Source organism: Macaca fascicularis, chromosome 13 (assembly GCF_037993035.2).
Source record: "Macaca fascicularis isolate 582-1 chromosome 13, T2T-MFA8v1.1".
Classification (NCBI taxonomy): Eukaryota; Metazoa; Chordata; class Mammalia; order Primates; family Cercopithecidae; genus Macaca; species Macaca fascicularis.
Genome location: NC_088387.1, coordinates 30,032,129 through 30,176,307, shown reverse-complemented (window position 1 = coordinate 30,176,307; position 144,179 = coordinate 30,032,129).

Genomic DNA, 144,179 nt, shown 5'->3' with positions numbered 1-144,179 from the left:
ATGTAACTCTGTGACATGAATTAACAGAACACTAAGCAGTTTCTCAGAAATCTTCTTTCCAGATTTCATCTGAGGATATTTCATTTTTCACCATAGCCCTCTATGGGCTTCCAAATATCACTTTGCCAATTCCACAAGAACTGTCTTAGCGAAAGGCTTCTTGAGGGGAACGCTGTAACTCTGTGAGATGATTTCACAGACCCCAAAGAAGTTCCTCAGAAAGCTTCTTTCTCTTTGTTATCAGAGGATATTTCCTTTGGCCCTATAATCTTCAAAGGGATCCGAAATATCTGTTCTCAGATTCCACAGAAATAAGGCTAGCAAAGAGATCCACGAAATACAGATGTAACTCTGTGACATGAATTAACAGAATACTAAGCAGTTTCTCAGAAAGCTTCTTTCCAGATTTCATCTGAGGATATTTCCATTTTCACCATAGCCCTCTATGGGCTTCCAAATATCACTTTGCCAGTTCCACAAGAACTGTCTTAGCGAAAGGCTTCTTGAGGGGAAAGCTGTAACTCTGAGACCTGATTTCACAGAACACAAAGAAGTTTCTCAGAAAGCTTCTTTCTGTTTGTTATCGGAGGATATTTCCTTTGGCCCTATAGTCTTCAAAGGGATCTGAAATATCTCTTCTCAGATTCCAGAGAAATAAGGCTGGCAAAGAGATCCACGAAATACAGATGTAACTCTGTGAGATGAATTAACAGAACACTAAGCAGTTTCTCCGAAAGCTTCTTTCCAGATTTCATTTGAGGATATTTCCTTTTTCACCATAGCCCTCTATGGGCTTCCAAATATCACTTTGCCAATTCCACAACAACTGTCTTAGCGAAAGGCTTCTTGAGGGGAACGCTGTAACTCTGTGAGATGATTTCACAGAACACAAAGAATTTTCTCAGAAAGCTTCTTTCTCTTTGTTGTAGGAGGATATTTCCTTTGGCCCTATAGTCTTCGAACTCATCTGAAATATCTGTTCTCAGATTCCACAGAAATAAGGCTAGCAAAGACATCCACGAAATAAAGATGTAACTCTGTGAGATGAATTAACAGAACACTAAGCAGTTTCTCAGAAATCTTCTTTCCAGATTTCATCTCAGGATATTTAATTTTTCACGATAGCCCTCTATGGGCTTCCAAATATCACTTTGCCAATTCCACAACAACTGTCTTAGCGAATGGCTTCTTGAGGGGAAAGCTGTAACTCTGTGAGATGATTTCACAGAACACAAAGAAGTTCCTCAGAAGGCTTCTCTCTCTTTGTTATCGGAGGATATTTCCTTTGGTCCTATAATCTTCAAAGGGATCCGATATATCTGTTCTCAGATTCCACAGAAATAAGGCTAGCAAAGAGATCCACGAAATACAGATGTAACTCTGTGACATGAATTAACAGAACACTAAGCAGTTTCTCAGAAAGCTTCTTTCCAGATTTCATCTGAGGATATTTCCTTTTTCACCATAGCCCTCTATGGGCTTCCAAATATCACTTTGCCAATTCCACAAGAACTGTCTTAGCGAAAGGCTTCTTGAGGGGAAAGCTGTAACTCTGTGAGATGATTTCACAGAACACAAAGAAGTTTCTCAGAAAGCTTCTTACTCTTTGTTATAGGAGAATATTTCCTTTGGCCCTATAGTCTTCGAAGGCATCTGAAATATCTGTTCTCAGATTCCACAGAAATAAGGCTAACAGAAAATCCACGAAATAAAGATGTAACTCTTTGAGATGAATTAACAGAACACTAAGCAGTTTCTCAGAAAGCTTCTTTCCAGATTTCATCTGAGGATATTTCCTTTTTCACCATAGCCCTCTATGGGCTTCCAAATATCACTTTGCCAATTCCACAAGAACTGTCTTAGCGATAGGCTTCTTGAGGGGAAAGCTGTAACTCTGTGAGATGATTTCACAGAACACTAAGAAGTTCCTCAGAAAGCTTCTTTCTCTTTGTTATCGGAGGATATTTCCTTTGGCCCTATAGTCTTCAAAGGGATCCGAAATATCTGTTCTCAGATTACACAGAAATAAGGCTAGCAAAGGTATCCACGAAATACACATGTAACTCTGTGAGATGAATTAACAGAACACTAAGCAGTTTCTCAGAAAGCTTCTTTCCAAATTTCATCTGAGGATATTTCTTTTTTCACCACAGCCCTCTATGGGCTTCCAAATATCACTTTGCCAATTCCACAAGAACTGTCTTAGCGAAAGGCTTCTTGAGGGGAAAGCTGTAACTCTGTGAGATGATTTCACAGAACACAAAGAAGTTTCTCAGAAAGCTTCTTTCTGTTTGTTATCGGAGGATATTTCCTTTGGCCCTATAGTCTTCAAAGGGATCCGAAATATCTGTTCTCAGATTCCACAGAAATAAGGCTAGCAAAGATATCCACGAAATACAGATGTAACTCTGTGAGATGAATTACCATAACACTAAGCAGTTTCTCAGAAAGCTTCTTTCCAGATTTCATCGGAGGATATTTCCTTTTTCACCATAGCCTTCTAAGGGCTTCCAAATTTCACTTTGCCATTTCACAAGAACTGTCTTAGCGAAAGGCTTCTTGAGGGGAAAGCTGTAATTCTGTGAGATGACTTCACAGAACACAAAGAAGTTTCCCAGAAAGCTTCTTTCTCTTTGTTATCGGAGGATATTACCTTTGGCCCTATAGTCTTCCATGGGATCCGAAATATCTGTTCTCAGATTCCACAGAAATAAGGATAGCAAAGACATCCACGAAATACAGATGTAACTCTGTGAGATGAATTAACAGAACACTAAGCAGTTTCTCCGAAAGCTTCTTTCCAGATTTCATCTGAGGATATTTCCTTTTCACCATAGCCCTCTATGGGCTTCCAAATATCACTTTGCCAATTCCACAAGAACTGTCTTAGCGAAAGGCTTCTTGAGGGGAAAGCTGTAACTCTGTGCGATGATTTCACAGAACACAAAGAAGTTTCTCAGAAAGCTTCTTTCTCTTTGTTATCGGAGGATATTTCCTTTGGCCCTATATTCTTCAAAGGGATCCGAAATATCTGTTCTCAGATTCCACAGAAATAAGGCTAGCAAAGAGATCCACGATATACAGATGTAACTCTGTGACATGAATTAACAGAACACTAAGCAGTTTCTCAGAAAGCTTCTTTCCAGATTTAATCTGAGGATATTTCCATTTTCACCGTAGCCCTCTATGGGCTTCCAAATTTCACTTTGCCATTTCCACAAGAACTGTCTTAGCGAAAGGCTTCTTGAGGGGAAAGCTGTAATTCTGTGAGATGACTTCACAGAACACAAAGAAGTTTCCCAGAAAGCTTCTTTCTCTTTGTTATCGGAGGATATTACCTTTGGCCCTACAGTCTTCCATGGAATCCGAAATATCTGTTCTCAGATTCCACAGAAATAACGCTAGCAAAGAGATCCACGAAATACAGATGTAACTCTGTGAGATGAATTAACAGAATACTAAGCAGTTTCTCCGAAAGCTTCTTTCCAGATTTCATCTGAGGATATTTCCTTTTTCACGATAGCCCTCAATGGGCTTCCAAATATCACTGTGCCATTTCCACAAGAACTGTCTTAGTGAAATGCTTCTTGAGGGGAAAGCTGTAACTCTGTGAGATGATTTCACAGAACACAAAGAAGTTTCTCAGAAAGCTTCTTTCTCTTTGTTATTGGAGGATATTTCCTTTGGCCCCATAGTCTTCCAAGGGAACCGAAATATCTGTTCTCATATTCCACAGAAATAAGGCTAGCAAAGAGAGCCACGAAATATCCATGTAACTCTGTGAGATGAATTAACAGAACACTAAGCAGTTTCTCAGAAATCTTCTTTCCAGATTTCATCTGAGGATATTTCCTTTTTCACCATAGCCCTCTATGGGCTTCCAAATATCACTTTGCCAATTCCACAAGAACGGTCTTAGCGAAAGTCTTCTTGAGGGAAAAGCTGTAACTCTGTGAGCTGATTTCCCAGAACACAAAGAAGTTTCTCAGAAAGCTTCTTTCTGTTTGTTATCGGAGGATATTTCCTTTGGCCCTATAGTCTTCCAAGGGATCCGAAATATCTGTTCTCAGATTCCACAGAAATAAGGCTAGCAAAGAGATCCAAGAAATACCGATGTAACTCTGTGAGATGAATTAACAGAACACTAAGCAGTTTCTCGGAAAGCTTCTTTCCAGATTTCATCTGAGGATATTTCCTTTTTCACCATAGCCCTCTATGGGCTTCCAAATATCACTTTGCCAATTGCCCAAGAACTGTCTTAGCGAAAGGCTTCTTGAGGGGAACGCTGTAACTCTGTGATATGATTTCACAGAACACAAAGAAGTTTCTCAGAAAGCTTCTTTCTCTTTGTTATAGGAGGATATTTCCTTTGGCCCTATAGTCTTCGAAGGCATCTGAAATATCTGTTCTCAGATTCCACAGAAATAAGGCTAGGAAAGACATCCACGAAATAAAGATGTAACTCTGTGAAGTGAATTAACAGAACACTAAGCAGTTTCTCAGAAAGCTTCTTTCCAGATTTCATCTGAGGATATTTCCTTTTTCACCATAGCCCTCTATGGGCTTCCAAATATCACTTTGCCAATTCCACAAGAACTGTTTAGCGAAAGGCTTCTTGAGGGGAAAGCTGTAACTCTGTGAGATGATTTCACAGAACACAAAGAAGTTACTCAGAAAGCTTCTTTCTCTTTGTTATCGGAGGATATTTCCTTTGGCCCTATATTCTTCCAAGGGATCCGAAATATCTGTTATAAGATTCCACAGAAATAAGGCTAGCAAAGAGATCCACGATATACAGATGTAACACTTTGACATGAATTAACAGAACACTAGCAGTTTCTGAGAAAGCTTCTTTCCAGATTTCATCTGAGGATATTTCCATTTTCACCATAGCCCTCTATGGGCTTCCAAATATCACTTTGCCAATTCCACAAGAACTGTCTTAGCGAGAGGCTTCTTGAGGGGAAAGCTGTAACTCTGTGAGATGATTTCACAGAAGACAAAGAAGTTTCTCAGAAAGCTTCTTTCTCTTTGTTATCGGAGGATATTTCCTTTGGCCCTATAGTCTTCAAAGGGATCCGAAATATCTGTTCTCAGATTACACAGAAATAAGGCTAGCAAAGATATCCACGAAATACTGATGTAACTCTGTGAGATGAATTAACAGAACACTAAGCAGTTTCTCAGAAATATTCTTTCCAGATTTCATCTGAGGATATTTCTTTTTTCACCACAGCCCTCTATGGGCTTCCAAATATGACTTTGCCAATTCCACAAGAACTGTCTTAGCGAAAGGCTTCTTGAGGGGAAAGCTGTAACTCTGTGAGCTGATTTCACGGAACACAAAGAAGTTTCTCAGAAAGCTTCTTTCTCTTTGTTATCGGAGGATATTTCCTTTGGCCCTATAGTCTTCAAAGGGATCCGAAATATCTCTTCTCAGATTCCACAGAAATAAGGCTGGCAAAGAGATCCACGAAATACAGATGTAACTCCGTGAGATGAATTAACAGAACACTAAGCAGTTTCTCCGAAAGCTTCTTTCCAGATTTCATCTGAGGATATTTCCTTTTTCACCATAGCCCTCTATGGGCTTCCAAATATCACTTTGCCAATTCCACAAGAACTGTCTTAGCGAAAGGCTTCTTGAGGGGAAAGCTGTAACTCTGTGAGATGATTTCACAGAATACAAAGAAGTTTCTCAGTAAGCTTCTTTCTCTTTGTTATCGCAGGATATTTCCTTTGGCCTATAGTCTTCAAAGGGATCCGAAATATCTGTTCTCAGATTCCACAGAAATAAGGCTAGCAAAGAGATCCACGAAATACCGATGTAACTCCGTGAGATGAATTAACAGAACACTAAGCAGTTTCTCAGAAATCTTCTTTCCAGATTTCATCTGAGGATATTTCCTTTTTCACCATAGCCCTCTATGGGCATCCAAATATCACTTTGCCAATTCCACAAGAACTGTCTTAGCGAAAGGCTTCTTGAGGGGAAAGCTGTAACTCTGTGAGCTGATTTCACAGAACACAAAGAAGTTTCTCACAAAGCTTCTTTCTCTTTGTTATCGGAGGATATTTCCTTTGGCCCTATAGTCTTCAAAGGGATCCGAAATATCTCTTCTCAGATTCCACAGAAATAAGGCTGGCAAAGAGATGCACGAAATACAGATGTAACTCTGTGAGATGAATTAACAGAACACTAAGCAGTTTCTCAGAAATCTTCTTTCCAGATTTCATCTGAGGATATTTCCTTTTTCACCATAGCCCTCTATGGGCTTCCAAATATCACTTTGCCAATTCCACTAGAACGGTCTTAGCGAAAGTCTTCTTGAGGGAAAAGCTGTAACTCTGTGAGCTGATTTCCCAGAACACAAAGAAGTTTCTCAGAAAGCTTCTTTCTGTTTGTTATCGGAGGATATTTCCTTTGGCCCTATAGTCTTCCAAGGGATCCGAAATATCTGTTCTCAGATTCCACAGAAATAAGGCTAGCAAAGAGATCCACGAAATGCAGATGTAACTCTGTGAGATGAATTAACAGAACACTAAGCAGTTTCTCGGAAAGCTTCTTTCCAGATTTCATCTGAGGATATCTCCTTTTTCACCAGAGCCCACTATGGGCTTCCAAATATTACTTTGCGAATTCCACAAGAACTGTCTGAGCGAAAGGCTTCTTGAGGGGAAAGCTGTTACTCTGTGAGATGATTTCACAGAACACAAAGAAGTTTGTCAGAAAGCTTCTTTCTCTTTGTTATCGGAGGATATTTCCTTTGGCCCTATAGTCTTCGAAGGCATCTGAAATATCTGTTCTCAGATTCCACAGAAATAAGGCTAGCAAAGACATCCACGAAATAAAGATGTAACTCTGTGAGATGAATTAACAGAACACTAAGCAGTTTCTCAGAAATCTTCTTTCCAGATTTCATCTGAAGATATTTCCTTTTTCACCGTAGCCCTCTATGGGCTTCCAAATATCACTTTGCCAATTCCACAACAACTGTCTTAGCGAAAGGCTTCTTGAGGGGAAAGCTGTAACTCTGTGAGATGATTTCACAAAACACAAAGAAGTTTCTCAGAAAGCTTCTTTCTCTTTGTTATCGGAGGATATTTCCTTTGGCCCTATAGTCTTCCAAGGGATCCGAAATATCTGTTCTCAGATTCCACAGAAATAAGGCTAGCAAAGACATCCACGAAATAAAGATGTAACTCGGTGAGATGAATTAACAGAACACTAAGCAGTTTCTCAGAAATCTTCTTTCCAGATTTCATCTGAGGATATTTCCTTTTTCACCATAGCACTCTATGGGCTTCCAAATATCGCTTTGCCAATTCCACAAGAACTGTCTTAGCGAAAGGTTTCTTGAGGGGAAAGCTGTAACTCTGTGAGATGATTTCACAGAACACAAAGAAGTTCCTCAGAAGCTTCTTTCTCTTTTTTATCAGAGGATATTTCCTTTGGCCGTATAATCTTCAAAGGGATCCGAAATATCTGTTCTCAGATTACACAGAAATAAGGCTAGCAAAGAGATCCACGAAATACAGATGTAACTCTGTGAGATGAATTCACAGAACACTAAGCAGTTTCTCAGAAAGCTTCTTTCCAGATTTCATCTGAGCATATTTCTTTTTTCACCACAGCCCTCTATGGGCTTCCAAATATCACTTTGCCAATTCCACAAGAACTGTCTTAGCGAAAGGCTTCTTGAGGGGAAAGCTGTAACTCTGTGAGATGATTTCACAGAACACAAAGATGTTTCTCAGAAAGCTTCTTTCTCTTTGTTATCGGAGGATATTTCCTTTGACCCTATAGTCTTCCAAGGGATCCGAAATGTCTGTTCTCAGATTCCACAGAAATAAGGCTAGCAAAGAGATCCATAAAATACCGATGTAACTCGGTGAGATGAATTAACAGAACACTAAGCAGTTTCTCGGAAATCTTCTTTTCAGATTTCATCTGAGGATATTTCCTTTTTCACCAAAGCCCTCTGTGGGATTCCAAATATCACTTTGCCAATTCCAGAAGAACTGTCTTAGCGAAAGGCTTCTTGAGGGGAAACCTGTAACTCTGTGAGATGATTTCACAGAACACAAAGAAGTTTCTCAGAAAGCTTCTTTCTCTTTGTTATCGGAGGATATTTCCTTTGGCCCTATAGTCTTCCAAGGGATCCGAAATATCTGTTCTCAGATTCCACAGAAATAAGGCTAGCAAAGAGATCCACGAAATACAGATGTAACTCTGTGAGATGAATTACAGAACACTAAGCAGTTTCTCAGAAAGCTTCTTTCCAGATTTCATCTGAGGATATTTCCTTTTTCACCATACCCCTCTATGGGCTTCCAAATATCACTTTGCCAATGCCACAAGAACTGTCTTAGCGAAAGGCTTCTTGAGGGGAAAGCTGTAACTCTGTGAGATGTTTTCACAAAACACAAAGAAGTTTCTCAGAAAGCTTCTTTCTCTTTGTTATCGGAGGATATTTCCTTTGGCCCTATAGTCTTCCAAGGGATCCGAAATATCTGTTCTCAGATACCACAGACATAAGGCTAGCAAAGACATCCACGAAATAAAGATGTAATTCGGTGAGATGAATTAACAGAACACTAAGCAGTTTCTCAGAAAGCTTCTTTCCAGATTTCATCTGAGGATATTTCCTTTTTCACCAAAGCCCTCTATGGGTTTCCAAATATCACTTTGCCAATTCCAGAAGAACTGTCTTAGCGAAAGGCTTCTTGAGGGGAAAGCTGTAACTCTGTGAGATGATTTCACAGAACACAAAGAAGTTTCGCAGAAAGCTGCTTTCTATTTGTTTTCGGAGGATATTTCCTTTTTCCCTATAGTCTTCCAAGGGATCCGAAATATCTGTTCTCAGATTCCACAGAAATAAGTCTAGCAAAGAGATCCACAAAATTCAGATGTAACTCTGTGAGATGAATTAACAGAACACTAAGCAGTTTCTCGGAAAGCTTCTTTTCAGATTTCATCTGAGGATATTTCCTTTTTCACCATACCCCTCTATGGGCTTCCAATTATCACTTTGCCAATACACAAGGACTGTCTTAGCGAAAGGCTTCTTGAGGGGAAAGCTGTAACTCTGTGAGATGATTTCACAGAACACAAAGAAGTTTCTCAGAAAGCTTCTTTCTCTTTGTTATCGGAGGATATTTCCTTTGGCCCTATAGTCTTCCAAGGGATCCGAAATATCTGTTCTCAGATTCCACAGAAATAAGGCTAGCAAAGAGATCCACGAAATACAGATGTAACTCTGTGAGATGAATTACAGAACACTAAGCAGTTTCTCAGAAAGCTTCTTTCCAGATTTCATCTAAGGATATTTCCTTTTTCACCATACCCCTCCATGGGCTTCCAAATATCACTTTCCCAATTCCACAAGAACTGTCTTAGCGAAAGGCTTCTTGAGGGGAAAGCTGTATCTCTGTGAGATTATTTCACAGAACACAAAGAAGTTCCTCAGAAAGCTTCTTTCTCTTTTTTATCGGAGGATATTTAATTTGGCCCTATAATTTTCAAAGGGATCCGAAATATCTGTTCTCAGATTCCACAGAAATAAGGCTAGCAAAGAGATCCACGAAATACAGATGTAACTCTGTGACATGAATTAACAGAACACTAAGCAGTTTCTCAGAAAGCTTCTTTCCAGATTTCATCTGAGGATATTTCCATTTTCACCATAGCCCTCTATGGGCTTCCAAATATCACTTTGCCAATTCCACAAGAACTGTCTTAGCGAAAGGCTTCTTGAGGGGAAAGCTGTAACTCTGTGAGATGATTTCACAGAACACAAAGAAGTTTCTCAGAAAGCTTCTTTCTCTTTGTTATCGGAGGATATTTCCTTTGGCCCTATAGTCTTCAAAGGGATCCGAAATATCTGTTCTCAGATTCCACAGAAATAAGGCCAGCAAAGACATCCACGAAATAAAGATGTAACTCGGGGAGATGAATTAACAGAACACTAAGCAGTTTCTCAGAAATCTTCTTTCCAGATTTCATCTGAGGATATTTCCTTTTTCACCATAGCACTCTATGGGCTTCCAAATATCGTTTTGCCAATTCCACAAGAACTGTCTTAGCGAAAGGCTTCTTGAGGGGAAAGCTGTAACTCTGTGAGATGATTTCACAGAACACAAAGAAGTTCCTCAGAAGCTTCTTTCTCTTTTTTATCAGAGGATATTTCCTTTGGCCGTATAATCTTCAAAGGGATCCGAAATATCTGTTCTCAGATTCCACAGAAATAAGGCTAGCAAAGAGATCCACGAAATACAGATGTAACTCTGTGAGATGAATTAACAGAACACTAAGCAGTTTCTCAGAAAGCTTCTTTCCAGATTTCATCCGAGGATATTTCCATTTTCATCATAGCCCTCTATGGGCTTCCAAATATCACTTTGCCAATTCCACAAGAACTGTCTTAGCGAAAGGCTTCTTGAGGGGAAAGCTGTAACTCTGTGAGATGATTTCACAGAACACAAAGAAGTTTCTCAGAAAGCTTCTTTCTCTTTGTTATCGGAGGATATTTCCTTTGGCCCTATAGTCTTCCAAGGGATCCGAAATGTCTGTTCTCAGATTCCACAGAAATAAGGCTAGCAAAGAGATCTATAAAATACCGATGTAACTCTGTGAGATGAATTAACATAACACTAAGCAGTTTCTCGGAAAGCTTCTTTTCAGATTTCATCTGAGGATATTTCCTTTTTCACCAAAGCCCTCTGTGGGCTTCCAAATATCACTTTGCCAATTCCAGAAGAACTGTCTTAGCGAAAGGCTTCTTGAGGGGAAACCTGTAACTCTGTGAGATGATTTCACAGAACACAAAGAAGTTTCTCAGAAAGCTTCTTTCTCTTTGTTATCGGAGGATATTTCCTTTGGCCCTATAGTCTTCCAAGGGATCCGAAATATCTGTTCTCAGATTCCACAGAAATAAGGCTAGCAAAGAGATCCACGAAATACAGATGTAACTCTGTGAGATGAATTACAGAACACTAAGCAGTTTCTCCGAAAGCTTCTTTCCAGATTTCATCTGAGGATATTTCCTTTTTCACCATACCCCTCTATGGGCTTCCAAATATCACTTTGCCAATGCCACAAGAACTGTCTTAGCGAAAGGCTTCTTGAGGGGAAAGCTGTAACTCTGTGAGATGTTTTCACAAAACACAAAGAAGTTTCTCAGAAAGCTTCTTTCTCTTTGTTATCGGAGGATATTTCCTTTGGCCCTATAGTCTTCCAAGGGATCCGAAATATCTGTTCTCAGATTCCACAGACATAAGGCTAGCAAAGACATCCACGAAATAAAGATGTAACTCGGTGATATGAATTAACAGAACACTAAGCAGTTTCTCAGAAAGCTTCTTTCCAGATTTCATCTGAGGATATTTCCTTTTTCACCAAAGCCCTCTATGGGTTTCCAAATATCACTTTGCCAATTCCAGAAGAACTGTCTTAGCGAAAGGCTTCTTGAGGGGAAAGCTGTAACTCTTTGAGATGATTTCACAGAACACAAAGAAGTTTCTCAGAAAGCTTCTTTCTATTTGTTTTCGGAGGATATTTCCTTTTTCCCTATAGTCTTCCAAGGGATCCGAAATATCTGTTCTCAGATTCCACAGAAATAAGGCTAGCAAAGAGATCCACAAAATTCAGATGTAACTCTGTGAGATGAATTAACAGAACACTAAGCAGTTTCTCGGAAAGCTTCTTTTCAGATTTCATCTGAGGATATTTCCTTTTTCACCATACCCCTCTATGGGCTTCCAGTTATCACTTTGCCAATACACAAGGACTGTCTTAGCGAAAGGCTTCTTGAGGGGAAAGCTGTAACTCTGTGAGATGATTTCACAGAACACAAAGAAGTTTCTCAGAAAGCTTCTTTCTCTTTGTTATCGGAGGATATTTCCTTTGGCCCTATAGTCTTCCAAGGGATCGGAAATATCTCTTCTCAGATTCCACAGAAATAAGGCTAGCAAAGAGATCCACGAAATACAGATGTAACTCTGTGAGATGAATTACAGAACACTAAGCAGTTTCTCAGAAAGCTTCTTTCCAGATTTCATCTAAGGATATTTCCTTTTTCACCATACCCCTCTATGGGCTTCCAAATATCACTTTGCCAATTCCACAAGAACTGTCTTAGCGAAAGGCTTCTTGAGGGGAAAGCTGTATCTCTGTGAGATTATTTCACAGAACACAAAGAAGTTCCTCAGAAAGCTTCTTTCTCTTTTTTATCGGAGGATATTTAATTTGGCCCTATAATTTTCAAAGGGATCCGAAATATCTGTTCTCAGATTCCACAGAAATAAGGCTAGCAAAGAGATCCACGAAATACAGATGTAACTCTGTGACATGAATTAACAGAACACTAAGCAGTTTCTCAGAAAGCTTCTTTCCAGATTTCATCTGAGGATATTTCCATTTTCACCGTAGCCCTCTATGGGCTTCCAAATATCACTTTGCCAATTCCACAAGAACTGTCTTAGCGAAAGGCTTCTTGAGGGGAAAGCTGTACCTCTGTGAGATGATTTCACAGAACACAAAGATGTTTCTCAGAAAGCTTCTTTCTCTTTGTTATCGGAGGATATTTCCTTTGGCCCTATAGTCTTCCAAGGGATCCGAAATGTCTGTTCTCAGATTCCACAGAAATAAGGCTAGCAAAGAGATCCATAAAATACCGATGTAACTCTGTGAGATGAATTAACAGAACACTAAGCAGTTTCTCGGAAAGCTTCTTTTCAGATTTCATCTGAGGATATTTCCTTTTTCACCAAAGCCCTCTGTGGGCTTCCAAATATCACTTTGCCAATTCCAGAAGAACTGTCTTAGCGAAAGGCTTCTTGAGGGGAAACCTGTAACTCTGTGAGATGATTTCACAGAACACAAAGAAGTTTCTCAGAAAGCTTCTTTCTCTTTGTTATCGGAGGATATTTCCTTTGGCCCTATAGTCTTCCAAGGGATCCGAAATATCTGTTCTCAGATTCCACAGAAATAAGGCTAGCAAAGAGATCCACGAAATAAAGATGTAACTCTGTGAGATGAATTACAGAACACTAAGCAGTTTCTCAGAAAGCTTCTTTCCAGATTTCATCTGAGGATATTTCCTTTTTCACCATACCCCTCTATGGGCTTCCAAATATCACTTTGCCAATGCCACAAGAACTGTCTTAGCGAAAGGCTTCTTGAGGGGAAAGCTGTAACTCTGTGAGATGTTTTCACAAAACACAAAGAAGTTTCTCAGAAAGCTTCTTTCTCTTTGTTATCGGAGGATATTTCCTTTGGCCCTATAGTCTTCCAAGGGATCCGAAATATCTGTTCTCAGATTCCACAGACATAAGGCTAGCAAAGACATCCACGAAATAAAGATGTAACTCGGTGATATGAATTAACAGAACACTAAGCAGTTTCTCAGAAAGCTTCTTTCCAGATTTCATCTGAGGATATTTCCTTTTTCACCAAAGCCCTCTATGGGTTTCCAAATATCACTTTGCCAATTCCAGAAGAACTGTCTTAGCGAAAGGCTTCTTGAGGGGAAAGCTGTAACTCTGTGAGATGATTTCACAGAACACAAAGAAGTTTCTCAGAAAGCTTCTTTCTATTTGTTTTCGGAGGATATTTCCTTTTTCCCTATAGTCTTCCAAGGGATCCGAAATATCTGTTCTCAGATTCCACAGAAATAAGGCTAGCAAAGAGATCCACAAAATTCAGATGTAACTCTGTGAGATGAATTAACAGAACACTAAGCAGTTTCTCGGAAAGCTTCTTTTCAGATTTCATCTGAGGATATTTCCTTTTTCACCATACCCCTCTATGGGCTTCCAATTATCACTTTGCCAATACACAAGGACTGTCTTAGCGAAAGGCTTCTTGAGGGGAAAGCTGTAACTCTGTGAGATGATTTCACAGAACACAAAGAACTTCCTCAGAAAGCTTCTTTCTCTTTGTTATCGGAGGATATTTCCTTGGCCCTATTGTCTTCCATGGGATCCGAAATATCTGTTCACAGATTCCACAGAAATAAGGCTTTCAAAGAGATCCACGAAATACAGATGTAACTCTGTGAAATGAATTACGAGAACACTAAGCAGTTTCTCAGAAAGTTTCTTTCCAGATTTCATCTGAGGATATTTCCTTTTTCACCATATCCCTCTATGGGCTTCCAATTATCACTTTGGCAATTCCACAAGAACTGTCTTAGCGAAAGGCTTCCTGAGGGGAAAGCTGTAACTCTGTGAGATGATTTCACAGAACACAAAGAAGTTTCTCAGAAAGCTTCTTTCTCTTTGTGATCGGAGGATATTTCCTTTGGCCCTATAGTCTTCCTAGGGATCCGAAATATCTGTTCTCAGATTCCACAGAAATAAGGCTAGCAAAGAGATCCACGAAATACAGATGTAACTCTGTGAGATGAATTAACAGAACACTAAGCAGTTTCTCAGAAAGCTTCTTTCCAGATTTCATCTGAGGATATTTCTGTTTTCACCACAGCCCTCTAGGAGCTTCCAAATATCACTTTGCCATTTCCACAAGAACTGTCTTAGCGAAAGTCTTCTTGAGGGGAAAGCTGTAACTCTGTGAGATGATTTCACAGAACACAAAGAAGTTTCTCAGAAAGCTTCTTTCTCTTTGTTATCGGAGGATATTTCCTTTGGCCCTATAGTCTTCCAAGGGATCCGAAATATCTGTTCTCAGATTCCACAGAAATAAGGCTAGCAAAGAGATCCACGAAATACAGATATAACTCTGTGAGATGAATTACAGAACACTAAGCAGTTTCTCAGAAAGCTTCTTTCCAGATTTCATCTAAGGATATTTCCTTTTTCACCATACCCCTCTATGGGCTTCCAAACATCACTTTGCCAATTCCACAAGAACTGTCTTAGCGAAAGGCTTCTTGAGGGGAAAGCTGTATCTCTGTGAGATTATTTCACAGAACACAAAGAAGTTCCTCAGAAAGCTTCTTTCTCTTTTTTATCGGAGGATATTTAATTTGGCCCTATAATTTTCAAAGGGATCCGAAATATCTGTTCTCAGATTCCACAGAAATAAGGCTAGCAAAGAGATCCACGAAATACAGATGTAACTCTGTGACATGAATTAACAGAACACTAAGCAGTTTCTCAGAAAGCTTCTTTCCAGATTTCATCTGAGGATATTTCCATTTTCACCGTAGCCCTCTATGGGCTTCCAAATATCACTTTGCCAATTCCACAAGAACTGTCTTAGCGAAAGGCTTCTTGAGGGGAAAGCTGTACCTCTGTGAGATGATTTCACAGAACACAAAGATGTTTCTCAGAAAGCTTCTTTCTCTTTGTTATCGGAGGATATTTCCTTTGGCCCTATAGTCTTCAAAGGGATCCGAAATGTCTGTTCTTAGATTCCACAGAAATAAGGCTAGCAAAGAGATCCATAAAATACCGATGTAACTCTGTGAGATGAATTAACAGAACACTAAGCAGTTTCTCGGAAAGCTTCTTTTCAGATTTCATCTGAGGATATTTCCTTTTTCACCAAAGCAATCTGTGGGCTTCCAAATATCACTTTGCCAATTCCAGAAGAACTGTCTTAGCGAAAGGCTTCTTGAGGGGAAACCTGTAACTCTGTGAGATGATTTCACAGAACACAAAGAAGTTTCTCAGAAAGCTTCTTTCTCTTTGTTATCGGAGGATATTTCCTTTGGCCCTATAGTCTTCCAAGGGATCCGAAATATCTGTTCTCAGATTCCACAGAAATAAGGCTAGCAAAGAGATCCACGAAATACAGGTGTAACTCTGTGAGATGAATTACAGAACACTAAGCAGTTTCTCAGAAAGCTTCTTTCCAGATTTCATCTGAGGATATTTCCTTTTTCACCATACCCCTCTATGGGCTTCCAAATATCACTTTGCCAATGCCACAAGAACTGTCTTAGCGAAAGGCTTCTTGAGGGGAAAGCTGTAACTCTGTGAGATGATTTCACAGAACACAAAGAAGTTTCTCAGACTGCTTCTTTCTATTTGTTTTCGGAGGATATTTCCTTTTTCCCTATAGGATTCCAAGGGATCCGAAATATCTGTTCTCAGATTCCACAGAAATAAGGCTAGCAAAGAGATCCACAAAATTCAGATGTAACTCTGTGAGATGAATTAACAGAACACTAAGCAGTTTCTCGGAAAGCTTCTTTTCAGATTTCATCTGAGGATATTTCCTTTTTCACCATACCCCTCTATGGGCTTCCAATTATCACTTTGCCAATACACAAGGACTGTCTTAGCGAAAGGCTTCTTGAGGGGAAAGCTGTAACTCTGTGAGATGATTTCACAGAACACAAAGAACTTCCTCAGAAAGCTTCTTTCTCTTTGTTATCGGAGGATATTTCCTTGGCCCTATTGTCTTCCATGGGATCCGAAATATCTGTTCACAGATTCCACAGAAATAAGGCTAGCAAAGAGATCCACGAAATACAGATGTAACTCTGTGAAAGGAATTACGAGAACACTAAGCAGTTTCTCAGAAAGTTTCTTTCCAGATTTCATCTGAGGATATTTCCTTTTTCACCATATCCCTCTATGGGCTTCCAATTATCACTTTGGCAATTCCACAAGAACTGTCTTAGCGAAAGGCTTCCTGAGGGGAAAGCTGTAACTCTGTGAGATGATTTCACAGAACACAAAGAAGTTTCTCAGAAAGCTTCTTTCTCTTTGTGATCGGAGGATATTTCCTTTGGCCCTATAGTCTTCCTAGGGATCCGAAATATCTGTTCTCAGATTCCACAGAAATAAGGCTAGCAAAGAGATCCACGAAATACAGATGTAACTCTGTGAGATGAATTAACAGAACACTAAGCAGTTTCTCAGAAAGCTTCTTTCCAGATTTCATCTGAGGATATTTCTGTTTTCACCACAGCCCTCTATGAGCTTCCAAATATCACTTTGCCATTTCCACAAGAACTGTCTTAGCGAAAGTCTTCTTGAGGGGAAAGCTGTAACTCTGTGAGATGATTTCACAGAACACAAAGAAGTTTCTCAGAAAGCTTCTTTCTCTTTGTTATCGGAGGATATTTCCTTTGGCCCTATAGTCTTCAAAGGGATCCGAAATATCTGTTCTCAGATTACACAGAAATAAGGCTAGCAAAGATATCCACGAAATACAGATGTAACTCTGTGAGATGAATTCACAGAACACTAAGCAGTTTCTCAGAAAGCTTCTTTCCAGATTTCATCTGAGCATATTTCTTTTTTCACCACAGCCCTCTATGGGCTTCCAAATATCACTTTGCCAATTCCACAAGAACTGTCTTAGCGAAAGGCTTCTTGAGGGGAAAGCTGTAACTCTGTGAGATGATTTCACAGAACACAAAGATGTTTCTCAGAAAGCTTCTTTCTCTTTGTTATCGGAGGATATTTCCTTTGGCCCTATAGTCTTCCAAGGGATCCGAAATGTCTGTTCTCAGATTCCACAGAAATAAGGCTAGCAAAGAGATCCATAAAATACCGATGTAACTCTGTGAGATGAATTAACAGAACACTAAGCAGTTTCTCGGAAAGCTTCTTTTCAGATTTCATCTGAGGATATTTCCTTTTTCACCAAAGCCCTCTGTGGGCTTCCAAATATCACTTTGCCAATTCCAGAAGAACTGTCTTAGCGAAAGGCTTCTTGAGGGGAAACCTGTAACTCTGTGAGATGATTTCACAGAACACAAAGAAGTTTCTCAGAAAGCTTCTTTCTCTTTGTTATCGGAGGATATTTCCTTTGGCCCTATAGTCTTCCAAGGGATCCGAAATATCTGTTCTCAGATTCCACAGAAAGAAGGCTAGCAAAGAGATCCACGAAATACAGATGTAACTCTGTGAGATGAATTACAGAACACTAAGCAGTTTCTCAGAAAGCTTCTTTCCAGATTTCATCTGAGGATATTTCCTTTTTCACCATACCCCTCTATGGGCTTCCAAATATCACTTTGCCAATGCCAGAAGAACTGTCTTAGCGAAAGGCTTCTTGAGGGGAAAGCTGTAACTCTGTGAGATGTTTTCACAAAACACAAAGAAGTTTCTCAGAAAGCTTCTTTCTCTTTGTTATCGGAGGATATTTCCTTTGGCCCTATAGTCTTCAAAGGGATCCGAAATATCTGTTCTCACATTCCACAGACATAAGGCTAGCAAAGACATCCACGAAATAAAGATGTAACTCGGTGAGATGAATTAACAGAACACTAAGCAGTTTCTCAGAAAGCTTCTTTCCAGATTTCATCTGAGGATATTTCCTTTTTCACCAAAGCCCTCTATGGGTTTCCAAATATCACTTTGCGAATTCCAGAAGAACTGTCTTAGCGAAAGGCTTCTTGAGGGGAAAGCTGTAACTCTGTGAGATGATTTCACAGAACACAAAGAAGTTTCTCAGAAAGCTTCTTTCTATTTGTTTTCGGAGGATATTTCCTTTTTCCCTATAGTCTTCCAAGGGATCCGAAATATCTGTTCTCAGATTCCACAGAAATAAGGCTAGCAAAGAGATCCACAAAATTCAGATGTAACTCTGTGAGATGAATTAACAGAACACTAAGCAGTTTCTCGGAAAGCTTCTTTTCAGATTTCATCTGAGGATATTTCCTTTTTCACCATACCCCTCTATGGGCTTCCAATTATCACTTTGCCAATACACAAGGACTGTCTTAGCGAAAGGCTTCTTGAGGGGAAAGCTGTAACTCTGTGAGATGATTTCACAGAACACAAAGAAGTTTCTCAGAAATCTTCTTTCTCTTTGTTATCGGAGGATATTTCCTTTGGCCCTATAGTCTTCCAAGGGATCCGAAATATCTGTTCTCAGATTCCACAGAAATAAGGCTAGCAAAGAGATCCACGAAATACAGATGTAACACTGTGAGATGAATTACAGAACACTAAGCAGTTTCTCAGAAAGCTTCTTTCCAGATTTCATCTAAGGATATTTCCTTTTTCACCATACCTCTCTATGGGCTTCCAAATATCACTTTGCCAATTCCACAAGAACTGTCTTAGCGAAAGGCTTCTTGAGGGGAAAGCTGTATCTCTGTGAGATTATTTCACAGAACACAAAGAAGTTCCTCAGAAAGCTTCTTTCTCTTTTTTATCGGAGGATATTTAATTTGGCCCTATAATTTTCAAAGGGATCCGAAATATCTGTTCTCAGATTCCACAGAAATAAGGCTAGCAAAGAGATCCACGAAATACAGATGTAACTCTGTGACATGAATTAACAGAACACTAAGCAGTTTCTCAGAAAGCTTCTTTCCAGATTTCATCTGAGGATATTTCCATTTTCACCGTAGCCCTCTATGGGCTTCCAAATATCACTTTGCCAATTCCACAAGAACTGTCTTAGCGAAAGGCTTCTTGAGGGGAAAGCTGTAACTCTGTGAGATGATTTCACAGAACACAAAGAAGTTTCTCAGAAAGCTTCTTTCTCTTTGTTATCGGAGGATATTTCCTTTGGCCCTATAGTCTTCCAAGGGATCCGAAATATCTGTTCTCAGATTCCACAGAAATAAGGCTAGCAAAGACATCCACGAAATAAAGATGTAACTCTGTGAGATGAATGAACAGAACACTAAGCAGTTTCTCAGAAAGCCTCTTTCCAGATTTCATCTGAGGATATTTCCTTTTTCACCATAGCACTCTATGGGCTTCCAAATATCACTTTGCCAATTCCAGAACAACTGTCTTAGCGAAAGGCTTCTTGAGGGGAAAGCTGTAACTCTGTGAGATGATTTCACAGAACACAAAGAAGTTTCTCAGAAAGCTTCTTTCTCATTGTTATCGGAGGATTATTCCTTTGGCCCTATAGTCTTCCAAGGGATCCGAAATACCTTTTCTCAGATTCCACAGAAATAAGGCTAGCAAAGAGATCCACGAAATACAGATGTAACTCTGTGAGATGAATTAACAGTACACTAAGCAGTTTCTCAGAAAGCTTCTTTCCAGATTTCATCTGAGGATATTTCCTTTTTCACCATAGCCCTCTATGGGCTTCCAAATATCACTTTGTCAATTCCACAAGAACTGTCTTATCGAAAGGCTTCTTGAAGGGAAAGCTGTAACTCTGTGAGATGATTTCACAGAACACAAAGAAGTTTCTCAGAAAGCTTCTTTCTGTTTGTTATCGGAGGATATTTCCTTTGGCCCCATAGTCTTCAAAGGGATCCGAAATATCTGTTCTCAGATTCCACAGAAATAAGGCTAGCAAAGAGATCCACGAAATACCGATGTAACTGTGTTAGATGAATTAACAGAACACTAAGCAGTTTCTCAGAAATCTTCTTTCCAGATTTCATCTGAGGATATTTCCTTTTTCACCATAGCCCTCTAAGGGCGTCCAAATATCACTTTGACAATTCCACAAGAACTGTCTTAGCGAAAGGCTTCTTGAGGGGAAAGCTGTAACTCTGTTAGATGATTTCACAGAACACAAAGAAGTTTCTCAGAAAGCTTCTTTCTGTTTGTTATCGGAGGATATTTCCTTTGGCCCTAGAGTCTTCCAAGGGATCTGAAATATCTGTTCTCAGTTTCCACAGAAATAAGGCTAGCAAAGGGATCCACGAAATACAGATGTAACTCTGTGAGATGAATTAACAGAACACTAAGCAGTTTCTCAGAAAGCATCTTTCCAGATTTCATCTGAGGATATTTCCTTTTTCACCATAGCCCTCTATGGGCTTCCAAATATCACTTTGCCAATTCCACAAGAACTGTCTTAGCGAAAGGCTTCTTGAGGTGAAAGCTGTAACTCTGTGAGATGATTTCACAGAACACAAAGAAGTTTCTCAGAAAGCTTCTTTCTCTTTGTTATCGGAGGATATTTCCTTTGGCCCTATAGTCTTCCAAGGGATCCGAAATATCTGTTCTCAGATTCCACAGAAATAAGGCTAGCAAAGAGATCCACGAAATACAGATGTAACTCTGTGAGATGAATTAACAGAACACTAAGCAGTTTCTCAGAAAGCTTCTTTCCAGATTTCATCTGAGGATATTTCCTTTTTCACCATAGCCCTCTAAGGGCTTCCAAATATCACTTTGCCAATTCCACAAGAACTGTCTTAGCGAAAGGCTTCTTGAAGGGAACGCTGTAACTCGGTGAGATGATTTCACAGAACACAAAGAAGTTTCTCAGAAAGCTTCTTTCTCTTTGTTATCGGAGGGTATTTCCTTTGGCCCTATAGTCTTCGAAGGCATCTGAAATATCTGTTCTCAGATTCCACAGAAATAAGGCTAGCAAAGACATCCACGAAATAAAGATGTAACTCTGTGAGATGAATTAACAGAACACTAAGCAGTTTCTCAGAAATCTTCTTTCCAGATTTCATCTGAGGATATTTCCTTTTTCACCATAGCCCTCTAAGGGCGTCCAAATATCACTTTGACAATTCCACAAGAACTGTCTTAGCGAAAGGCTTCTTGAGGGGAAAGCTGTAACTCTGTGAGATGATTTCACAGAACACAAAGAAGTTTCTCAGAAAGCTTCTTTCTCATTGTTATCAGAGGATATTTCCTTTGGCCCTATAGTCTTCCAAGGGATCCGAAATATCTGTTCTCAGATTCCACAGAAATAAGGCTAGCAAAGAGATCCACGAAATACCGATGTAACTCTGTGAGATGAATTAACAGAACACTAAGCAGTTTCTCGGAAAGCTTCTTTCCAGATTTCATCTGAGGATATTCCCTTTTTCACCATAGCACTCGATGGGCTTCCAAATATCACTTTGCCAATTACACAAAAACTGTCTTAGCGAAAGGCTTCTTGAGGGGAACGCTGTAACTCTGTGAGATGATTTCACAGAACACAAAGAAGTTTCTCAGAAAGCTTCTTTCTCTTTGTTATCGGAGGGTATTTCCTTTGGCCCTATAGTCTTCGAAGGCATCTGAAATATCTGTTCTCAGATTCCCCAGAAATAAGGCTAGCAAGACATCCACGAAATAAAGATGTAACTCTGTGAGATGAATTAACAGAACACTAAGCAGTTTCTCAGAAAGCTTCTTTCTAGATTTCATCTGAGGATATTTCCTTTTTCACCATAGCCCTCTATGGGCTTCCAAATATCACTTTGCCAATTCCACAAGAACTGTCTTAGCGAAAGGCTTCTTGAGGGGAAAGCTGTAACTCTGTGAGATGATTCCACAGAACACAAAGAAGATTCTCAGAAAGCTTCTTTCTCATTGTTATCGGAGGATATTTCCTTTGGCCCCATAGTCTTCCAAGGGATCCGAAATATCTGTTCTAAGATTCCACAGAAATAAGGCTAGCAAAGAGATCCACGAAATACCGATGTAACTCTGTGAGATGAATTAACAGAACACTAAGCAGTTTCTCAGAAATCTTCTTTCCAGATTTCATCTGAGGATATTTCCTTTTTCACCATAGCCCTCTATGGGCGTCCAAATATCACTTTGCCAATGCCACAAGAACTGTCTTAGCGAAAGGCTTCTTGAGCGGGAAGCTGTAACTCTGTGAGATGATTTCACAGAACACAAAGAAGTTTCTCAGAAAGCTTCTTTCTCTTTGTTATCGGAGTATATTTCCTTTGGCCCTATAGTCTTCAAAGGGATCCGAAATATCTCTTCTCAGATTCCACAGATAAGGCTGGCAAAGAGATCCACGAAATACAGATGTAACTCTGTGAGATGAATTAACAGAACACTAAGCAGTTTTTCGGAAAGCTTCTTTCCAAACTTCATCTGAGGATATTTCCTTTTTCACCATAGCCCTCTATGGGCTTCCAAATATCACTTTGCCAATTCCACAAGAACTGTCTTAGCGAAAGGCTTCTTCAGGGGAAAGCTGTAACTCAGTGAGATGATTTCACAGAACACAAAGAAGTTTCTCAGAAAGCTTCTTTTCTCTTTTATCGGAGGATATTTCCTTTGGCCCTATAGTCTTCCAAGGGATCCGAAATATCTGTTCTCAGATTCCACAGAAATAAGGCTAGCAAAGACATCCACGAAATACAGATGTAACTCTGTGAGATGAATTAACAGAACACTAAGCAGTTTCTCAGAAAGCTTCATTCCAGATTTCATCTGAGGATATTTCCATTTTCACCATAGCCCTCTATGGGCTCCAAATATCACTTTGCCAATTCCACAAGAACTGTCTTAGCGAAAGGCTTCTTGAGGGTAAAGCTGTAACTCTGTGAGATGATTTCACAGAACACAAAGAAGTTTCTCAGAAAGCTTCTTTCTCTTTGTTATCGGACTATATTTCCTTTGGCCCTATAGTCTTCCAAGGGATCCGAAATATCTGTTCTCAGATTCCACAGAAATAAGGCTAGCAAAGAGATCCACGAAATACAGATGTAACTCTGTGAGATGAATTAACAGTACACTAAGCAGTTTCTCAGAAAGCTTCTTTCCAGATTTCATCTGAGGATATTTCCTTTTTCACCATAGCCCTCTATGGGCTTCCAAATATCACTTTGTCAATTCCAGAAGAACTGTCTTAGCGAAAGGCTTCTTGAAGGGAAAGCTGTAACTCTGTGAGATGATTTCACAGAACACAAAGAACTTTCTCAGAAAGCTTCTTTCTCTTTGTTATCGGAGGATATTTCCTTTGGCCCCATAGTCTTCCAAGGGATCCGAAATATCTCTTCTCAGATTCCACAGAAATAAGGCTAGCAAAGAGATCCACGAAATACCGATGTAACTCTGTGAGATGAATTAACAGAACACTAAGCAGTTTCTCAGAAATCTTCTTTCCAGATTTCATCTGAGGATATTTCCTTTTTCACCATAGCCCTCTATGGGCGTCCAAATATCACTTTGCCAATTCCACAAGAACTGTCTTAGCGAAAGGCTTCTTGAGGGGAAAGCTGTAACTCTGTGAGCCGATTTCACAGAACACAAAGAAGTTTCTCAGAAAGCTTCTTTCTGTTTGTTATCGGAGGATATTTCCTTTGGCCCTATAGTCTTCAAAGGGATCCGAAATATCTCTTCTCAGATTCCACAGAAATAAGGCTGGCAAAGAGAACCATGAAATACAGATGTAACTCTGTGAGATGAATTAACAGAACACTAAGCAGTTTCTCCGAAAGCTTCTTTCCAGATTTCATCTGAGGATATTTCCTTTTCCACCATAGCCCTCTAAGGGCTTCCAAATACCACTTTGCAAATTCCACAAGAACTGTCTTAGCGAAAGGCTTCTTGAGGGTAAGCTGTAACTCTGTGAGATGATTTCACAGAACACAAAGAAGTTTCTCAGGGAGCTTCTTTCTCTTTGTTATCGGAGGATATTTCCTTTGGCCCTATAGTCTTCCAAGGGATCCGAAATATCTGTTCTCAGATTCCATAGAAATAAGGCTAGCAAAGAGATCCACGAAATACCGATGTAACTCTGTGAGATGAATTAACAGAACACTAAGCAGTTTCTCCGAAAGCTTCTTTCCAGATTTCATCTGAGGATATTTCCATTTTCACCATAGCCCTCTAGGGGCTGCAAATATCACTTTGCCAATTCCACAAGAACTGTCTTAGCGAAAGGCTTCTTGAGGGTAAAGCTGTAACTCTGTGAGATGATTTCACAGAACACAAAGAAGTTTCTCAGAAAGCTTCTTTCTCTTTGTTATCGGACTATATTTCCTTTGGCCCTATAGTCTTCCAAGGGATCCGAAATATCTGTTCTCAGATTAGACAGAAATAAGGCTAGCAAAGAGATCCACGAAATACAGATGTAACTCTGTGAGATGAATGAACAGAACAGTAAGCAGTTTCTCAGAAAGCCTCTTTCCAGATTTCATCTGAGGATATTTCCATTTTCACCATTGCTCTCTATTGGATTCCAAATATCACTTTGCCAATTCCAGAACAACTGTCTTAGCGAAAGGCTTCTTGAGGGGAAAGCTGTAACTCTGTGAGATGATTTCACAGAACACAAAGAAGTTTCTCAGAAAGCTTCTTTCTCATTGTTATCAGAGGATATTTCCTTTGGCCCTATAGTCTTCCAAGGGAACCGAAATATCTGTTCTCAGATTCCACAGAAATAAGGCTAGCAAAGAGATCCACGAAATACCGATGTAACTCTTTGAGATGAATTAACAGAACACTAAGCAGTTTCTCGGAAAGCTTCTTTACAGATTTCATCTGAGGATATTTCCTTTTTCACCATAGCCCTCTATGGGCTTCCAAATATCACTTTGCCAATTCCACAAGAACTGTCTTAGCGAAAGGCCTCTTGAGGGGAACGCTGTAACTCTGTGAGATGATTTCACAGAACACAAAGAAGTTTCTCAGAAAGCTTCTTTCTCTTTGTTATCGGAGGGTATTTCCTTTGGCCCTATAGTCTTCGAAGGCATCTGAAATATCTGTTCTCAGATTCCACAGAAATAAGGCTAGCAAAGACATCCACGAAATAAAGATGTAACTCTGTGAGATGAATTAACAGAACACTAAGCAGTTTCTCACTAAGCTTCTTTCCAGATTTCATCTGAGGATATTTCCTTTTTCACCATAGCCCTCTAAGGGGCTTCCAAATATCACTTTGCCAATTCCACAAGAACTGTCTTAGCGAAAGGCTTCTTGAGGGGAAAGCTGTAACTCTGTGAGATGATTTCACAGAACACAAAGAAGTTTCTCAGAAAGCTTCTTTCTCTTTGTTATCGGAGGATATTTCCTTTGGCCCCATAGTCTTCCAAGGGATCCGAAATATCTGTTGTCAGATTCCACAGAAATAAGGCTAGCAAAGAGATCCACGAAATACCGATGTAACTCTGTGAGATGAATTAACAGAACACTAAGGAGTTTCTCAGAAATCTTCTTTCCAGATTTCATCTGAGGATATTTCCTTTTTCACCATAGCCCTCTATGGGCGTCCAAATATCACTTTGACAATTCCACAAGAACTGTCTTAGCGAAAGGTTTCTTGAGGGGAAAGCTGTAACTCTGTGAGCCGATTTCCCAGAACACAAAGAAGTTTCTCAGAAAGCTTCTTTCTGTTTGTTATCGGAGGATATTTCCTTTGGCCCTATAGTCTTCAAAGGGATCCGAAATATCTCTTCTCAGATTCCACAGAAATAAGGCTGGCAAAGAGATCCATGAAATACAGATGTAACTCTGTGAGATGAATTAACAGAACACTAAGCAGTTTCTCAGAAAGCTTCTTTCCAGATTTCATCTGAGGATATTTCCTTTTTCACCGTAGCCCTCTATGGGCTTCCAAATATCACTTTGCCAATTCCACAAGAACTGTCTTAGCGAAAGGCTTCTTGAGGGGAAAGCTGTAACTCTGTGAGATGATTTCACAGAACACAAAGAAGTTTCTCAGAAAGCTTCTTTCTCTTTGTTATCGGAGGATATTTCCTTTGGCCCCATAGTCTTCCAAGGGATCCGAAATATCTGTTCTCAGATTCCACAGAAATAAGCCTAGCAAAGAGATCCACGAAATACCGATGTAACTCTGTGAGATGAATTAACAGAACACTAAGCAGTTTCTCAGAAATCTTCTTTACAGATTTCATCTGAGGATATTTCCTTTTTCACCATAGCCCTCTATGGGTGTCCAAATATCACTTTGCCAATTCCACAAGAACTGTCTTAGCGAAAGGCTTCTTGAGGGGAAAGCTGTAACTCTGTGAGATGATTTCACAGAACTCAAAGAACTTTCTCAGAAAGCTTCTTTCTCTTTGTTATCGGAGGATATTTTCTTTGGCCCTATAGTCTTCAAAGGGATCCGAAATATCTCTTCTCAGATTCCACAGAAATAAGGCTGGCAAAGAGATCCACGAAATACAGATGTAACTCTGTGAGATGAATTAACAGAACACTAAGCAGTTTCTCGGAAAGCTTCTTTCCAGACTTCATCTGAGGATATTTCCTTTTTCACAATAGCCCTCTATGGGCTTCCAAATATCACTTTGCCAATTCCACAAGAACTGTCTTAGCGAAAGGCTTCTTGAGGGGAAAGCTGTAACTCTGTGAGATGATTTCACAGAACACAAAGAAGTTTCTCAGAAAGCTTCTTTCTCTTTGTTATCCGAGGATATTTCCTTTGGCCCTATATTCTTCCAAGGGATCCGAAATATCTGTTATAAGATTCAACAGAAATAAGGCTAGCAAAGAGATCCACGAAATACAGATATAACTCTGTGAGATGAATGAACAGAACACTAAGCAGTTTCTCAGAAAGCCTCTTTCCAGATTTCATCTTAGGATATTTCCTTTTTCACCATAGCACTCTATGGGCTTCCAAATATCACTTTGCCAATTCCAGAACAACTGTCTTAGCGAAAGGCTTCTTGAGGGGAAAGCTGTAACTCTGTGAGATGATTTCACAGAACACAAAGAAGTTTCTCAGAAAGCTTCTTTCTCTTTGTTATCGGACTATATTTCCTTTGGCCCCGTAGTCTTCCAAGGGATCCGAAATATCTGTTCTCAGATTCCACAGAAATAAGGCTAGCAAGAGATCCACGAAATACATATGTAACTCTGTGAGATGAATGAACAGAACACTAAGCAGTTTCTCAGAAAGCCTCTTTCCAGATTTCATCTGAGGATATTTCCTTTCTCACCATAGCACTCTATGGGCTTCCAAATATCACTTTGCCAATTCCAGAACAACTGTCTTAGCGAAAGGCTTCTTGAGGGGAAAGCTGTAACTCTGTGAGATGATTTCACAGAACACAAAGAAGTTTCTCAGAAAGCTTCTTTCTCATTGTTATCGGAGGATATTTCCTTTGGCCCTATAGTCTTCCAAGGGATCCGAAATACCTTTTCTCAGATTCCACAGAAATAAGGCTAGCAAAGAGATCCACGAAATACAGATGTAACTCTGTGAGATGAATTAACAGTACACTAAGCAGTTTCTCAGAAAGCTTCTTTCCAGATTTCATCTGAGGATATTTCCTTTTTCACCATAGCCCTCTATGGGATTCCAAATATCACTTTGACAATTCCACAAGAACTGTGTTAGCGAAAGGCTTCTTGAGGGGAAAGCTGTAACTCTGTGAGCCGATTTCACAGAACACAAAGAAGTTTCTCAGAAAGCTTCTTTCTGTTTGTTATCGGAGGATATTTCCTTTGGCCCTATAGTCTTCAAAGGGATCCGAAATATCTCTTCTCAGATTCCACAGAAATAAGGCTGGCAAAGAGATCCACGAAATACAGATGTAACTCTGTGAGATGAATTAACAGAACACAAAGCAGTTTCTCAGAAAGCTTCTTTCCAGATTTCATCTGAGGATATTTCCTTTTTCACCATAGCCCTCTATGGGCTTCCAAATATCACTTTGCCAATTCCACAAGAACTGTCTTAGCGAAAGGCTTCTTGAAGGGAAAGCTGTAACTCTGTGAGATGATTTCACAGAACACAAAGAAGTTTCTCAGAAAGCTTCTTTCTCTTTGTTATCGGAGGATATTTCCTTTGGCCCCATAGTCTTCCAAGGGATCCGAAATATCTGTTCTCAGATTCCACAGAAATAAGGCTAGCAAAGAGATCCACGAAATACCGATGTAACTCTGTGAGATGAATTAACAGAACACTAAGCAGTTTCTCAGAAATCTTCTTTCCAGATTTCATCTGAGGATATTTCCTTTTTCACCATAGCCCTCTATGGGCGTCCAAATATCACTTTGACAATTCCACAAGAACTGTCTTAGCGAAAGTCTTCTTGAGGGGAAAGCTGTAACTCTGTGAGCCGATTTCACAGAACACAAAGAAGTTTCTCAGAAAGCTTCTTTCTGTTTGTTATCGGAGGATATTTCCTTTGGCCCTATAGTCTTCAAAGGGATCCGAAATATCTCTTCTCGGATTCCACAGAAATAAGGCTGGCATAGAGATCCACGAAATACAGATGTAACTCTGTGATATGAATAAACAGAACACTAAGCAGTTTCTCCGAAAGCTTCTTTCCAGATTTCATCTGAGGATATTTCCTTTTCCACCATAGCCCTCTATGGGCTTCCAAATATCACTTTGTCAATTCCACAAGAACTGTCTTAGCGAAAGGCTTCTTGAGGCTAAGCTGTAACTCTGTGAGATGATTTCACAGAACACAAAGAAGTTTCTCAGGAAGCTTCTTTCTCTTTGTTATCGGAGGGTATTTCCTTTGGCCCTATAGTCTTCGAAGGCATCTGAAATATCTGTTCTCAGATTCCACAGAAATAAGGCTTGCAAAGACATCCACGAAATAAAGATGTAACTCTGTGAGATGAATTAACAGAACACTAAGCAGTTTGTCAGAAAGCTTCTTTCCAGATTTCATCTGAGGATATTTCCTTTTTCACCATAGCCCTCTATGGGCTTCCAACTATCACTTTGCCAATTCCACAAGAACTGTCTTAGCGAAAGGCTTCTTGAGGGGAAAGCTGTAACTCTGTGAGATGATTTCACAGAACACAAAGAAGTTTCTCAGAAAGCTTCTTTCTCTTTGTTATCGGAGGATATTTCCTTTGGCCCCATAGTCTTCCAAGGGATCCGAAATATCTGTTCTCAGATTCCACAGAAATAAGCCTAGCAAAGAGATCCACGAAATACCGATGTAACTCTGTGAGATGAATTAACAGAACACTAAGCAGTTTCTCAGAAATCTTCTTTACAGATTTCATCTGAGGATATTTCCTTTTTCACCATAGCCCTCTATGAATGTCCAAATATCACTTTGCCAATTCCACAAGAACTGTCTTAGCGAAAGGCTTCTTGAGGGCAAAGCTGTAACTCTGTGAGATGATTTCACAGAACTCAAAGAAGTTTCTCAGAAAGCTTCTTTCTCTTTGTTATCGGAGGATATTTTCTTTGGCCCTATAGTCTTCAAAGGGATCCGAAATATCTCTTCTCAGATTCCACAGAAATAAGGCTGGCAAAGAGATCCACGAAATACAGATGTAACTCTGTGAGATGAATTAACAGAACACTAAGCAGTTTCTCGGAAAGCTTCTTTCCAGACTTCATCTGAGGATATTTCCTTTTTCACAATAGCCCTCTATGGGATTCCAAATATCACTTTGCCAATTCCAGAAGAACTGTCTTAGCGAAAGGCTTCTTGAGGGGAAAGCTGTAACTCTGTGAGATGATTTCACAGAACACAAAGAAGTTTCTCAGAAAGCTTCTTTCTCATTGTTATCAGAGGATATTTCCTTTGGCCCTATAGTCTTCCAAGGGATCCGAAATATCTGTTCTCAGATTCCACAGAAATAAGGCTAGCAAAGAGATCCACGAAATACAGATGTAACTCTGTGAGATGAATTAACAGAACACTAAGCAGTTTCTCCGAAAGCTTCTTTCCAGATTTCATCTGAGGATATTTCCTTTTTCACCATAGCCCTCTATGGGCTTCCAAATATCACTTTGCCAATTCCACAAGAACTGTCTTAGCGAAAGGCTTCTTGAGGGGAACGCTGTAACTCTGTGAGATGATTTCACAGAACACAAAGAAGTTTCTCAGAAAGCTTCTTTCTCTTTGTTATCGGAGGGTATTTCCTTTGGCCCTATTGTCTTTGAAGGCATCTGAAATATCTGTTCTCAGATTCCACAGAAATAAGGCTAGCAAAGAGATCCACGAAATACCGATGTAACTCTGTGAGATGAATTAACAGAACACTAAGCAGTTTCTCAGAAAGCTTCTTTCCAGATTTCATCTGAGGGTATTTCCTTTTTCACCATAGCCCTCTATGGGCGTCCAAATATCACTTTGACAATTCCACAAGAACAGTGTTAGCGAAAGGCTTCTTGAGGGGAAAGCTGTAACTCTGTGAGCCGATTTCACAGAACACAAAGAAGTTTCTCAGAAAGCTTCTTTCTGTTTGTTATCGGAGGATATTTCCTTTGGCCCTATAGTCTTCAAAGGGATCCGAAATATCTCTTCTCAGATTCCACAGAAATAAGGCTGGCAAAGAGATCCACGAAATACAGATGTAACTCTGTGAGATGAATTAACAGAACACTAAGCAGTTTCTCCGAAAGCTTCTTTCCAGATTTCATCTGAGGATATTTCCTTTTTCACCATAGCCCTCTATGGGCTTCCAAATATCACTTTGCCAATTCCACAAGAACTGTCTTAGCGAAAGGCTTCTTGAGGGTAAGCTGTAACTCTGTGAGATGATTTCACAGAACACAAAGAAGTTTCTCAGGAAGCTTCTTTCTCTTTGTTATCGGAGGATATTTCCTTTGTCCCTATAGTCTTCCAAGGGATCCGAAATTTCTGTTCTCAGATTCCATAGAAATAAGGCTAGCAAAGAGATCCACGAAATACCGATGTAACTCTGTGAGATGAATTAACAGAACACTAAGCAGTTTCTCCGAAAGCTTCTTTCCACATTTCATCTGAGGATATTTCCATTTTCACCATAGCCCTCTATGGGCTCCAAATATCACTTTGCCAATTCCACAAGAACTGTCTTAGCGAAAGACTTCTTGAGGGTAAAGCTCTAACTCTGTGAGATGATTTCACAGAACACAAAGAAGTTTCTCAGAAAGCTTCTTTCTCTTTGTTATCGGACTATATTTCCTTTGGCCCTGTAGTCTTCCAAGGGATCCGAAATATCTGTTCTCAGATTCCACAGAAATAAGGCTAGCAAAGAGATCCACGAAATACAGATGTAACTCTGTGAGATGAATGAACAGAACACTAAGCAGTTTCTCAGAAAGCCTCTTTCCAGATTTCAATGAGGATATTTCCTTTTTCACCATAGCACTCTAAGGGCTTCCAAATATCACTTTGCCAATTCCAGAACAACTGTCTTAGCGAAAGGCTTCTTGAGGGGAAAGCTGTAACTCTGTGAGATGATTTCACAGAACACAAAGAAGTTTCTCAGAAAGCTTCTTTCTCATTGTTATCGGAGGATATTTCCTTTGGCCCTATAGTCTTCCAAGGGATCCGAAATACCTTTTCTCAGATTCCACAGAAATAAGGCTAGCAAAGAGATCCACGAAATACAGATGTAACTCTGTGAGATGAATTATCACTACACTAAGCAGTTTCTCAGAAAGCTTCTTTCCAGATTTCATCTGAGGATATTTCCTTTTTCACCATAGCCCTCTATGGGCTTCAAAATATCACTTTGGCAATTCCAGAAGAACTGTCTTAGCGAAAGGCTTCTTGAGGGGAAAGCTGTAACTCTGTGAGCCGATTTCACAGAACACAAAGAAGTTTCTCAGAAAGCTTCTTTCTGTTTGTTATCTGAGGATATTTCCTTTGGCCCTATAGTCTTCAAAGGGATCAGAAATGTCTCTTCTCAGATTCCACAGAAATAAGGCTGGCAAAGAGATCCACGAAATACAGATGTAACTCTGTGAGATGAATTAACAGAACACTAAGCAGTTTCTCCGAAAGCTTCTTTCCAGATTTCATCTGAGGATATTTCCTTTTCCACCATAGCCCTCTATGGGCTTCCAAATATCACTTTGCCAATTCCACAAGAACTGTCTTAGCGAAAGGCTTCTTGAGGCTAAGCTGTAACTCTGTGAGATGATTTCACAGAACACAAAGAAGTTTCTCAGGATGCTTCTTTCTCTTTGTTATCGGAGGATATTTCCTTTGGCCCTATAGTCTTCCAAGGGATCCGAAATATCTGTTCTCAGATTCCATAGAAATAAGGCTAGCAAAGAGATCCACGAAATACCGATGTAACTCTGTGAGATGAATTAACAGAACACGAAGCAGTTTCTCCGAAAGCTTCTTTCCAGATTTCATCTGAGGATATTTCCATTTTCACCATAGCCCTCTATGGGCTCCAAATATCACTTTGCCAATTCCACAAGAACTGTCTTAGCGAAAGGCTTCTTGAGGGTAAAGCTGTAACTCTGTGAGATGATTTCACAGAACACAAAGAAGTTTCTCAGAAAGCTTCTTTCTCTTTGTTATCGGACTATATTTCCTTTGGCCCTATAGTCTTCCAAGGGATCCGAAATATCTGTTCTCAGATTCCACAGAAATAAGGCTAGCAAAGAGATCCACGAAATACAGATGTAACTCTGTGAGATGAATGAACAGAACAGTAAGCAGTTTCTCAGAAAGCCTCTTTCCAGATTTCATCTGAGGATATTTCCGTTTTCACCATTGCTCTCTATGGGATTCCAAATATCACTTTGCCAATTCCAGAACAACTGTCTTAGCGAAAGGCTTCTTGAGGGGAACGCTGTAACTCTGTGAGATGATTTCACAGAACACAAAGAAGTTTCTCAGAAAGCTTCTTTCTCTTTGTTATCGGAGGGTATTTCCTTTGGCCCTATAGTCTTCGAAGGCATCTGAAATATCTGTTCTCAGATTCCACAGAAATAAGGCTAGCAAAGACATCCACGAAATAAAGATGTAACTCTGTGAGATGAATTAACAGAACACTAAGCAGTTTCTCAGAAAGCTTCTTTCCAGATTTCATCTGAGGATATTTCCTTTTTCACCATAGCCCTCTATGGGCTTCCAAATATCACTTTGCCAATTCCACAAGAACGGTCTTAGCAAAAGGCTTCTTGAGGGGAAAGCTGTAACTCTGTGAGATGATTTCACAGAACAAAAAGAAGTTTCTCAGAAAGCTTCTTTCTCTTTGTTATCGGAGGATATTTCCTTTGGCCCCATAGTCTTCCAAGGGATCCGAAATATCTGTTCTCAGATTCCACAGAAATAAGGCTAGCAAAGAGATCCACGAAATACCGATGTAACTCTGTGAGATGAATTAACAGAACACTAAGCAGTTTCTCGGAAAGCTTCTTTCCAGATTTCATCTGAGGATATTCCCTTTTTCACCATAGCCCTCGATGGGCTTCCAAATATCACTTTGCCAATTACACAAGAACTGTCTTAGCGAAAGGCTTCTTGAGGGGAACGCTGTAAGTCTGTGAGATGATTTCACAGAACACAAAGAAGTTTCTCAGAAAGCTTCTTTCTCTTTGTTATCGGAGGGTATTTCCTTTGGCCCTATAGTCTTCGAAGGCATCTGAAATATCTGTTCTCAGATTCCCCAGAAATAAGGCTAGCAAAGACATCCACGAAATAAAGATGTAACTCTGTGAGATGAATTAACAGAACACTAAGCAGTTTCTCAGAAAGCTTCTTTCCAGATTTCATCTGAGGATATTTCCTTTTTCACCATAGCCCTCTATGGGCTTCCAAATATCACTTTGCCAATTCCACAAGAACTGTCTTAGCGAAAGGCTTCTTGAGGGGAAAGCTGTAACTCTGTGAGATGATTCCACAGAACACAAAGAAGTTTCTCAGAAAGCTTCTTTCTCATTGTTATCGGAGGATATTTCCTTTGGCCCCATAGTCTTCCAAGGGATCCGAAATATCTGTTCTAAGATTCCACAGAAATAAGGCTAGCAAAGAGATCCACGAAATACCGATGTAACTCTGTGAGATGAATTAACAGAACACTAAGCAGTTTCTCAGAAATCTTCTTTCCAGATTTCATCTGAGGATATTTCCTTTTTCACCATAGCCCTCTATGGGTGTCCAAATATCACTTTGCCAATTCCACAAGAACTGTCTTAGCGAAAGGCTTCCTGAGCGGAAAGCTGTAACTCTGTGAGATGATTTCACAGAACTCAAAGAAGTTTCTCAGAAAGCTTCTTTCTCTTTGTTATCGGAGGATATTTCCTTTGGCCCTATAGTCTTCAAAGGGATCCGAAATATCTCTTCTCAGATTCCACAGAAATAAGGCTGACAAAGAGATCCACGAAATACAGATGTAACTCTGTGAGATGAATTAACAGAACACTAAGCAGTTTTTCGGAAAGCTTCTTTCCAAACTTCATCTGAGGATATTTCCTTTTTCACCATAGCCCTCTATGGGCTTCCAAATATCACTTTGCCAATTCCACAAGAACTGTCTTAGCGAAAGGCTTCTTCAGGGGAAAGCTGTAACTCAGTGAGATGATTTCACAGAACACAAAGAAGTTTCTCAGAAAGCTTCTTTTCTCTTTTATCGGAGGATATTTCCTTTGGCCCTATAGTCTTCCAAGGGATCAGAAATATCTGTTCTCAGATTCCACAGAAATAAGGCTAGCAAAGAGATCCACGAAATACAGATGTAACTCTGTGAGATGAATTAACAGAACACTAAGCAGTTTCTCAGAAAGCTTCATTCCAGATTTCATCTGAGGATATTTCCTTTTTCACCATAGCCCTCTATGGGTGTCCAAATATCAATTCGCCAATTCCACAAGAACTGTCTTAGCGAAAGGCTTCTTGAGGGGAAAGCTGTAACTCTGTGAGATGATTTCACAGAACACAAAGAAGTTTCTCAGAAAGCTTCTTTCTCTTTGTTATCGGAGGATATTTCCTTTGGCCCTATATTCTTCCAAGGGATCCGAAATATCTGTTATAAGATTCCACAGAAATAAGGCTAGCAAAGAGATCCACGAAATACAGATATAACTCTGTGAGATGAATGAACAGAACACTAAGCAGTTTCTCAGCAAGCCTCTTTCCAGATTTCATCTGAGGATATTTCCTTTTTCATCATAGACCTCAATGGGCTTCCAAATATCACTTTGCCAATTCCAGAACAACTGTCTTAGCGAAAGGGTTCTTGTGGGGAAAGCTGTAACTCTGTGAGATGATTCCACAGAACACAAAGAAGTTTCTCAGAAAGCTTCTTTCTCTTTGTTATCGGAGGATATTTCCTTTGGCCCTATAGTCTTCCAAGGGATCCGAAATACCTTTTCTCAGATTCCACAGAAATAAGGCTAGCAAAGAGATCCACGAAATACAGATGTAACTCTGTGAGATGAATTAACAGTACACTAAGCAGTTTCTCAGAAAGCTTCTTTCCAGATTTCATCTGAGGATATTTCCTTTTTCACCATAGCCCTCTATGGGCGTCCAAATATCACTTTGACAATTCCACAAGAACTGTGTTAGCGAAAGGCTTCTTGAGGGGAAAGCTGTAACTCTGTGAGCCGATTTCACAGAACACAAAGAAGTTTCTCAGAAAGCTTCTTTCTGTTTGTTATCGGAGGATATTTCCTTTGGCCCTATAGTCTTCAAAGGGATCCGAAATATCTCTTCTCAGATTCCACAGAAATAAGGCTGGCAAAGAGATCCACGAAATACAGATGTAACTCTGTGAGATGAATTAACAGAACACTAAGCAGTTTCTCCGAAAGCTTCTTTCCAGATTTCATCTGAGGATATTTCCTTTTCCACCATAGCCCTCTATGGGCTTCCAAATATCACTTTGCCAATTCCACAAGAACTGTCTTAGCGAAAGGCTTCTTGAGGCTAAGCTGTAACTCTGTGAGATGATTTCACAGAACACAAAGAAGTTTCTCAGGATGCTTCTTTCTCTTTGTTATCGGAGGATATTTCCTTTGGCCCTATAGTCTTCCAAGGGATCCGAAATATCTGTTCTCAGATTCCATAGAAATAAGGCTAGCAAAGAGATCCACGAAATACCGATGTAACTCTGTGAGATGAATTAACAGAACACGAAGCAGTTTCTCCGAAAGCTTCTTTCCAGATTTCATCTGAGGATATTTCCATTTTCACCATAGCCCTCTATGGGCTCCAAATATCACTTTGCCAATTCCACAAGAACTGTCTTAGCGAAAGGCTTCTTGAGGGTAAAGCTGTAACTCTGTGAGATGATTTCACAGAACACAAAGAAGTTTCTCAGAAAGCTTCTTTCTCTTTGTTATCGGACTATATTTCCTTTGGCCCTATAGTCTTCCAAGGGATCCGAAATATCTGTTCTCAGATTCCACAGAAATAAGGCTAGCAAAGAGATCCACGAAATACAGATGTAACTCTGTGAGATGAATGAACAGAACAGTAAGCAGTTTCTCAGAAAGCCTCTTTCCAGATTTCATCTGAGGATATTTCCGTTTTCACCATTGCTCTCTATGGGATTCCAAATATCACTTTGCCAATTCCAGAACAACTGTCTTAGCGAAAGGCTTCTTGAGGGGAACGCTGTAACTCTGTGAGATGATTTCACAGAACACAAAGAAGTTTCTCAGAAAGCTTCTTTCTCTTTGTTATCGGAGGGTATTTCCTTTGGCCCTATAGTCTTCGAAGGCATCTGAAATATCTGTTCTCAGATTCCACAGAAATAAGGCTAGCAAAGACATCCACGAAATAAAGATGTAACTCTGTGAGATGAATTAACAGAACACTAAGCAGTTTCTCAGAAAGCTTCTTTCCAGATTTCATCTGAGGATATTTCCTTTTTCACCATAGCCCTCTATGGGCTTCCAAATATCACTTTGCCAATTCCACAAGAACGGTCTTAGCAAAAGGCTTCTTGAGGGGAAAGCTGTAACTCTGTGAGATGATTTCACAGAACAAAAAGAAGTTTCTCAGAAAGCTTCTTTCTCTTTGTTATCGGAGGATATTTCCTTTGGCCCCATAGTCTTCCAAGGGATCCGAAATATCTGTTCTCAGATTCCACAGAAATAAGGCTAGCAAAGAGATCCACGAAATACCGATGTAACTCTGTGAGATGAATTAACAGAACACTAAGCAGTTTCTCGGAAAGCTTCTTTCCAGATTTCATCTGAGGATATTCCCTTTTTCACCATAGCCCTCGATGGGCTTCCAAATATCACTTTGCCAATTACACAAGAACTGTCTTAGCGAAAGGCTTCTTGAGGGGAACGCTGTAAGTCTGTGAGATGATTTCACAGAACACAAAGAAGTTTCTCAGAAAGCTTCTTTCTCTTTGTTATCGGAGGGTATTTCCTTTGGCCCTATAGTCTTCGAAGGCATCTGAAATATCTGTTCTCAGATTCCCCAGAAATAAGGCTAGCAAAGACATCCACGAAATAAAGATGTAACTCTGTGAGATGAATTAACAGAACACTAAGCAGTTTCTCAGAAAGCTTCTTTCCAGATTTCATCTGAGGATATTTCCTTTTTCACCATAGCCCTCTATGGGCTTCCAAATATCACTTTGCCAATTCCACAAGAACTGTCTTAGCGAAAGGCTTCTTGAGGGGAAAGCTGTAACTCTGTGAGATGATTCCACAGAACACAAAGAAGTTTCTCAGAAAGCTTCTTTCTCATTGTTATCGGAGGATATTTCCTTTGGCCCCATAGTCTTCCAAGGGATCCGAAATATCTGTTCTAAGATTCCACAGAAATAAGGCTAGCAAAGAGATCCACGAAATACCGATGTAACTCTGTGAGATGAATTAACAGAACACTAAGCAGTTTCTCAGAAATCTTCTTTCCAGATTTCATCTGAGGATATTTCCTTTTTCACCATAGCCCTCTATGGGTGTCCAAATATCACTTTGCCAATTCCACAAGAACTGTCTTAGCGAAAGGCTTCCTGAGCGGAAAGCTGTAACTCTGTGAGATGATTTCACAGAACTCAAAGAAGTTTCTCAGAAAGCTTCTTTCTCTTTGTTATCGGAGGATATTTCCTTTGGCCCTATAGTCTTCAAAGGGATCCGAAATATCTCTTCTCAGATTCCACAGAAATAAGGCTGACAAAGAGATCCACGAAATACAGATGTAACTCTGTGAGATGAATTAACAGAACACTAAGCAGTTTTTCGGAAAGCTTCTTTCCAAACTTCATCTGAGGATATTTCCTTTTTCACCATAGCCCTCTATGGGCTTCCAAATATCACTTTGCCAATTCCACAAGAACTGTCTTAGCGAAAGGCTTCTTCAGGGGAAAGCTGTAACTCAGTGAGATGATTTCACAGAACACAAAGAAGTTTCTCAGAAAGCTTCTTTTCTCTTTTATCGGAGGATATTTCCTTTGGCCCTATAGTCTTCCAAGGGATCAGAAATATCTGTTCTCAGATTCCACAGAAATAAGGCTAGCAAAGAGATCCACGAAATACAGATGTAACTCTGTGAGATGAATTAACAGAACACTAAGCAGTTTCTCAGAAAGCTTCATTCCAGATTTCATCTGAGGATATTTCCTTTTTCACCATAGCCCTCTATGGGTGTCCAAATATCAATTCGCCAATTCCACAAGAACTGTCTTAGCGAAAGGCTTCTTGAGGGGAAAGCTGTAACTCTGTGAGATGATTTCACAGAACACAAAGAAGTTTCTCAGAAAGCTTCTTTCTCTTTGTTATCGGAGGATATTTCCTTTGGCCCTATATTCTTCCAAGGGATCCGAAATATCTGTTATAAGATTCCACAGAAATAAGGCTAGCAAAGAGATCCACGAAATACAGATATAACTCTGTGAGATGAATGAACAGAACACTAAGCAGTTTCTCAGCAAGCCTCTTTCCAGATTTCATCTGAGGATATTTCCTTTTTCATCATAGACCTCAATGGGCTTCCAAATATCACTTTGCCAATTCCAGAACAACTGTCTTAGCGAAAGGGTTCTTGTGGGGAAAGCTGTAACTCTGTGAGATGATTCCACAGAACACAAAGAAGTTTCTCAGAAAGCTTCTTTCTCTTTGTTATCGGAGGATATTTCCTTTGGCCCTATAGTCTTCCAAGGGATCCGAAATACCTTTTCTCAGATTCCACAGAAATAAGGCTAGCAAAGAGATCCACGAAATACAGATGTAACTCTGTGAGATGAATTAACAGTACACTAAGCAGTTTCTCAGAAAGCTTCTTTCCAGATTTCATCTGAGGATATTTCCTTTTTCACCATAGCCCTCTATGGGCGTCCAAATATCACTTTGACAATTCCACAAGAACTGTGTTAGCGAAAGGCTTCTTGAGGGGAAAGCTGTAACTCTGTGAGCCGATTTCACAGAACACAAAGAAGTTTCTCAGAAAGCTTCTTTCTGTTTGTTATCGGAGGATATTTCCTTTGGCCCTATAGTCTTCAAAGGGATCCGAAATATCTCTTCTCAGATTCCACAGAAATAAGGCTGGCAAAGAGATCCACGAAATACAGATGTAACTCTGTGAGATGAATTAACAGAACACTAAGCAGTTTCTACGAAAGCTTCTTTCCAGATTTCATCTGAGGATATTTCCTTTTTCACCATAGCCCTCTATGGGCTTCCAAATATCACTTTGCCAATTCCACAAGAACTGTCTTAGCGAAAGGCTTCTTGAAGGGAAAGCTGTAACTCTGTGAGATAATTTCACAGAACACAAAGAAGTTTCTCAGAAAGCTTCTTTCTCTTTGTTATCGGAGGATATTTCCTTTGGCCCCATAGTCTTCCAAGGGATCCGGAATATCTGTTCTCAGATTCCACAGAAATAAGGCTAGCAAAGAGATCCACGAAATACCGATGTAACTCTGTGAGATGAATTAACAGAACACTAAGCAGTTTCTCAGAAATCTTCTTTCCAGATTTCATCTGAGGATATTTCCTTTTTCACCATAGCCCTCTATGGGCGTCCAAATATCACTTTGACAATTCCACAAGAACTGTCTTAGCGAAAGGCTTCTTGAGGGGAAAGCTGTAGCTCTGTGAGCCGATTTCACAGAACACAAAGAAGTTTCTCAGAAAGCTTCTTTCTGTTTGTTATCGGAGGATATTTCCTTTGGCCCTATAGTCTTCAAAGGTATCCGAAATATCTCTTCTCAGATTCCACAGAAATAAGGCTGGCAAAGAGATCCACGAAATACAGATGTAACTCTGTGAGATGAATTAACAGAACACTAAGCAGTTTCTCCGAAAGCTTCTTTCCAGATTTCATCTGAGGATATTTCCTTTTCCACCATAGCCCTCTATGGGCTTCCAAATATCACTTTGCCAATTCCACAAGAACTGTCTTAGCGAAAGGCTTCTTGAAGGGTAAGCTGTAACTCTGTGAGATGATTTCACAGAACACAAAGAACTTTCTCAGAAAGCTTCTTTCTCTTTGTTATCGGAGGATATTTCCTTTGGCCCCATAGTCTTCCAAGGGATCCGAAATATCTGTTCTCAGATTCCACAGAAATAAGGCTAGCAAAGAGATCCACGAAATACCGATGTAACTCTGTGAGATGAATTAACAGAACACTAAGCAGTTTCTCAGAAATCTTCTTTCCAGATTTCATCTGAGGATATTTCCTTTTTCACCATAGCCCTCTATGGGCGTGTAAATATCACTTTGACAATTCCACAAGAACTGTCTTAGCGAAAGGCTTCTTGAGGGGAAAGCTGTAACTCTGTGAGCCGATTTCACAGAACACAAAGAAGTTTCTCAGAAAGCTTCTTTCTGTTTGTTATCGGAGGATATTTCCTTTGGCCCTATAGTCTTCAAAGGGATCCGAAATATCTCTTCTCGGATTCCACAGAAATAAAGCTGGCAAAGAGATCCACGAAATACAGATGTAACTCTGTGAGATGAATTAACAGAACACTAAGCAGTTTCTCCGAAAGCTTCTTTCCAGATTTCATCTGAGGATATTTCCTTTTCCACCATAGCCCTCTATGGGCTTCCAAATATCACTTTGTCAATTCCACAAGAACTGTCTTAGCGAAAGGCTTCTTGAGGCTAAGCTGTAACTCTGTGAGATGATTTCACAGAACACAAAGAAGTTTGTCAGGAAGCTTCTTTCTCTTTGTTATCGGAGGGTATTTCCTTTGGCCCTATAGTCTTCGAAGGCATCTGAAATATCTGTTCTCAGATGCCACAGAAATAAGGCTAGCAAAGACATCCACGAAATACCGATGTAACTCTGTGAGATGAATTAACAGAACACTAAGCAGTTTGTCAGAAAGCTTCTTTCCAGATTTCATCTGAGGATATTTCCTTTTTCACCATAGCCCTCTATGGGCATCCAAATATCACTTTGCCAATTCCACAAGAACTGTCTTAGCGAAAGGCTTCTTGAGGGGAAAGCTGTAACTCTGTGAGATGATTTCACAGAACACAAAGAAGTTTCTCAGAAAGCTTCTTTCTCTTTGTTATCGGAGGATATTTCCTTTGGCCCCATAGTCTTCCAAGGGATCCGAAATACCTTTTCTCAGATTCCACAGAAATAAGGCTAGCAAAGAGATCCAAGAAATACAGATGTAACTCTGTGAGATGAATTAACAGTACACTAAGCAGTTTCTCAGAAAGCTTCTTTCCAGATTTCATCTGAGGATATTTCCTTTTTCACCATAGCCCTCTAAGGGCTTCCAAATATCACTTTGCCAATTCCAGAAGAACTGTCTTAGCGAAAGGCTTCTTGAAGGGAAAGCTGTAACTCTGTGAGATGATTTCACAGAACACAAAGAAGTTTCTCAGAAAGCTTCTTTCTCTTTGTTATCGGAGGATATTTCCTTTGGCCCCATAGTCTTCCAAGGGATCCGAAATATCTGTTCTCAGATTCCACAGAAATAAGGCTAGCAAAGAGATCCACGAAATACCGATGTAACTCTGTGAGATGAATTAACAGAACACTAAGCAGTTTCTCCGAAAGCTTCTTTCCACATTTCATCTGAGGATATTTCCATTTTCACCATAGCCCTCTATGGGCTCCAAATATCACTTTGCCAATTCCACAAGAACTGTCTTAGCGAAAGACTTCTTGAGGGTAAAGCTCTAACTCTGTGAGATGATTTCACAGAACACAAAGAAGTTTCTCAGAAAGCTTCTTTCTCTTTGTTATCGGACTATATTTCCTTTGGCCCTGTAGTCTTCCAAGGGATCCGAAATATCTGTTCTCAGATTCCACAGAAATAAGGCTAGCAAAGAGATCCACGAAATACAGATGTAACTCTGTGAGATGAATGAACAGAACACTAAGCAGTTTCTCAGAAAGCCTCTTTCCAGATTTCAATGAGGATATTTCCTTTTTCACCATAGCACTCTAAGGGCTTCCAAATATCACTTTGCCAATTCCAGAACAACTGTCTTAGCGAAAGGCTTCTTGAGGGGAAAGCTGTAACTCTGTGAGATGATTTCACAGAACACAAAGAAGTTTCTCAGAAAGCTTCTTTCTCATTGTTATCGGAGGATATTTCCTTTGGCCCTATAGTCTTCCAAGGGATCCGAAATACCTTTTCTCAGATTCCACAGAAATAAGGCTAGCAAAGAGATCCACGAAATACAGATGTAACTCTGTGAGATGAATTATCACTACACTAAGCAGTTTCTCAGAAAGCTTCTTTCCAGATTTCATCTGAGGATATTTCCTTTTTCACCATAGCCCTCTATGGGCTTCAAAATATCACTTTGGCAATTCCAGAAGAACTGTCTTAGCGAAAGGCTTCTTGAGGGGAAAGCTGTAACTCTGTGAGCCGATTTCACAGAACACAAAGAAGTTTCTCAGAAAGCTTCTTTCTGTTTGTTATCTGAGGATATTTCCTTTGGCCCTATAGTCTTCAAAGGGATCAGAAATGTCTCTTCTCAGATTCCACAGAAATAAGGCTGGCAAAGAGATCCACGAAATACAGATGTAACTCTGTGAGATGAATTAACAGAACACTAAGCAGTTTCTCCGAAAGCTTCTTTCCAGATTTCATCTGAGGATATTTCCTTTTCCACCATAGCCCTCTATGGGCTTCCAAATATCACTTTGCCAATTCCACAAGAACTGTCTTAGCGAAAGGCTTCTTGAGGCTAAGCTGTAACTCTGTGAGATGATTTCACAGAACACAAAGAAGTTTCTCAGGATGCTTCTTTCTCTTTGTTATCGGAGGATATTTCCTTTGGCCCTATAGTCTTCCAAGGGATCCGAAATATCTGTTCTCAGATTCCATAGAAATAAGGCTAGCAAAGAGATCCACGAAATACCGATGTAACTCTGTGAGATGAATTAACAGAACACGAAGCAGTTTCTCCGAAAGCTTCTTTCCAGATTTCATCTGAGGATATTTCCATTTTCACCATAGCCCTCTATGGGCTCCAAATATCACTTTGCCAATTCCACAAGAACTGTCTTAGCGAAAGGCTTCTTGAGGGTAAAGCTGTAACTCTGTGAGATGATTTCACAGAACACAAAGAAGTTTCTCAGAAAGCTTCTTTCTCTTTGTTATCGGACTATATTTCCTTTGGCCCTATAGTCTTCCAAGGGATCCGAAATATCTGTTCTCAGATTCCACAGAAATAAGGCTAGCAAAGAGATCCACGAAATACAGATGTAACTCTGTGAGATGAATGAACAGAACAGTAAGCAGTTTCTCAGAAAGCCTCTTTCCAGATTTCATCTGAGGATATTTCCGTTTTCACCATTGCTCTCTATGGGATTCCAAATATCACTTTGCCAATTCCAGAACAACTGTCTTAGCGAAAGGCTTCTTGAGGGGAACGCTGTAACTCTGTGAGATGATTTCACAGAACACAAAGAAGTTTCTCAGAAAGCTTCTTTCTCTTTGTTATCGGAGGGTATTTCCTTTGGCCCTATAGTCTTCGAAGGCATCTGAAATATCTGTTCTCAGATTCCACAGAAATAAGGCTAGCAAAGACATCCACGAAATAAAGATGTAACTCTGTGAGATGAATTAACAGAACACTAAGCAGTTTCTCAGAAAGCTTCTTTCCAGATTTCATCTGAGGATATTTCCTTTTTCACCATAGCCCTCTATGGGCTTCCAAATATCACTTTGCCAATTCCACAAGAACGGTCTTAGCAAAAGGCTTCTTGAGGGGAAAGCTGTAACTCTGTGAGATGATTTCACAGAACAAAAAGAAGTTTCTCAGAAAGCTTCTTTCTCTTTGTTATCGGAGGATATTTCCTTTGGCCCCATAGTCTTCCAAGGGATCCGAAATATCTGTTCTCAGATTCCACAGAAATAAGGCTAGCAAAGAGATCCACGAAATACCGATGTAACTCTGTGAGATGAATTAACAGAACACTAAGCAGTTTCTCGGAAAGCTTCTTTCCAGATTTCATCTGAGGATATTCCCTTTTTCACCATAGCCCTCGATGGGCTTCCAAATATCACTTTGCCAATTACACAAGAACTGTCTTAGCGAAAGGCTTCTTGAGGGGAACGCTGTAAGTCTGTGAGATGATTTCACAGAACACAAAGAAGTTTCTCAGAAAGCTTCTTTCTCTTTGTTATCGGAGGGTATTTCCTTTGGCCCTATAGTCTTCGAAGGCATCTGAAATATCTGTTCTCAGATTCCCCAGAAATAAGGCTAGCAAAGACATCCACGAAATAAAGATGTAACTCTGTGAGATGAATTAACAGAACACTAAGCAGTTTCTCAGAAAGCTTCTTTCCAGATTTCATCTGAGGATATTTCCTTTTTCACCATAGCCCTCTATGGGCTTCCAAATATCACTTTGCCAATTCCACAAGAACTGTCTTAGCGAAAGGCTTCCTGAGCGGAAAGCTGTAACTCTGTGAGATGATTTCACAGAACTCAAAGAAGTTTCTCAGAAAGCTTCTTTCTCTTTGTTATCGGAGGATATTTCCTTTGGCCCTATTGTCTTCAAAGGGATCCGAAATATCTCTTCTCAGATTCCACAGAAATAAGGCTGACAAAGAGATCCACGAAATACAGATGTAACTCTGTGAGATGAATTAACAGAACACTAAGCAGTTTTTCGGAAAGCTTCTTTCCAAACTTCATCTGAGGATATTTCCTTTTTCACCATAGCCCTCTATGGGCTTCCAAATATCACTTTGCCAATTCCACAAGAACTGTCTTAGCGAAAGGCTTCTTCAGGGGAAAGCTGTAACTCAGTGAGATGATTTCACAGAACACAAAGAAGTTTCTCAGAAAGCTTCTTTTCTCTTTTATCGGAGGATATTTCCTTTGGCCCTATAGTCTTCCAAGGGATCAGAAATATCTGTTCTCAGATTCCACAGAAATAAGGCTAGCAAAGAGATCCACGAAATACAGATGTAACTCTGTGAGATGAATTAACAGAACACTAAGCAGTTTCTCAGAAAGCTTCATTCCAGATTTCATCTGAGGATATTTCCTTTTTCACCATAGCCCTCTATGGGTGTCCAAATATCAATTCGCCAATTCCACAAGAACTGTCTTAGCGAAAGGCTTCTTGAGGGGAAAGCTGTAACTCTGTGAGATGATTTCACAGAACACAAAGAAGTTTCTCAGAAAGCTTCTTTCTCTTTGTTATCGGAGGATATTTCCTTTGGCCCTATATTCTTCCAAGGGATCCGAAATATCTGTTATAAGATTCCACAGAAATAAGGCTAGCAAAGAGATCCACGAAATACAGATATAACTCTGTGAGATGAATGAACAGAACACTAAGCAGTTTCTCAGCAAGCCTCTTTCCAGATTTCATCTGAGGATATTTCCTTTTTCATCATAGACCTCAATGGGCTTCCAAATATCACTTTGCCAATTCCAGAACAACTGTCTTAGCGAAAGGGTTCTTGTGGGGAAAGCTGTAACTCTGTGAGATGATTCCACAGAACACAAAGAAGTTTCTCAGAAAGCTTCTTTCTCTTTGTTATCGGAGGATATTTCCTTTGGCCCTATAGTCTTCCAAGGGATCCGAAATACCTTTTCTCAGATTCCACAGAAATAAGGCTAGCAAAGAGATCCACGAAATACAGATGTAACTCTGTGAGATGAATTAACAGTACACTAAGCAGTTTCTCAGAAAGCTTCTTTCCAGATTTCATCTGAGGATATTTCCTTTTTCACCATAGCCCTCTATGGGCGTCCAAATATCACTTTGACAATTCCACAAGAACTGTGTTAGCGAAAGGCTTCTTGAGGGGAAAGCTGTAACTCTGTGAGCCGATTTCACAGAACACAAAGAAGTTTCTCAGAAAGCTTCTTTCTGTTTGTTATCGGAGGATATTTCCTTTGGCCCTATAGTCTTCAAAGGGATCCGAAATATCTCTTCTCAGATTCCACAGAAATAAGGCTGGCAAAGAGATCCACGAAATACAGATGTAACTCTGTGAGATGAATTAACAGAACACTAAGCAGTTTCTACGAAAGCTTCTTTCCAGATTTCATCTGAGGATATTTCCTTTTTCACCATAGCCCTCTATGGGCTTCCAAATATCACTTTGCCAATTCCACAAGAACTGTCTTAGCGAAAGGCTTCTTGAAGGGAAAGCTGTAACTCTGTGAGATAATTTCACAGAACACAAAGAAGTTTCTCAGAAAGCTTCTTTCTCTTTGTTATCGGAGGATATTTCCTTTGGCCCCATAGTCTTCCAAGGGATCCGAAATATCTGTTCTCAGATTCCACAGAAATAAGGCTAGCAAAGAGATCCACGAAATACCGATGTAACTCTGTGAGATGAATTAACAGAACACTAAGCAGTTTCTCAGAAATCTTCTTTCCAGATTTCATCTGAGGATATTTCCTTTTTCACCATAGCCCTCTATGGGCGTCCAAATATCACTTTGACAATTCCACAAGAACTGTCTTAGCGAAAGGCTTCTTGAGGGGAAAGCTGTAGCTCTGTGAGCCGATTTCACAGAACACAAAGAAGTTTCTCAGAAAGCTTCTTTCTGTTTGTTATCGGAGGATATTTCCTTTGGCCCTATAGTCTTCAAAGGTATCCGAAATATCTCTTCTCAGATTCCACAGAAATAAGGCTGGCAAAGAGATCCACGAAATACAGATGTAACTCTGTGAGATGAATTAACAGAACACTAAGCAGTTTCTCCGAAAGCTTCTTTCCAGATTTCATCTGAGGATATTTCCTTTTCCACCATAGCCCTCTATGGGCTTCCAAATATCACTTTGCCAATTCCACAAGAACTGTCTTAGCGAAAGGCTTCTTGAAGGGTAAGCTGTAACTCTGTGAGATGATTTCACAGAACACAAAGAACTTTCTCAGAAAGCTTCTTTCTCTTTGTTATCGGAGGATATTTCCTTTGGCCCCATAGTCTTCCAAGGGATCCGAAATATCTGTTCTCAGATTCCACAGAAATAAGGCTAGCAAAGAGATCCACGAAATACCGATGTAACTCTGTGAGATGAATTAACAGAACACTAAGCAGTTTCTCAGAAATCTTCTTTCCAGATTTCATCTGAGGATATTTCCTTTTTCACCATAGCCCTCTATGGGCGTGTAAATATCACTTTGACAATTCCACAAGAACTGTCTTAGCGAAAGGCTTCTTGAGGCTAAGCTGTAACTCTGTGAGATGATTTCACAGAACACAAAGAAGTTTGTCAGGAAGCTTCTTTCTCTTTGTTATCGGAGGGTATTTCCTTTGGCCCTATAGTCTTCGAAGGCATCTGAAATATCTGTTCTCAGATGCCACAGAAATAAGGCTAGCAAAGACATCCACGAAATACCGATGTAACTCTGTGAGATGAATTAACAGAACACTAAGCAGTTTGTCAGAAAGCTTCTTTCCAGATTTCATCTGAGGATATTTCCTTTTTCACCATAGCCCTCTATGGGCATCCAAATATCACTTTGCCAATTCCACAAGAACTGTCTTAGCGAAAGGCTTCTTGAGGGGAACGCTGTAAGTCTGTGAGATGATTTCACAGAACACAAAGAAGTTTCTCAGAAAGCTTCTTTCTCTTTGTTATCGGAGGGTATTTCCTTTGGCCCTATAGTCTTCGAAGGCATCTGAAATATCTGTTCTCAGATTCTCCAGAAATAAGGCTAGCAAAGACATCCACGAAATAAAGATGTAACTCTGTGAGATGAATTAACAGAACACTAAGCAGTTTCTCAGAAAGCTTCTTTCCAGATTTCATCTGAGGATATTTCCTTTTTCACCATAGCCCTCTATGGGCTTCCAAATATCACTTTGCCAATTCCACAAGAACTGTCTTAGCGAAAGGCTTCTTGAGGGGAAAGCTGTAACTCTGTGAGATGATTCCACAGAACACAAAGAAGTTTCTCAGAAAGCTTCTTTCTCATTGTTATCGGAGGATATTTCCTTTGGCCCCATAGTCTTCCAAGGGATCCGAAATATCTGTTCTAAGATTCCACAGAAATAAGGCTAGCAAAGAGATCCACGAAATACCGATGTAACTCTGTGAGATGAATTAACAAAACACTAAGCAGTTTCTCAGAAATCTTCTTTCCAGATTTCATCTGAGGATATTTCCTTTTTCACCATAGCCCTCTATGGGTGTCCAAATATCACTTTGCCAATTCCACAAGAACTGTCTTAGCGAAAGGCTTCCTGAGCGGAAAGCTGTAACTCTGTGAGATGATTTCACAGAACTCAAAGAAGTTTCTCAGAAAGCTTCTTTCTCTTTGTTATCGGAGGATATTTCCTTTGGCCCTATAGTCTTCAAAGGGATCCGAAATATCTCTTCTCAGATTCCACAGAAATAAGGCTGACAAAGAGATCCACGAAATACAGATGTAACTCTGTGAGATGAATTAACAGAACACTAAGCAGTTTTTCGGAAAGCTTCTTTCCAAACTTCATCTGAGGATATTTCCTTTTTCACCATAGCCCTCTATGGGCTTCCAAATATCACTTTGCCAATTCCACAAGAACTGTCTTAGCGAAAGGCTTCTTCAGGGGAAAGCTGTAACTCAGTGAGATGATTTCACAGAACACAAAGAAGTTTCTCAGAAAGCTTCTTTTCTCTTTTATCGGAGGATATTTCCTTTGGCCCTATAGTCTTCCAAGGGATCAGAAATATCTGTTCTCAGATTCCACAGAAATAAGGCTAGCAAAGAGATCCACGAAATACAGATGTAACTCTGTGAGATGAATTAACAGAACACTAAGCAGTTTCTCAGAAAGCTTCATTCCAGATTTCATCTGAGGATATTTCCTTTTTCACCATAGCCCTCTATGGGTGTCCAAATATCAATTCGCCAATTCCACAAGAACTGTCTTAGCGAAAGGCTTCTTGAGGGGAAAGCTGTAACTCTGTGAGATGATTTCACAGAACACAAAGAAGTTTCTCAGAAAGCTTCTTTCTCTTTGTTATCGGAGGATATTTCCTTTGGCCCTATATTCTTCCAAGGGATCCGAAATATCTGTTATAAGATTCCACAGAAATAAGGCTAGCAAAGAGATCCACGAAATACAGATATAACTCTGTGAGATGAATGAACAGAACACTAAGCAGTTTCTCAGCAAGCCTCTTTCCAGATTTCATCTGAGGATATTTCCTTTTTCATCATAGACCTCAATGGGCTTCCAAATATCACTTTGCCAATTCCAGAACAACTGTCTTAGCGAAAGGGTTCTTGTGGGGAAAGCTGTAACTCTGTGAGATGATTCCACAGAACACAAAGAAGTTTCTCAGAAAGCTTCTTTCTCTTTGTTATCGGAGGATATTTCCTTTGGCCCTATAGTCTTCCAAGGGATCCGAAATACCTTTTCTCAGATTCCACAGAAATAAGGCTAGCAAAGAGATCCACGAAATACAGATGTAACTCTGTGAGATGAATTAACAGTACACTAAGCAGTTTCTCAGAAAGCTTCTTTCCAGATTTCATCTGAGGATATTTCCTTTTTCACCATAGCCCTCTATGGGCGTCCAAATATCACTTTGACAATTCCACAAGAACTGTGTTAGCGAAAGGCTTCTTGAGGGGAAAGCTGTAACTCTGTGAGCCGATTTCACAGAACACAAAGAAGTTTCTCAGAAAGCTTCTTTCTGTTTGTTATCGGAGGATATTTCCTTTGGCCCTATAGTCTTCAAAGGGATCCGAAATATCTCTTCTCAGATTCCACAGAAATAAGGCTGGCAAAGAGATCCACGAAATACAGATGTAACTCTGTGAGATGAATTAACAGAACACTAAGCAGTTTCTACGAAAGCTTCTTTCCAGATTTCATCTGAGGATATTTCCTTTTTCACCATAGCCCTCTATGGGCTTCCAAATATCACTTTGCCAATTCCACAAGAACTGTCTTAGCGAAAGGCTTCTTGAAGGGAAAGCTGTAACTCTGTGAGATAATTTCACAGAACACAAAGAAGTTTCTCAGAAAGCTTCTTTCTCTTTGTTATCGGAGGATATTTCCTTTGGCCCCATAGTCTTCCAAGGGATCCGAAATATCTGTTCTCAGATTCCACAGAAATAAGGCTAGCAAAGAGATCCACGAAATACCGATGTAACTCTGTGAGATGAATTAACAGAACACTAAGCAGTTTCTCAGAAATCTTCTTTCCAGATTTCATCTGAGGATATTTCCTTTTTCACCATAGCCCTCTATGGGCGTCCAAATATCACTTTGACAATTCCACAAGAACTGTCTTAGCGAAAGGCTTCTTGAGGGGAAAGCTGTAGCTCTGTGAGCCGATTTCACAGAACACAAAGAAGTTTCTCAGAAAGCTTCTTTCTGTTTGTTATCGGAGGATATTTCCTTTGGCCCTATAGTCTTCAAAGGTATCCGAAATATCTCTTCTCAGATTCCACAGAAATAAGGCTGGCAAAGAGATCCACGAAATACAGATGTAACTCTGTGAGATGAATTAACAGAACACTAAGCAGTTTCTCCGAAAGCTTCTTTCCAGATTTCATCTGAGGATATTTCCTTTTCCACCATAGCCCTCTATGGGCTTCCAAATATCACTTTGCCAATTCCACAAGAACTGTCTTAGCGAAAGGCTTCTTGAAGGGTAAGCTGTAACTCTGTGAGATGATTTCACAGAACACAAAGAACTTTCTCAGAAAGCTTCTTTCTCTTTGTTATCGGAGGATATTTCCTTTGGCCCCATAGTCTTCCAAGGGATCCGAAATATCTGTTCTCAGATTCCACAGAAATAAGGCTAGCAAAGAGATCCACGAAATACCGATGTAACTCTGTGAGATGAATTAACAGAACACTAAGCAGTTTCTCAGAAATCTTCTTTCCAGATTTCATCTGAGGATATTTCCTTTTTCACCATAGCCCTCTATGGGCGTGTAAATATCACTTTGACAATTCCACAAGAACTGTCTTAGCGAAAGGCTTCTTGAGGGGAAAGCTGTAACTCTGTGAGCCGATTTCACAGAACACAAAGAAGTTTCTCAGAAAGCTTCTTTCTGTTTGTTATCGGAGGATATTTCCTTTGGCCCTATAGTCTTCAAAGGGATCCGAAATATCTCTTCTCGGATTCCACAGAAATAAAGCTGGCAAAGAGATCCACGAAATGCAGATGTAACTCTGTGAGATGAATTAACAGAACACTAAGCAGTTTCTCCGAAAGCTTCTTTCCAGATTTCATCTGAGGATATTTCCTTTTCCACCATAGCCCTCTATGGGCTTCCAAATATCACTTTGTCAATTCCACAAGAACTGTCTTAGCGAAAGGCTTCTTGAGGCTAAGCTGTAACTCTGTGAGATGATTTCACAGAACACAAAGAAGTTTGTCAGGAAGCTTCTTTCTCTTTGTTATCGGAGGGTATTTCCTTTGGCCCTATAGTCTTCGAAGGCATCTGAAATATCTGTTCTCAGATGCCACAGAAATAAGGCTAGCAAAGACATCCACGAAATACCGATGTAACTCTGTGAGATGAATTAACAGAACACTAAGCAGTTTGTCAGAAAGCTTCTTTCCAGATTTCATCTGAGGATATTTCCTTTTTCACCATAGCCCTCTATGGGCATCCAAATATCACTTTGCCAATTCCACAAGAACTGTCTTAGCGAAAGGCTTCTTGAGGGGAAAGCTGTAACTCTGTGAGATGATTTCACAGAACACAAAGAAGTTTCTCAGAAAGCTTCTTTCTCTTTGTTATCGGAGGATATTTCCTTTGGCCCCATAGTCTTCCAAGGGATCCGAAATATCTGTTCTCAGATTCCACAGAAATAAGCCTAGCAAAGAGATCCACGAAATACCGATGTAACTCTGTGAGATGAATTAACAGAACACTAAGCATTTTCTCAGAAATCTTCTTTCCAGATTTCATCTGAGGATATTTCCTTTTTCACCATAGCCCTCTATGGGTGTCCAAATATCACTTTGCCAATTCCACAAGAACTGTCTTAGCGAAAGGCTTCTTGAGGGGAAAGCTGTAACTCTGTGAGATGATTTCACAGAACTCAAAGAAGTTTCTCAGAAAGCTTCTTTCTCTTTGTTATCGGAGGATATTTTCTTTGGCCCTATAGTCTTCAAAGGGATCTGAAATATCTCTTCTCAGATTCCACAGAAATAAGGCTGGCAAAGAGATCCACGAAATACAGATGTAACTCTGTGAGATGAATTAACAGAACACTAAGCAGTTTCTCGGAAAGCTTCTTTCCAGACTTCATCTGAGGATATTTCCTTTTTCACAATAGCCCTCTATGGGCTTCCAAATATCACTTTGCCAATTCCACAAGAACTGTCTTAGCGAAAGGCTTGTTGAGGGGAAAGCTATAACTCTGTGAGATGATTTCACAGAACACAAAGAAGTTTCTCAGAAAGCTTCTTTCTCTTTGTTATCGGAGGATATTTCCTTTGGCCCTATATTCTTCCAAGGGATCCGAAATATCTGTTATAAGATTCCACAGAAATAAGGCTAGCAAAGAGATCCACGAAATACAGATATAACTCTGTGAGATGAATGAAGAGAACACTAAGCAGTTTCTCAGAAAGCCTCTTTCCAGATTTCATCTTAGGATATTTCCTTTTTCACCATAGCACTCTATGGGCTTCCAAATATCACTTTGCCAATTCCAGAACAACTGTCTTAGCGAAAGGCTTCTTGAGTGGAAAGCTGTAACTCTGTGAGATGATTTCACAGAACACAAAGAAGTTTCTCAGAAAGCTTCTTTCTCATTGTTATCGGAGGATATTTCCTTTGGCCCTATACTCTTCCAAGGGATCCGAAATACCTTTTCTCAGATTCCACAGAAATAAGGCTAGCAAAGAGATCCAAGAAATACAGATGTAACTCTGTGAGATGAATTAACAGTACACTAAGCAGTTTCTCAGAAAGCTTCTTTCCAGATTTCATCTGAGGATATTTCCTTTTTCACCATAGCCCTCTAAGGGCTTCCAAATATCACTTTGCCAATTCCAGAAGAACTGTCTTAGCGAAAGGCTTCTTGAAGGGAAAGCTGTAACTCTTTGAGATGATTTCACAGAACACAAAGAAGTTTCTCAGAAAGCTTCTTTCTCTTTGTTATCGGAGGATATTTCCTTTGGCCCCATAGTCTTCCAAGGGATCCGAAATATCTGTTCTCAGATTCCACAGAAATAAGGCTAGCAAAGAGATCCACGAAATACCGATGTAACTCTGTGAGATGAATTAACAGAACACTAAGCAGTTTCTCAGAAAGCTTCTTTCCAGATTTCATCTGAGGATATTTCCTTTTTCACCATAGCCCTCTATGGGCGTCCAAATATCACTTTGACAATTCCACAAGAACTGTCTTAGCGAAAGGCTTCTTGAGGGGAAAGCTGTAACTCTGTGAGCCGATTTCACAGAACACAAAGAAGTTTCTCAGAAAGCTTCTTTCTGTTTGTTATCGGAGGATATTTCCTTTGGCCCTATAGTCCTCAAAGGGATCCGAAATATCTGTTCTCAGATTCCACAGAAATAAGGCTAGCAAAGAGATCCACGAAATACAGATGTAACTCGGTGAGATGAATAAACAGTACACTAAGCAGTTTCTCGGAAAGCTTCTTTCCAGATTTCATCTGAGGATATTTCCTTTTTCACCAAAGCCCTCTATGGGATTCCAAATATCACTTTGCCAATTCCAGAAGAACTGTCTTAGCGAAAGGCTTCTTGAGGGGAAAGCTGTAACTCTGTGAGATGATTTCACAGAACACAAAGAAGTTTCTCAGAAAGTTTCTTTCTCATTGTTATCAGAGGATATTTCCTTTGGCCCTATAGTCTTCCAAGGGATCCGAAATATCTGTTCTCAGATTCCACAGAAATAAGGCTAGCAAAGAGATCCACGAAATACAGATGTAACTCTGTGAGATGAATTAACAGAACACTAAGCAGTTTCTCCGAAAGCTTCTTTCCAGATTTCATCTGAGGATATTTCCTTTTTCACCATAGCCCTCTATGGCTTCCAAATATCACTTTGCCAATTCCACAAGAACTCTCTTAGCGAAAGGCTTCTTGAGGGGAACGCTGTACCTCTGTGAGATGATTTCACAGAACACAAAGAAGTTTCTCAGAAAGCTTCTTTCTCTTTGTTATCGGAGGGTATTTCCTTTGGCCCTATAGTCTTCGAAGGCATCTGAAATATCTGTTCTCAGATTCCACAGAAATAAGGCTAGCAAAGAGATCCACGAAATACAGATGTAACTCTGTGAGATGAATGAACAGAACAGTAAGCAGTTTCTCAGAAAGCCTCTTTCCAGATTTCATCTGAGGATATTTCCATTTTCACCATTGCTCTCTATGGGATTCCAAATATCACTTTGCCAATTCCAGAACAACTGTCTTAGCGAAAGGCTTCTGGAGGGGAAAGCTGTAACTCTGTGAGATGATTTTACAGAACACAGAGAAGTTTCTCAGAAAGCTTCTTTCTCATTGTTATCAGAGGATATTTCCTTTGGCCCTATAGTCTTCCAAGGGATCCGAAATATCTGTTCTCAGATTCCACAGAAATAAGGCTAGCAAAGAGATCCACGAAATACCGATGTAACTCTTTGAGATGAATTAACAGAACACTAAGCAGTTTCTCGGAAAGCTTCTTTCCAGATTTCATCTGAGAATATTTCCTTTTTCACCATAGCCCTCTATGGGCTTTCAAATATCACTTTGCCAATTCCACAAGAACTGTCTTAGCGAAAGGCTTCTTGAGGGGAACGCTGTAACTCTGTGAGATGATTTCACAGAACACAAAGAAGTTTCTCAGAAAGCTTCTTTCTCTTTGTTATCGGAGGGTATTTCCTTTGGCCCTATAGTCTTCGAAGGCATCTGAAATATCTGTTCTCAGATTCCACAGAAATAAGGCTAGCAAAGACATCCACGAAATAAAGATGTAACTCTGTGAGATGAATTAACAGAACACTAAGCAGTTTCTCAGAAAGCTTCTTTCCAGATTCCATCTGAGGATATTTCCTTTTTCACCATAGCCCTCTATGGGCTTCCAAATATCACTTTGCCAATTCCACAAGAACGGTCTTAGCGAAAGGCTTCTTGAGGGGAAAGCTGTAACTCTGTGAGATGATTTCACAGAACACAAAGAAGTTTCTCAGAAAGCTTCTTTCTCTTTGTTATCGGAGGATATTTCCTTTGGCCCCATAGTCTTCCAAGGGATCCGAAATATCTGTTCTCAGATTCCACAGAAATAAGCCTAGCAAAGAGATCCACGAAATACCGATGTAACTCTGTGAGATGAATTAACAGAACACTAAGCAGTTTCTCTGAAATCTTCTTTACAGATTTCATCTGAGGATATTTCCTTTTTCACCATAGCCCTCTATGGGTGTCCAAATATCACTTTGCCAATTCCACAAGAACTGTCTTAGCGAAAGGCTTCTTGAGGGGAAAGCTTTAACTCTGTGAGATGATTTCACAGAACTCAAAGAAGTTTCTCAGAAAGCTTCTTTCTCTTTGTTATCGGAGGATATTTCCTTTGGCCCTATAGTCTTCAAAGGGATCCGAAATATCTCTTCTCAGATTCCACAGAAATAAGGCTGGCAAAGAGATCCACGAAATACAGATGTAACTCTGTGAGATGAATTAACAGAACACTAAGCAGTTTCTCGGAAAGCTTCTTTCCAGACTTCATCTGAGGATATTTCCTTTTTCACCATAGCCCTCTATGGGCTTCCAAATATCACTTTGCCAATTCCACAAGAACTGTATTAGCGAAAGGCTTCTTGAGGGGAAAGCTGTAACTCAGTGAGATGATTTCACAGAACACAAAGAAGTTTCTCAGAAAGCTTCTTTCTCTCTTTTATCGGAGGATATTTCCTTTGGCCCTATAGTCTTCCAAGGGATCCGAAATATCTGTTCTCAGATTCCACAGAAATAAGGCTAGCAAAGACATCCACGAAATAAAGATGTAACTCTGTGAGATGAATTAACAGAACACTAAGCAGTTTCTCAGAAAGCTTCTTTCCAGATTTCATCTGAGGATATTTCCTTTTTCACCATAGCCCTCTATGGGCTTCCAAATATCACTTTGCCAATTCCACAAGAACTGTCTTAGCGAAAGGCTTCTTGAGGGGAAAGCTGTAACTCTGTGAGATGATTTCACAGAACACAAAGAAGTTTCTCAGAAAGCTTCTTTCTCTTTGTTATCGGAGGATATTTCCTTTGGCCCTATATTCTTCCAAGGGATACGAAATATCTGTTATAAGATTCCACAGAAATAAGGCTAGCAAAGAGATCCACGAAATACAGATATAACTCTGTGAGATGAATGAACAGAACACTAAGCAGTTTCTCAGAAAGCCTCTTTCCAGATTTCATCTTAGGATATTTCCTTTTTCACCATAGCACTCTAAGGGCTTCCAAATATCACTTTGCCAATTCCAGAACAACTGTCTTAGCGAAAGGCTTCTTGAGGGGAAAGCTGTAACTCTGTGAGATGATTTCACAGAACACAAAGAAGTTTCTCAGAAAGCTTCTTTCTCATTGTTATCGGAGGATATTTCCTTTGGCCCTATACTCTTCCAAGGGATCCGAAATACCTTTTCTCAGATTCCACAGAAATAAGGCTAGCAAAGAGATCCACGAAATACAGATGTAACTCCGTGAGATGAATTAACAGTACACTAAGCAGTTTCTCAGAAAGCTTCTTTCCAGATTTCATCTGAGGATATTTCCTTTTTCACCATAGCCCTCTAAGGGCTTCCAAATATCACTTTGCCAATTCCAGAAGAACTGTCTTAGCGAAAGGCTTCTTGAAGGGAAAGCTGTAACTCTGTGAGATGATTTCACAGAACACAAAGAAGTTTCTCAGAAAGCTTCTTTCTCTTTGTTATCGGAGGATATTTCCTTTGGCCCCATAGTCTTCCAAGGGATCCGAAATATCTGTTCTCAGATTCCACAGAAATAAGGCTAGCAAAGAGATCCACGAAATACCGATGTAACCCTGTGAGATGAATTAACAGAACACTAAGCAGTTTCTCAGAAATCTTCTTTCCAGATTTCATCTGAGGATATTTCCTTTTTCACCATAGCCCTCTATGGGCGTCCAAATATCACTTTGACAATTCCACAAGAACTGTCTTAGCGAAAGGCTTCTTGAGGGGAAAGCTGTAACTCTGTGAGCCGATTTCACAGAACACAAAGAAGTTTCTCAGAAAGCTTCTTTCTGTTTGTTATCGGAGGATATTTCCTTTGGCCCTATAGTCTTCAAAGGGATCCGAAATATCTCTTCTCAGATTCCACAGAAATAAGGCTGGCAAAGAGATCCACGAAATACAGATGTAACTCTGTGAGATGAATTAACAGAACACTAATCAGTTTCTCCGAAAGCTTCTTTCCAGATTTCATCTGAGGATATTTCCTTTTTCACCATAGCCCTCTATGGGCTTCCAAATATCACTTTGCCAATTCCACAAGAACTGTCTTAGGGAAAGGCTTCTTGAGGGTAAGCTGTAACTCTGTGAGATGATTTCACAGAACACAAAGAAGTTTCTCAGAAAGCTTCTTTCTCTTTGTTATCGGAGGATATTTCCTTTGGCCCTATAGTCTTCCAAGGGATCCGAAATATCTGTTCTCAGATTCCATAGAAATAAGGCTATCAAAGAGATGCACGAAATACCCATGTAACTCTGTGAGATGAATTAACAGAACACTAAGCAGTTTCTCCGAAAGCTTCTTTCCAGATTTCATCTGAGGATATTTCCATTTTCACCATAGCCCTCTATGGGCTCCAAATATCCCTTTGCCAATTCCACAAGAACTGTCTTAGCGAAAGGCTTCTTGACGGTAAAGCTCTAACTCTGTGAGATGATTTCACAGAACACAAAGAAGTTTCTCAGAAAGCTTCTTTCTGTTTGTTATCGGAGGATATTTCCTTTGGCCCTATAGTCCTCAAAGGGATCCGAAATATCTGTTCTCAGATTACACAGAAATAAGGCTAGCAAAGAGATCCACGAAATACAGATGTAACTCGGTGAGATGAATAAACAGTACACTAAGCAGTTTCTCGGAAAGCTTCTTTCCAGATTTCATCTGAGGATATTTCCTTTTTCACCAAAGCCCTCTGTGGGATTCCAAATATCACTTTGCCAATTCCAGAAGAACTGTCTTAGCAAAAGGCTTCTTGAGGGGAAAGCTGTAACTCTGTGAGATGATGTCACAGAACACAAAGAAGTTTCTCAGAAAGCTTCTTTCTCATTGTTATCAGAGGATATTTCCTTTGGCCCTATAGTCTTCCAAGGGATCCGAAATATCTGTTCTCAGATTCCACAGAAATAAGGCCAGCAAAGAGATCCACGAAATACCGATGTAACTCTGTGAGATGAATTAACAGAACACTAAGCAGTTTCTCCGAAAGCTTCTTTCCAGATTTCATCTGAGGATATTTCCTTTTTCACCATAGCCCTCTATGGGCTTCCAAATATCACTTTGCCATTTCCACAAGAACTGTCTTAGCGAAAGGCTTCTTGAGGGGAACGCTGTAACTCTGTGAGATGATTTCACAGAACACAAAGTAGTTTCTCAGAAAGCTTCTTTCTCTTTGTTATCGGAGGGTATTTCCTTTGGCCCTATAGTCTTCGAAGGCATCTGAAATATCTGTTTTCAGATTCCACAGAAATAAGGCTAGCAAAGAGATCCACGAAATACCGATGTAACTCTGTGAGATGAATTAACAGAACACTAAGCAGTTTCTCAGAAATCTTCTTTCCAGATTTCATCTGAGGATATTTCCTTTTTCACCATAGCCCTCTATGGGCGTCCAAATATCACTTTGACAATTCCACAAGAACTGTGTTAGCGAAAGGCATCTTGAGGGGAAATCTGTAACTCTGTGAGCCGATTTCACAGAACACAAAGAAGTTTCTCAGAAAGCTTCTTTCTCTTTGTTATCGGAGGATATTTCCTTTGGCCCTATAGTCTTCAAAGGGATCCGAAATATCTCTTCTCAGATTCCACAGAAATAAGGCTGGCAAAGAGATCCACGAAATACAGATGTAACTCTGTGAGGTGTGTTAACAGAACACTAAGCAGTTTCTCCGAAAGCTTCTTTCCAGATTTCATCTGAGGATATTTCCTTTTTCACCATAGCCCTCTATGGGCCTCCAAATATCACTTTGCCAATCCCACAAGAACTGTCTTAGCGAAAGGCTTCTTGAGGGGAAAGCTGTAACTCTGTGAGATGATTTCACAGAACACAAAGAAGTTTCTCAGAAAGCTTCTTTCTCATTGTTATCGGAGGATATTTCCTTTGGCCCTATACTCTTCCAAGGGATCCGAAATACCTTTTCTCAGATTCCACAGAAATAAGGCTAGCAAAGAGATCCACGAAATACAGATGTAACTCCGTGAGATGAATTAACAGTACACTAAGCAGTTTCTCAGAAAGCTTCTTTCCAGATTTCATCTGAGGATATTTCCTTTTTCACCATAGCCCTCTAAGGGCTTCCAAATATCACTTTGCCAATTCCAGAAGAACTGTCTTAGCGAAAGGCTTCTTGAAGGGAAAGCTGTAACTCTGTGAGATGATTTCACAGAACACAAAGAAGTTTCTCAGAAAGCTTCTTTCTCTTTGTTATCGGAGGATATTTCCTTTGGCCCCATAGTCTTCCAAGGGATCCGAAATATCTGTTCTCAGATTCCACAGAAATAAGGCTAGCAAAGAGATCCACGAAATACCGATGTAACCCTGTGAGATGAATTAACAGAACACTAAGCAGTTTCTCAGAAATCTTCTTTCCAGATTTCATCTGAGGATATTTCCTTTTTCACCATAGCCCTCTATGGGCGTCCAAATATCACTTTGACAATTCCACAAGAACTGTCTTAGCGAAAGGCTTCTTGAGGGGAAAGCTGTAACTCTGTGAGCCGATTTCACAGAACACAAAGAAGTTTCTCAGAAAGATTCTTTCTGTTTGTTATCGGAGGATATTTCCTTTGGCCCTATAGTCTTCAAAGGGATCCGAAATATCTCTTCTCAGATTCCACAGAAATAAGGCTGGCAAAGAGATCCACGAAATACAGATGTAACTCTGTGAGATGAATTAACAGAACACTAATCAGTTTCTCCGAAAGCTTCTTTCCAGATTTCATCTGAGGATATTTCCTTTTTCACCATAGCCCTCTATGGGCTTCCAAATATCACTTTGCCAATTCCACAAGAACTGTCTTAGGGAAAGGCTTCTTGAGGGTAAGCTGTAACTCTGTGAGATGATTTCACAGAACACAAAGAAGTTTCTCAGAAAGCTTCTTTCTCTTTGTTATCGGAGGATATTTCCTTTGGCCCTATAGTCTTCCAAGGGATCCGAAATATCTGTTCTCAGATTCCATAGAAATAAGGCTATCAAAGAGATGCACGAAATACCCATGTAACTCTGTGAGATGAATTAACAGAACACTAAGCAGTTTCTCCGAAAGCTTCTTTCCAGATTTCATCTGAGGATATTTCCATTTTCACCATAGCCCTCTATGGGCTCCAAATATCCCTTTGCCAATTCCACAAGAACTGTCTTAGCGAAAGGCTTCTTGACGGTAAAGCTCTAACTCTGTGAGATGATTTCACAGAACACAAAGAAGTTTCTCAGAAAGCTTCTTTCTGTTTGTTATCGGAGGATATTTCCTTTGGCCCTATAGTCCTCAAAGGGATCCGAAATATCTGTTCTCAGATTACACAGAAATAAGGCTAGCAAAGAGATCCACGAAATACAGATGTAACTCGGTGAGATGAATAAACAGTACACTAAGCAGTTTCTCGGAAAGCTTCTTTCCAGATTTCATCTGAGGATATTTCCTTTTTCACCAAAGCCCTCTGTGGGATTCCAAATATCACTTTGCCAATTCCAGAAGAACTGTCTTAGCAAAAGGCTTCTTGAGGGGAAAGCTGTAACTCTGTGAGATGATGTCACAGAACACAAAGAAGTTTCTCAGAAAGCTTCTTTCTCATTGTTATCAGAGGATATTTCCTTTGGCCCTATAGTCTTCCAAGGGATCCGAAATATCTGTTCTCAGATTCCACAGAAATAAGGCCAGCAAAGAGATCCACGAAATACCGATGTAACTCTGTGAGATGAATTAACAGAACACTAAGCAGTTTCTCCGAAAGCTTCTTTCCAGATTTCATCTGAGGATATTTCCTTTTTCACCATAGCCCTCTATGGGCTTCCAAATATCACTTTGCCAATTCCACAAGAACTGTCTTAGCGAAAGGCTTCTTGAGGGGAACGCTGTAACTCTGTGAGATGATTTCACAGAACACAAAGTAGTTTCTCAGAAAGCTTCTTTCTCTTTGTTATCGGAGGGTATTTCCTTTGGCCCTATAGTCTTCGAAGGCATCTGAAATATCTGTTTTCAGATTCCACAGAAATAAGGCTAGCAAAGAGATCCACGAAATACCGATGTAACTCTGTGAGATGAATTAACAGAACACTAAGCAGTTTCTCAGAAATCTTCTTTCCAGATTTCATCTGAGGATATTTCCTTTTTCACCATAGCCCTCTATGGGCGTCCAAATATCACTTTGACAATTCCACAAGAACTGTGTTAGCGAAAGGCATCTTGAGGGGAAATCTGTAACTCTGTGAGCCGATTTCACAGAACACAAAGAAGTTTCTCAGAAAGCTTCTTTCTCTTTGTTATCGGAGGATATTTCCTTTGGCCCTATAGTCTTCAAAGGGATCCGAAATATCTCTTCTCAGATTCCACAGAAATAAGGCTGGCAAAGAGATCCACGAAATACAGATGTAACTCTGTGAGGTGTGTTAACAGAACACTAAGCAGTTTCTCCGAAAGCTTCTTTCCAGATTTCATCTGAGGATATTTCCTTTTTCACCATAGCCCTCTATGGGCTTCCAAATATCACTTTGCCAATCCCACAAGAACTGTCTTAGCGAAAGGCTTCTTGAGGGTAAGCTGTAACTCTGTGAGATGATTTCACAGAACACAAAGAAGTTTCTCAGGAAGCTTCTTTCTCTTTGTTATCGGAGGATATTTCCTTTGGCCCTATAGTCTTCCGACGGATCCGAAATATCTCTTCTCAGATTCCACAGAAATAAGACTAGCAAAGAGATCCACGAAATACAGATGTAACTCTGTGAGATGAATGAACAGAACACTAAGCAGTTTGTCAGAAAGCCTCTTTCCAGATTTCATCAGAGGATATTTCCTTTTTCACCATAGCTCTCTATGGGATTCCAAATATCACTTTGCCAATTCCAGAACAACTGTCTTAGCGAAAGGCTTCTTGAGGGGAAAGCTGTAACTCTGTGAGATGATTTCACAGAACACAAAGAAGTTTCTCAGAAAGCTTCTTTCTCTTTGTTATCGGAAGATATTTCCTTTGGCCCCATAGTCTTCCAAGGGATCCGAAATATCTGTTCTCAGATTCCACAGAAATAAGGCTAGCAAAGAGATTCACGAAATACCGATGTAGCTCTGTGAGATGAATTAACAGAACACTAAGCAGTTTGTCAGAAAGCTTCTTTCCAGATTTCATCTGAGGATATTTCCTTTTTCACCATAACCCTCTATGGGCTTCCAAATATCACTTTGCCAATTCCACAAGAACTGTCTTAGCGAAAGGCTTCTTGAGGGTAAAGCTGTAACTCTGTGAGATGATTTCACAGAACACAAAGAAGTTTCTCAGAAAGCTTCTTTCTCTTTGTTATCGGAGGATATTTCCTTTGGCCCTATATTCTTCCAAGGGATCCGAAATATCTGTTATAAGATTCCACAGAAATAAGGCTAGCAAAGAGATCCACGAAATACAGATATAACTCTGTGAGATGAATGAACAGAACACTAAGCAGTTTCTCAGAAAGCCTCTTTCCAGATTTCATCTGAGGATATTTAATTTTTCACCATAGCACTCTATGGGCTTCCAAATATCACTTTGCCAATTCCAGAACAACTGACTTAGCGAAAGGCTTCTTGAGGGGAAAGCTGTAACTCTGTGCGGTGATTTCACACAACACAAAGAAGTTTCTCAAAAAGCTTCTTTCTGTTTGTTATCGGAGGATATTTCCTTTAGCCTTATACTCTTCAAAGGGATCCGAAGTATCTGTTCTCAGATTCCACAGAAATAAGGCTAGCAAAGAGATCTACGAAATACAGATGTACCTCTGTGAGATGAATTAACAGTACACTAAGCAGTTTCTAAGAAAACCTCTTTCCAGATTTCATCTGAGGATATTTCCTTTTTCACCATAGCCCTCTATGGGCTTCCAAATATCACTTTGCCAATTCCAGAAGAGCTGTCTTAGCGAAAGGCTTCTTGAAGGGAAAGCTGTAACTCTGTGAGATGATTTCACAGAACACAAAGAAGTTTCTCAGAAAGCTTCTTTCTCTTTATTATCGGAGGATATTTCCTTTGGCCCCATAGTCTTCCAAGGGATCCGAAATATCTGTTCTCAGATTCCACAGAAATAAGGCTAGCAAAGAGATCCACGAAATACCGATGTAACTCTGTGAGATGAATTAACAGAACACTAAGCAGTTTCTCAGAAATCTTCTTTCCAGATTTCATCTGAGGATATTTCCTTTTTCACCATAGCCCTCTATGGGCGTCCAAGTATCACTTTGACAATTCCACAAGAACTGTCTTAGCGAAAGGCTTCTTGAGGGGAAAGCTGTAACTCTGAGAGCCGATTTCACAGAACACAAAGAAGTTTCTCAGAAAGCTTCTTTCTGTTTGTTATCGGAGGATATTTCCTTTGGCCCTATAGTCTTCAAAGGGATCCGAAATATCTCTTCTCAGATTCCACAGAAATAAGGCTGGCAAAGAGATCCACGAAATACAGATGTAACTCTGTGAGATGAATTAACAGAACACTAAGCAGTTTCTCGGAAAGCTTCTTTCCAGATTTCATCTGAGGATATTTCTTTTTTCACCACAGCGCTCTATGAGCTTCCAAATATCACTTTACCAATTCCACAAGAACTGTCTTAGCGAAAGGCTTCTTGAGGGGAAAGCTGTAACTCTGTGAGATGATTTCACAGAACACAAAGAAGTTTCTCAGAAAGCTTCTTTCTCTTTGTTATCAGAGGATATTTCCTTTGGCCCTATAGTCTTCCAAGGCATCCGAAATATCTGTCCTCAGATTCCACAGAAATAAGGCTAGCAAAGAGATCCACGAAATACAGATGTAACTCTGTGAGATGAATGAACAGAACACTAAGCAGTTTCTCAGAAAGCTTCTTTCCAGATTTCATCTGAGGATATTTCCTTTTTCACCATCGCCCTCTATGGGCGTCCAAATATCACTTTGCCAATTCCACAAGAACTGTCTTAGCGAAAGGCTTCTTGAGGGGAAAGCTGTAACTCTGTGAGATGATTTCACAGAACACAAAGAAGTTTCTCAGAAAGCTTCTTTCTCTTTGTTATCGGAGGATATTTCCTTTGGCCCCATAGTCTTCCAAGGGATCCGAAATATCTGTTCTCAGATTCCACAGAAATAAGGCTAGCAAAGAGATCCACGAAATACCGATGTAACTCTGTGAGGTGAATTAACAGAACACTAAGCAGTTTCTCAGAAATCTTCTTTCCAGATTTCATCTGAGGATATTTCCTTTTTCACCATAGCCCTCTATGGGCGTCCAAATATCACTTTGACAATTCCACAAGAACTGTCTTAGCGAAAGGCTTTTTGAGGGGAAAGCTGTAACTCTGTGAGCCGATTTCACAGAACACAAAGAAGTTTCTCAGAAAGCTTCTTTCTGTTTGTTATCGGAGGATATTTCCTTTGGCCCTATAGTCTTCAAAGGGATCCGAAATATCTCTTCTCAGATTCCACAGAAATAAGGCTGGCAAAGAGATCCACGAAATACCGATGTAACTCTGTGAGATGAATTAACAGAACACTAAGCAGTTTCTCGGAAAGCTTCTTTCCAGATTTCATCTGAGGATATTTCCTTTTTCACCATTGCCCTCTATGGGCTTCCAAATATCACTTTGCCAATTCCACAAGAACTGTCGTAGCGAAAGGCTTCTTGAGGGAAAGCTGTAACTCTGTGAGATGATTTCACAGAACACAAAGATGTTTCTCAGGAAGCTTCTTTCTCTTTGTTATCGGAGGATATTTCCTTTGGCCCTATAGTCTTCCAAGGGATTCGAAATATCTGTTCTCAGATTCCATAGAAATAAGGCTAGCAAAGAGATCCACGAAATACCGATGTAACTCTGTGAGATGAATTAACAGAACACTAAGCAGTTTCTCCGAAAGCTTCTTTCCAGATTTCATCTGAGGATATTTCCATTTTCACCATAGCCCTCTATGGGCTCCAAATATCACTTTGCCAATTCCACAAGAACTGTCTTAGCGAAAGGCATCTTGAAGGGAAAGCTGTAACTCTGTGAGATGATTTCACAGAACACAAAGAAGTTTCTCAGAAAGCTTCTTTCTCTTTGTTATCGGAGGATATTTCCTTTGGCCCTATAGTCTTCCAAGGCATCTGAAATATCTGTTCTCAGATTCCACAGAAATAAGGCTAGCAAAGAGATCCACGAAATACCGATGTAACTCTGTGAGATGAATTAACAGAACTCTAAGCAGTTTCTCAGAAAGCTGTTTTCCAGATTTCATCTGAGGATATTTCCTTTTTCACCATAGCCCTCTATGGGCTTCCAAATATCACTTTGTCAATTCCACAAGAACTGTCTTAGCGAAAGGCTTCTTGAGAGGAAAGCTGTAACTCTGTGAGATGATTTCACAGAACACAAAAAATTTTCTCAGAAAGCTTCTTTCTCTTTGTTATCGGAGGATATTTCCTTTGGCCCTATAGTCTTCCAAGGGATCCGAAATATCTCTTCTCAGATTCCACAGAAATAAGGCTAGCAAAGAGATCCACGAAATACCGATGTAACTCTGTGAGATGAATTAACAGAACACTAAGCAGTTTCTCAGAAATCTTCTTTCCAGATTTCATCTGAGGATATTTCCTTTTTCACCATAGTCCTCTATGGGTGTCCAAATATCACTTTGCCAATTCCACAAGAACTGTCTTAGCCAAAGGCTTCTTGAGGGGAAAGCTGTAACTCTGTGAGATGATTTCACAGAACTCAAAGAAGTTTCTCAGAAAGCTTCTTTCTCTTTGTTATCGGAGGATATTTCCTTTGGCCCTATAGTCTTCAAAGGGATTTGAAATATCTCTTCTCAGATTCCACAGAAATAAGGCTAGCAAAGAGATCCACGAAATACCGATATAACTCTGTGAGATGAATGAACAGAACACTAAGCAGTTTCTCAGAAAGCTTCTTTCCAGATTTCATCTGAGGATATTTCCTTTTTCACCATCGCCCTCTATGGGCGTCCAAATATCACTTTGCCAATTCCACATGAACTGTCTTAGCGAAAGGCTTCTTGAGGGGAAAGCTGTAACTCTGTGAGATGATTTCACAGAACACAAAGAAGTTTCTCAGAAAGCTTCTTTCTCTTTGTTATCGGAGGATATTTCCTTTGGCCCCATAGTCTTCCAAGGGATCCGAAATATCTGTTCTCAGATTCCACAGAAATAAGGCTAGCAAAGAGATCCACGAAATACCGATGTAACTCTGTGAGATGAATTAACAGAACACTAAGCAGTTTCTCAGAAATCTTCTTTCCAGATTTCATCTGAGGATATTTCCTTTTTCACCATAGCCCTCTACGGGCGTCCAAATATCACTTTGACAATTCCACAAGAACTGTCTTAGCGAAAGGCTTCTTGAGGGGAAAGCTGTAACTCTGTGAGACGATTTCACAGAACACAAAGAAGTTTCTCAGAAAGCTTCTTTCTGTTTGTTATTGGAGGATATTTCCTTTGGCCCTATAGTCTTCAAAGGGATCCGAAATATCTCTTCTCAGATTGCACAGAAATAAGGCTGGCAAAGAGATCCACGAAATACAGATGTAACTCTGTGAGATGAATTAACAGAACACTAAGCAGTTTCTCGGAAAGCTTCTTTCCAGATTTCATCTGAGGATATTTCCTTTTTCACCATAGCCCTCTATGGGCTTCCAAATATCACTTTGCCAATTCCACAAGAACTGTCGTAGCGAAAGGCTTCTTGAGGGTAAGCTGTAACTCTGTGAGATGATTTCACAGAACACAAAGAAGTTTCTCAGGAAGCTTCTTTCTCTTTGTTATCGGAGGATATTTCCTTTATCCCTATAGTCTTCCAAGGGATCCGAAATATCTGTTCTCAGATTCCATAGAAATAAGGCTAGCAAAGAGATCCACGAAATACCGATGTAACTCTGTGAGATGAATTAACAGAACACTAAGCAGTTTCTCTGAAAGCTTCTTTCCAGATTTCATCTGAGGATATTTCCTTTTTCACCATAGCCCTCTATGGGCTCCAAATATCACTTTGCCAATTCCACAAGAACTGTCTTAGCGAAAGGCTTCTTGAGGGTAAAGCTGTAACTCTGTGAGATGATTTCACAGAACACAAAGAAGTTTCTCAGAAAGCTTCTTTCTCTTTGTTATCGGAGGATATTTCCTTTGGCCCTATATTCTTCCATGGCATCCGAAATATCTGTCCTCAGATTCCACAGAAATAAGGCTAGCAAAGAGATCCACGAAATACAGATGTAACTCTGTGAGATGAATGAACAGAACACTAAGCAGTTTCTCAGAAATCTTATTTCCAGATTTCATCTGAGGATATTTCCTTTTTCACCATAGCCCTCTATGGGCGTCCAAATATCACTTTGCCAATTCCAGAAGAACTGTCTTAGCAAAAGGCTTCTTGAAGGGAAAGCTGTAACTCTGTGAGATGATTTCACAGAACACAAAGAAGTTTCTCAGAAAGCTTCTTTCTCTTTGTTATCGGAGGATATTTCCTTTGGCCCCATAGTCTTCCAAGGGATCCGAAATATCTGTTCTCAGATTCCACAGAAATAAGGCTAGCAAAGAGATCCACGAAATACCGATGTAACTATGTGAGAAGAATTAACAGAACACTAAGCAGTTTCTCAGAAATCTTCTTTCCAGATTTCATCTGAGGATATTTCCTTTTTCACCATAGCCCTCTATGGGCGTCCAAATATCACTTTGCCAATTCCAGAAGAACTGTCTTAGCGAAAGGCTTCTTGAAGGGAAAGCTGTAACTCTGTGAGATGATTTCACAGAACACAAAGAAGTTTCTCAGAAAGCTTCTTTCTCTTTGTTATCGGAGGATATTTCCTTTGGCCCCATAGTCTTCCAAGGGATCCGAAATATCTGTTCTCAGATTCCACAGAAATAAGGCTAGCAAAGAGATCCACGAAATACCGATGTAACTCTGTGAGATGAATTAACAGAACACTAAGCAGTTTCTCAGAAATCTTCTTTCCAGATTTCATCTGAGGATATTTCCTTTTTCACCATAGCCCTCTATGGGCGTCCAAATATCACTTTGACAATTCCACAAGAACTGTCTTAGCGAAAGGCTTCTTGAGGGGAAAGCTGTAACTCTGTGAGACGATTTCACAGAACACAAAGACGTTTCTCAGAAAGCTTCTTTCTGTTTGTTATCGGAGGATATTTCCTTTGGCCCTATAGTCTTCAAAGGGATCCGAAATATCTCTTCTCAGATTCCACAGAAATAAGGCTGGCAAAGAGATCCACGAAATACAGATGTAACTCTGTGAGATGAATTAACAGAACACTAAGCAGTTTCTCGGAAAGCTTCTTTCCAGATTTCATCTGAGGATATTTCCTTTTTCACCATAGCCCTCTATGGGCTTCCAAATATCACTTTGCCAATTCCACAAGAACTGTCGTAGCGAAAGGCTTCTTGAGGGTAAGCTGTAACTCTGTGAGATGATTTCACAGAACACAAAGAAGTTTCTCAGGAAGCTTCTTTCTCTTTGTTATCGGAGGATATTTCCTTTATCCCTATAGTCTTCCAAGGGATCCGAAATATCTGTTCTCAGATTCCATAGAAATAAGGCTAGCAAAGAGATCCACGAAATACCGATGTAACTCTGTGAGATGAATTAACAGAACACTAAGCAGTTTCTCCGAAAGCTTCTTTCCAGATTTCATCTGAGGATATTTCCATTTTCACCATAGCCCTCTATGTGCTCCAAATATCACTTTGCCAATTCCACAAGAACTGTCTTAGCGAAAGGCTTCTTGAAGGGAAAGCTGTAACTCTGTGAGATGATTTCACAGAACACAAAGAAGTTTCTCAGAAAGCTTCTTTCTCTTTGTTATCGGAGGATATTTCCTTTGGCCCTATATTCTTCCAAGGGATCCGAAATATCTGTTATAAGATTCCACAGAAATAAGGCTAGCAAAGAGATCCACGAAATACAGATATAACTCTGTGAGATGAATGAACAGAACACTAAGCAGTTTCTCAGAAAGCCTCTTTCCAGATTTCATCTGAGGATATTTCCTTTTTCACCATAGCACTCTATGGGCTTCCAAATATCACTTTGCCAATTCCAGAACAACTGTCTTAGCGAAAGGCTTCTTGAGGGGAAAGGTGTAACTCTGTGCGGTGATTTCACACAACACAAAGTAGTTTCTCAAAAAGCTTCTTTCTGTTTGTTATTGGAGGATATTTCCTTTAGCCTTATACTCTTCAAAGGGATCCGAAGTATCTGTTCTCAGATTCCACAGAAATAAGGCTAGCAAAGAGATCCACGAAATACAGATGTACCTCTGTGAGATGAATTAACAGTACACTAAGCAGTTTCTAAGAAAACTTCTTTCCAGATTTCATCTGAGGATATTTCCTTTTTCACCATAGCCCTCTATGGGCTTCCAAATATCACTTTGCCAATTCCAGAAGAGCTGTCTTAGCGAAAGGCTTCTTGAAGGGAAAGCTGTAACTCTGTGAGATGATTTCACAGAACACAAAGAAGTTTCTCAGAAAGCTTCTTTCTCTTTATTATCGGAGGATATTTCCTTTGGCCCCATAGTCTTCCAAGGGATCCGAAATATCTGTTCTCAGATTCCACAGAAATAAGGCTAGCAAAGACATCCACGAAATACCGATGTAACTCTGTGAGATGAATTAACAGAACACTAAGCAGTTTCTCAGAAATCTTCTTTCCAGATTTCATCTGAGGATATTTCCTTTTTCACCGTAGCCCTCTATGGGCGTCCAAATATCACTTTGCCAATTCCAGAAAAACTGTCTTAGCGAAAGGCTTCTTGAAGGGAAAGCTGTAACTCTGTGAGATGATTTCACAGAACACAAAGAAGTTTCTCAGAAAGCTTCTTTCTCTTTGTTATCGGAGGATATTTCCTTTGGCCCCATAGTCTTCCAAGGGATCCAAAATATCTGTTCTCAGATTCCACAGAAATAAGGCTAGCAAAGAGATCCACGAAATACCGATGTAACTCTGTGAGATGAATTAACAGAACACTAAGCAGTTTCTCAGAAATCTTCTTTCCAGATTTCATCTGAGGATATTTCCTTTTTCACCATAGCCCTCTATGGGTGTCCAAATATCACTTTGACAATTCCACAAGAACTGTCTTAGCGAAAGGCTTCTTGAGGGGAAAGCTGTAACTCTGTGAGCCGATTTCACAGAACACAAAGAAGTTTCTCAGAAAGCTTCTTTCTGTTTGTTATCGGAGGATATTTCCTTTGGCCCTATAGTCTTCAAAGGGATCCGAAATATCTCTTCTCAGATTCCACAGAAATAAGGCTGGCAAAGAGATCCACGAAATACAGATGTAACTCTGTGAGATGAATTAACAGAACACTAAGCAGTTTCTCGGAAAGCTTCTTTCCAGATTTCATCTGAGGATATTTCCTTTTTCACCATAGCCCTCTACGGGCTTCCAAATATCACTTTGCCAATTCCACAAGAACTGTCATAGCGAAAGGCTTCTTGAGGGTAAGCTGTAACTCTGTGAGATGATTTCACAGAACACAAAGAAGTTTCTCAGGAAGCTTCTTTCTCTTTGTTATCGGAGGATATTTCCTTTGGCCCTATAGTCTTCCAAGGGTTCCGAAATATCTGTTCTCAGATTCCATAGAAATAAGGCTAGCAAAGAGATCCACGAAATACCGATGTAACTCTGTGAGATGAATTAACAGAACACTAAGCAGTTTCTCCGAAAGCTTCTTTCCAGATTTCATCTGAGGATATTTCCATTTTCACCATAGCCCTCTATGGGCTCCAAATATCACTTTGCCAATTCCACAAGAACTGTCTTAGCGAAAGGCTTCTTGAAGGGAAAGCTGTAACTCTGTGAGACGATTTCACAGAACACAAAGAAGTTTCTCAGGAAGCTTCTTTCTCTTTGTTATCGGAGGATATTTCCTTTGGCCCTATAGTCTTCAAAGGGATCCGAAATATCTGCTCTCAGATTACACAGAAATAAGGCTAGCAAAGAGATCCACGAAATACAGATGTAACTCTGTGAGATGAATGAACAGAACACTAAGCAGTTTCTCGGAAAGCTTCTTTCCAGATTTCATCTGAGGATATTTCTTTTTTCACCACAGCCCTCTATGAGCTTCCAAATATCACTTTGCCAATTCCACAAGAACTGTCTTAGCGAAAGGCTTCTTGAGGGGAAAGCTGTAACTCTGTGAGATGATTTCACAGAACACAAAGAAGTTTCTCAGAAAGCTTCTTTCTCTTTGTTATCAGAGGATATTTCCTTTGGACCTATAGTCTTCCAAGGCATCCGAAATATCTGTCCTCAGATTCCACAGAAATAAGGCTAGCAAAGAGATCCACGAAATACAGATGTAACCCTGTGAGATGAATGAACAGAACACTAAGCAGTTTCTCAGAAAGCTTCTTTCCAGATTTCATCTGAGGATATTTCCTTTTTCACCATCGCCCTCTATGGGCGTCCAAATATCACTTTGCCAATTCCACAAGAACTGTCTTAGCGAAAGGCTTCTTGAGGGGAAAGCTGTAACTCTGTGAGATGATTTCACAGAACACAAAGAAGTTTCTCAGAAAGCTTCTTTCTCTTTGTTAACGGAGGATATTTCCTTTGGCCCCATAGTCTTCCAAGGGATCCGAAATATCTGTTCTCAGATTCCACAGAAATAAGACTAGCAAAGAGATCCACGAAATACCGATGTAACTCTGTGAGATGAATTAACAGAACACTAAGCAGTTTCTCGGAAAGCTTCTTTCCAGATTTCATCTGAGGATATTTCCTTTTTCACCATTGCCCTCTATGGGCTTCCAAATATCACTTTGCCAATTCCACAAGAACTGTCTTAGCGAAAGGCTTCTTGACGGAAAGCTGTAACTCTGTGAGATGTTTTCACAGAACACAAAGATGTTTCTCAGGAAGCTTCTTTCTCTTTGTTATCGGAGGATATTTCCTTTGGCCCCATAGTCTTCCAAGGGATCCGAAATATCTGTTCTCAGATTCCATAGAAATAAGGCTAGCAAAGAGATCCACGAAATACCGATGTAACTCTGTGAGATGAATTAACAGAACACTAAGCAGTTTCTCCGAAAGCTTCTTTCCAGATTTCATCTGAGGATATTTCCATTTTCACCATAGCCCTCTATGGGCTCCAAATATCACTTTGCCAATTCCACAAGAACTGTCTTAGCGAAAGGCTTCTTGAAGGGAAAGCTGTAACTCTGTGAGATGATTTCACAGAACACAAAGAAGTTTCTCAGAAAGCTTCTTTCTCTTTGTTATCGGAGGATATTTCCTTTGGCCCTATAGTCTTCCAAGGCATCCGAAATATCTGTTCTCAGATTCCACAGAAATAAGGCTAGCAAAGAGATCCACGAAATACCGATGTAACTCTGTGAGATGAATTAACAGAACTCTAAGCAGTTTCTCAGAAAGCTGTTTTCCAGATTTCATCTGAGGATATTTCCTTTTTCACCATAGCCCTCTATGGGCTTCCAAATATCACTTTGTCAATTCCACAAGAACTGTCTTAGCGAAAGGCTTGTTGAGAGGAAAGCTGTAACTCTGTGAGATGATTTCACAGAACACAAAAAATTTTCTCAGAAAGCTTCTTTCTCTTTGTTATCGGAGGATATTTCCTTTCGCCCTATAGTCTTCCAAGGGATCCGAAATATCTCTTCTCAGATTCCACAGAAATAAGGCTAGCAAAGAGATCCACGAAATACCGATGTAACTCTGTGAGATGAATTAACAGAACACTAAGCAGTTTCTCAGAAATCTTCTTTCCAGATTTCATCTGAGGATATTTCCTTTTTCACCATAGTCCTCTATGGGTGTCCAAATATCACTTTGCCAATTCCACAAGAACTGTCTTAGCGAAAGGCTTCTTGAGGGGAAAGCTGTAACTCTGTGAGATGATTTCACAGAACTCAAAGAAGTTTCTCAGAAAGCTTCTTTCTCTTTGTTATCGGAGGATATTTCCTTTGGCCCTATAGTCTTCAAAGGGATTTGAAATATCTCTTCTCAGATTCCACAGAAATAAGGCTGGCAAAGAGATCCACGAAATACAGATGTAACTCTGTGAGATGAATTAACAGAACACTAAGCAGTTTCTCGGAAAACTGCTTTCCAGACTTCATCTGAGGATATTTCCTTTTTCACCATAGCCCTCTATGGGCTTCCAAATATCACTTTGCCAATTCCACAAGAATGGTCTTAGCGAAAGTCTTCTTGAGGGGAAAGCTGTAACTCAGTGAGACGATTTCACAGAACACAAAGAAGTTTCTCAGAAAGCTTCTTTCTCTCTTTTATCGGAGGATATTTCCTTTGGCCCTATAGTCTTCCAAGGGATCCGAAATATCTGTTATAAGATTCCACAGAAATAAGGCTAGCAAACAGATCCACGAAATACAGATATAACTCTGTGAGATGAATGAACAGAACACTAAGCGGTTTCTCAGAAAGCCTCTTTCCAGATTTCATCTGAGGATATTTCCTTTTTCACCATAGCCCTCTATGGGATTCCAAATATCACTTTGCCAATTCCAGAACAACTGTCTTAGCGAAAGGCTTCTTGAGGGGAAAGCTGTAACTCTGTGAGATGATTTCACAGAACACAAAGAAGTTTCTCAGGAACCTTCTTTCTCATTGTTATCGGAGGATATTTCCTTTGGCCCTATAGTCTTCCAAGGGATCCGAAATATCTGTTCTCAGATTCCATATAAATAAGGCTAGCAAAGAGATCCACGAAATACCGATGTAACTCTGTGAGATGAATTAACAGAACACTAAGCAGGTTCTCCGAAAGCTTCTTTCCAGATTTCATCTGAGGATATTTCCATTTTCACCATAGCCCTCTATGGGCTCCAAATATCACTTTGCCAATTCCACAAGAACTGTCTTAGCGAAAGGCTTCTTGAAGGGAAAGCTGTAACTCTGTGAGATAATTTCACAGAACACAAAGAAGTTTCTCAGGAAGCTTCTTTCTCTTTGTTATCGGAGGATATTTCCTTTGGCCCTATAGTCTTCAAAGGGATCCGAAATATCTGCTCTCAGATTACACAGAAATAAGGCTAGCAAAGAGATCCACGAAATACAGATGTAACTCTGTGAGATGAATTAACAGAACACTAAGCAGTTTCTCGGAAAGCTTCTTTCCAGATTTCATCTGAGGATATTTCTTTTTTCACCACAGCCCTCTATGAGCTTCCAAATATCACTTTGCCAATTCCACAAGAACTGTCTTAGCGAAAGGCTTCTTGAGGGGAAAGCTGTAACTCTGTGAGATGATTTCACAGAACCCAAAGAAGTTTCTCAGAAAGCTTCTTTCTCTTTGTTATCAGAGGATATTTCCTTTGGCCCTATAGTCTTCCAAGGCATCCGAAATATCTGTCCTCAGATTCCACAGAAATAAGGCTAGCAAAGAGATCCACGAAATACAGATGTAACTCTGTGAGATGAATGAACAGAACACTAAGCAGTTTCTCAGAAAGCTTCTTTCCAGATTTCATCTGAGGATATTTCCTTTTTCACCATCGCCCTCTATGGGCGTCCAAATATCACTTTGCCAATTCCACAAGAACGGTCTTAGCGAAAGGCTTCTTGAGGGGAAAGCTGTAACTCTGTGAGCCGATTTCACAGAACACAAAGAAGTTTCTCAGAAAGCTTCTTTCTGTTTGTTATCGGAGGATATTTCCTTTGGCCCTATAGTCTTCAAAGGGATCCGAAATATCTCTTCTCAGATTCCACAGAAATAAGGCTGGCAAAGAGATCCACGAAATACAGATGTAACTCTGTGAGATGAATTAACAGAACACTAAGCAGTTTCTCGGAAAGCTTCTTTCCAGATTTCATCTGAGGATATTTCCTTTTTCACCATTGCCCTCTATGGGCTTCCAAATATCACTTTGCCAATTCCACAAGAACTGTCGTAGCGAAAGGCTTCTTGAGGGAAAGCTGTAACTCTGTGAGATGATTTCACAGAACACAAAGATGTTTCTCAGGAAGCTTCTTTCTCTTTGTTATCGGAGGATATTTCCTTTGGCCCTATAGTCTTCCAAGGGATCCGAAATATCTGTTCTCAGATTCCATAGAAATAAGGCTAGCAAAGAGATCCACGAAATACCGATGTAACTCTGTGAGATGAATTAACAGAACACTAAGCAGTTTCTCCGAAAGCTTCTTTCCAGATTTCATCTGAGGATATTTCCATTTTCACCATAGCCCTCTATGGGCTCCAAATATCACTTTGCCAATTCCACAAGAACTGTCTTAGCGAAAGGCTTCTTGAAGGGAAAGCTGTAACTCTGTGAGATAATTTCACAGAACACAAAGAAGTTTCTCAGGAAGCTTCTTTCTCTTTGTTATCGGAGGATATTTCCTTTGGCCCTATAGTCTTCAAAGGGATCCGAAATATCTGCTCTCAGATTACACAGAAATAAGGCTAGCAAAGAGATCCACGAAATACAGATGTAACTCTGTGAGATGAATTAAGAGAACACTAAGCAGTTTCTCGGAAAGCTTCTTACCAGATTTCATCTGAGGATATTTCTTTTTTCACCACAGCCCTCAATGAGCTTCCAAATATCACTTTGCCAATTCCACAAGAACTGTCTTAGCGAAAGGCTTCTTGAGGGGAAAGCTGTAACTCTGTGAGATGATTTCACAGAACCCAAAGAAGTTTCTCAGAAAGCTTCTTTCTCTTTGTTATCAGAGGATATTTCCTTTGGCCCTATAGTCTTCCAAGGCATACGAAATATCTGTCCTCAGATTCCACAGAAATAAGGCTAGCAAAGAGATCCACGAAATACAGATGTAACTCTGTGAGATGAATGAACAGAACACTAAGCAGTTTCTCAGAAAGCTTCTTTCCAGATTTCATCTGAGGATATTTCCTTTTTCACCATCGCCCTCTATGGGCGTCCAAATATCACTTTGCCAATTCCACAAGAACTGTCTTAGCGAAAGGCTTCTTGAGGGGAAAGCTGTAACTCTGTGAGATGATTTCACAGAACACAAAGAAGTTTCTCAGAAAGCTTCTTTCTCTTTGTTATCGGAGGATATTTCCTTTGGCCCCATAGTCTTCCAAGGGATCCGAAATATCTGTTCTCAGATTCCACAGAAATAAGGCTAGCAAAGAGATCCACGAAATACCGATGTAACTCTGTGAGATGAATTAACAGAACACAAAGCAGTTTCTCAGAAATCTTCTTTCCAGATTTCATCTGAGGATATTTCCTTTTTCACCATAGCCCTCTATGGGCGTCCAAATATCACTTTGACAATTCCACAAGAACTGTCTTAGCGAAAGGCTTCTTGAGGGGAAAGCTGTAACTCTGTGAGCCGATTTCACAGAACACAAAGAAGTTTCTCAGAAAGCTTCTTTCTGTTTGTTATCGGAGGATATTTCCTTTGGCCCTATAGTCTTCAAAGGGATCCGAAATATCTCTTCTCAGATTCCACAGAAATAAGGCTAGCAAAGAGATCCACGAAATACAGATGTAACTCTGTGAGATGAATGAACAGAACACTAAGCAGTTTCTCGGAAAGCTTCTTTCCAGATTTCATCTGAGGATATTTCCTTTTTCACCATTGCCCTCTATGGGCTTCCAAATATCACTTTGCCAATTCCACAAGAACTGTCGTAGCGAAAGGCTTCTTGAGGGTAAGCTGTAACTCTGTGAGATGATTTCACAGAACACAAAGATGTTTCTCAGGAAGCTTCTTTCTCTTTGTTATCGGAGGATATTTCCTTTGGCCCTATAGTCTTCCAAGGGATCCGAAATATCTGTTCTCAGATTCCATAGAAATAAGGCTAGCAAAGAGATCCACGAAATACCGATGTAACTCTGTGAGATGAATTAACAGAACACTAAGCAGTTTCTCCGAAAGCTTCTTTCCAGATTTCATCTGAGGATATTTCCATTTTCACCATAGCCCTCTATGGGCTCCAAATATCACTTTGCCAATTCCACAAGAACTGTCTTAGCGAAAGGCTTCTTGAAGGGAAAGCTGTAACTCTGTGAGATGATTTCACAGAACACAAAGAAGTTTCTCAGAAAGCTTCTTTCTCTTTGTTATCGGAGGATATTTCCTTTGGCCCTATAGTCTTCCAAGGCATCCGAAATATCTGTTCTCAGATTCCACAGAAATAAGGCTAGCAAAGAGATCCACGAAATACCGATGTAACTCTGTGAGATGAATTAACAGAACTCTAAGCAGTTTCTCAGAAAGCTGTTTTCCAGATTTCATCTGAGGATATTTCCTTTTTCACCATAGCCCTCTATGGGCTTCCAAATATCACTTTGTCAATTCCACAAGAACTGTCTTAGCGAAAGGCTTCTTGAGAGGAAAGCTGTAACTCTGTGAGATGATTTCACAGAACACAAAAAATTTTCTCAGAAAGCTTCTTTCTCTTTGTTATCGGAGGATATTTCCTTTGGCCCCTAGTCTTCCAAGGGATCCGAAATATCTGTTCTCAGATTCCACAGAAATAAGGCTAGCAAAGAGATCCACGAAATACAGATGTAACTCTGTGAGATGAATTAACAGAACACTAAGCAGTTTCTCAGAAAGCTTCTTTCCAGGTTTCATCTGAGGATATTTCTTTTTTCACTACAGCCCTCTATGAGCTTCCAAATATCACTTTGCCAATTCCAGAAGAACTGTCTTAGCGAAAGGCTTCTTGAGGGGAAAGCCGTAACTCTGTGAGATGTTTTCACAGAACACAAAGAAGGTTCTCAGAAAGCTTCTTTCTCTTTGTTATCGGAGGATATTTCCTTTGGCCCTGTAGTCTTCCAAGGGATTTGAAATATCTGTCCTCAGATTCAACAGAAATAAGGCTAGCAAAGAGATCCACGAAATACAGATGTAACTCTGTGAGATGAATGAACAGAACACTAAGCAGTTTCTCAGAAAGCTTCTTTCCAGATTTCATCTGAGGATATTTCCTTTTTCACCATCGCCCTCTATGGGCGTCCAAATATCACTTTGCCAATTCCACAAGAACTGTCTTAGCGAAAGGCTTCTTGAGGGGAAAGCTGTAACTCTGTGAGATGATTTCACAGAACACAAAGAAGTTTCTCAGAAAGCTTCTTTCTCATTGTTATCGGAGGATATTTCCTTTGGCCCTATAGTCTTCCAAGGGATCTGAAATATCTGTTCTCAGATTCCACAGAAATAAGGCTAGCAAAGAGATCCACGAAATACTGATGTAACTCTGTGAGATGAATTAACAGAACACTAAGCAGTTTCTCGGAAAGCTTCTTTCCAGATTTCATCTGAGGATATTTCCTTTTTCACCATAGCCCACTATGGGCTTCCAAATATCACTTTGCCAATTCCACAAGAACTGTCTTAGCGAAAGGCTTCTTGAGGGGAATGCTGTAACTCTGTGAGATGATTTCACAGAACACAAAGAAGTTTCTCAGAAAGCTTCTTTCTCTTTGTTATCGGAGGGTATTTCCTTTGGCCCTATAGTCTTCGAAGGCATCTGAAATATCTGTTCTCAGATTCCACAGAAATAAGGCTAGCAAAGACATCCACGAAATACAGATGTAACTCTGTGAGATGAATTAACAGTACACGAAGCAGTTTCTCAGAAAGCTTCTTTCCAGATTTCATCCGAGGATATTTCCTTTTTCACCATAGCCCTCTATGGGCTTCCAAATATCACTTTGCCAATTCCAGAAGAACTGTCTTAGCGAAAGGATTCTTGAAGGGAAAGCTGTAACTCTGTGAGATGATTTCACAGAACACAAAGAAGTTTTTCAGAAAGCTTCTTTCTCTTTATTATCGGAGGATATTTCCTTTGGCCCCATAGTCTTCCAAGGGATCCGAAATATCTGTTCTCAGATTCCACAGAAATAAGGCTAGCAAAGAGATCCACGAAATACCGATGTAACTCTGTGAGATGAATTAACAGAACACTAAGCAGTTTCTCAGAAATCTTCTTTCCAGATTTCATCTGAGGATATTTCCTTTTTCACCATAGCCCTCTATGGGCGTCCAAATATCACTTTGCCAATTCCAGAAGAACTGTCTTAGCGAAAGGCTTCTTGAAGGGAAAGTTGTAACTCTGTGAGATGATTTCACAGAACACAAAGAAGTTTCTCAGAAAGCTTCTTTCTCTTTGTTATCGGAGGATATTTCCTTTGGCCCCTAGTCTTCCAAGGGATCCGAAATATCTGTTCTCAGATTCCACAGAAATAAGGCTAGCAAAGAGATCCACGAAATACAGATGTAACTCTGTGAGATGAATTAACAGAACACTAAGCAGTTTCTCCGAAAGCTTCTTTCCAGATTTCATCTGAGGATATTTCCATTTTCACCATAGCCCTCCATGGGCTTCCAAATATCACTTTGCCAATTCCACAAGAACTGTCTTAGCGAAAGGCTTCTTGAGGGGAAGTTGTAACTCTGGGAGATGATTTCACAGAACACAAAGAAGTTTCTCAGAAAGCTGCTTTCTCTTTGTTTTTCGGAGGATATTTCCTTTGGCCCTATAGTCTTCCAAGGCATCCGAAATATCTCTCCTCAGATTCCACAGAAATAAGGCTAGCAAAGAGATCCACGAAATACAGATGTAACTCTGTGAGATGAATGAACAGAACACTAAGCAGTTTCTCAGAAAGCTTCTTTCCAGATTTCATCTGAGGATATTTCCTTTTTCACCATCGCCCTCTATGGGCGTCCAAATATCACTTTGCCAATTCCACATGAACTGTCTTAGCGAAAGGCTTCTTGAGGGGAAAGCTGTAACGCTGTGAGATGATTTCACAGAACACAAAGAAGTTTCTCAGAAAGCTTCTTTCTCATTGTTATCGGAGGATATTTCCTTTGGCCCTATAGTCTTCCAAGGGATCCGAAATATCTGTTCTCAGATTCCACAGAAATAAGGCTAGCAAAGAGATCCACGAAATGCCGATGTAACTCTGTGAGATGAATTAACAGAACACTAAGCAGTTTCTCGGAAAGCTTCTTTCCAGATTTCATCTGAGGATATTTCCTTTTTCACCATAGCCCTCTATGGGCTTCCAAATATCACTTTGCCAATTCCACAAGAACTGTCTTAGCGAAAGGCTTCTTGAGGGGAACGCTGTAACTCTGTGAGATGATTTCACAGAACACAAAGAAGTTTCTCAGAAAGCTTCTTTCTCTTTGTTATCGGAGGGTATTTCCTTTGGCCCTATAGTCTTCGAAGGCATCTGAAATATCTGTTCTCAGATTCCACAGAAATAAGGCTAGCAAAGACATCCACGAAATAAAGATGTAACTCTGTGAGATGAATTAACAGAACACTAAGCAGTTTCTCAGAAAGCTGTTTTCCAGATTTCATCTGAGGATATTTCCTTTTTCACCATAGCCCTCTATGGGCTTCCAAATATCACTTTGTCAATTCCACAAGAACTGTCTTAGCGAAAGGCTTCTTGAGGGGAAAGCTGTAACTCTGTGAGATGATTTCACAGAACACAAAAAAGTTTCTCAGAAAGCTTCTTTCTCTTTGTTATCGGAGGATATTTCCTTTGGCCCCATAGTCTTCCAAGGGATCCGAAATATCTCTTCTCAGATTCCACAGAAATAAGGCTAGCAAAGAGATCCACGAAATACAGATGTAACTCTGTGAGATGAATTAACAGAACACTAAGCAGTTTCTCAGAAATCTTCTTTCCAGATTTCATCTGAGGATATTTCCTTTTTCACCATAGCCCTCCATGGGTGTCCAAATATCACTTTGCCAATTCCACAAGAACTGTCTTAGCGAAAGGCTTCTTGAGGGGAAAGCTGTAACTCTGTGAGATGATTTCACAGAACACAAAGAAGTTTCTCAGAAAGCTTCTTTCTCTTTGTTATCGGAGGGTATTTCCTTTGGCCCTATAGTCTTCGAAGGCATCTGAAATATCTGTTCTCAGATTCCACAGAAATAAGGCTAGCAAAGACATCCACGAAATAAAGATGTAACTCTGTGAGATGAATTAACAGAACACTAAGCAGTTTCTCAGAAAGCTGTTTTCCAGATTTCATCTGAGGATATTTCCTTTTTCACCATAGCCCTCTAGGGGCTTCCAAATATCACTTTGTCAATTCCACAAGAACTGTCTTAGCGAAAGGCTTCTTGAGGGGAAAGCTGTAACTCTGTGAGATGATTTCACAGAACACAAAAAAGTTTCTCAGAAAGCTTCTTTCTCTTTGTTATCGGAGGATATTTCCTTTGGCCCTATAGTCTTCCAAGGGATCCGAAATATCTCTTCTCAGATTCCACAGAAATAAGGCTAGCAAAGAGATCCACGAAATACCGATGTAACTCTGTGAGATGAATTAACAGAACACTAAGCAGTTTCTCAGAAATCTTCTTTCCAGATTTCATCTGAGGATATTTCCTTTTTCACCATAGCCCTCTATGGGTGTCCAAATATCACTTTGCCAATTCCACAAGAACTGTCTTAGCGAAAGGCTTCTTGAGGGGAAAGCTGTAACTCTGTGAGATGATTTCACAGAACTCAAAGAAGTTTCTCAGAAAGCTTCTTTCTCTTTGTTATCGGAGGATATTTCCTTTGGCCCTATAGTCTTCAAAGGGATCCGAAATATCTCTTCTCAGATTCCACAGAAATAAGGCTGGCAAAGAGATCCACGAAATACAGATGTAACTCTGTGAGATGAATTAACAGAACACTAAGCAGTGTCTCGGAAAACTTCTTTCCAGACTTCATCTGAGGATATTTCCTTTTTCACCATAGCCCTCTATGGGCTTCCAAATATCACTTTGCCAATTCCACAAGAACTGTCTTAGCGAAAGTCTTCTTGAGGGGAAAGCTGTAACTCAGTGAGATGATTTCACAGAACACAAAGAAGTTTCTCAGAAAGCTTCTTTCTCTCTTTTATCGGAGGATATTTCCTTTGGCCCTATAGTCTTCCAAGGGATCCGAAATATCTGTTCTCAGATTCCATAGAAATAAGGCTAGCAAAGAGATCCACGAAATACAGATGTAACTCTGTGAGATGAATTAACAGAACACTAAGCAGTTTCTCAGAAAGCTTCTTTCCAGATTTCACCTGAGGATATTTCCTTTTTCACCTTAGCCCTCTATGGGATTCCAAATATCACTTTGCCAATTCCAGAACAACTGTCTTAGCGAAAGGCTTCTTGAGGGGAAAGCTGTAACTCTGTGAGATGATTTCACAGAACACAAAGAAGTTTCTCAGGAACCTTCTTTCTCATTGTTATCGGAGGATATTTCCTTTGGCCCTATAGTCTTCCAAGGGATCCGAAATACCTTTTCTCAGATTCCACAGAAATAAGGCTAGCAAAGAGATCCACGAAATACAGATGTAACTCTGTGAGATGAATTAACAGTACACGAAGCAGTTTCTCAGAAAGCTTCTTTCCAGATTTCATCTGAGGATATTTCCTTTTTCACCATAGCCCTCTATGGGCTTCCAAATATCACTTTGCCAATTCCAGAAGAACTGTCTTAGCGAAAGGCTTCTTGAAGGGAAAGCTGTAACTCTGTGAGATGATTTCACAGAACACAAAGAAGTTTCTCAGAAAGCTTCTTTCTCTTTATTATCGGAGGATATTTCCTTTGGCCCCATAGTCTTCCAAGGGATCCGAAATATCTGTTCTCAGATTCCACAGAAATAAGGCTAGCAAAGAGATCCACGAAATACCGATGTAACTCTGTGAGATGAATTAACAGAACACTAAGCAGTTTCTCAGAAATCTTCTTTCCAGATTTCATCTGAGGATATTTCCTTTTTCACCATAGCCCTCTATGGGCGTCCAAATATCACTTTGCCAATTCCAGAAGAACTGTCTTAGCGAAAGGCTTCTTGAAGGGAAAGCTGTAACTCTGTGAGATGATTTCACAGAACACAAAGAAGTTTCTCAGAAAGCTTCTTTCTCTTTGTTGTCGGAGGATATTTCCTTTGGCCCCTAGTCTTCCAAGGGATCCGAAATATCTGTTCTCAGATTCCACAGAAATAAGGCTAGCAAAGAGATCCACGAAATACCGATGTAACTCTGTGAGATGAATTAACAGAACACTAAGCAGTTTCTCAGAAATTTTCTTTCCAGATTTCATCTGAGGATATTTCCTTTTTCACCATAGCCCTCTATGGGCGTCCAAATATCACTTTGACAATTCCACAAGAACTGTCTTAGCGAAAGGCTTCTTGAGGGGAAAGCTGTAACTCTGTGAGCCGATTTCACAGAACACAAAGAAGTTTCTCAGAAAGCTTCTTTCTGTTTGTTATCGGAGGATATTTCCTTTGGCCCTATAGTCTTAAAGGGATCCGAAATATCTCTTCTCAGATTCCACAGAAATAAGGCTGGCAAAGAGAACCACGAAATACAGATGTAACTCTGTGAGATGAATTAACAGAACACTAAGCAGTTTCTCAGAAAGCTTCTTTCCAGATTTCATCTGAGGATATTTCCTTTTTCACCATAGCCCTCTATGGGCTTCCAAATATCACTTTGCCAATTCCACAAGAACTGTCTTAGCGAAAGGCTTCTTGAGGGTAAGCTGTAACTCTGTGAGATGATTTCACAGAACACAAAGAAGTTTCTCAGGAAGCTTCTTTCTCTTTGTTATCGGAGGATATTTCCTTTGGCCCTATAGTCTTCCAAGGGATCCGAAATATCTGTTCTCAGATTCCATAGAAATATGGCTAGCAAATAGATCCACGAAATACAGATGTAACTCTGTGAGATGAATTAACAGAACACTAAGCAGTTTCTCCGAAAGCTTCTTTCCAGATTTCATCTGAGGATATTTCCTTTTTCACCATAGCCCTCTATGGGCTTCCAAATATCACTTTGCCAATTCCACAAGAACTGTCTTAGCGAAAGGCTTCTTGAGGGGAAGTTGTAACTCTGGGAGATGATTTCACAGAACACAAAGAAGTTTCTCAGAAAGCTTCTTTCTCTTTGTTTTTCGGAGGATATTTCCTTTGGCCCTATAGTCTTCCAAGGCATCCGAAATATCTGTCCTCAGATTCCACAGAAATAAGGCTAGCAAAGAGACCCACGAAATACAGATGTAATTCTGTGAGATGAATGAACAGAACACTAAGCAGTTTCTCAGAAAGCTTCTTTCCAGATTTCATCTGAGGATATTTCCTTTTTCACCATCGCCCTCTATGGGCGTCCAAATATCACTTTGCCAATTCCACATGAACTGTCTTAGCGAAAGGCTTCTTGAGGGGAAAGCTGTAACTCTGTGAGATGATTTCACAGAACACAAAGAAGTTTCTCAGAAAGCTTCTTTCTCATTGTTATCGGAGGATATTTCCTTTGGCCCTATAGTCTTCCAAGGGATCCGAAATATCTGTTCTCAGATTCCACAGAAATAAGGCTAGCAAAGAGATCCACGAAATGCCGATGTAACTCTGTGAGATGAATTAACAGAACACTAAGCAGTTTCTCGGAAAGCTTCTTTCCAGATTTCATCTGAGGATATTTCCTTTTTCACCATAGCCCTCTATGGGCTTCCAAATATCACTTTGCCAATTCCACAAGAACTGTCTTAGCGAAAGGCTTCTTGAGGGGAACGCTGTAACTCTGTGAGATGATTTCACTGAACACAAAGAAGTTTCTCAGAAAGCTTCTTTCTCTTTGTTATCGGAGGGTATTTCCTTTGGCCCTATAGTCTTCGAAGGCATCTGAAATATCTGTTCTCAGATTCCACAGAAATAAGGCTAGCAAAGACATCCACGAAATAAAGATGTAACTCTGTGAGATGAATTAACAGAACACTAAGCAGTTTCTCAGAAAGCTGTTTTCCAGATTTCAGCTGAGGATATTTCCTTTTTCACCATAGCCCTCTATGGGCTTCCAAATATCACTTTGTCAATTCCACAAGAACTGTCTTAGCGAAAGGCTTCTTGAGGGGAAAGCTGTAACTCTGTGAGATGATTTCACAGAACACAAAAAAGTTTCTCAGAAAGCTTCTTTCTCTTTGTTATCGGAGGATATTTCCTTTGGCCCCATAGTCTTCCAAGGGATCCGAAATATCTCTTCTCAGATTCCACAGAAATAAGGCTAGCAAAGAGATCCACGAAATACAGATGTAACTCTGTGAGATGAATTAACAGAACACTAAGCAGTTTCTCAGAAATCTTCTTTCCAGATTTCATCTGAGGATATTTCCTTTTTCACCATAGCCCTCTATGGGTGTCCAAATATCACTTTGCCAATTCCACAAGAACTGTCTTAGCGAAAGGCTTCTTGAGGGAAAGCTGTAACTCTGTGAGATGATTTCACAGAACACAAAGAAGTTTCTCAGAAAGCTTCTTTCTCTTTGTTATCGGAGGATATTTCCTTTGGCCCTATATTCTTCCAAGGGATCCGAAATATCTGTTATAAGATTCCACAGAAATAAGGCTAGCAAAGAGATCCACGAAATACAGATATAACTCTGTGAGATGAATGAACAGAACACTAAGCGGTTTCTCAGAAAGCCTCTTTCCAGATTTCATCTGAGGATATTTCCTTTTTCACCATAGCCCTCTATGGGATTCCAAATATCACTTTGCCAATTCCAGAACAACTGTCTTAGCGAAAGGCTTCTTGAGGGGAAAGCTGTAACTCTGTGAGATGATTTCACAGAACACAAAGAAGTTTCCCAGGAACCTTCTTTCTCATTGTTATGGGAGTATATTTCCTTTGGCCCTATAGTCTTCCAAGGGATCCGAAATACCTTTTCTCAGATTCCACAGAAATAAGGGTAGCAAAGAGATCCACGAAATACAGATGTAACTCTGTGAGATGAATTAACAGAACACTAAGCAGTTTCTCCGAAAGCTTCTTTCCAGATTTCATCTGAGGATATTTCCTTTTTCACCATAGCCCTCTACAGGCTTCCAAATATCACTTTGCCAATTCCAGAAGAACTGTCTTAGCGAAAGGCTTCTTGAGGGGAAAGCTGTAACTCTGGAGCCGATTTCACAGAACACAAAGAAGTTTCTCAGAAAGCTTCTTTCTGTTTGTTATCGGAGGATATTTCCTTTGGCCCTATAGTCTTAAAGGGATCCGAAATATCTCTTCTCAGATTCCACAGAAATAAGGCTGGCAAAGAGAACCACGAAATACAGATGTAACTCTGTGAGATGAATTAACAGAACACTAAGCAGTTTCTCAGAAAGCTTCTTTCCAGATTTCATCTGAGGATATTTCCTTTTTCACCATAGCCCTCTATGGGCTTCCAAATATCACTTTGCCAATTCCACAAGAACTGTCTTAGCGAAAGGCTTCTTGAGGGTAAGCTGTAACTCTGTGAGATGATTTCACAGAACACAAAGAAGTTTCTCAGGAAGCTTCTTTCTCTTTGTTATCGGAGGATATTTCCTTTGGCCCTATAGTCTTCCAAGGGATCCGAAATATCTGTTCTCAGATTCCATAGAAATATGGCTAGCAAAGAGATCCACGAAATACAGATGTAACTCTGTGAGATGAATTAACAGAACACTAAGCAGTTTCTCCGAAAGCTTCTTTCCAGATTTCATCTGAGGATATTTCCTTTTTCACCATAGCCCTCTATGGGCTTCCAAATATCACTTTGCCAATTCCACAAGAACTGTCTTAGCGAAAGGCTTCTTGAGGGGAAGTTGTAACTCTGGGAGATGATTTCACAGAACACAAAGAAGTTTCTCAGAAAGCTTCTTTCTCATTGTTATCGGAGGATATTTCCTTTGGCCCCATAGTCTTCCAAGGGATCCGAAATATCTGTTCTCAGATTCCACAGAAATAAGGGTAGCAAAGAGATCCACGAAATGCCGATGTAACTCTGTGAGATGAATTAACAGAACACTAAGCAGTTTCCCGGAAAGCTTCTTTCCAGATTTCATCTGAGGATATTTCCTTTTTCACCATAGCCCTCTATGGGCTTCCAAATATCACTTTGCCAATTCCACAAGAACTGTCTTAGCGAAAGGCTTCTTGAGGGGAACGCTGTAACTCTGTGAGATGATTTCACAGAACACAAAGAAGTTTCTCAGAAAGCTTCTTTCTCTTTGTTATCGGAGGGTATTTCCTTTGGCCCTATAGTCTTCGAAGGCATCTGAAATATCTGTTCTCAGATTCTACAGAAATAAGGCTAGCAAAGACATCCACGAAATAAAGATGTAACTCTGTGAGATGAATTAACAGAACACTAAGCAGTTTCTCAGAAAGCTGTTTTCCAGATTTCATCTGAGGATATTTCCTTTTTCACCATAGCCCTCTATGGGCTTCCAAATATCACTTTGTCAATTCCACAAGAACTGTCTTAGCGAAAGGATTCTTGAGGGGAAAGCTGTAACTCTGTGAGATGATTTCACAGAACACAAAAAAGTTTCTCAGAAAGCTTCTTTCTCTTTGTTATCGGAGGATATTTCCTTTGGCCCCATAGTCTTCCAAGGGATCCGAAATATCTCTTCTCAGATTCCACAGAAATAAGGCTAGCAAAGAGATCCACGAAATACAGATGTAACTCTGTGAGATGAATTAACAGAACACTAAGCAGTTTCTCAGAAATCTTCTTTCCAGATTTCATCTGAGGATATTTCCTTTTTCACCATAGCCCTCTATGGGTGTCCAAATATCACTTTGCCAATTCCACAAGAACTGTCTTAGCGAAAGGCTTCTTGAGGGGAAAGCTGTAACTCTGTGAGATGATTTCACAGAACACAAAGAAGTTTCTCAGAAAGCTTCTTTCTCTTTGTTATCGGAGGATATTTCCTTTGGCCCTATATTCTTCCAAGGGATCCGAAATATCTGTTATAAGATTCCACAGAAATAAGGCTAGCAAAGAGATCCACGAAATACAGATATAACTCTGTGAGATGAATGAACAGAACACTAAGCGGTTTCTCAGAAAGCCTCTTTCCAGATTTCATCTGAGGATATTTCCTTTTTCACCATAGCCCTCTATGGGATTCCAAATATCACTTTGCCAATTCCAGAACAACTGTCTTAGCGAAAGGCTTCTTGAGGGGAAAGCTGTAACTCTGTGAGATGATTTCACAGAACACAAAGAAGTTTCCCAGGAACCTTCTTTCTCATTGTTATGGGAGTATATTTCCTTTGGCCCTATAGTCTTCCAAGGGATCCGAAATACCTTTTCTCAGATTCCACAGAAATAAGGGTAGCAAAGAGATCCACGAAATACAGATGTAACTCTGTGAGATGAATTAACAGAACACTAAGCAGTTTCTCCGAAAGCTTCTTTCCAGATTTCATCTGAGGATATTTCCTTTTTCACCATAGCCCTCTACGGGCTTCCAAATATCACTTTGCCAATTCCAGAAGAACTGTCTTAGCGAAAGGCTTCTTGAGGGGAAAGCTGTAACTCTGGAGCCGATTTCACAGAACACAAAGAAGTTTCTCAGAAAGCTTCTTTCTCTTTGTTATCGGAGGATATTTCATTTGGCCCCATAGTCTTCCAAGGGATCCGAAATATCTGTTCTCAGATTCCACAGAAATAAGGCTAGCAAAGAGATCCACGAAATACCGATGTAACTCTGTGAGAAGAACTAACAGAACACTAAGCAGTTTCTCAGAAATCTTCTTTCCAGATTTCATCTGAGGATATTTCCTTTTTCACCATAGCCCTCTATGGGCGTCCTAATATCACTTTGACAATTCCACAAGAACTGTCTTAGCGAAAGGCTTCTTGAGGGGAAAGCTGTAACTCTGGAGCCGATTTCACAGAACACAAAGAAGTTTCTCAGAAAGCTTCTTTCTCTTTGTTATCGGAGGATATTTCCTTTGGCCCTATAGTCTTCAAAGGGATGCGAAATATCTCTTCTCAGATTCCACAGAAATAAGGCTGGCAAAGAGATCCACGAAATACAGATGTAACTCTGTGAGATTAATTAACAGAACACTAAGCAGTTTCTCCGAAAGCTTCTTTCCAGATTTCATCTGAGGATATTTCCTTTTTCACCATAGCCCTCTATGGGCTTCCAAATATCACTTTGCCAATTCCACAAGAACTGTCTTAGCGAAAGGCTTCTTGAGGGTAAGCTGTAACTCTGTGAGATGATTTCACAGAACACAAAGAAGTTTCTCAGGAAGCTTCTTTCTCTTTGTTATCGGAGGATATTTCCTTTGGCCCTAGAGTCTTCCAAGAGATCCGAAATATCTGTTCTCAGATTCCATAGAAATAAGGCTAGCAAAGAGATCCACGAAATACAGATGTAACTCTGTGAGATGAATTAACAGAACACTAAGCAGTTTCTCCGAAAGCTTCTTTCCAGATTTCATTTGAGGATATTTCCATTTTCACCATAGCCCTCTATGGGCTCCAAATATCACTTTGCCAATTCCACATGAACTGTCTTAGCGAAAGGCTTCTTGAGGGGAAAGCTGTAACTCTGTGAGATGATTTCACAGAACACAAAGAAGTTTCTCAGAAAGCTTCTTTCTCTTTGTTATCGGAGGATATTTCCTTTGGCCCTATAGTCTTCCAAGGGATCCGAAATATCTGTTCTCAGATTCCACAGAAATAACGCTAGCAAAGAGATCCACGAAATACAGATGTAACTCTGTGAGATGAATTAACAGAACACTAAGCAGTTTCTCGGAAAGCTTCTTTCCAGATTTCATCTGAGGATATTTCTTTTTTCACCACAGCCCTCTATGGGCTTCCAAATATCACTTTGCCAATTCCACAAGAACGGTCTTAGCAAAAGGCTTCTTGAGGGGAAAGCTGTAACTCTGTGAGATGATTTCACAGAATAAAAAGAAGTTTCTCAGAAAGCTTCTTTCTCTTTGTTATCGGAGGATATTTCCTTTGGCCCCATAGTCTTCCAAGGGATCCGAAATATCTCTTCTCAGATTCCACAGAAATAAGGCTAGCAAAGAGATCCACGAAATACCGATGTAACTCTGTGAGATGAATTAACAGAACACTAAGCAGTTTCTCGGAAAGCTTCTTTCCAGATTTCATCTGAGGATATTCCCTTTTTCACCATAGCCCTCGATGGGCTTCCAAATATCACTTTGCCAATTACACAAGAACTGTCTTAGCGAAAGGCTTCTTGAGGGGAACGCTGTAAGTCTGTGAGATGATTTCACAGAACACAAAGAAGTTTCTCAGAAAGCTTCTTTCTCTTTGTTATCGGAGGGTATTTCCTTTGGCCCTATAGTCTTCGAAGGCATCTGAAATATCTGTTCTCAGATTCCCCAGAAATAAGGCTAGCAAAGACATCCACGAAATAAAGATGTAACTCTGTGAGATGAATTAACAGAACACTAAGCAGTTTCTCAGAAAGCTTCTTTCCAGATTTCATCTGAGGATATTTCCTTTTTCACCATAGCCCTCTATGGGCTTCCAAATATCACTTTGCCAATTCCACAAGAACTGTCTTAGCGAAAGGCTTCTTGAGGGGAAAGCTGTAACTCTGTGAGATGATTCCACAGAACACAAAGAAGTTTCTCAGAAAGCTTCTTTCTCATTGTTATCGGAGGATATTTCCTTTGGCCCCATAGTCTTCCAAGGGATCCGAAATATCTGTTCTAAGATTCCACAGAAATAAGGCTAGCAAAGAGATCCACGAAATACCGATGTAACTCTGTGAGATGAATTAACAGAACACTAAGCAGTTTCTCAGAAATCTTCTTTCCAGATTTCATCTGAGGATATTTCCTTTTTCACCATAGCCCTCTATGGGTGTCCAAATATCACTTGGCCAATTCCACAAGAACTGTCTTAGCGAAAGGCTTCTTGAGCGGAAAGCTGTAACTCTGTGAGATGATTTCACAGAACTCAAAGAAGTTTCTCAGAAAGCTTCTTTCTCTTTGTTATCGGAGGATATTTCCTTTGGCCCTATAGTCTTCAAAGGGATCCGAAATATCTCTTCTCAGATTCCACAGAAATAAGGCTGACAAAGAGATCCACGAAATACAGATGTAACTCTGTGAGATGAATTAACAGAACACTAAGCAGTTTTTCGGAAAGCTTCTTTCCAAACTTCATCTGAGGATATTTCCTTTTTCACCATAGCCCTCTATGGGCTTCCAAATATCACTTTGCCAATTCCACAAGAACTGTCTTAGCGAAAGGCTTCTTCAGGGGAAAGCTGTAACTCAGTGAGATGATTTCACAGAACACAAAGAAGTTTCTCAGAAAGCTTCTTTTCTCTTTTATCGGAGGATATTTCCTTTGGCCCTATAGTCTTCCAAGGGATCAGAAATATCTGTTCTCAGATTCCACAGAAATAAGGCTAGCAAAGAGATCCACGAAATACAGATGTAACTCTGTGAGATGAATTAACAGAACACTAAGCAGTTTCTCAGAAAGCTTCATTCCAGATTTCATCTGAGGATATTTCCTTTTTCACCATAGCCCTCTATGGGCTTCCAAATATCAATTTGCCAATTCCACAAGAACTGTCTTAGCGAAAGGCTTCTTGAGGGGAAAGCTGTAACTCTGTGAGATGATTTCACAGAACACAAAGAAGTTTCTCAGAAAGCTTCTTTCTCTTTGTTATCGGAGGATATTTCCTTTGGCCCTATATTCTTCCAAGGGATCCGAAATATCTGTTATAAGATTCCACAGAAATAAGGCTAGCAAAGAGATCCACGAAATACAGATATAACTCTGTGAGATGAATGAACAGAACACTAAGCAGTTTCTCAGCAAGCCTCTTTCCAGATTTCATCTGAGGATATTTCCTTTTTCATCATAGACCTCAATGGGCTTCCAAATATCACTTTGCCAATTCCAGAACAACTGTCTTAGCGAAAGGGTTCTTGTGGGGAAAGCTGTAACTCTGTGAGATGATTCCACAGAACACAAAGAAGTTTCTCAGAAAGCTTCTTTCTCTTTGTTATCGGAGGATATTTCCTTTGGCCCTATAGTCTTCCAAGGGATCCGAAATACCTTTTCTCAGATTCCACAGAAATAAGGCTAGCAAAGAGATCCACGAAATACCGATGTAACTCTGTGAGATGAATTAACAGTACACTAAGCAGTTTCTCCGAAAGCTTCTTTCCAGATTTCATCTGAGGATATTTCCTTTTCCACCATAGCCCTCTATGGGCTTCCAAATATCACTTTGCCAATTCCACAAGAACTGTCTTAGCGAAAGGCTTCTTGAGGGTAAGCTGTAACTCTGTGAGATGATTTCACAGAACACAAAGAAGTTTCTCAGAAAGCTTCTTTCTCTTTGTTATCGGAGGATATTTCCTTTGGCCCTATAGTCTTCCAAGGGATCCGAAATACCTTTTCTCAGATTCCACAGAAATAAGGCTAGCAAAGAGATCCACGAAATACAGATGTAACTCTGTGAGATGAATTAACAGTACACTAAGCAGTTTCTCAGAAAGCTTCTTTCCAGATTTCATCTGAGGATATTTCCTTTTTCACCATAGCCCTCTATGGGCGTCCAAATATCACTTTGACAATTCCACAAGAACTGTGTTAGCGAAAGGCTTCTTGAGGGGAAAGCTGTAACTCTGTGAGCCGATTTCACAGAACACAAAGAAGTTTCTCAGAAAGCTTCTTTCTGTTTGTTATCGGAGGATATTTCCTTTGGCCCTATAGTCTTCAAAGGGATCCGAAATATCTCTTCTCAGATTCCACAGAAATAAGGCTGGCAAAGAGATCCACGAAATACAGATGTAACTCTGTGACATGAATTAACAGAACACTAAGCAGTTTCTCCGAAAGCTTCTTTCCAGATTTCATCAGAGGATATTTCCTTTTTCACCATAGCCCTCTATGGGCTTCCAAATATCACTTTGCCAATTCCACAAGAACTGTCTTAGCGAAAGGCTTCTTGAAGGGAAAGCTGTAACTCTGTGAGATGATTTCACAGAACACAAAGAAGTTTCTCAGAAAGCTTCTTTCTCTTTGTTATCGGAGGATATTTCCTTTGGCCCCATAGTCTTCCAAGGGATCCGAAATATCTGTTCTCAGATTCCACAGAAATAAGGCTAGCAAAGAGATCCACGAAATACCGATGTAACTCTGTGAGATGAATTAACAGAACACTAAGCAGTTTCTCAGAAATCTTCTTTCCAGATTTCATCTGAGGATATTTCCTTTTTCACCATAGCCCTCTATGGGCGTCCAAATATCACTTTGACAATTCCACAAGAACTGTCTTAGCGAAAGGCTTCTTGAGGGGAAAGCTGTAGCTCTGTGAGCCGATTTCACAGAACACAAAGAAGTTTCTCAGAAAGCTTCTTTCTGTTTGTTATCGGAGGATATTTCCTTTGGCCCTATAGTCTTCAAAGGTATCCGAAATATCTCTTCTCAGATTCCACAGAAATAAGGCTGGCAAAGAGATACACGAAATACAGATGTAACTCTGTGAGATGAATTAACAGAACACTAAGCAGTTTCTCCGAAAGCTTCTTTCCAGATTTCATCTGAGGATATTTCCTTTTCCACCATAGCCCTCTATGGGCTTCCAAATATCACTTTGCCAATTCCACAAGAACTGTCTTAGCGAAAGGCTTCTTGAAGGGTAAGCTGTAACTCTGTGAGATGATTTCACAGAACACAAAGAACTTTCTCAGAAAGCTTCTTTCTCTTTGTTATCGGAGGATATTTCCTTTGGCCCCATAGTCTTCCAAGGGATCCGAAATATCTGTTCTCAGATTCCACAGAAATAAGGCTAGCAAAGAGATCCACGAAATACCGATGTAACTCTGTGAGATGAATTAACAGAACACTAAGCAGTTTCTCAGAAATCTTCTTTCCAGATTTCATCTGAGGATATTTCCTTTTTCACCATAGCCCTCTATGGGCGTCTAAATATCACTTTGACAATTCCACAAGAACTGTCTTAGCGAAAGGCTTCTTGAGGGGAAAGCTGTAACTCTGTGAGCCGATTTCACAGAACACAAAGAAGTTTCTCAGAAAGCTTCTTTCTGTTTGTTATCGGAGGATATTTCCTTTGGCCCTATAGTCTTCAAAGGGATCCGAAATATCTCTTCTCGGATTCCACAGAAATAAGGCTGGCAAAGAGATCCACGAAATACAGATGTAACTCTGTGAGATGAATTAACAGAACACTAAGCAGTTTCTCCGAAAGCTTCTTTCCAGATTTCATCTGAGGATATTTCCTTTTCCACCATAGCCCTCTATGGGCTTCCAAATATCACTTTGTCAATTCCACAAGAACTGTCTTAGCGAAAGGCTTCTTGAGGCTAAGCTGTAACTCTGTGAGATGATTTCACAGAACACAAAGAAGTTTCTCAGGAAGCTTCTTTCTCTTTGTTATCGGAGGGTATTTCCTTTGGCCCTATAGTCTTCGAAGGCATCTGAAATATCTGTTCTCAGATTCCACAGAAATAAGGCTAGCAAAGACATCCACGAAATACCGATGTAACTCTGTGAGATGAATTAACAGACACTAAGCAGTTTGTCAGAAAGCTTCTTTCCAGATTTCATCTGAGGATATTTCCTTTTTCACCATAGCCCTCTATGGGCATCCAAATATCACTTTGCCAATTCCACAAGAACTGTCTTAGCGAAAGGCTTCTTGAGGGGAAAGCTGTAACTCTGTGAGATGATTTCACAGAACACAAAGAAGTTTCTCAGAAAGCTTCTTTCTCTTTGTTATCGGAGGATATTTCCTTTGGCCCCATAGTCTTCCAAGGGATCCGAAATATCTGTTCTCAGATTCCACAGAAATAAGCCTAGCAAAGAGATCCACGAAATACCGATGTAACTCTGTGAGATGAATTAACAGAACACTAAGCAGTTTCTCAGAAATCTTCTTTCCAGATTTCATCTGAGGATATTTCCTTTTTCACCATAGCCCTCTATGGGTGTCCAATTATCACTTTGCCAATTCCACAAGAACTGTCTTAGCGAAAGGCTTCTTGAGGGGAAAGCTGTAACTCTGTGAGATGATTTCACAGAACTCAAAGAAGTTTCTCAGAAAGCTTCTTTCTGTTTGTTATCGGAGGATATTTCCTTTGGCCCTATAGTCTTCAAAGGGATCCGAAATATCTCTTCTCAGATTCCACAGAAATAAGGCTGGCAAAGAGATCCACGAAATACAGATGTAACTCTGTGAGATGAATTAACAGAACACTAAGCAGTTTCTCGGAAAGCTTCTTTCCAGACTTCATCTGAGGATATTTCCTTTTTCACAATAGCCCTCTATGGGCTTCCAAATATCACTTTGCCAATTCCACAAGAACTGTCTTAGCGAAAGGCTTCTTGAGGGGAAAGCTGTAACTCTGTGAGATGATTTCACAGAAGACAAAGAAGTTTCTCAGAAAGCTTCTTTCTCTTTGTTATCGGAGGATATTTCCTTTGGCCCTATATTCTTCCAAGGGATCCGAAATATCTGTTATAAGATTCCACAGAAATAAGGCTAGCAAAGAGATCCACGAAATACAGATATAACTCTGTGAGATGAATGAACAGAACACTAAGCAGTTTCTCAGAAAGCCTCTTTCCAGATTTCATCTTAGGATATTTCCTTTTTCACCATAGTACTCTATGGGCTTCCAAATATCACTTTGCCAATTCCAGAACAACTGTCTTAGCGAAAGGCTTCTTGAGGGGAAAGCTGTAACTCTGTGAGATGATTTCACAGAACACAAAGAAGTTTCTCAGAAAGCTTCTTTCTCATTGTTATCGGAGGATATTTCCTTTGGCCCTATACTCTTCCAAGGGATCCGAAATACCTTTTCTCAGATTCCACAGAAATAAGGCTAGCAAAGAGATCCAAGAAATACAGATGTAACTCTGTGAGATGAATTAACAGTACACTAAGCAGTTTCTCAGAAAGCTTCTTTCCAGATTTCATCTGAGGATATTTCCTTTTTCACCATAGCCCTCTAAGGGCTTCCAAATATCACTTTGCCAATTCCAGAAGAACTGTCTTAGCGAAAGGCTTCTTGAAGGGAAAGCTGTAACTCTGTGAGATGATTTCACAGAACACAAAGAAGTTTCTCAGAAAGCTTCTTTCTCTTTGTTATCGGAGGATATTTCCTTTGGCCCCATAGTCTTCCAAGGGATCCGAAATATCTGTTCTCAGATTCCACAGAAATAAGGCTAGCAAAGAGATCCACGAAATACCGATGTAACTCTGTGAGATGAATTAACAGAACACTAAGCAGTTTCTCAGAAAGCTTCTTTCCAGATTTCATCTGAGGATATTTCCTTTTTCACCATAGCCCTCTATGGGCGTCCAAATATCACTTTGACAATTCCACAAGAACTGTCTTAGCGAAAGGCTTCTTGAGGGGAAAGCTGTAACTCTGTGAGCCGATTTCACAGAACACAAAGAAGTTTCTCAGAAAGCTTCTTTCTGTTTGTTATCGGAGGATATTTCCTTTGGCCCTATAGTCTTCAAAGGGATCCGAAATATTTCTTCTCAGATTCCACAGAAATAAGGCTGGCAAAGAGATCCACGAAATACAGATGTAACTCTGTGAGATGAATTAACAGAACACTAAGCAGTTTCTCCGAAAGCTTCTTTCCAGATTTCATCTGAGGATATTTCCTTTTTCACCATAGCCCTCTATGGGCTTCCAAATATCACTTTGCCAATTCCACAAGAACTGTCTTAGCGAAAGGCTTCTTGAGGGTAAGCTGTAACTCTGTGAGATGATTTCACAGAACACAAAGAAGTTTCTCAGGAAGCTTCTTTCTCTTTGTTATCGGAGGATATTTCCTTTGGCCCTATAGTCTTCCAAGGGATCCGAAATATCTGTTCTCAGATTCCATAGAAATAAGGCTAGAAAAGAGATCCACGAAATACCGATGTAACTCTGTGAGATGAATTAACAGAACACTAAGCAGTTTCTCCGAAAGCTTCTTTCCAGATTTCATCTGAGGATATTTCCATTTTCACCATAGCCCTCTATGGGCTCCAAATATCACTTTGCCAATTCCACAAGAACTGTCTTAGCGAAAGGCTTCTTGAGGGGAAAGCTGTAACTCTGTGAGATGATTTCACAGAACACAAAGAAGTTTCTCAGAAAGCTTCTTTCTCTTTGTTATCGGAGGATATTTCCTTTGGCCCTATAGTCCTCAAAGTGATCCGAAATATCTGTTCTCAGATTCCACAGAAATAAGGCTAGCAAAGAGATCCACGAAATACAGATGTAACTCGGTGAGATGAATAAACAGTACACTAAGCAGTTTCTCGGAAAGCTTCTTTCCAGATTTCATCTGAGGATATTTCCTTTTTCACCAAAGCCCTCTATGGGATTCCAAATATCACTTTGCCAATTCCAGAAGAACTGTCTTAGCGAAAGGCTTCTTGAGGGGAAAGCTGTAACTCTGTGAGATGATTTCACAGAACACAAAGAAGTTTCTCAGAAAGCTTCTTTCTCATTGTTATCAGAGGATATTTCCTTTGGCCCTATAGTCTTCCAAGGGATCCGAAATATCTGTTCTCAGATTCCACAGAAATAAGGCTAGCAAAGAGATCCACGAAATACAGAGGTAACTCTGTGAGATGAATTAACAGAACACTAAGCAGTTTCTCCGAAAGCTTCTTTCCAGATTTCATCTGAGGATATTTCCTTTTTCACCATAGCCCTCTATGGCTTCCAAATATCACTTTGCCAATTCCACAAGAACTGTCTTAGCGAAAGGCTTCTTGAGGGGAACGCTGTACCTCTGTGAGATGATTTCACAGAACACAAAGAAGTTTCTCAGAAAGCTTCTTTCTCTTTGTTATCGGAGGGTATTTCCTTTGGCCCTATAGTCTTCGAAGGCATCTGAAATATCTGTTCTCAGATTCCACAGAAATAAGGCTAGCAAAGAGATCCACGAAATACCGATGTAACTCTGTGAGATGAATTAACAGAACACTAAGCAGTTTCTCAGAAAGCTTGTTTCCAGATTTCATCTGAGGATATTTCCTTTTTCACCATAGCCCTCTATGGGCGTCGAAATATCACTTTAACAATTCCACAAGAACTGTGTTAGCGAAAGGCTTCTTGAGGGGAAAGCTGTAACTCTGTGAGCCGATTTCACAGAACAGAAAGAAGTTTCTCAGAAAGCTTCTTTCTGTTTGTTATCGGAGGATATTACCTTTGGCCCTATAGTCTTCAAAGGGATCCGAAATATCTGTTCTCAGATTCCACAGAAATAAGGCTGGCAAAGAGATCCACGAAATACAGATGTAACTCTGTGAGATGAATTAACAGAACACTAAGCAGTTTCTCCGAAAGCTTCTTTCCAGATTTCATCTGAGGATATTTCCTTTTTCACCATAGCCCTCTATGGGCTTCCAAATATCACTATGCCAATTCCACAAGAACTGTCTTAGCGAAAGGCTTCTTGAGGGTAAGCTGTAACTCTGTGAGATGATTTCACAGAACACAAAGAAGTTTCTCAGGAAGCTTCTTTCTCTTTGTTATCGGAGGATATTTCCTTTGTCCCTATAGTCTTCCAAGGGATCCGAAATTTCTGTTCTCAGATTCCATAGAAATAAGGCTAGCAAAGAGATCCACGAAATACCGATGTAACTCTGTGAGATGAATTAACAGAACACTAAGCAGTTTCTCCGAAAGCTTCTTTCCACATTTCATCTGAGGATATTTCCATTTTCACCATAGCCCTCTATGGGCTCCAAATATCACTTTGCCAATTCCACAAGAACTGTCTTAGCGAAAGACTTCTTGAGGGTAAAGCTGTAACTCTGTGAGATGATTTCACAGAACACAAAGAAGTTTCTCAGAAAGCTTCTTTCTCTTTGTTATCGGACTATATTTCCTTTGGCCCTGTAGTCTTCCAAGGGATCCGAAATATCTGTTCTCAGATTCCACAGAAATAAGGCTAGCAAAGAGATCCACGAAATACAGATGTAACTCTGTGAGATGAATGAACAGAACACTAAGCAGTTTCTCAGAAAGCCTCTTTCCAGATTTCATTGAGGATATTTCCTTTTTCACCATAGCACTCTAAGGGCTTCCAAATATCACTTTGCCAATTCCAGAACAACTGTCTTAGCGAAAGGCTTCTTGAGGGGAAAGCTGTAACTCTGTGAGATGATTTCACAGAACACAAAGAAGTTTCTCAGAAAGCTTCTTTCTCATTGTTATCGGAGGATATTTCCTTTGGCCCTATAGTCTTCCAAGGGATCCGAAATACCTTTTCTCAGATTCCACAGAAATAACGCTAGCAAAGAGATCCACGAAATACAGATGTAACTCTGTGAGATGAATTATCAGTACACTAAGCAGTTTCTCAGAAAGCTTCTTTCCAGATTTCATCTGAGGATATTTCCTTTTTCACCATAGCCCTCTATGGGCTTCAAAATATCACTTTGCCAATTCCAGAAGAACTGTCTTAGCGAAAGGCTTCTTGAGGGGAAAGCTGTAACTCTGTGAGCCGATTTCACAGAACACAAAGAAGTTTCTCAGAAAGCTTCTTTCTGTTTGTTATCTGAGGATATTTCCTTTGGCCCTATAGTCTTCAAAGGGATCAGAAATGTCTCTTCTCAGATTCCACAGAAATAAGGCTGGCAAAGAGATCCACGAAATACAGATGTAACTCTGTGAGATGAATTAACAGAACACTAAGCAGTTTCTCGGAAAGCTTCTTTCCAGACTTCATCTGAGGATATTTCCTTTTCCACCATAGCCCTCTATGGGCTTCCAAATATCACTTTGCCAATTCCACAAGAACTGTCTTAGCGAAAGGCTTCTTGAGGCTAAGCTGTAACTCTGTGAGATGATTTCACAGAACACAAAGAAGTTTCTCAGGAAGCTTCTTTCTCTTTGTTATCGGAGGACATTTCCTTTGGCCCTATAGTCTTCCAAGGGATCCGAAATATCTGTTCTCAGATTCCACAGAAATAAGGCTAGCAAAGAGATCCACGAAATACCGATGTAACTCTGTGAGATGAATTAACAGAACACTAAGCAGTTTCTCCGAAAGCTTCTTTCCAGATTTCATCTGAGGATATTTCCATTTTCACCATAGCCCTCTATGGGCTCCAAATATCACTTTGCCAATTCCACAAGAACTGTCTTAGCGAAAGGCTTCTTGAGGGTAAAGCTGTAACTCTGTGAGGTGATTTCACAGAACACAAAGAAGTTTCTCAGAAAGCTTCTTTCTCTTTGTTATCGGACTATATTTCCTTTGGCCCTATAGTCTTCCAAGGGATCCGAAATATCTGTTCTCAGATTCCACAGAAATAAGGCTAGCAAAGAGATCCACGAAATACAGATGTAACTCTGTGAGATGAATGAACAGAACAGTAAGCAGTTTCTCAGAAAGCCTCTTTCCAGATTTCATCTGAGGATATTTCCATTTTCACCATTGCTCTCTATGGGATTCCAAATATCACTTTGCCAATTCCAGAACAACTGTCTTAGCGAAAGGCTTCTGGAGGGGAAAGCTGTAACTCTGTGAGATGATTTTACAGAACACAGAGAAGTTTCTCAGAAAGCTTCTTTCTCATTGTTATCAGAGGATATTTCCTTTGGCCCTATAGTCTTCCAAGGGATCCGAAATATCTGTTCTCAGATTCCACAGAAATAAGGCTAGCAAAGAGATCCACGAAATACCGATGTAACTCTTTGAGATGAATTAACAGAACACTAAGCAGTTTCTCGGAAAGCTTCTTTCCAGATTTCATCTGAGAATATTTCCTTTTTCACCATAGCCCTCTATGGGCTTCCAAATATCACTTTGCCAATTCCACAAGAACTGTCTTAGCGAAAGGCTTCTTGAGGGGAACGCTGTAACTCTGTGGGATGATTTCACAGAACACAAAGAAGTTTCTCAGAAAGCTTCTTTCTCTTTGTTATCGGAGGGTATTTCCTTTGGCCCTATAGTCTTCGAAGGCATCTGAAATATCTGTTCTCAGATTCCACAGAAATAAGGCTAGCAAAGACATCCACGAAATAAAGATGTAACTCTGTGAGATGAATTAACAGAACACTAAGCAGTTTCTCAGAAAACTTCTTTCCAGATTTCATCTGAGGATATTTCCTTTTTCACCATAGCCCTCTATGGGCTTCCAAATATCACTTTGCCAATTCCACAAGAACGGTCTTAGCGAAAGGCTTCTTGAGGGGAAAGCTGTAACTCTGTGAGATGATTTCACAGAACACAAAGAAGTTTCTCAGAAAGCTTCTTTCTCTTTGTTATCGGAGGATATTTCCTTTGGCCCCATAGTCTTCCAAGGGATCCGAAATATCTGTTCTCAGATTCCACAGAAATAAGGCTAGCAAAGAGATCCACGAAATACCGATGTAACTCTGTGAGATGAATTAATAGAACACTAAGCAGTTTCTCTGAAATCTTCTTTACAGATTCCATCTGAGGATATTTCCTTTTTCACCATAGCCCTCTATGGGTGTCCAAATATCACTTTGCCAATTCCACAAGAACTTTCTTAGCGAAAGGCTTCTTGAGGGGAAAGCTTTAACTCTGTGAGATGATTTCACAGAACTCAAAGAAGTTTCTCAGAAAGCTTCTTTCTCTTTGTTATCGGAGGATATTTCCTTTGGCCCTATAGTCTTCAAAGGGATCCGAAATATCTCTTCTCAGATTCCACAGAAATAAGGCTGGCAAAGAGATCCACGAAATACAGATGTAACTCTGTGAGATGAATTAACAGAACACTAAGCAGTTTCTCGGAAAGCTTCTTTCCAGACTTCATCTGAGGATATTTCCTTTTTCACCATAGCCCTCTATGGGCTTCCAAATATCACTTTGCCAATTCCACAAGAACTGTATTAGCGAAAGGCTTCTTGAGGGGAAAGCTGTAACTCAGTGAGATGATTTCACAGAACACAAAGAAGTTTCTCAGAAAGCTTCTTTCTCTCTTTTATCGGAGGATATTTCCTTTGGCCCCATAGTCTTCCAAGGGATCCGAAATATCTGTTGTCAGATTCCACAGAAATAAGGCTAGCAAAGAGATCCACGAAATACAGATGTAACTCTGTGAGATGAATTAACAGAACACTAAGCAGTTTCTCAGAAAGCTTCTTTCCAGATTTCATCTGAGGATATTTCCTTTTTCACCATAGCCCTCTATGGGCTTCCAAATATCACTTTGCCAATTCCACAAGAACTGTCTTAGCGAAAGGCTTCTTGAGGGTAAAGCTGTAACTCTGTGAGATGATTTCACAGAACACAAAGAAGTTTCTCAGAAAGCTTCTTTCTCTTTGTTATCGGAGGATATTTCCTTTGGCCCTATATTCTTCCAAGGGATACGAAATATCTGTTATAAGATTCCACAGAAATAAGGCTAGCAAAGAGATCCACGAAATACAGATATAACTCTGTGAGATGAATGAACAGAACACTAAGCAGTTTCTCAGAAAGCCTCTTTCCAGATTTCATCTTAGGATATTTCCTTTTTCACCATAGCACTCTATGGGATTCCAAATATCACTTTGCCAATTCCAGAACAACTGTCTTAGCGAAAGGCTTCTTGAGGGGAAAGCTGTAACTCTGTGAGATGATTTCACAGAACACAAAGAAGTTTCTCAGAAAGCTTCTTTCTCATTGTTATCGGAGGATATTTCCTTTGGCCCTATACTCTTCCAAGGGATCCGAAATACCTTTTCTCAGATTCCACAGAAATAAGGCTAGCAAAGAGATCCACGAAATAGAGATGTAACTCCGTGAGATGAATTAACAGTACACTAAGCAGTTTCTCAGAAAGCTTCTTTCCAGATTTCATCTGAGGATATTTCCTTTTTCACCATAGCCCTCTAAGGGCTTCCAAATATCACTTTGCCAATTCCAGAAGAACTGTCTTAGCGAAAGGCTTCTTGAAGGGAAAGCTGTAACTCTGTGAGATGATTTCACAGAACACAAAGAAGTTTCTCAGAAAGCTTCTTTCTCTTTGTTATTGGAGGATATTTCCTTTGGCCCCATAGTCTTCCAAGGGATCCGAAATATCTGTTCTCAGATTCCACAGAAATAAGGCTAGCAAAGAGATCCACGAAATACCGATGTAACCCTGTGAGATGAATTAACAGAACACTAAGCAGTTTCTCAGAAATCTTCTTTCCAGATTTCATCTGAGGATATTTCCTTTTTCACCATAGCCCTCTAAATGCGTCCAAATATCACTTTGACAATTCCACAAGAACTGTCTTAGCGAAAGGCTTCTTGAGGGGAAAGCTGTAACTCTGTGAGCCGATTTCACAGAACACAAAGAAGTTTCTCAGAAAGCTTCTTTCTGTTTGTTATCGGAGGATATTTCCTTTGGCCCTATAGTCTTCAAAGGGATCCGAAATATCTCTTCTCAGATTCCACAGAAATAAGGCTGGCAAAGAGATCCACGAAATACAGATGTAACTCTGTGAGATGAATTAACAGAACACTAATCAGTTTCTCCGAAAGCTTCTTTCCAGATTTCATCTGAGGATATTTCCTTTTTCACCATAGCCCTCTATGGGCTTCCAAATATCACTTTGCCAATTCCACAAGAACTGTCTTAGCGAAAGGCTTCTTGAGGGTAAGCTGTAATTCTGTGAGATGATTTCACAGAACACAAAGAAGTTTCTCAGAAAGCTTCTTTCTCTTTGTTATCGGAGGATATTTCCTTTGGCCCTATAGTCTTCCAAGGGATCCGAAATATCTGTTCTCAGATTCCATAGAAATAAGGCTAGCAAAGAGATGCACGAAATACCCATGTAACTCTGTGAGATGAATTAACAGAACACTAAGCAGTTTCTCCGAAAGCTTCTTTCCAGATTTCATCTGAGGATATTTCCATTTTCACCATAGCCCTCTATGGGCTCCAAATATCCCTTTGCCAATTCCACAAGAACTGTCTTAGGGAAAGGCTTCTTGACGGTAAAGCTGTAACTCTGTGAGATGATTTCACAGAACACAAAGAAGTTTCTCAGAAAGCTTCTTTCTCTTTGTTATCGGAGGATATTTCCTTTGGCCCTATAGTCCTCAAAGGGATCCGAAATATCTCTTCTCAGATTACACAGAAATAAGGCTAGCAAAGAGATCCACGAAATACAGATGTAACTCGGTGAGATGAATAAACAGTACACTAAGCAGTTTCTCGGAAAGCTTCTTTCCAGATTTCATCTGAGGATATTTCCTTTTTCACCAAAGCCCACTGTGGGATTCCAAATATCACTTTGCCAATTCCAGAAGAACTGTCTTAGCGAAAGGCTTCTTGAGGGGAAAGCTGTAACTCTGTGAGATGATGTCACAGAACACAAAGAAGTTTCTCAGAAAGCTTCTTTCTCATTGTTATCAGAGGATATTTCCTTTGGCCCTATAGTCTTCCAAGGGATCCGAAATATCTGTTCTCAGATTCCACAGAAATAAGGCCAGCAAAGAGATCCACGAAATACCGATGTAACTCTGTGAGATGAATTAACAGAACACTAAGCAGTTTCTCCGAAAGCTTCTTTCCAGATTTCATCTGAGGATATTTCCTTTTTCACCATAGCCCTCTATGGGCTTCCAAATATCACTTTGCCAATTCCACAAGAACTGTCTTAGCGAAAGGCTTCTTGAGGGGAACGCTGTAACTCTGTGAGATGATTTCACACAACACAAAGTAGTTTCTCAGAAAGCTTCTTTCTCTTTGTTATCGGAGGGTATTTCCTTTGGCCCTATAGTCTTCGAAGGCATCTGAAATATCTGTTTTCAGATTCCACAGAAATAAGGCTAGCAAAGAGATCCACGAAATACCGATGTAACTCTGTGAGATGAATTAACAGAACACTAAGCAGTTTCTCAGAAATCTTCTTTCCAGATTTCATCTGAGGATATTTCCTTTTTCACCATAGCCCTCTATGGGCGTCCAAATATCACTTTGACAATTCCACAAGAACTGTGTTAGCGAAAGGCATCTTGAGGGGAAATCTGTAACTCTGTGAGCCGATTTCACAGAACACAAAGAAGTTTCTCAGAAAGCTTCTTTCTCTTTGTTATCGGAGGATATTTCCTTTGGCCCTATAGTCTTCAAAGGGATCCGAAATATCTCTTCTCAGATTCCACAGAAATAAGGCTGGCAAAGAGATCCACGAAATACAGATGTAACTCTGTGAGGTGAGTTAACAGAACACTAAGCAGTTTCTCCGAAAGCTTCTTTCCAGATTTCATCTGAGGATATTTCCTTTTTCACCATAGCCCTCTATGGGCTTCCAAATATCACTTTGCCAATCCCACAAGAACTGTCTTAGCGAAAGGCTTCTTGAGGGTAAGCTGTAACTCTGTGAGATGATTTCACAGAACACAAAGAAGTTTCTCAGAAAGCTTCTTTCTCTTTGTTATCGGAGGATATTTCCTTTGGCCCTATATTCTTCCAAGGGATCCGAAATATCTGTTATAAGATTCCACAGAAATAAGGCTAGCAAAGAGATCCACGAAATACAGATATAACTCTGTGAGATGAATGAACAGAACACTAAGCAGTTTCTCAGAAAGCCTCTTTCCAGATTTCATCTGAGGATATTTAATTTTTCACCATAGCACTCTATGGGCTTCCAAATATCACTTTGCCAATTCCAGAACAACTGTCTTAGCGAAAGGCTTCTTGAGGGGAAAGCTGTAACTCTGTGAGCCGATTTCACAGAACACAAAGAAGTTTCTCAGAAAGCTTCTTTCTGTTTGTTATCGGAGGATATTTCCTTTGGCCCTATAGTCTTCAAAGGGATCCGAAATATCTCTTCTCAGATTCCACAGAAATAAGGCTGGCAAAGAGATCCACGAAATACAGATGTAACTCTGTGAGATGAATTAACAGAACACTAATCAGTTTCTCCGAAAGCTTCTTTCCAGATTTCATCTGAGGATATTTCCTTTTTCACCATAGCCCTCTATGGGCTTCCAAATATCACTTTGCCAATTCCACAAGAACTGTCTTAGCGAAAGGCTTCTTGAGGGTAAGCTGTAACTCTGTGAGATGATTTCACAGAACACAAAGAAGTTTCTCAGAAAGCTTCTTTCTCTTTGTTATCGGAGGATATTTCCTTTGGCCCTATAGTCTTCCAAGGGATCCGAAATATCTGTTCTCAGATTCCATAGAAATAAGGCTAGCAAAGAGATGCACGAAATACCCATGTAACTCTGTGAGATGAATTAACAGAACACTAAGCAGTTTCTCCGAAAGCTTCTTTCCAGATTTCATCTGAGGATATTTCCATTTTCACCATAGCCCTCTATGGGCTCCAAATATCCCTTTGCCAATTCCACAAGAACTGTCTTAGGGAAAGGCTTCTTGACGGTAAAGCTGTAACTCTGTGAGATGATTTCACAGAACACAAAGAAGTTTCTCAGAAAGCTTCTTTCTCTTTGTTATCGGAGGATATTTCCTTTGGCCCTATAGTCCTCAAAGGGATCCGAAATATCTCTTCTCAGATTACACAGAAATAAGGCTAGCAAAGAGATCCACGAAATACAGATGTAACTCGGTGAGATGAATAAACAGTACACTAAGCAGTTTCTCGGAAAGCTTCTTTCCAGATTTCATCTGAGGATATTTCCTTTTTCACCAAAGCCCACTGTGGGATTCCAAATATCACTTTGCCAATTCCAGAAGAACTGTCTTAGCGAAAGGCTTCTTGAGGGGAAAGCTGTAACTCTGTGAGATGATGTCACAGAACACAAAGAAGTTTCTCAGAAAGCTTCTTTCTCATTGTTATCAGAGGATATTTCCTTTGGCCCTATAGTCTTCCAAGGGATCCGAAATATCTGTTCTCAGATTCCACAGAAATAAGGCCAGCAAAGAGATCCACGAAATACCGATGTAACTCTGTGAGATGAATTAACAGAACACTAAGCAGTTTCTCCGAAAGCTTCTTTCCAGATTTCATCTGAGGATATTTCCTTTTTCACCATAGCCCTCTATGGGCTTCCAAATATCACTTTGCCAATTCCACAAGAACTGTCTTAGCGAAAGGCTTCTTGAGGGGAACGCTGTAACTCTGTGAGATGATTTCACACAACACAAAGTAGTTTCTCAGAAAGCTTCTTTCTCTTTGTTATCGGAGGGTATTTCCTTTGGCCCTATAGTCTTCAAAGGCATCTGAAATATCTGTTTTCAGATTCCACAGAAATAAGGCTAGCAAAGAGATCCACGAAATACCGATGTAACTCTGTGAGATGAATTAACAGAACACTAAGCAGTTTCTCAGAAATCTTCTTTCCAGATTTCATCTGAGGATATTTCCTTTTTCACCATAGCCCTCTATGGGCGTCCAAATATCACTTTGACAATTCCACAAGAACTGTGTTAGCGAAAGGCATCTTGAGGGGAAATCTGTAACTCTGTGAGCCGATTTCACAGAACACAAAGAAGTTTCTCAGAAAGCTTCTTTCTCTTTGTTATCGGAGGATATTTCCTTTGGCCCTATAGTCTTCAAAGGGATCCGAAATATCTCTTCTCAGATTCCACAGAAATAAGGCTGGCAAAGAGATCCACGAAATACAGATGTAACTCTGTGAGGTGAGTTAACAGAACACTAAGCAGTTTCTCCGAAAGCTTCTTTCCAGATTTCATCTGAGGATATTTCCTTTTTCACCATAGCCCTCTATGGGCTTCCAAATATCACTTTGCCAATCCCACAAGAACTGTCTTAGCGAAAGGCTTCTTGAGGGTAAGCTGTAACTCTGTGAGATGATTTCACAGAACACAAAGAAGTTTCTCAGAAAGCTTCTTTCTCTTTGTTATCGGAGGATATTTCCTTTGGCCCTATATTCTTCCAAGGGATCCGAAATATCTGTTATAAGATTCCACAGAAATAAGGCTAGCAAAGAGATCCACGAAATACAGATATAACTCTGTGAGATGAATGAACAGAACACTAAGCAGTTTCTCAGAAAGCCTCTTTCCAGATTTCATCTGAGGATATTTAATTTTTCACCATAGCACTCTATGGGCTTCCAAATATCACTTTGCCAATTCCAGAACAACTGTCTTAGCGAAAGGCTTCTTGAGGGGAAAGCTGTAACTCTGTGAGATGATTTCACAGAACACAAAGAAGTTTCTCAGAAAGCTTCTTTCTCATTGTTATCGGAGGATATTTCCTTTGGCCCAAGAGTCTTCCAAGGGATCCGAAATATCTGTTCTCAGATTCCACAGAAATAAGGCTGGGAAAGAGATCCACGAAATACAGATGTAACTCTGTGAGATGAATTAACAGAACACTAGCAGTTTCTCCGAAAGCTTCTTTCCAGATTTCATGTGAGGATATTTCCTTTTTCATCATAGCCCTCTATGGGCTTCCAAATATCACTTTGCCAATTCCACAAGAACTGTCGTAGCGAAAGGCTTCTTGAGGGTAAGCTGTAACTCTGTGAGATGATTTCACAGAACACAAAGAAGTTTCTCAGAAAGCTTCTTTCTCTTTGTTATCGGAGGATATTTCCTTTGGCCCTATAGTCTTCCAAGGGATCCGAAATATCTGTTCTCAGATTCCATAGAAATAAGGCTAGCAAAGAGATCCAGGAAATACAGATGTAACTCTGTGAGATGAATTAACAGAACACTAAGCAGTTTCTCCGAAAGCTTCTTTCCAGATTTCATCTGAGGATATTTCCTTTTTCACCATAGCCCTCTATGGGCTCCAAATATCCCTTTGCCAATTCCACAAGAACTGTCTTAGCGAAAGGCTTCTTGAGGGTAAAGCTGTAACTCTGTGAGATGATTTCACAGAACACAAAGAAGTTTCTCAGAAAGCTTCTTTCTCTTTGTTATCGGAGGATATTTCCTTTGGCCCCATAGTCTTCCAAGGGTTCCGAAATATCTGTTCTCAGATTCCACAGAAATAAGGCTAGCAAAGAGATCCACGAAATACCGATGTAACTCTGTGAGATGAATTAACAGAACACTAAGCAGTTTCTCAGAAATATTCTTTCCAGATTTCATCTGAGGATATTTCCTTTTTCACCATAGCCCTCTATGGGCGTCCAAATATCACTTTGACAATTCCACAAGAACTGTCTTAGCGAAAGGCTTCTTGAGGGGAAAGCTGTAACTCTGTGAGATGATTTCACAGAACACAAAGAAGTTTCTCAGAAAGCTTCTTTCTCTTTGTTATCGGAGGAACTTTCCTTTGGCCCTATATTCTTCCATGGCATCCGAAATATCTGTCCTCAGATTCCACAGAAATAAGGCTAGCAAAGAGATCCACGAAATACAGATGTAACTCTGTGAGATGAATGAACAGAACACTAAGCAGTTTCTCAGAAATCTTATTTCCAGATTTCATCTGAGGATATTTCCTTTTTCACCATAGCCCTCTATGGGCGTCCAAATATCACTTTGCCAATTCCAGAAGAACTGTCTTAGCGAAAGGCTTCTTGAAGGGAAAGCTGTAACTCTGTGAGATGATTTCACAGAACACAAAGAAGTTTCTCAGAAAGCTTCTTTCTCTTTGTTATCGGAGGATATTTCCTTTGGCCCCATAGTCTTCCAAGGGATCCGAAATATCTGTTCTCAGATTCCACAGAAATAAGGCTAGCAAAGAGATCCACGAAATACCGATGTAACTATGTGAGAAGAATTAACAGAACACTAAGCAGTTTCTCAGAAATCTTCTTTCCAGATTTCATCTGAGGATATTTCCTTTTTCACCATAGCCCTCTATGGGCGTCCAAATATCACTTTGCCAATTCCAGAAGAACTGTCTTAGCGAAAGGCTTCTTGAAGGGAAAGCTGTAACTCTGTGAGATGATTTCACAGAACAGAAAGAAGTTTCTCAGAAAGCTTCTTTCTCTTTGTTATCGGAGGATATTTCCTTTGGCCCCATAGTCTTCCAAGGGATCCGAAATATCTGTTCTCAGATTCCACAGAAATAAGGCTAGCAAAGAGATCCACGAAACACCGATGTAACTCTGTGAGATGAATTAACAGAACACTAAGCAGTTTCTCAGAAATCTTCTTTCCAGATTTCATCTGAGGATATTTCCTTTTTCACCATAGCCCTCTATGGGCGTCCAAATATCACTTTGACAATTCCACAAGAACTGTCTTAGCGAAAGGCTTCTTGAGGGGAAAGCTGCAACTCTGTGAGACGATTCCACAGAACACAAAGAAGTTTCTCAGAAAGCTTCTTTCTGTTTGTTATCGGAGGATATTTCCTTTGGCCCTATAGTCTTCAAAGGGATCCGAAATATCTCTTCTCAGATTCCACAGAAATAAGGCTGGCAAAGAGATCCACGAAGTACAGATGTAACTCTGTGAGATGAATTAACAGAACACTAAGCAGTTTCTCGGAAAGCTTCTTTCCAGATTTCATCTGAGGATATTTCCTTTTTCACCATAGCCCTCTATGGGCTTCCAAATATCACTTTGCCAATTCCACAAGAACTGTCATAGCGAAAGGCTTCTTGAGGGTAAGCTGTAACTCTGTGAGATGATTTCACAGAACACAAAGAAGTTTCTCAGGAAGCTTCTTTCTCTTTGTTATCGGAGGATATTTCCTTTATCCCTATAGTCTTCCAAGGGATCCGAAATATCTGTTCTCAGATTCCATAGAAATAAGGCTAGCAAAGAGATCCACGAAATACCGATGTAACTCTGTGAGATGAATTAACAGAACACTAAGCAGTTTCTCCGAAAGCTTCTTTCCAGATTTCATCTGAGGATATTTCCATTTTCACCATAGCCCTCTATGTGCTCCAAATATCACTTTGCCAATTCCACAAGAACTGTCTTAGCGAAAGGCTTCTTGAAGGGAAAGCTGTAACTCTGTGAGATGATTTCACAGAACACAAAGAAGTTTCTCAGAAAGCTTCTTTCTCTTTGTTATCGGAGGATATTTCCTTTGGCCCTATATTCTTCCAAGGGATCCGAAATATCTGTTATAAGATTCCACAGAAATAAGGCTAGCAAAGAGATCCACGAAATACAGATATAACTCTGTGAGATGAATGAACAGAACACTAAGCAGTTTCTCAGAAAGCCTCTTTCCAGATTTCATCTGAGGATATTTCCTTTTTCACAATAGCACTCTATGGGCTTCCAAATATCACTTTGCCAATTCCAGAACAACTGTCTTAGCGAAAGGCTTCTTGAGGGGAAAGGTGTAACTCTGTGCGGTGATTTCACACAACACAAAGAAGTTTCTCAAAAAGCTTCTTTCTGTTTGTTATCGGAGGATATTTCCTTTAGCCTTATACTCTTCAAAGGGATCCGAAGTATCTGTTCTCAGATTCCACAGAAATAAGGCTAGCAAAGAGATCCACGAAATACAGATGTACCTCTGTGAGATGAATTAACAGTACACTAAGCAGTTTCTAAGAAAACTTCTTTCCAGATTTCATCTGAGGATATTTCCTTTTTCACCATCGCCCTCTATGGGCGTCCAAATATCACTTTGCCAATTCCACAAGAACTGTCTTAGCGAAAGGCTTCTTGAGGGGAAAGCTGTAACTCTGTGAGATGATTTCACAGAACACAAAGAAGTTTCTCAGAAAGCTTCTTTCTCTTTGTTATCGGAGGAAATTTCCTTTGGCCCCATAGTCTTCCAAGGGTTCCGAAATATCTGTTCTCAGATTCCACAGAAATAAGACTAGCAAAGAGATCCACGAAATACCGATGTAACTCTGTGAGATGAATTAACAGAACACTAAGCAGTTTCTCGGAAAGCTTCTTTCCAGATTTCATCTGAGGATATTTCCTTTTTCACCATTGCCCTCTATGGGCTCCAAATATCACTTTGCCAATTCCACAAGAACTGTCTTAGCGAAAGGCTTCTTGAGGGAAAGCTGTAACTCTGTGAGATGATTTCACAGAACACAAAGATGTTTCTCAGGAAGCTTCTTTCTCTTTGTTATCGGAGGATATTTCCTTTGGCCCTATAGTCTTCCAAGGGATCCGAAATATCTGTTCTCAGATTCCATAGAAATAAGGCTAGCAAAGAGATCCACGAAATACCGATGTAACTCTGTGAGATGAATTAACAGAACACTAAGCAGTTTCTCCGAAAGCTTCTTTCCAGATTTCATCTGAGGATATTTCCTTTTTCACCATAGCCCTCTATGGGCTCCAAATATCACTTTGCCAATTCCACAAGAACTGTCTTAGCGAAAGGCTTCTTGAAGGGAAAGCTGTAACTCTGTGAGATGATTTCACAGAACACAAAGAAGTTTCTCAGAAAGCTTCTTTCTCTTTGTTATCGGAGGATATTTCCTTTGGCCCTGTAGTCTTCCAAGGCATCCGAAATATCTGTTCTCAGATTCCACAGAAATAAGGCTAGCAAAGAGATCCACGAAATACCGATGTAACTCTGTGAGATGAATTAACAGAACTCTAAGCAGTTTCTCAGAAAGCTGTTTTCCAGATTTCATCTGAGGATATTTCCTTTTAGACCATAGCCCTCTATGGGCTTCCAAATATCACTTTGTCAATTCCACAAGAACTGTCTTAGCGAAAGGATTCTTGAGAGGAAAGCTGTAACTCTGTGAGATGATTTCACAGAACACAAAAAATTTTCTCAGAAAGCTTCTTTCTCTTTGTTATCGGAGGATATTTCCTTTCGCCCTATAGTCTTCCAAGGGATCCGAAATATCTATTCTCAGATTCCACAGAAATAAGGCTAGCAAAGAGATCCACGAAATACCGATGTAACTCTGTGAGATGAATTAACAGAACACTAAGCAGTTTCTCAGAAATCTTCTTTCCAGATTTCATCTGAGGATATTTCCTTTTTCACCATAGTCCTCTACGGGTGTCCAAATATCACTTTGCCAATTCCACAAGAACTGTCTTAGCGAAAGGCTTCTTGAGGGGAAAGCTGTAACTCTGTGAGATGATTTCACAGAACTCAAAGAAGTTTCTCAGAAAGCTTCTTTCTCTTTGTTATCGGAGGATATTTCCTTTGGCCCTATAGTCTTCAAAGGGATTTGAAATATCTCTTCTCAGATTCCACAGAAATAAGGCTGGCAAAGAGATCCACGAAATACAGATGTAACTCTGTGAGATGAATTAACAGAACACTAAGCAGTTTCTCGGAAAACTTCTTTCCAGACTTCATCTGAGGATATTTCCTTTTTCACCATAGCCCTCTATGGGCTTCCAAATATCACTTTGCCAATTCCACAAGAACTGTCTTAGCGAAAGGCTTCTTGAGGGGAAAGCTGTAACTCAGTGAGACGATTTCACAGAACACAAAGAAGTTTCTCAGAAAGCTTCTTTCTCTCTTTTATCGGAGGATATTTCCTTTGGCCCTATAGTCTTCCAAGGGATCCGAAATATCTGTTATAAGATTCCACAGAAATAAGGCTAGCAAACAGATCCACGAAATACAGATATAACTCTGTGAGATGAATGAACAGAACACTAAGCGGTTTCTCAGAAAGCCTCTTTCCAGATTTCATCTGAGGATATTTCCTTTTTCACCATAGCCCTCTATGGGATTCCAAATATCACTTTGCCAATTCCAGAACAACTGTCTTAGCGAAAGGCTTCTTGAGGGGAAAGCTGTAACTCTGTGAGATGATTTCACAGAACACAAAGAAGTTTCTCAGGAACCTTCTTTCTCATTGTTATCGGAGTATATTTCCTTTGGCCCTATAGTCTTCCAAGGGATCCGAAATACCTTTTCTCAGATTCCACAGAAATAAGGCTAGCAAAGAGATCCACGAAATACAGATGTAACTCTGTGAGATGAATTAACAGTACACTAAGCAGTTTCTCAGAAAGCTTCTTTCCAGATTTCATCTGAGGATATTTCCTTTTTCACCATAGCCCTCTATGGGCTTCCAAATATCACTTTGCCAATTCCACAAGAACTGTCTTAGCGAAAGGCTTCTTGAAGGGAAAGCTGTAACTCTGTGAGATGATTTCACAGAACACAAAGAAGTTTCTCAGAAAGCTTCCTTCTCTTTATTATCGGAGGATATTTCCTTTGGCCCCATAGTCTTCCATGGGATCCGAAATATCTGTTCTCAGATTCCACAGAAATAAGGCTAGCAAAGAGATCCACGAAATACCGATGTAACTCTGTGAGATGAATTAACAGAACACTAAGCAGTTTCTCAGAAATCTTCTTTCTAGATTTCATCTGAGGATATTTCCTTTTTCACCATAGCCCTCTATGGGCGTCCAAATATCACTTTGACAATTCCACAAGAACTGTCTTAGCGAAAGGCTTCTTGAGGGGAAAGCTGTAACTCTGTGAGACGATTTCACAGAACACAAAGAAGTTTCTCAGAAAGCTTCTTTCTGTTTGTTATCGGAGGATATTTCCTTTGGCCCTATAGTCTTCAAAGGGATCCGAAATATCTCTTCTCAGATTCCACAGAAATAAGGCTGGCAAAGAGATCCACGAAATACCGATGTAACTCTGTGAGATGAATTAACAGAACACTAAGCAGTTTCTCGGAAAGCTTCTTTCCAGATTTCATCTGAGGATATTTCCTTTTTCACCATAGCCCTCTATGGTCTTCCAAATATCACTTTGCCAATTCCACAAGAACTGTCGTAGCGAAAGGCTTCTTGAGGGTAAGCTGTAACTCTGTGAGATGATTTCACAGAACACAAAGAAGTTTCTCAGGAAGCTTCTTTCTCTTTGTTATCGGAGGATATTTCCTTTGGCCCTATAGTCTTCCAAGGGATCCGAAATATCTGTTCTCAGATTCCATAGAAATAAGGCTAGCAAAGAGATCCACGAAATACCGATGTAACTCTGTGAGATGAATTAACAGAACACTAAGCAGTTTCTCCGAAAGCTTCTTTCCAGATTTCATCTGAGGATATTTCCATTTTCACCATAGCCCTCTATGGGCTCCAAATATCACTTTGCCAATTCCACAAGAACTGTCTTAGCGAAAGGCTTCTTGAAGGGAAAGCTGTAACTCTGTGAGATAATTTCACAGAACACAAAGAAGTTTCTCAGGAAGCTTCTTTCTCTTTGTTATCGGAGGATATTTCCTTTGGCCCTATAGTCTTCAAAGGGATCCGAAATATCTGCTCTCAGATTACACAGAAATAAGGCTAGCAAAGAGATCCACGAAATACAGATGTAACTCTGTGAGATGAATTAACAGAACACTAAGCAGTTTCTCGGAAAGCTTCTTTCCAGATTTCATCTGAGGATATTTCTTTTTTCACCACAGTCCTCTATGAGCTTCCAAATATCACTTTGCCAATTCCACAAGAACTGTCTTAGAGAAAGGCTTCTTGAGGGGAAAGCTGTAACTCTGTGAGATGATTTCACAGAACCCAAAGAAGTTTCTCAGAAAGCTTCTTTCTCTTTGTTATCAGAGGATATTTCCTTTGGCCCTATAGTCTTCCAAGGCATCCGAAATATCTGTCCTCAGATTCCACAGAAATAAGGCTAGCAAAGAGATCCACGAAATACAGATGTAACTCTGTGAGATGAATGAACAGAACACTAAGCAGTTTCTCAGAAATCTTCTTTCCAGATTTCATCTGAGGATATTTCCTTTTTCACCATCGCCCTCTATGGGCGTCCAAATATCACTTTGCCAATTCCACAAGAACTGTCTTAGCGAAAGGCTTCTTGAGGGGAAAGCTGTAACTCTGTGAGATGATTTCACAGAACACAAAGAAGTTTCTCAGAAAGCTTCTTTCTCTTTGTTATCGGAGGATATTTCCTTTGGCCCCATAGTCTTCCAAGGGTTCCGAAATATCTGTTCTCAGATTCCACAGAAATAAGGCTAGCAAAGAGATCCACGAAATACCGATGTAACTCTGTGAGATGAATTAACAGAACACTAAGCAGTTTCTCAGAAATCTTCTTTCCAGATTTCATCTGAGGATATTTCCTTTTTCACCATAGCCCTCTATGGGCGTCCAAATATCACTTTGACAATTCCACAAGAACTGTCTTAGCGAAAGGCTTCTTGAGGGGAAAGCTGTAACTCTGTGAGCCGATTTCACAGAACACAAAGAAGTTTCTCAGAAAGCTTCTTTCTGTTTGTTATCGGAGGATATTTCCTTTGGCCCTATAGTCTTCAAAGGGATCCGAAATATCTCTTCTCAGATTCCACAGAAATAAGGCTGGCAAAGAGATCCACGAAATACAGATGTAACTCTGTGAGATGAATTAACAGAACACTAAGCAGTTTCTCGGAAAGCTTCTTTCCAGATTTCATCTGAGGATATTTCCTTATTCACCAATGCCCTCTATGGGCTTCCAAATATCACTTTGCCAATTCCACAAGAACTGTCGTAGCGAAAGGCTTCTTGAGGGAAAGCTGTAACTCTGTGAGATGATTTCACAGAACACAAAGATGTTTCTCAGGAAGCTTCTTTCTCTTTGTTATCGGAGGATATTTCCTTTGGCCCTATAGTCTTCCAAGGGATCCGAAATATCTGTTCTCAGATTCCATAGAAATAAGGCTAGCAAAGAGATCCACGAAATACCGATGTAACTCTGTGAGATGAATTAACAGAACACTAAGCAGTTTCTCCGAAAGCTTCTTTCCAGATTTCATCTGAGGATATTTCCATTTTCACCATAGCCCTCTATGGGCTCCAAATATCACTTTGCCAATTCCACAAGAACTGTCTTAGCGAAAGGCTTCTTGAAGGGAAAGCTGTAACTCTGTGAGATGATTTCACAGAACACAAAGAAGTTTCTCAGAAAGCTTCTTTCTCTTTGTTATCGGAGGATATTTCCTTTGGCCCTATAGTCTTCCAAGGCATCCGAAATATCTGTTCTCAGATTCCACAGAAATAAGGCTAGCAAAGAGATCCACGAAATACCGATGTAACTCTGTGAGATGAATTAACAGAACTCTAAGCAGTTTCTCAGAAAGCTGTTTTCCAGATTTCATCTGAGGATATTTCCTTTTTCACCATAGCCCTCTATGGGCTTCCAAATATCACTTTGTCAATTCCACAAGAACTGTCTTAGCGAAAGGCTTCTTGAGAGGAAAGCTGTAACTCTGTGAGATGATTTCACAGAACACAAAAAATTTTCTCAGAAAGCTTCTTTCTCTTTGTTATCGGAGGATATTTCCTTTGGCCCTATAGTCTTCCAACGGATCCGAAATATCTCTTCTCAGATTCCACAGAAATAAGGCTAGCAAAGAGATCCACGAAATACCGATGTAACTCTGTGAGATGAATTAACAGAACACTAAGCAGTTTCTCAGAAATCTTCTTTCCAGATTTCATCTGAGGATATTTCCTTTTTCACCATAGTCCTCTATGGGTGTCCAAATATCACTTTGCCAATTCCACAAGAACTGTCTTAGCGAAAGGCTTCTTGAGGGGAAAGCTGTAACTCTGTGAGATGATTTCACAGAACTCAAAGAAGTTTCTCAGAAAGCTTCTTTCTCTTTGTTATCGGAGGATATTTCCTTTGGCCCTATAGTCTTCAAAGGGATTTGAAATATCTCTTCTCAGATTCCACAGAAATAAGGCTGGCAAAGAGATCCACGAAATACAGATGTAACTCTGTGAGATGAATTAACAGAATACTAAGCAGTTTCTCGGAAAACTTCTTTCCAGACTTCATCTGAGGATATTTCCTTTTTCACCATAGCCCTCTATGGGCTTCCAAATATCACTTTGCCAATTCCATAAGAACGGTCTTAGCGAAAGTCTTCTTGAGGGGAAAGCTGTAACTCAGTGAGACGATTTCACAGAACACAAAGAAGTTTCTCAGAAAGCTTCTTTCTCTCTTTTATCGGAGGATATTTCCTTTGGCCCTGTAGTCTTCCAAGGGATCCGAAATATCTGTTATAAGATTCCACAGAAATAAGGCTAGCAAACAGATCCAGGAAATACAGATATAACTCTGTGAGATGAAAGAACAGAACACTAAGCGGTTTCTCAGAAAGCCTCTTTCCAGATTTCATCTGAGGATATTTCCTTTTTCACCATAGCCCTCTATGGGATTCCAAATATCACTTTGCCAATTCCAGAACAACTGTCTTAGCGAAAGGCTTCTTGAGGGGAAAGCTGTAACTCTGTGAGATGATTTCACAGAACACAAAGAAGTTTCTCAGGAACCTTCTTTCTCATTGTTATCGGAGTATATTTCCTTTGGCCCTATAGTCTTCCAAGGGATCCGAAATACCTTTTCTCAGATTCCACAGAAATAAGGCTAGCAAAGAGATCCACGAAATACAGATGTAACTCTGTGAGATGAATTAACAGTACACTAAGCAGTTTCTCAGAAATCTTCTTTCCAGATTTCATCTGAGGATATTTCCTTTTTCACCATAGCCCTCTATGGGCTTCCAAATATCACTTTGCCAATTCCACAAGAACTGTCTTAGCGAAAGGCTTCTTGAAGGGAAAGCTGTAACTCTGTGAGATGATTTCACAGAACACAAAGAAGTTTTTCAGAAAGCTTCTTTCTCTTTGTTATCGGAGGATATTTCCTTTGGCCCCATAGTCTTCCAAGGGATCCGAAATATCTCTTCTCAGATTCCACAGAAATAAGGCTAGCAAAGAGATCCACGAAATACCGATGTAACTCTGTGAGATGAATTAACAGAACACTAAGCAGTTTCTCGGAAAGCTTCTTTCCAGATTTCATCTGAGGATATTTCCTTTTTCACCATAGCCCACTATGGGCTTCCAAATATCACTTTGCCAATTCCACAAGAACTGTCTTAGCGAAAGGCTTCTTGAGGGGAATGCTGTAACTCTGTGAGATGATTTCACAGAACACAAAGAAGTTTCTCAGAAAGCTTCTTTCTCTTTGTTATCGGAGGGTATTTCCTTTGGCCCTATAGTCTTCGAAGGCATCTGAAATATCTGTTCTCAGATTCCACAGAAATAAGGCTAGCAAAGACATCCACGAAATAAAGATGTAACTCTGTGAGATGAATTAACAGAACACTAAGCAGTTTCTCAGAAAGCTGTTTTCCAGATTTCATCTGAGGATATTTCCTTTTTCACCATAGCCCTCTATGGGCTTCCAAATATCACTTTGTCAATTCCACAAGAACTGTCTTAGCGAAAGGCTTCTTGAGGGGAAAGCTGTAACTCTGTGAGATGATTTCACAGAACACAAAAAAGTTTCTCAGAAAGCTTCTTTCTCTTTGTTATCGGAGGATATTTCCTTTGGCCCTATAGTCTTCCAAGGGATCCGAAATATCTCTTCTCAGATTCCACAGAAATAAGGCTAGCAAAGAGATCCACGAAATACCGATGTAACTCTGTGAGATGAATTAACAGAACACTAAGCAGTTTCTCAGAAATCTTCTTTCCAGATTTCATCTGAGGATATTTCCTTTTTCACCATAGCCCTCTATGGGTGTCCAAATATCACTTTGCCAATTCCACAAGAACTGTCTTAGCGAAAGGCTTCTTGAGGGGAAAGCTGTAACTCTGTGAGATGATTTCACAGAACTCAAAGAAGTTTCTCAGAAAGCTTCTTTCTCTTTGTTATCGGAGGATATTTCCTTTGGCCCTATAGTCCTCAAAAGGATCCGAAATATCTCTTCTCAGATTCCACAGAAATAAGGCTGGCAAAGAGATCCACGAAATACAGATGTAACTCTGTGAGATGAATTAACAGAACACTAAGCAGTTTCTCGGAAAACTTCTTTCCAGACTTCATCTGAGGATATTTCCTTTTTCACCATAGCCCTCTATGGGCTTCCAAATATCACTTTGCCAATTCCACAAGAACTGTCTTAGCGAAAGTCTTCTTGAGGGGAAAGCTGTAACTCAGTGAGATGATTTCACAGAACACAAAGAAGTTTCTCAGAAAGCTTCTTTCTCTCTTTTATCGGAGGATATTTCCTTTGGCCCTATAGTCTTCCAAGGGATCCGAAATATCTGTTCTCAGATTCCATAGAAATAAGGCTAGCAAAGAGATCCACGAAATACAGATGTAACTCTGTGAGATGAATTAACAGAACACTAAGCAGTTTCTCAGAAAGCTTCTTTCCAGATTTCACCTGAGGATATTTCCTTTTTCACCTTAGCCCTCTATGGGTTTCCAAATATCACTTTGCCAATTCCACAAGAACTGTCTTAGCGAAAGGCTTCTTGAGGGGAAAGCTGTAACTCTGTGAGATGATTTCACAGAACACAAAGAAGTTTCTCAGAAAGCTTCTTTCTCTTTGTTATCGGAGGATATTTCCTTTGGCCCTATATTCTTCCAAGGGATCCGAAATATCTGTTATAAGATTCCACAGAAATAAGGCTAGCAAAGAGATCCACGAAATACAGATATAACTCTGTGAGATGAATGAACAGAACACTAAGCGATTTCTCAGAAAGCCTCTTTCCAGATTTCATCTGAGGATATTTCCTTTTTCACCATAGCCCTCTATGGGATTCCAAATATCACTTTGCCAATTCCAGAACAACTGTCTTAGCGAAAGGCTTCTTGAGGGGAAAGCTGTAACTCTGTGAGATGATTTCACAGAACACAAAGAAGTTTCTCAGGAACCTTCTTTCTCATTGTTATCGGAGGATATTTCCTTTGGCCCTATAGTCTTCCAAGGGATCCGAAATACCTTTTCTCAGATTCCACAGAAATAAGGCTAGCAAAGAGATCCACGAAATACAGATGTAACTCTGTGAGATGAATTAACAGTACACGAAGCAGTTTCTCAGAAAGCTTCTTTCCAGATTTCATCTGAGGATATTTCCTTTTTCACCATAGCCCTCTATGGGCTTCCAAATATCACTTTGCCAATTCCAGAAGAACTGTCTTAGCGAAAGGCTTCTTGAAGGGAAAGCTGTAACTCTGTGAGATGATTTCACAGAACACAAAGAAGTTTCTCAGAAAGCTTCTTTCTCTTTATTATCGGAGGATATTTCCTTTGGCCCCATAGTCTTCCAAGGGATCCGAAATATCTGTTCTCAGATTCCACAGAAATAAGGCTAGCAAAGAGATCCACGAAATACCGATGTAACTCTGTGAGATGAATTAACAGAACACTAAGCAGTTTCTCAGAAATCTTCTTTCCAGATTTCATCTGAGGATATTTCCTTTTTCACCATAGCCCTCTATGGGCGTCCAAATATCACTTTGCCAATTCCACAAGAACTGTCTTAGCGAAAGGCTTCTTGAAGGGAAAGCTGTAACTCTGTGAGATGATTTCACAGAACACAAAGAAGTTTCTCAGAAAGCTTCTTTCTCTTTGTTATCGGAGGATATTTCCTTTGGCCCCTAGTCTTCCAAGGGATCCGAAATATCTGTTCTCAGATTCCACAGAAATAAGGCTAGCAAAGAGATCCACGAAATACCGATGTAACTCTGTGAGATGAATTAACAGAACACTAAGCAGTTTCTCAGAAATCTTCTTTCCAGATTTCATCTGAGGATATTTCCTTTTTCACCATAGCCCTCTATGGGCGTCCAAATATCACTTTGACAATTCCACAAGAACTGTCTTAGCGAAAGGCTTCTTGAGGAGAAAGCTGTAACTCTGTGAGCCGATTTCACAGAACACAAAGAAGTTTCTCAGAAAGCTTCTTTCTGTTTCTTATCGGAGGATATTTCCTTTGGCCCTATAGTCTTAAAGGGATCCGAAATATCTCTTCTCAGATTCCACAGAAATAAGGCTGGCAAAGAGATCCACGAAATACAGATGTAACTCTGTGAGATGAATTAACAGAACACTAAGCAGTTTCTCAGAAAGCTTCTTTCCAGATTTCATCTGAGGATATTTCCTTTTTCACCATAGCCCTCTATGGGCTTCCAAATATCACTTTGCCAATTCCACAAGAACTATCTTAGCGAAAGGCTTCTTGAGGGTAAGCTGTAACTCTGTGAGATGATTTCACAGAACCCAAAGAAGTTTCTCAGAAAGCTTCTTTCTCTTTGTTATCGGAGGATATTTCCTTTGGCCCTATAGTCTTCCAAGAGATCCGAAATATCTGTTCTCAGATCCAATAGAAATAAGGCTAGCAAAGAGATCCACGAAATACAGATGTAACTCTGTGAGATGAATTAACAGAACACTAAGCAGTTTCTCCGAAAGCTTCTTTCCAGATTTCATCTGAGGATATTTCCATTTTCACCATAGCCCTCTATGGGCTCCAAATATCACTTTGCCAATTCCACAAGAACTGTCTTAGCGAAAGGCTTCTTGAGGGGAAAGCTGTAACTCTGTGAGATGATTTCACAGAACACAAAGAAGTTTCTCAGAAAGCTTCTTTCTCTTTGTTATCGGAGGATATTTCCTTTGGCCCTATAGTCTTCCAAGGGATCCGAAATAACTGTTCTCAGATTACACAGAAATAAGGCTAGCAAAGACATCCACGAAATAAAATGTAACTCTGTGAGATGAATTAACAGAACACTAAGCAGTTTCTCAGAAAGCTTCTTTCCAGATTTCATCTGAGGATATTTCCTTTTTCACCATAGCCCTCTATGGGCTTCCAAATATCACTTTGCCAATTCCACAAGAACTGTCTTAGCGAAAGGCTTCTTGAGGGGAAAGCTGTAACTCTGTCAGATGATTTCACAGAACACAAAAAAGTTTCTCAGAAAGCTTCTTTCTCTTTGTTATCGGAGGATATTTCCTTTGGCCCCATAGTCTTCCAAGGGATCCGAAATATCTCTTCTCAGATTCCACAGAAATAAGGCTAGCAAAGAGATCCACGAAATACAGATGTAACTCTGTGAGATGAATTAACAGAACACTAAGCAGTTTCTCAGAAATCTTCTTTCCAGATTTCATCTGAGGATATTTCCTTTTTCACCATAGCCCTCTATGGGTGTCCAAATATCACTTTGCCAATTCCACAAGAACTGTCTTAGCGAAAGACTTCTTGAGGTGAAAGCTGTAACTCTGTGAGATGATTTCACAGAACACAAAGAAGTTTCTCAGAAAGCTTCTTTCTCTTTGTTATCGGAGGATATTTCCTTTGGCCCTATATTCTTCCAAGGGATCCGAAATATCTGTTATAAGATTCCACAGAAATAAGGCTAGCAAAGAGATCCACGAAATACAGATAGAACTCTGTGAGATGAATGAACAGAACACTAAGCGGTTTCTCAGAAAGCCTCTTTCCAGATTTCATCTGAGGATATTTCCTTTTTCACCATAGCCCTCTATGGGATTCCAAATATCACTTTGCCAATTCCAGAACAACTGTCTTAGCGAAAGGCTTCTTGAGGGGAAAGCTGAAACTCTGTGAGATGATTTCACAGAACACAAAGAAGTTTCCCAGGAACCTTCTTTCTCATTGTTATCGGAGTATATTTCCTTTGGCCCTATAGTCTTCCAAGGGATCCGAAATACCTTTTCTCAGATTCCACAGAAATAAGGCTAGCAAAGAGATCCACGAAATACAGATGTAACTCTGTGAGATGAATTAACAGTACACTAAGCAGTTTCTCAGAAAGCTTCTTTCCAGATTTCATCTGAGGATATTTCCTTTTTCACCATAGCCCTCTACGGGCTTCCAAATATCACTTTGCCAATTCCAGAAGAACTGTCTTAGCGAAAGGCTTCTTGAAGGGAAAGCTGTAACTCTGTGAGATGATTTCACAGAACACAAAGAAGTTTCTCAGAAAGCTTCTTTCTCTTTATTATCGGAGGACATTTCCTTTGGCCCCATAGTCTTCCAAGGGATCCGAAATATCTCTTCTCAGATTCCACAGAAATAAGGCTAGCAAAGAGATCCACGAAATACCGATGTAACTCTGTGAGATGAATTAACAGAACACTAAGCAGTTTCTCAGAAATCTTCTTTCCAGATTTCATCTGAGGATATTTCCTTTTTCACCATAGCCCTCTATGGGCGTCCAAATATCACTTTGCCAATTCCAGAAGAACTGTCTTAGCGAAAGGCTTCTTGAAGGGAAAGCTGTAACTCTGTGAGATGATTTCACAGAACACAAAGAAGTTTCTCAGAAAGCTTCTTTCTCTTTGTTATTGGAGGATATTTCATTTGGCCCCATAGTCTTCCAAGGGATCCGAAATATCTGTTCTCAGATTCCACAGAAATAAGGCTAGCAAAGAGATCCACGAAATACCGATGTAATTCTGTGAGATGAATTAACAGAACACTAAGCAGTTTCTCAGAAATCTTCTTTCCAGATTTCATCTGAGGATATTTCCTTTTTCACCATAGCCCTCTATGGGCGTCCTAATATCACTTTGACAATTCCACAAGAACTGTCTTAGCGAAAGGATTCTTGAGGGGAAAGCTGTAACTCTGTGAGCCGATTTCACAGAACACAAAGAAGTTTCTCAGAAAGCTTCTTTCTGTTTGTTATCGGAGGATATTTCCTTTGGCCCTATAGTCTTCAAAGGGATCCGAAATATCTCTTCTCAGATTCCACAGAAATAAGGCTGGCAAAGAGATCCACGAAATACAGATGTAATTCTGTGAGATGAATTAACAGAACACTAAGCAGTTTCTCCGAAAGCTTCTTTCCAGATTTCATCTGAGGATATTTCCTTTTTCACCATAGCCCTCTATGGGCTTCCAAATATCACTTTGCCAATTCCACAAGAACTGTCTTAGCGAAAGGCTTCTTGAGGGTCAGCTGTAACTCTGTGAGATGATTTCACAGAACACAAAGAAGTTTCTCAGGAAGCTTCTTTCTCTTTGTTATCGGAGGATATTTCCTTTGGCCCTATAGTCTTCCAAGAGATCCGAAATATCTGTTCTCAGATTCCATAGAAATAAGGCTAGCAAAGAGATCCACGAAATACAGATGTAACTCTGTGAGATGAATTAACAGAACACTAAGCAGTTTCTCAGAAAGCTTCTTTCCAGATTTCATCTGAGGATATTTCCATTTTCACCATAGCCCTCTATGGGCTCCAAATATCACTTTGCCAATTCCACAAGAACTGTCTTAGCGAAAGGCTTCTTGAGGGGAAAGCTGTAACTCTGTGAGATGATTTCACAGAACACAAAGAAGTTTCTCAGAAAGCTTCTTTCTCTTTGTTATCGGAGGATATTTCCTTTGGCCCTATAGTCTTCCAAGGGATCCGAAATAACTGTTCTCAGATTACACAGAAATAAGGCTAGCAAAGACATCCACGAAATAAAATGTAACTCTGTGAGATGAATTAACAGAACACTAAGCAGTTTCTCAGAAAGCTGTTTTCCAATTTTCATCTGAGGATATTTCCTTTTTCACCATAGCCCTCTATGGGCTTCCAAATATCACTTTGTCAATTCCACAAGAACTGTCTTAGCGAAAGGCTTCTTGAGGGGAAAGCTGTAACTCTGTCAGATGATTTCACAGAACACAAAAAAGTTTCTCAGAAAGCTTCTTTCTCTTTGTTATCGGAGGATATTTCCTTTGGCCCCATAGTCTTCCAAGGGATCCGAAATATCTCTTCTCAGATTCCACAGAAATAAGGCTAGCAAAGAGATCCACGAAATACAGATGTAACTCTGTGAGATGAATTAACAGAACACTAAGCAGTTTCTCAGAAATCTTCTTTCCAGATTTCATCTGAGGATATTTCCTTTTTCACCATAGCCCTCTATGGGTGTCCAAATATCACTTTGCCAATTCCACAAGAACTGTCTTAGCGAAAGACTTCTTGAGGTGAAAGCTGTAACTCTGTGAGATGATTTCACAGAACACAAAGAAGTTTCTCAGAAAGCTTCTTTCTCTTTGTTATCGGAGGATATTTCCTTTGGCCCTATATTCTTCCAAGGGATCCGAAATATCTGTTATAAGATTCCACAGAAATAAGGCTAGCAAAGAGATCCACGAAATACAGATAGAACTCTGTGAGATGAATGAACAGAACACTATGCGGTTTCTCAGAAAGCCTCTTTCCAGATTTCATCTGAGGATATTTCCTTTTTCACCATAGCCCTCTATGGGATTCCAAATATCACTTTGCCAATTCCAGAACAACTGTCTTAGCGAAAGGCTTCTTGAGGGGAAAGCTGAAACTCTGTGAGATGATTTCACAGAACACAAAGAAGTTTCCCAGGAACCTTCTTTCTCATTGTTATCGGAGTATATTTCCTTTGGCCCTATAGTCTTCCAAGGGATCCGAAATACCTTTTCTCAGATTCCACAGAAATAAGGCTAGCAAAGAGATCCACGAAATACAGATGTAACTCTGTGAGATGAATTAACAGTACACTAAGCAGTTTCTCAGAAAGCTTCTTTCCAGATTTCATCTGAGGATATTTCCTTTTTCACCATAGCCCTCTACGGGCTTCCAAATATCACTTTGCCAATTCCAGAAGAACTGTCTTAGCGAAAGGCTTCTTGAAGGGAAAGCTGTAACTCTGTGAGATGATTTCACAGAACACAAAGAAGTTTCTCAGAAAGCTTCTTTCTCTTTATTATCGGAGGACATTTCCTTTGGCCCCATAGTCTTCCAAGGGATCCGAAATATCTCTTCTCAGATTCCACAGAAATAAGGCTAGCAAAGAGATCCACGAAATACCGATGTAACTCTGTGAGATGAATTAACAGAACACTAAGCAGTTTCTCAGAAATCTTCTTTCCAGATTTCATCTGAGGATATTTCCTTTTTCACCATAGCCCTCTATGGGCGTCCAAATATCACTTTGCCAATTCCAGAAGAACTGTCTTAGCGAAAGGCTTCTTGAAGGGAAAGCTGTAACTCTGTGAGATGATTTCACAGAACACAAAGAAGTTTCTCAGAAAGCTTCTTTCTCTTTGTTATTGGAGGATATTTCATTTGGCCCCATAGTCTTCCAAGGGATCCGAAATATCTGTTCTCAGATTCCACAGAAATAAGGCTAGCAAAGAGATCCACGAAATACCGATGTAATTCTGTGAGATGAATTAACAGAACACTAAGCAGTTTCTCAGAAATCTTCTTTCCAGATTTCATCTGAGGATATTTCCTTTTTCACCATAGCCCTCTATGGGCGTCCTAATATCACTTTGACAATTCCACAAGAACTGTCTTAGCGAAAAGATTCTTGAGGGGAAAGCTGTAACTCTGTGAGCCGATTTCACAGAACACAAAGAAGTTTCTCAGAAAGCTTCTTTCTGTTTGTTATCGGAGGATATTTCCTTTGGCCCTATAGTCTTCAAAGGGATCCGAAATATCTCTTCTCAGATTCCACAGAAATAAGGCTGGCAAAGAGATCCACGAAATACAGATGTAATTCTGTGAGATGAATTAACAGAACACTAAGCAGTTTCTCCGAAAGCTTCTTTCCAGATTTCATCTGAGGATATTTCCTTTTTCACCATAGCCCTCTATGGGCTTCCAAATATCACTTTGCCAATTCCACAAGAACTGTCTTAGCGAAAGGCTTCTTGAGGGTCAGCTGTAACTCTGTGAGATGATTTCACAGAACACAAAGAAGTTTCTCAGGAAGCTTCTTTCTCTTTGTTATCGGAGGATATTTCCTTTGGCCCTATAGTCTTCCAAGAGATCCGAAATATCTGTTCTCAGATTCCATAGAAATAAGGCTAGCAAAGAGATCCACGAAATACAGATGTAACTCTGTGAGATGAATTAACAGAACACTAAGCAGTTTCTCAGAAAGCTTCTTTCCAGATTTCATCTGAGGATATTTCCATTTTCACCATAGCCCTCTATGGGCTCCAAATATCACTTTGCCAATTCCACAAGAACTGTCTTAGCGAAAGGCTTCTTGAGGGGAAAGCTGTAACTCTGTGAGATGATTTCACAGAACACAAAGAAGTTTCTCAGAAAGCTTCTTTCTCTTTGTTATCGGAGGATATTTCCTTTGGCCCTATAGTCTTCCAAGGGATCCGAAATAACTGTTCTCAGATTACACAGAAATAAGGCTAGCAAAGACATCCACGAAATAAAATGTAACTCTGTGAGATGAATTAACAGAACACTAAGCAGTTTCTCAGAAAGCTGTTTTCCAGATTTCATCTGAGGATATTTCCTTTTTCACCATAGCCCTCTATGGGCTTCCAAATATCACTTTGTCAATTCCACAAGAACTGTCTTAGCGAAAGGCTTCTTGAGGGGAAAGCTGTAACTCTGTCAGATGATTTCACAGAACACAAAAAAGTTTCTCAGAAAGCTTCTTTCTCTTTGTTATCGGAGGATATTTCCTTTGGCCCCATAGTCTTCCAAGGGATCCGAAATATCTCTTCTCAGATTCCACAGAAATAAGGCTAGCAAAGAGATCCACGAAATACAGATGTAACTCTGTGAGATGAATTAACAGAACACTAAGCAGTTTCTCAGAAATCTTCTTTCCAGATTTCATCTGAGGATATTTCCTTTTTCACCATAGCCCTCTATGGGTGTCCAAATATCACTTTGCCAATTCCACAAGAACTGTCTTAACGAAAGGCTTCTTGAGGGGAAAGCTGTAACTCTGTGAGATGATTTCACAGAACTCAAAGAAGTTTCTCAGAAAGCTTCTTTCTCTTTGTTATCGGAGGATATTTCCTTTGGCCCTATAGTCTTCAAAGGGATCCGAAATATTTCTTCTCAGATTCCACAGAAATAAGGCTGGCAAAGAGATCCACGAAATACAGATGTAACTCTGTGAGATGAATTAACAGTACACTAAGCAGTTTCTCGGAAAACTTCTTTCCAGACTTCATCTGAGGATATTTCCTTTTTCACCATAGCCCTCTATGGGCTTCCAAATATCACTTTGCCAATTCCACAAGAACTGTCTTAGCGAAAGGCTTCTTGAGGGTCAGCTGTAACTCTGTGAGATGATTTCACAGAACACAAAGAAGTTTCTCAGGAAGCTTCTTTCTCTTTGTTATCGGAGGATATTTCCTTTGGCCCTATAGTCTTCCAAGAGATCCGAAATATCTGTTCTCAGATTCCATAGAAATAAGGCTAGCAAAGAGATCCACGAAATACAGATGTAACTCTGTGAGATGAATTAACAGAACACTAAGCAGTTTCTCAGAAAGCTTCTTTCCAGATTTCATCTGAGGATATTTCCATTTTCACCATAGCCCTCTATGGGCTCCAAATATCACTTTGCCAATTCCACAAGAACTGTCTTAGCGAAAGGCTTCTTGAGGGGAAAGCTGTAACTCTGTGAGATGATTTCACAGAACACAAAGAAGTTTCTCAGAAAGCTTCTTTCTCTTTGTTATCGGAGGATATTTCCTTTGGCCCTATAGTCTTCCAAGGGATCCGAAATAACTGTTCTCAGATTACACAGAAATAAGGCTAGCAAAGACATCCACGAAATAAAATGTAACTCTGTGAGATGAATTAACAGAACACTAAGCAGTTTCTCAGAAAGCTGTTTTCCAGATTTCATCTGAGGATATTTCCTTTTTCACCATAGCCCTCTATGGGCTTCCAAATATCACTTTGTCAATTCCACAAGAACTGTCTTAGCGAAAGGCTTCTTGAGGGGAAAGCTGTAACTCTGTCAGATGATTTCACAGAACACAAAAAAGTTTCTCAGAAAGCTTCTTTCTCTTTGTTATCGGAGGATATTTCCTTTGGCCCCATAGTCTTCCAAGGGATCCGAAATATCTCTTCTCAGATTCCACAGAAATAAGGCTAGCAAAGAGATCCACGAAATACAGATGTAACTCTGTGAGATGAATTAACAGAACACTAAGCAGTTTCTCAGAAATCTTCTTTCCAGATTTCATCTGAGGATATTTCCTTTTTCACCATAGCCCTCTATGGGTGTCCAAATATCACTTTGCCAATTCCACAAGAACTGTCTTAACGAAAGGCTTCTTGAGGGGAAAGCTGTAACTCTGTGAGATGATTTCACAGAACTCAAAGAAGTTTCTCAGAAAGCTTCTTTCTCTTTGTTATCGGAGGATATTTCCTTTGGCCCTATAGTCTTCAAAGGGATCCGAAATATTTCTTCTCAGATTCCACAGAAATAAGGCTGGCAAAGAGATCCACGAAATACAGATGTAACTCTGTGAGATGAATTAACAGTACACTAAGCAGTTTCTCGGAAAACTTCTTTCCAGACTTCATCTGAGGATATTTCCTTTTTCACCATAGCCCTCTATGGGCTTCCAAATATCACTTTGCCAATTCCACAAGAACTGTCTTAGCGAAAGTCTTCTTTAGGGGAAAGCTGTAACTCAGTGAGATGATTTCACAGAACACAAAGAAGTTTCTCAGAAAGCTTCTTTCTCTCTTTTATCGGAGGATATTTCCTTTGGCCCTATAGTCTTCCAAGGGATCCGAAATATCTGTTCTCAGATTCCACAGAAATAAGGCTAGCAAAGAGATCCACGAAATACAGATGTAACTCTGTGAGATGAATTAACAGAACACTAAGCAGTTTCTCAGAAAGCTTCTTTCCAGATTTCATCTGAGGATATTTCCATTTTCACCATAGCCCTCTATGGGCTTCCAAATATCACTTTGCCCATTCCACAAGAACTGTCTTAGCGAAAGGCTTCTTGAGGGGAAAGCTGTAACTCTGTGAGATGATTTCACAGAACACAAAGAAGTTTCTCAGAAAGCTTCTTTCTCTTTGTTATCGGAGGATATTTCCTTTGGCCCTATATTCTTCCAAGGGATCCGAAATATCTGTTATAAGATTCCACAGAAATAAGGCTAGCAAAGAGATCCACGAAATACAGATATAACTCTGTGAGATGAATGAACAGAACACTAAGCAGTTTCTCAGAAAGCCTCTTTCCAGATTTCATCTGAGGATATTTCCTTTTTCACCATAGCCCTCTATGGGATTCCAAATATCACTTTGCCAATTCCAGAACAACTGTCTTAGCGAAAGGCTTCTTGAGGGGAAAGCTGTAACTCTGTGAGATGATTTCACAGAACACAAAGAAGTTTCTCAGAAACCTTCTTTCTCATTGTTATCGGAGTATATTTCCTTTGGCCCTATAGTCTTCCAAGGGATCCGAAATACCTTTTCTCAGATTCCACAGAAATAAGGCTAGCAAAGAGATCCACGAAATACCGATGTAACTCTGTGAGATGAATTAACAGTACACTAAGCAGTTTCTCAGAAAGCTTCTTTCCAGATTTCATCTGAGGATATTTCCTTTTTCACCATAGCCCTCTACGGGCTTCCAAATATCACTTTGCCAATTCCAGAAGAACTGTCTTAGCGAAAGGCTTCTTGAAGGGAAAGCTGTAACTCTGTGAGATGATTTCACAGAACACAAAGAAGTTTCTCAGAAAACTTCTTTCTCTTTATTATCGGAGGACATTTCCTTTGGCCCCATAGTCTTCCAAGGGATCCGAAATATCTCTTCTCAGATTCCACAGAAATAAGGCTAGCAAAGAGATCCACGAAATACCGATGTAACTCTGTGAGATGAATTAACAGAACACTAAGCAGTTTCTCAGAAATCTTCTTTCCAGATTTCATCTGAGGATATTTCCTTTTTCACCATAGCCCTCTATGGGTGTCCAAATATCACTTTGCCAATTCCACAAGAACTGTCTTAGCGAAAGGCTTCTTGAGGGGAAAGCTGTAACTCTGTGAGATGATTTCACAGAACTCAAAGAAGTTTCTCAGAAAGCTTCTTTCTCTTTGTTATCGGAGGATATTTCCTTTGGCCCTATAGTCTTCAAAGGGATCCGAAATATTTCTTCTCAGATTCCACAGAAATAAGGCTGGCAAAGAGATCCACGAAATACAGATGTAACTCTGTGAGATGAATTAACAGTACACTAAGCAGTTTCTCGGAAAACTTCTTTCCAGACTTCATCTGAGGATATTTCCTTTTTCACCATAGCCCTCTATGGGCTTCCAAATATCACTTTGCCAATTCCACAAGAACTGTCTTAGCGAAAGTCTTCTTTAGGGGAAAGCTGTAACTCAGTGAGATGATTTCACAGAACACAAAGAAGTTTCTCAGAAAGCTTCTTTCTCTCTTTTATCGGAGGATATTTCCTTTGGCCCTATAGTCTTCCAAGGGATCCGAAATATCTGTTCTCAGATTCCACAGAAATAAGGCTAGCAAAGAGATCCACGAAATACAGATGTAACTCTGTGAGATGAATTAACAGAACACTAAGCAGTTTCTCAGAAAGCTTCTTTCCAGATTTCATCTGAGGATATTTCCATTTTCACCATAGCCCTCTATGGGCTTCCAAATATCACTTTGCCCATTCCACAAGAACTGTCTTAGCGAAAGGCTTCTTGAGGGGAAAGCTGTAACTCTGTGAGATGATTTCACAGAACACAAAGAAGTTTCTCAGAAAGCTTCTTTCTCTTTGTTATCGGAGGATATTTCCTTTGTCCCTATATTCTTCCAAGGGATCCGAAATATCTGTTATAAGATTCCACAGAAATAAGGCTAGCAAAGAGATCCACGAAATACAGATATAACTCTGTGAGATGAATGAACAGAACACTAAGCAGTTTCTCAGAAAGCCTCTTTCCAGATTTCATCTGAGGATATTTCCTTTTTTACCATAGCCCTCTATGGGATTCCAAATATCACTTTGCCAATTCCAGAACAACTGTCTTAGCGAAAGGCTTCTTGAGGGGAAAGCTGTAACTCTGTGAGATGATTTCACAGAACACAAAGAAGTTTCTCAGAAACCTTCTTTCTCATTGTTATCGGAGTATATTTCCTTTGGCCCTATAGTCTTCCAAGGGATCCGAAATACCTTTTCTCAGATTCCACAGAAATAAGGCTAGCAAAGAGATCCACGAAATACAGATGTAACTCTGTGAGATGAATTAACAGTACACTAAGCAGTTTCTCAGAAAGCTTCTTTCCAGATTTCATCTGAGGATATTTCCTTTTTCACCATAGCCCTCTACGGGCTTCCAAATATCACTTTGCCAATTCCAGAAGAACTGTCTTAGCGAAAGGCTTCTTGAAGGGAAAGCTGTAACTCTGTGAGATGATTTCACAGAACACAAAGAAGTTTCTCAGAAAGCTTCTTTCTCTTTATTATCGGAGGACATTTCCTTTGGCCCCATAGTCTTCCAAGGGATCCGAAATATCTCTTCTCAGATTCCACAGAAATAAGGCTAGCAAAGAGATCCACGAAATACCGATGTAACTCTGTGAGATGAATTAACAGAACACTAAGCAGTTTCTCAGAAATCTTCTTTCCAGATTTCATCTGAGGATATTTCCTTTTTCACCATAGCCCTCTATGGGAGTCCAAATATCACTTTGCCAATTCCAGAAGAACTGTCTTAGCGAAAGGCTTCTTGAAGGGAAAGCTGTAACTCTGTGAGATGATTTCACAGAACACAAAGAAGTTTCTCAGAAAGCTTCTTTCTCTTTGTTATTGGAGGATATTTCATTTGGCCCCATAGTCTTCCAAGGGATCCGAAATATCTGTTCTCAGATTCCACAGAAATAAGGCTAGCAAAGAGATCCACGAAATACCGATGTAATTCTGTGAGATGAATTAACAGAACACTAAGCAGTTTCTCAGAAATCTTCTTTCCAGATTTCATCTGAGGATATTTCCTTTTTCACCATAGCCCTCTATGGGCGTCCTAATATCACTTTGACAATTCCACAAGAACTGTCTTAGCGAAAGGATTCTTGAGGGGAAAGCTGTAACTCTGTGAGCCGATTTCACAGAACACAAAGAAGTTTCTCAGAAAGCTTCTTTCTGTTTGTTATCGGAGGATATTTCCTTTGGCCCTATAGTCTTCAAAGGGATCCGAAATATCTCTTCTCAGATTCCACAGAAATAAGGCTGGCAAAGAGATCCACGAAGTACAGATGTAATTCTGTGAGATGAATTAACAGAACACTAAGCAGTTTCTCCGAAAGCTTCTTTCCAGATTTCATCTGAGGATATTTCCTTTTTCACCATAGCCCTCTATGGGCTTCCAAATATCACTTTGCCAATTCCACAAGAACTGTCTTAGCGAAAGGCTTCTTGAGGGTCAGCTGTAACTCTGTGAGATGATTTCACAGAACACAAAGAAGTTTCTCAGGAAGCTTCTTTCTCTTTGTTATCGGAGGATATTTCCTTTGGCCCTATAGTCTTCCAAGAGATCCGAAATATCTGTTCTCAGATTCCATAGAAATAAGGCTAGCAAAGAGATCCACGAAATACAGATGTAACTCTGTGAGATGAATTAACAGAACACTAAGCAGTTTCTCAGAAAGCTTCTTTCCAGATTTCATCTGAGGATATTTCCATTTTCACCATAGCCCTCTATGGGCTCCAAATAACACTTTGCCAATTCCACAAGAACTGTCTTAGCGAAAGGCTTCTTGAGGGGAAAGCTGTAACTCTGTGAGATGATTTCACAGAACACAAAGAAGTTTCTCAGAAAGCTTCTTTCTCTTTGTTATCGGAGGATATTTCCTTTGGCCCTATAGTCTTCCAAGGGATCCGAAATAACTGTTCTCAGATTACACAGAAATAAGGCTAGCAAAGACATCCACGAAATAAAATGTAACTCTGTGAGATGAATTAACAGAACACTAAGCAGTTTCTCAGAAAGCTGTTTTCCAGATTTCATCTGAGGATATTTCCTTTTTCACCATAGCCCTCTATGGGCTTCCAAATATCACTTTGTCAATTCCACAAGAACTGTCTTAGCGAAAGGCTTCTTGAGGGGAAAGCTGTAACTCTGTGAGATGATTTCACAGAACACAAAAAAGTTTCTCAGAAAGCTTCTTTCTCTTTGTTATCGGAGGATATTTCCTTTGGCCCCATAGTCTTCCAAGGGATCCGAAATATCTCTTCTCAGATTCCACAGAAATAAGGCTAGCAAAGAGATCCACGAAATACAGATGTAACTCTGTGAGATGAATTAACAGAACACTAAGCAGTTTCTCAGAAATCTTCTTTCCAGATTTCATCTGAGGATATTTCCTTTTTCACCATAGCCCTCTATGGGTGTCCAAATATCACTTTGCCAATTCCACAAGAACTGTCTTAGCGAAAGGCTTCTTGAGGGGAAAGCTGTAACTCTGTGAGATGATTTCACAGAACTCAAAGAAGTTTCTCAGAAAGCTTCTTTCTCTTTGTTATCGGAGGATATTTCCTTTGGCCCTATAGTCTTCAAAGGGATCCGAAATATTTCTTCTCAGATTCCACAGAAATAAGGCTGGCAAAGAGATCCACGAAATACAGATGTAACTCTGTGAGATGAATTAACAGTACACTAAGCAGTTTCTCGGAAAACTTCTTTCCAGACTTCATCTGAGGATATTTCCTTTTTCACCATAGCCCTCTATGGGCTTCCAAATATCACTTTGCCAATTCCACAAGAACTGTCTTAGCGAAAGTCTTCTTTAGGGGAAAGCTGTAACTCAGTGAGATGATTTCACAGAACACAAAGAAGTTTCTCAGAAAGCTTCTTTCTCTCTTTTATCGGAGGATATTTCCTTTGGCCCTATAGTCTTCCAAGGGATCCGAAATATCTGTTCTCAGATTCCACAGAAATAAGGCTAGCAAAGAGATCCACGAAATACAGATGTAACTCTGTGAGATGAATTAACAGAACACTAAGCAGTTTCTCAGAAAGCTTCTTTCCAGATTTCATCTGAGGATATTTCCATTTTCACCATAGCCCTCTATGGGCTTCCAAATATCACTTTGCCCATTCCACAAGAACTGTCTTAGCGAAAGGCTTCTTGAGGGGAAAGCTGTAACTCTGTGAGATGATTTCACAGAACACAAAGAAGTTTCTCAGAAAGCTTCTTTCTCTTTGTTATCGGAGGATATTTCCTTTGGCCCTATATTCTTCCAAGGGATCCGAAATATCTGTTATAAGATTCCACAGAAATAAGGCTAGGAAAGAGATCCACGAAATACAGATATAACTCTGTGAGATGAATGAACAGAACACTAAGCAGTTTCTCAGAAAGCCTCTTTCCAGATTTCATCTGAGGATATTTCCTTTTTCACCATAGCCCTCTATGGGATTCCAAATATCACTTTGCCAATTCCAGAACAACTGTCTTAGCGAAAGGCTTCTTGAGGGGAAAGCTGTAACTCTGTGAGATGATTTCACAGAACACAAAGAAGTTTCTCAGAAACCTTCTTTCTCATTGTTATCGGAGTATATTTCCTTTGGCCCTATAGTCTTCCAAGGGATCCGAAATACCTTTTCTCAGATTCCACAGAAATAAGGCTAGCAAAGAGATCCACGAAATACAGATGTAACTCTGTGACATGAATTAACAGTACACTAAGCAGTTTCTCAGAAAGCTTCTTTCCAGATTTCATCTGAGGATATTTCCTTTTTCACCATAGCCCTCTATGGGCTTCCAAATATCACTTTGCCAATTCCAGAAGAACTGTCTTAGCGAAAGGCTTCTTGAAGGGAAAGTTGTAACTCTGTGAGATGATTTCAAAGAACACAAAGAAGTTTCTCAGAAAGCTTCTTTCTCTTTGTTATCGGAGGATATTTCCTTTGGCCCCATAGTCTTCCAAGGGATCCGAAATATCTGTTCTCAGATTCCACAGAAATAAGGCTAGCAAAGAGATCCACGAAATACCGATGTAACACTGTGAGATGAATTAACAGAACACTAAGCAGTTTCTCAGAAATCTTCTTTCCAGATTTCATCTGAGGATATTTCGTTTTTCACCATAGCCCTCTATGGGCGTCCAAATATCACTTTGCCAATTCCAGAAGAACTGTCTTAGCGAAAGGCTTCTTGAAGGGAAAGCTGTAACTCTGTGAGATGATTTCACAGAACACAAAGAAGTTTCTCAGAAAGCTTCTTTCTCTTTGTTATCGGAGGATATTTCCTTTGGCCCCATAGTCTTCCAAGGGATCCGAAACATCTGTTCTCAGATTCCACAGAAATAAGGCTAGCAAGGAGATCCACGAAATACCGATGTAACTCTATGAGATGAATTAACAGAACACTAAGCAGTTTCTCAGAAATCTTCTTTCCAGATTTCATCTGAGGATATTTCCTTTTTCACCATAGCTCTCTAAGGGCGTCCAAATATCACTTTGCCAATTCCACAAAAACTGTCTTAGCGAAAGGCTTTTTGAGGGGAAAGCTGTAACTCTGTGAGCCGATTTCACAGAACACAAAGAAGTTTCTCAGAAAGCTTCTTTCTGTTTGTTATCGGAGGATATTTCCTTTGGCCCTATAGTCTTCAAAGGGATCCGAAATATCTCTTCTCAGATTCCACAGAAATAAGGCTGGCAAAGAGATCCACGAAATACAGATGTAACTCAGTGAGATGAATTAACAGAACACTAAGCAGTTTCTCCGAAAGCTTCTTCCCAGATTTCATCTGAGGATATTTCCTTTTTCACCGTAGCCCTCTATGGGCTTCCAAATATCACTTTGCCAATTCCACAAGAACTGTCTTAGCGAAAGGCTTCTTGAGGGTAAGCTGTAACTCTGTGAGATGATTTCACAGAACACAAAGAAGTTTCTCAGGAAGCTTCTTTCTCTTTGTTATCGGAGGATATTTCCTTTGGCCCTATAGTCTTCCAAGGGATCCGAAATATCTCTTCTCAGATTCCATAGAAATAAGGCTAGCAAAGAGATCCACGAAATACCGATGTAACTCTGTGAGATGAATTAACAGAACACTAAGCAGTTTCTCCGAAAGCTTCTTTCCAGATTTCATCTGAGGATATTTCCATTTTCACCATAGCCCTCTATGGGCTCCAAATATCACTTTGCCAATTCCACAAGAACTGTCTTAGCGAAAGGCTTCTTGAGGGGAAAGCTGTAACTCTGTGAGATGATTTCACAGAACACAAAGAAGTTTCTCAGAAAGCTTCTTTCTCTTTGTTATCGGAGGATATTTCCTTTGGCCCTGTAGTCTTCCAAGGGATTTGAAATATCTGTCCTCAGATTCAACAGAAATAAGGCTAGCAAAGAGATCCACGAAATACAGATGTAACTCTGTGAGATGAATGAACAGAACACTAAGCAGTTTCTCAGAAAGCTTCTTTCCAGATTTCATCTGAGGATATTTCCTTTTTCACCATCGCCCTCTATGGGCGTCCAAATATCACTTTTCCAATTCCACAAGAAGTGTCTTAGCGAAAGGCTTCTTGAGGGGAAAGCTGTAACTCTGTGAGATGATTTCACAGAACACAAAGAAGTTTCTCAGAAAGCTTCTTTCTCTTTGTTATCGGAGGATATTTCCTTTGGCCCTATAGTCTTCCAAGGGATCCGAAATATCTGTTCTCAGATTCCACAGAAATAAGGCTAGCAAAGAGATCCACGAAATACCGATGTAACTCTGTGAGATGAATTAACAGAACCCTAAGCAGTTTCTCGGAAAGCTTCTTTCCAGATTTCATCTGAGGATATTTCCTTTTTCACCATAGCCCTCTATGGGCTTCCAAATATCACTTTGCCAATTCCACAAGAACTGTCTTAGCGAAAGGCTTCTTGAGGGGAACGCTGTAACTCTGTGAGATGATTTCACAGAACACAAAGAAGTTTCTCAGAAAGCTTCTTTCTGTTTGCTATCGGAGGGTATTTCCTTTGGCCCTATAGTCTTCGAAGCCATCTGAAATATCTGTTCTCAGATTCCACAGAAATAAGGCTAGCAAAGACATCCACGAAATAAAGATGTAACGCTGTGAGATGAATTAACAGAACACTAAGCAGTTTCTCAGAAAGCTGTTTTCCAGATTTCATCTGAGGATATTTCGTTATTCACCATAGCCATCCATGGGCTTCCAAATATCACTTTGTCAATTCCACAAGAACTGTCTTAGCGAAAGGCTTCTTGAGGGGAAAGCTGTAACTCTGTGAGATGATTTCACAGAACACAAAAAAGTTTCTCAGAAAGCTTCTTTCTCTTTGTTATCGGAGGATATTTCCTTTGGCCCTATAGTCTTCCAAGGGATACGAAATATCTCTTCTCAGATTCCACAGAAATAAGGCTAGCAAAGAGGTCCACGAAATACCGATGTAACTCTGTGAGATGAATTAACAGAACACTAAGCAGTTTCTCAGAAATCTTCCTTCCAGATTTCATCTGAGGATATTTCCTTTTTCACCATAGCCCTCTATGGGCGTCCAAATATCACTTTGACAATTCCACAAGAACTGTCTTAGCGAAAGGCTTCTTGAGGGGAAAGCTGTAACTCTGTGAGCCGATTTCACAGAACACAAAGAAGTTTCTCAGAAATCTTCTTTCTGTTTGTTATCGGAGGATATTTTCTTTGGCCCTATAGTCTTCAAAGGGATCCGAAATATCTCTTCTCAGATTCCACAGAAATAAGGCTGGCAAAGAGATCCACGAAATACAGATGTAACTCTGTGAGATGAATTAACAGAACACTAAGCAGTTTCTCCGAAAGCTTCTTTCCAAATTTCATCTGAGGATATTTCCTTTTTCACCATAGCCTTCTATGGGCTTCCAAATATCACTTTGCCAATTCCACAAGAACTGTCTTAGCGAAAGGCTTCTTGAGGGTAAGCTGTAACTCTGTGAGATGATATCGCAGAACACAAAGAAGTTTCTCAGGAAGCTTCTTTCTCTTTGTTATCGGAGGATATTTCCTTTGGCCCCATAGTATTCCAAGGGATCCGAAATATCTCTTCTCAGATTCCACAGAAATAAGGCTAGCAAAGAGATCCACGAAATACCGATGTAACTCTGTGAGATGAATTAACAGAACACTAAGCAGTTTCTCAGAAATCTTCTTTCCAGATTTCATCTGAGGATATTTCCTTTTTCACCATAGCCCTCTATGGGTGTCCAAATATCACTTTGCCAATTCCACAAGAACTGTCTTAGCGAAAGGCTTCTTGAGGGGAAAGCTGTAACTCTGTGAGATGATTTCACAGAACTCAAAGAAGTTTCTCAGAAAGCTTCTTTCTCTTTGTTATCGGAGGATATTTCCTTTGGCCCTATAGTCTTCAAAGGGATCCGAAATATCTCTTCTCAGATTCCACAGAAATAAGGCTGGCAAAGAGATCCACGAAATACAGATGTAACTCTGTGAGATGAATTAACAGAACACTAAGCAGTTTCTCGGAAAACTTCTTTCCAGACTTCATCTGAGGATATTTAGTTTTTCACCATAGCCCTCTATGGGCTTCCAAATATCACTTTGCCAATTCCACAACAACTGTCTTAGCGAAAGTCTTCTTGAGGGGAAAGCTGTAACTCAGTGAGACGATTTCACAGAACACAAAGAAGTTTCTCAGAAAGCTTCTTTCTCTCTTTTATCGGAGGATATTTCCTTTGGCCCTATAGTCTTCCAAGGGATCCGAAATATCTGTTCTCAGATTCCACAGAAATAAGGCTAGCAAAGAGATCCAAGAAATACAGATGTAACTCTGTGAGATGAATTAACAGAACAATAAGCAGTTTCTCAGAAATCTTCTTTCCAGATTTCATCTGAGGATATTTCCTTTTTCACCATAGCCCTCTATGGGCTTCCAAATATCACTTTGCCAATTCCACAAGAACTGTCTTAGCGAAAGGCTTCTTGAAGGGAAAGCTGTAACTCTGTGAGATGATTTCACAGAACACAAAGAAGTTTCTCAGAAAGCTTCTTTCTCTTTATTATCGGAGGATATTGCCTTTGGCCCCATAGTCTTCCAAGGGATCCGAAATATCTGTTCTCAGATTCCACAGAAATAAGGCTAGCAAAGAGATCCACGAAATACCGATGTAACTCTGTGAGATGAATTAACAGAACACTAAGCAGTTTCTCAGAAATCTTCTTTCCAGATTTCATCTGAGGATATTTCCTTTTTCACCATAGCCCTCTATGGGCGTCCAAATATCACTTTGACATTTCCACAAGAACTGTCTTAGCGAAAGGCTTCTTGAGGGGAAAGCTGTAACTCTGTGAACCGATTTCACAGAACACAAAGAAGTTTCTCAGAAAGCTTCTTTCTGTTTGTTATCGGAGGATATTTCCTTTGGCCCTATAGTCTTCAAAGGGATCCGAAATATCTCTTCTCAGATTCCACAGAAATAAGGCTGGCAAAGAGATCCACGAAATACAGATGTAACTCTGTGAGATGAATTAACAGAACACTAAGCAGTTTCTCAGAAAGCTTCTTTCCAGATTTCATCTGAGGATATTTCCATTTTCACCATAGCCCTCTATGGGCTCCAAATATCACTTTGCCAATTCCACAAGAACTGTCTTAGCGAAAGGCTTCTTGAGGGGAAAGCTGTAACTCTGTGAGATGATTTCACAGAACACAAGGAAGTTTCTCAGAAAGCTTCTTTCTCTTTGTTATCGGAGGATATTTCCTTTGGCCCTATAGTCTTCCAAGGGATCCGAAATATCTGTTCTCAGATTCCACAGAAATAAGGCTAGCAAAGAGATCCACGAAATGCCGATGTAACTCTGTGAGATGAATTAACAGAACACTAAGCAGTTTCTCGGAAAGCTTCTTTCCAGATTTCACCTGAGGATATTTCCTTTTTCACCATAGCCCTCTATGGGCTTCCAAATATCACTTTGCCAATTCCACAAGAACTGTCTTAGCGAAAGGCTTCTTGAGGGGAAAGCTGTAACTCTGTGAGATGATTTCACAGAACACAAAGAAGTTTCTCAGAAAGCTTCTTTCTCTTTGTTACGGAGGGAATTTCCTTTGGCCCTATAGTCTTCGAAGGCATCTGAAATATCTGTTCTCAGATTCCACAGAAATAAGGCTAGCAAAGACATCCACGAAATAAAGATGTAACTCTGTGAGATGAATTAACAGAACACTAAGCAGTTTCTCAGAAAGCTTCTTTCCAGATTTCATCTGAGGATATTTCCATTTTCACCATAGCCCTCTATGGGCTCCAAATATCACTTTGCCAATTCCACAAGAACTGTCTTAGCGAAAGGCTTCTTGAGGGGAAAGCTGTAACTCTGTGAGATGATTTCACAGAACACAAAGAAGTTTCTAAGAAAGCTTCTTTCTCTTTGTTATCGGAGGATATTACCTTTGGCCCTATTGTCTTAAAAGGGATCCGAAATATCTGATCTCAGATTTCACAGAAATTAGGCTAGCAAAGAGATCCACTAAATACAGATGTAACTGTGTGAGATGAATTAACAGAACACTAAGCAGTTTCTCAGAAGTCATATTTCCAGATTTCATCTGAGGATATTTCCTTTTTCACCATTGCCCTCCATGGGCGTCCAAATATCACTTTGCCAATTCCACAAGAACTGTCTTAGCGAAAGGCTTCTTGAGGGGAAAGCTGTAACTCTGTGAGCTGATTTCACCGAACACAAAGAAGTTTCTCAGAATGCTTCTTTCTGTTTGTTATCGGAGGATATTTCCTTTGGCCCTATAGTCTTCAAAGGGATCCGAAATATCTCTTCTCAGATTCCACAGAAATAAGGCTGGCAAAGAGATCCACGAAATACAGATGTATCTCTGTGAGATGAATTAACAGTACACTAAGCAGTTTCTCCGAAAGCTTCTTTCCAGATTTCATCTGAGGATATTTCCTTTTTCACCATAGCCCTCTATGGGCTTCCAAATATCACTTCGCCAATTCCACAAGAACTGTCTTAGCGAAAGGCTTCTTGAGGGTAAGCTGTAACTCTGTGAGATGATTTCACAGAACACAAAGAAGTTTCTCAGGATGCTTCTTTCTCTTTGTTATCGGAGGATATTTCCTTTGGCCCTATAGTCTTCCAAGGGATCAAAATATCTGTTCTCAGATTCCACAGAAATAAGGCTAGCAAAGAGATCCACGAAATACCGATGTAACTCTGTGAGATGAATTAACAGAACACTAAGCAGTTTCTCGGAAAGCTTCTTTCCAGATTTCATCTGAGGATATTTCCTTTTTCACCATAGCCCTCTATGGGCTTCCAAATATCACTTTGCCAATTCCACAAGAACTGTCTTAGCGAAAGGCTTCTTGAGGGGAACGCTGTAACGCTGTGAGATGATTTCACAGAACACAAAGAAGTTTCTCAGAAAGCTTCTTTCTCTTTGTTATCAGAGGATATTTCCTTTGGCACTATAGTCTTCGAAGGCATCTGAAATATGTGTTCTCAGTTTCCACAGAAATAAGGCTAGCAAAGACATCCACGAAATAAATATGTAACTCTGTGAGATGAATTAACAGAACACTAAGCAGTTTCTCAGAAAGCTTCTTTCCAGATTTCATCTGAGGATATTTCCTTTTTCACCATATCCATCTATGGGCTTCCAAATATCACTTTGCCAATTCCACAAGAACTGTCTTAGCGAAAGGCTCCTTGAGGGGAAAGCTGTAACTCTGTGAGATGATTTCACAGAACACAAAGAAGTTTCTAAGAAAGCTTCTTTCTCTTTGTTATCGGAGGATATTTCCTTTGGCCCTATAGTCTTCAAAGGGATCCGATATATCTGTTCTCAGATTCCACAGAAATAAGGCTAGCAAAGAGATCCATGAAATACCGATGTAACTCTGTGAGATGAATTAACAGAACACTAAGCAGTTACTCAGAAAGCTTCTTTCCAGATTTCATCTGAGTATATTTCCTTTTTCACCATAGCCCTCTATGGGATTCCAAATATCACTTTGCCAATTCCAGAACAACAGTCTTAGCGAAAGGCTTCTTGAGGGGAAAGCTGTAACTCTGTGAGATGATTTCACAGAACACAAAGAAGTTTCTCAGAAAGCTTCTTTCTCATTGTTATCGGAGGATATTTCCTTTG